The sequence below is a fragment of the Podarcis raffonei genome, chromosome 5 (assembly GCF_027172205.1).
Source record: "Podarcis raffonei isolate rPodRaf1 chromosome 5, rPodRaf1.pri, whole genome shotgun sequence".
Lineage (NCBI taxonomy): Eukaryota > Metazoa > Chordata > Lepidosauria > Squamata > Lacertidae > Podarcis > Podarcis raffonei.
This window is the reverse complement of record NC_070606.1, coordinates 37420338-37563932: the sequence shown is the minus strand read 5'-3', so window position 1 is coordinate 37563932 and position 143595 is coordinate 37420338. Positions and strand designations below refer to the sequence as shown.

At 43.2% G+C, this 143595-nt stretch overlaps 5 protein-coding genes, 1 long non-coding RNA gene and 1 pseudogene across 7 annotated transcripts; 4 read left to right on the top strand and 3 right to left on the bottom strand.

Annotated features, from left to right (window-relative positions):
- Positions 1-7127: 7127 nt before the first annotated feature.
- Positions 7128-12805, bottom strand: LOC128414026 (interferon-induced protein with tetratricopeptide repeats 5-like). Its single transcript, XM_053388670.1, has 2 exons — positions 12636-12805; positions 7128-9343 (listed from the first exon to the last, which is right to left on the bottom strand). Exons 1-2 carry the CDS (start codon positions 12638-12640, stop codon positions 7906-7908), a joined length of 1443 nt encoding a protein of 480 aa, XP_053244645.1. The 5' UTR covers positions 12641-12805; the 3' UTR covers positions 7128-7905.
- Positions 12806-19045: 6240 nt separating this feature from the next.
- On the bottom strand, positions 19046-19772 carry LOC128413420 (uncharacterized). Its single transcript, XR_008330334.1, has 2 exons — positions 19361-19772; positions 19046-19326 (listed from the first exon to the last, which is right to left on the bottom strand). It is a non-coding gene; the product is annotated as an uncharacterized LOC128413420 (long non-coding RNA).
- Positions 19773-19809: 37 nt separating this feature from the next.
- LOC128414025 (uncharacterized) lies at positions 19810-27488 on the bottom strand. Its single transcript, XM_053388669.1, has 3 exons — positions 27368-27488; positions 22710-24137; positions 19810-21260 (listed from the first exon to the last, which is right to left on the bottom strand). The coding sequence occupies exons 1-3, from the start codon at positions 27421-27423 to the stop codon at positions 19844-19846; spliced, it is 2901 nt and encodes a 966-aa protein (XP_053244644.1). The 5' UTR covers positions 27424-27488; the 3' UTR covers positions 19810-19843.
- Positions 27489-33824: 6336 nt separating this feature from the next.
- On the top strand, positions 33825-53064 carry LOC128414020 (putative lysosomal acid lipase/cholesteryl ester hydrolase). 2 transcript variants are annotated; one of them, XM_053388663.1, is made up of 10 exons: positions 33825-34115; positions 40059-40164; positions 43395-43512; positions 45505-45703; positions 47242-47351; positions 48434-48570; positions 49445-49591; positions 51301-51372; positions 51483-51554; positions 52389-53064. In XM_053388663.1, exons 2-10 carry the CDS (start codon positions 40066-40068, stop codon positions 52620-52622), a joined length of 1188 nt encoding a protein of 395 aa, XP_053244638.1. In that variant the 5' UTR covers positions 33825-34115; positions 40059-40065; the 3' UTR covers positions 52623-53064. The 2 variants fall into 2 exon arrangements, with proteins under 2 accessions (XP_053244638.1, XP_053244637.1); XM_053388662.1 differs by lacking the exon at positions 33825-34115 and having other exon boundaries at positions 40024-40164.
- Positions 53065-63279: 10215 nt separating this feature from the next.
- On the top strand, positions 63280-69216 carry LOC128413371 (putative lysosomal acid lipase/cholesteryl ester hydrolase; annotated as a pseudogene).
- Positions 69217-80671: 11455 nt separating this feature from the next.
- On the top strand, positions 80672-105532 carry LOC128414023 (putative lysosomal acid lipase/cholesteryl ester hydrolase). Its single transcript, XM_053388667.1, has 9 exons — positions 80672-80861; positions 81491-81608; positions 86382-86580; positions 87727-87836; positions 89863-90002; positions 92347-92493; positions 94992-95063; positions 100145-100216; positions 105235-105532. Exons 1-9 carry the CDS (start codon positions 80733-80735, stop codon positions 105466-105468), a joined length of 1221 nt encoding a protein of 406 aa, XP_053244642.1. The 5' UTR covers positions 80672-80732; the 3' UTR covers positions 105469-105532.
- An 8676-nt stretch (positions 105533-114208) lies between these two features.
- Positions 114209-134737, top strand: LOC128414024 (putative lysosomal acid lipase/cholesteryl ester hydrolase). Its single transcript, XM_053388668.1, has 9 exons — positions 114209-114386; positions 115253-115370; positions 119715-119913; positions 121985-122094; positions 124059-124198; positions 125763-125909; positions 127415-127486; positions 129184-129255; positions 134100-134737. Exons 1-9 carry the CDS (start codon positions 114258-114260, stop codon positions 134331-134333), a joined length of 1221 nt encoding a protein of 406 aa, XP_053244643.1. The 5' UTR covers positions 114209-114257; the 3' UTR covers positions 134334-134737.
- The last annotated feature ends 8858 nt before the right edge of the window (positions 134738-143595 follow it).

Genomic DNA, 143595 nt, shown 5'->3' with positions numbered 1-143595 from the left:
CAACCGTTCCCAGTCCTCAAACATAATGTTATGACCAATATCTTGTGCCCACTTGATCATAGCTGATTTAACTGTTTCATCCTGTGTATTCCATTCCAACAGCAAGTTATACATTTTTGACAAATTCTTACTTTTGGAATCTAACAGCAATGTTTCCAGTTTTGATTTTTCCACCTGAAATCCAATTTTCTTATCCGAATTACATGTCTCCATTATTTGATAATAATGGAGCCAATCACGCACTTTATTTTTTAATTTTTCAAAACTCTGTAGTTTCAACCTGTCTCCCTCTTGTTCCAGAATTTCCCAATATTTTGGCCATTTGACCTCCATATTGAGCTTTTTCTGAGCTTTCGCTTCCATTGGAGACAACCACCTTGGGGTTTTATTTTCAAGCAAATCCTTATACCTTATCCAAACATTAAACAAAGATTTCCTAACAATATGATTTTTAAATGCTTTGTGTGCTTTGACCTTGTCATACCACAAATATGCATGCCATCCAAATACATTGTTAAAACCTTCTAAGTCCAGCACATCAGTATTTTCAAGAAGCAGCCATTCTCTCAGCCAGCAAAAAGCGGCTGATTCATAGTAAATGAATTTGTTTACTGTTAAGTCCAGAGTTGCAACATTGGTAGACAAAACATCAATTTGGCCTTGTAACTTTCCCAAGAGAAGAAAAACTCTGTCCAATTTAGCTTGAATTTTTCCTCCTTCAGCCATTCTTGTAATGTCCCAAAACCCCCTCTAGAGGGATTTTGGTTACTTAATCTTCCTTCCAGTTCAAATCCAAAAATCAAGTTAGTTTGTATCAGTTCTTCCTTGTTTTCAACAAAATATAACCAAATTGTAACAAATATATCCAGCAGAGACAGCAGAAACAAAGTTCTCTTTTTCCTTCTTGACAGCTAATTTGACAGCTGTCAAACTCTTCTATATCTCCTCAACAGGCTCTCTCCCGGATCACTCCCAGGTCCAGGGGGGGTGGCACTTCAGCTCTCAAAATTAGCTCTTATCCTCCAGTAAAATTACTTATACTGCCAAATCGTGAAATTAATGTCTTTTACCCAATAAAGAAGAAGAAGTTCTCTCGACCTTAGTTAACTAGTCCTTGCTTTAAATTATTTACAAGACGGGGAGACGGACTTCCTGTTTGTGCCTTCCCCGATCGTGCCTAATTCAAAAAATTTTTTTCTTTGCAAATCCAATTTCCGTACTACTCATGGGTTGTTGCTTTTAAAGTCCAATTGTTCACAAGAAGAAGTCAGCGCTCTCCGACCATGGCATGCGGCTTCACTCCGCAGGAGAAGCAGTCGACTCTCAGCACCGCGCCGCTCGCCCCGTCCCCCGTTCCGAAGCCTTTAAAAAGGCTCCTTCGCGGGTCGGGGGGCGCAAATGGTGCCCGCTGAGTCACCAGGTTCACAGGCTTCAGTGCCTGTGATTTCTGAGGGTCCCCGCGTCGCTGCAGCGGCAAGACCCAAATCCTGCGGAGCCGATTCCCTCCGGAGCTTGGAGGGAATCCGCCATTAGTCGATGGCGCTAACCCGGAAGTGCCACGAGTTCTTGCAAGTTTGTTTCCTTTTTCTTAAAGCCGCTAAGCTGTTAATAGCCGCTAAGCCGCTAAGCCGCTAAACCGTTAATAGCCGCTAAGCCGCTAAGCCGTTAATAGCCGCTAAGCTGCTAAGCCATTAAGCCGCTAAGCCGTTAACAGCCGTGCTTCGCAAGACGAAAAATCCGCAAGACGAAGAAACTTGCAGAACGAATTAATTTCGTCTTGTGAGGCACCACTGTATAAAGCTCTAAAGAAAAACAGGAGCCACCAAGTGGTAGAGGCTGGTAGTGTTTAATCGGACTCTACCAGTCTAGGCAGCACCATCTTAACTAAGTGCATTTCCTAACTTTCATCTGTTCTCTTGTTTGCTTATTTTCAGCTACACTAACGTCAAGATATTCCCTTGAGCTTCTGTTGAGGACCAGCATCTAAACCACTTTAAAGGTTTAATTCAAACTGTGTGGAGTCATCTTGGGTTTACGAACTCAAATAGAATTGCTGAATTCTAACTCCTATATATACAGTAAAGAGACAAATTGCTTTGCCCTTGATTACTATTATTGCTGCCCTTTATTAACTAAACTAACTAACTAACTAACTAACTAACTAACTAACTATTGGCTCCTATATTACTTCTAGTATTGCCTTCCCAGCATTGTTATACAGTGGTACCTCGGGTTACAGACGCTTCAGGTTACATACGCTTCTGGTTACAGATGCCACTAACCCAGAAATAGTACCTCAGGTTAAGAACTTTGCTTCAGGATGAGAACAGAAACCATGCGGTGGCGGCACAGCGGCAGCGGGAGGCCCCATTAGCTAAAGTGGTACCTCGGGTTAAGAACAGTTTCAGGTTAAGAACGGACCTCCAGAACGAATTAAGTTATTAACCCGAGGTACCACTGTACTGAGTTTTGCAACTAGGATGGGACATACTGTAAAATATATGCCAACATTTCATTGAGTCTCCCTGCCCCCATCCTGTGTATTCCATTCCAACAGCAAGTTATACATTTTTGACAAGTTCTTAGTTTTGGATTTTAACAATTCTGTCTCCGATTTTGATTTTTCCACCTGTTTTTGCACCACCATGTTGAGAAAGAGGATATGCAGCATCATCCTTAAACATATCAAAGAAGAAGAAGATAGGGAGGGAGCTGGCCAGGGTTTCAATTTCTGTTTGCTTTCTTGGAAGATGACATACTTTTCACATGGTATTAGGTTACTGGATCAGCAAGTACTTTTCACATGGTATTAGGTTACTGGATCAGCAAGTACTGTATTTTTTGCTCTATAAGACTCACTTTTTCCCTCCTAAAAAGTAAGGGGAAATGTGTGTGCGTCTTATGGAGCGAATGCAGGCTTCGCAGCTATCCCAGAAGCCAGAGCAGCAAGAGGGATTGCTGCTTTCACTGCGCAGCGATCCCTCTTGCTGTTATGGCTTCTGGGATTCAGAATATTTTTTTTCTTGTTTTCCTCCTCCAAAAACTAGGTGCGTCTTGTGGTCTGGTGCGTCTTATAGAGCGAAAAATACGGTACTTAAGGCTTCCTCGTTCAATATATATATTGCTCTGTGGTTCAACAACAATAACATTACTATGTGGCAATTTGGAGAACATATCTTATGACACATTTTAATGTGGTAGGGAGGATCCTTCAGATGTTGTAGATATAGTAACACTTCGAGTATCACAAACAAGCTCAGCATTTCCTCTTGCATGAGAATAGGTGAAGGTTTTGGTTCTCTATCATGTCACTTAATCAGCAATAGCATCATTTATTTGTATCTCACCCTCCCTGGCTGAAACCGGGCTCAGGGCGGCTAACATCAGATATATAACATTGGTATAAAAATCAAACAACTGATGTGCTTAAAATATCCTAGCGAACTGCCAAGGTATTTCTTTCCATGATATAGAAAATCAGGTATAGTAATAATAAGTGTGTTTGTATACAGGGGCAGCTGGTGCTTATTAGGGTTCATAGGGCAGAAGATAGGGAGAACCAACATCAACAGGGGACAAAGCCAATGTCAGGCAGAGCAAACTAGTGGTTGTTTTGTCCTCCTCTTCCTGCTGAGTTCTACAAGGGAAACATTGAGACTAATGAGACCTAAACCATAGAAATTTGTTATGGTTTCAGACCAGGCTTAGATCTTGTTGAGTAAATGACATCTTGGTCTTCAATTCTGTGAAATATAAACACCTTGCCAGACAGTTTTGTTGTTGTTTAGTTGTCTTAGTCATGTTTGACTCTCCGTGTCCCCATGAACTAGAGCATGCCTTGGAAACTCTCACTTTCTTCTCAAAGCTTCTCCTTTTTGTCCATGGAGTTTTCTTGGCAAAATACTGGAGTGGTTTGCCAGTTCCTTCTCCAAGTGGATCACATTTAGTCTAAACCAGGCTTCCTCAACCTCGGCCCTCCAGATGTTTTGAGACTGCAATTCCCATAATCCCTGACCACTGGTCCTGCTAGCTAGGGATCATGGGAGTTGTAGGCCAAAAACATCTGGAGGGCCGAGGTTGAGGAAACCTGGTCTAAACTCTTGGCTATGACCTGTCCGTCTTGGGTGGCCCTGCATGGCATAGCTCATAGCTTCTTGGAGTTCTTCAAGCCCCTAGGACCCTCGTACCTACAGGACCGCTTCTCCTGGTATGCCCCATGGAGGACCTTAAGGTCCCCAGATAACAACACTTTGGAGGACCGGAGCCGCAAGATGGTTAGATTGGTCTCAACTAGGGCCAGGGCCTTTTCAGTACTGGCCCCAACTTGGTGGAACACTCTGTCACAAGAGACCAGGGCCCTGTGGGATTTGACATCTTTCTGCAGGGCCTGCAAGACGGAGCTATTCTGCCTGGCCTTTGGTTTGGACACAGTCTGACCCTTATGTTTCCCTCCCCATATGGTTTTGATTTATGGGCTACTACTAAAATGAGGCTGCATTTTAAATTGTATTTTAACCCGTATTTTAATTAACTGTTTTTTCTTTTTCTTTTATGTTTTATTGTAATTTTATTGGTGTTAGCTGCCCTGAGCCTGGTTCTGGCTGGGGAGGGCGGGGTATAAATAAAATTTTATTTTATTATTATATTATTATTATTCGCCCCGACAAGGCAGTGATCCATGAAGGGGCCCCAGACAGTTAGCTAACACTAAAAACATTGCATGTGCCAATTCACTTTTCCTGGGCCAAGCTGCAAGCAAAAGGCGGCCTTCTGCGAAATGGATCAGTTGACCCAAAGGCGCTCCCTCAGTGCCATGACCAGGAATATAAAAGGAACCGTTCAAAGAATACCATGTTCAGCGGCTCTTCAATCGAGCAGAAAGCTGCTCTTTAAGGGCTGAAACTGAGAAGCTTCTACACCAAATGGAAAGGAGGCTTACTAGAGTTGACATTCAGAGAAGCAATGCTGGCCACTCTCTGCTTACGTGGAGACAATGTTCTGGTGCCCTGTGCACACACGTGACAGTCACGTAAATTGGGCACACCCTCTAAACACTCTTTAAATGCCCTCTCTGCCACTCTCTCTCCAGTCCAGATCAAAAATATTGTACTAAAAATGCAACTTCGACTGGAATTGAAGCTCTGGGGTTGGCAGGAGGCTGGAAAAGTGGTGGTGGCGGCTACTGTACACACCAGCTGTTGGTTGGGAGGCTGAGCAGCCTAACAAAGTCCCACTATGCCTCCAGTCTCTTCTCTGCCCTCGCAGAAATCCTCTTCGGGTTCCGGGAAAGGGTGCCCTCACAAGCCACAAGGACTCTCCAGCTCTCTCCATTTCCAAGTATGAATTAAATAATTTAATTATTTCCCGGTGTTGCGTGTCTACATGGTCATGTGTGAGTCAATCGTGCCCAAGTGTGGGGATGCCTGTATGTTATTACCCCTAGAATAGGTTTTGAAAACAACAGGTGTGTGAGTCCTGTGCTGGTGACTCTGGAGGAGCAGTCTACTTTTCAAAGGAGTTACACATGATGCAGGTAAGTTTTTGGAAGTATCTAGACAGGAAAGCAACTGCTCAGCCCAGCCCCCAAAGTGTGAATTCTCCACACCAGAAGATACGGGACACAGCCTTCTGGAATGACTGCTTGAAGAAACCCTAGCCCAGTTGAGTGTGTGTGTGTGTGTGTGTGTGTGTGTGTGTGTGTGTGTGTGTGTATATATATATATATATATATATATATATATGCAAGGCGGCTATATTCCCACCTAAACCGAAACTACGGTACTCACACTGTGTCCACATTGCAAAGTGTGGTTTCTCATATTTAATTAACCTTATTGATGTGTGTGTGTATGTGTTTGTGTGTGTTTATACTCTCATTGTGGGCTTTTTAGCAGGTATTTTACATTAACAAGGAGGAGAAGAAATGGAGGAGAGGATGGAAATGATAGTATCAATACTTACATCCCATACATATAAACATCTCAGTGCCCATTGCTGTAATTAAATAAAAACTGAAAGATCAAATTCGGAATTTAATCCTACCAGCTGTAATGTTTTAAATAAAAATATTAAATGTGCTTCTTGTTGTTTTAGTGTTTTTTTAATGTCCCGTTTACTATATTTCCCAGGAACAAATTGCCAGATGCCAAAGAACAATAAGTCCATATCACTAGGTTTCATTTCGAGATAGTGCTGTGTTAAAGGAGCCTTGACTACCTTGTTACGGATTCTTGATCTATGCTCACCTATGCGTAATTTAAGGGGAACGTGTTGTATTTCCTATGTATAATTTGTCACATGGGCAACAAATACAATAGACGACATTTTTGGAGTTACAAGTGATTGTTGAATTAATTGTAAATGCAAAGCGCATGTGTGCGCTCTTAATTTCTTTCACTTGCAGGCTGTACGGGCACATCTTACAATGCCCACACCTATAGTAACCCCTAGTGGTGGTGGTTGGTAATTCGAGGCAGTCAGCTCTGACTAATGATTGTGTAGGGATCCTTTCTTCCTTAAACCCAAAAGGGGAGGATCTTTGCAGCCGGGGATATCCTCGATTATATGCCAGTGTTTATTTATTCTTATGTAGCTGGCAAGGGGTGTATAGTCCAATGCCGTGGTAAGGTGTGTTTGATACGTGTTGCTACAGTTAAGTCGTGGTTTAAGCAGATCATTCCGGTCTAAACCGTTTGCGTGTCTAAGCGCTTCCTGCACAGTGTTACTAACTATTGGTTAGGGCTCTACTTTGTTGCCCCGCTGCTCTTCTATAATCATTTTCTTCAGTAGCATTCCTTTTTAACGTTACCAGCTGGAAGAGAAATGAAGCAGAGTATACCGATCTGTGGGTTTCTTATAGGGCTTGAAATAGCACCGGCTCTTCCCCATCTTAATTTTCCTGGGAGGCTAGCTGTGGAAACAGAGCTGGGAAACTTAATATTTCTCATGTGGAATGCTTGGCTTATATGCCAAAAAAGCACTATCCACACATACCAGGAAGGTATTGGCAGACTTTTGGTAAACCCGATGTTTCTTTAAAAACCTTATGGCAGCATCACGAGAAGATCAAGCACATTTGTTGATAGGAAATCTTGAGAAGTGAACCATTTGAAAAAAGGACCTCTACATAGTTACAAACACCACATTTATATTAGCTGTTAAGTATAGGTCTGAATTTACCTGCATAAAGATTTCTCAAACAGTGACTAGTTTAATACCTTTAATTGTTGCAGTTCACAACAGCAATTCAAATATGAAATTAAATATAAGCAACACTGAATTCCTGATAATTAAGCACTTATTTAAAAATGAGTGGACTCTCCTTCATTTGAGGTTTTTGTGCAGAGGCTGGATGGTCATCTGCCATGGATGCTTTAATTGACATTCCTGCATCGCAGGGGGTTGGACTAGATGTCCCTTGGAGTCCATTCCAACTCTAGAATTATATGATTCTAAGATCCACAGATTAGAATGACAAATGGTTATTATTGCATGCTGCTGCCAAATATAATCCGGTCGCTTTCTTTGAATTAATTTGAGCTATGCAAATCTGTTTGAAGCAAAGTCAATGCACTTAAATTGGTACAGTTAAAATACAATCATTGATCCCCGGATACTAATTTCCACATATCCCATTTCTAAATAGGCCTGTATATTTCCAATTAAAAAAATCTGATGCAACGATCTCTTAAGGCATATATGTGTGTGGCAATGTATGGTAGTCACAGCAATAACATTAAAACTTGCAACATGCCTAACTATTTGAAAGCTGTCTTCCTCAGCTGAATTACTTAAAAGAAAACTCATAAGGAGCTACTGCCAAACAAGAAGTTTGTGACTAGGGTTTTTTACATTACCTTACATTAACTGATGGGGGAAAATGAAGAACATACAATGGCATGCATGTTAGTTTTGTAAGGAAAGTCTTAAGTCCAAAAGAGCACTGAAATATTCTTCATTATCAGGATCCAATTTCAAGGCTCGTTCATAGCACTCAATTGCCTGCTGCTTTTCTCCATCAAGCTGGTGAATGAATCCACGGATGCCAAAACTCTTAGCATCTGCTGGATCTATCTTGGTTCTTCTTTCTATTAATTTCTTCAGGTTATATTTGCATTTATTTCTCTCAAATGATTCATTTTCAATCTTCAGCCCGGCCAGATAATGTTCAACAGCCTCTGATTCTGATTTTCTGTGGTATTCCTGAAAGCGCCCATAATTGAAGTGGAGCTGCTGTTTCTCTGCACAAGTAAGTTTCCTCATTGCAAACACTTCCTGAAATGTCTCTTCTGCTTTCTGGAGCTCTTTCCCTTCTGCATACATGCTTCCAAGATCCAAGTGAGCATAGACGAATTTGGTTTTGTGCTCCACCACTTCTTTGAAATGAAAGATGCACAGTGTGATCAGTTCTGCCATCTTTCTTCTGTCTTTATATGGGTCTTTTGATAATTTGATTTTTAAATACTGTGCTCTGTAGCAAAGCCCCATCTGGTGATGTAGGAAGCCTGAGTTTGGTGTCAAGCTCAACGCCTCCTTCAAAAGCTCCAGGGCTCTTTCCACATCACCTATTTTCCTATAAAATATGGCAGCGTACCTCAGCACATAAGGGATGCCAGGGAATTTGCCTAGCGCTTCTTCAATGAGCTCTTTTCCTTCTTCCACTTTATTAGTTTCCTGCAGCTTCAATGCAAGGATAGGCAGGAGAAAGGCATTATCGCGATTCAGTTTTGCTGCCTTCTTCAAGGGTTCCAGAGATGACCCTTCTGCTGCAGATTTTTTCCCATAATAATCTTCCAGGCGATATACTGTGATTGCATAGCCAGCATTATATTCTGGGTTTTCAGGTTCTTTTCCTAGTGCCTTTAAAAAGCTCTCCTTGGCTTTTTCATGATACTTTCCCCCAAATTTTAGGAGTGCCCATCCCTTTTCACCATCGATATGTGGGGTTTTCATTCTATAGGGAGAGGCACTTCCATGTTCCTTGCAGGTTGTTTCCACCTTGTTTATGTAGCTTTGTACTTCTGCAAGTTTGTCCATGCGGTAATACACCCAGGCAAAGTTGCCCCATGTAATAAGGCTTGCCTTTTTGACTTCTTCTGGGTACTCTGTTTTTATACTCTCTTCAGCCTTCTGTAGATTTTCCAGAGCCTCTTCCTCCTTGCCATTCAAGTACTTCACATAGGCCAGCAGGTTATAATTTCTGACTTTGGACAGTAAAAACTTGATCTGTTCAATTATTCTTTCCTCTAATTCGTCAAGATCAATGTCTTCTTTCAGCAACCTCCAAGTAAAATGGCATTCAAGTTCCAAGAGGATCCGTTTTAAAGATTCCTTGGAAATTTCACTACAGACCATGAGGGAAGAGAAAAAAGACAGTCACATTTATATGCTGAAAAAACCACAGATCCAAGCATATACTCATTTGTCATGGAACATCTTTCAGAACTGACTACATTTCGTTTCTTTGCCACATATGCATGCAGCTTCAAATGGGAGAAGTTTCACAATGCGGCTGGTTCAAGTCTGACCTGAAAGCTATCATATGTAGCTGTTACGCATGTAATAAATCACCTTCCCCACATACTGAGGGTCTTTTTAAAGTTTTTTTTAAAACAACAACAGCATATTTTTATTAAAGATTTCTTGGTTTACAAAAGTATGTGCAATGTCTCTTTTTTCAAGTTACATTTTCTACAGATCAGTTTCATTTCTCGAGACGTTAGTGTTACATTAGGAAGAAAGGAGGGAAAGAGGTGGAGGGGGGCATGGTGAGTGGGGATGGGGTCGGGTGGCAATGGTTCTATTCTACTTAGTGTATGTGTGGGGTTTTGTATCAGCGTCGTTTGTGCAGATTCTCTTTACTATTCACTTACAGTCATACCTTGGGTTACAGATGCTTCAGGTTGCATTTTTTCGGGTTACAGACCTGCCGAAACCCAGAAGTACTGGAACGGGTTATTTCCGGGTTTCGCAGGTCATGCATGCGCAGAAGCGCTAAATCGCGCTTTGCGTGTGCGCAGAAGTGCCGAATCGCAACCCGCACGTGCGCAGACACGGCGCTGCGGGTTGCGAATGTGCCTCCAGCATGGATCATGTTCGCAACCTGAGAGTCCACTGTATTTGGTGTTTCTTTGGTGGTGAGAGAGGTTGGGGTTGGCCTAGAGTGTGGTTGTTTGTTTGTGACTGGCTGTGGTGAACTTTTCCCCCATGTGTGAGTGGGTTGGGTGGGTGTTTTTGGATCAGGTTAGCCAGATTGATTTGAATGCTGTTGGTGGGTTCTTCTTGTTGTCTTGTCGGGCTGTGTATGTGATAAAGGGTAACCATATCGGGGTAAAGGCGTCTTCTTCTACTTGTCCCCTTGTCAGTTTCAGCTTGTTGGTTAGTTTTTCTAATAAGGCTGTTTCCCATACTATTCAATACCATTGGTCTATGCCTGCTCCTGACAGGTCTTTTTAAAGTTCGGTGTCAAGTGTGTTCAGAGAAAAAGGCTGTTTTAAGCATGGAACAACTCAGATTAATCCTTTAGATCAGTTTTCCCAATTTGTGGTCTGTGTAATCCACCCAGGGGTCCGTGGCATCATTCACATAATGAAGACTACCATCGTAGGGGGTCCATGGCTTAGCTTCTGAAAAAATAAGGGGTCTGCATTACGTAGCCAATTGGAAATCACTGCTTTAGATTATTTTCTCATTTTAGATTAAAAAGGGAAACTACAATACAGTTTTAATTTTTTTTAAAGCAGACTGTATTACTAACAAGAATTTGTAGGATTGAATTTAGCCATCCAAGCTAATAGTTCTAAAGCAAACAACGATAAGAAAATGTTGGTGTGGTTTATTTGATAAGGGATTGGGAGGAGAATTTTAGCTAAAGGAGGAATGACCAGTCTGGAGAAAAAGAGAGATACACATGAACAGCCTTCAGTGAATTATAGCTCAGTTGGTAGAACCTTGAGAGTTTTAATCTTGGGGCCGTGGGTTCAAGCCCCCATTGGGCAAGATTCCTGCATTGAAGGGGTTGGACTGCATGATCCATGTGGTCCCTTCCAACTCCTATGAATGAGGTTAGGAGGGTATTTGCAAATACTGGGAGGAAGGTCAGTCTAGAAGTCCCAGCTCCTCTGTGTGAAGCATCAGTTTATATGGGGTCAGGTTAGGGTTAAAATGTACATACCACTTATTAGAAAAAAGCCCTCTAAGCTGTTTAGAACAACAACAGAAATAATAATATCAATTTAAAATAAACAAACTACCTAAAAAATGTAAAATACTGTATGACTAAACTCAATAATTTAAAACAAACAAATGAAATGCTAAGATTACAAGCCTGGGTAGGCTTGCTGAAACAAAAGAAAAGGCTTTAGTAGGCACTGAAGACAATACAGCAAAGTTGAGGCTTAGTGATGAAATGAATAAATAAAACCGCATATTTGTGCCTCAGAGTCAGGATGGACGAAACTAAGTGACAGACTGGAAGCAAACTGGTTGAAGATCTTATCACCTCTTGGTTTAACAAAAAGGAGGTAAAGATTGACATGCAACTGAAGGCAACACCTGCTGCTCACTTGTATGCCAGGAGCCTGAGGCATTTAGCCAGTGAAAGTAGTTTGAAAGCACAGTAGTTTGAAAGCACATCAAAGTGCAAGTAGATAAATAGGTACCGCTCCGGCGGGAAGGTAAACGGCATTTCCGTGCATTGCTCTGGTTCGCCAGAAGCGGCTTAGTCATGCTGGCCACATGACCCGGAAGCTGTATGCCAGCTCCCTCAGCCAATAAAGCGAGATGAGTGCCGCAACCCCAGAGTCTGTCACGACTGGACGTAATGGTCAGGGGTCCCTTTACCTTTATTCAGGTAAGAGAACAGGAAGTCAGGGTATTAGTTTGGAGAAAACAGGCGTACCAGAAGGGTTACCTTGAAAGCATTTCAGAGAACGTGCCTCACCTGGCTCTTGCAATGGCTTATGTCTTTTGTTTCACGCAAATATAGTAGCATCCTGATACAATTTGAATTAAATGCACTGACGGGGTAGCCAACATGGTGCCTTCCAAATGCTTGGGGTACAATTCTCATCAGCCCTAGCGCCAGAATGGTCACTGGCCATGGGTGATAGGAACAGCTGTTCAAAACATCTGGGTTGCACCAAATTGACTAACCCTTTTGTCATCTGTCCTCCCCTCCAACGCTTGGAAGAACAGAGCAATTCCTTTCTTCTCACACTAAGCAGATAGGAGAAGAAAACGTGCAAGAAACTGACACATAATCTAACTTGCTTCTGGTTTTATTTACCCAATCATATAGGTCAATTTCGGCCAAATTCAAGTTGAGGGCAAATTGTTTGCTTTTCTTTTAAACTGAGCTACCAGAAACTAGTTTGTACTGGAAATAAGCCATCAATACCATAACCGTTTTAATCCACCCTTAGCTTTCAAATTAACAGTTACATTGGAAGCACAATTCTATGTTTACTCAATAGAGCTAACTTTCTTTTTATAAGTGTCTTTAGTTTTGTTGATTTAGGCAGCAATCCTATGTAGTCTTGGGAGTAAACACCACTGAACTCAGTGGATATAAACCATTTTAAGATGACAGAGCTAGTAGCCTAGAAAATCGAGAAACTCAGTCATTTGTTACTCACCCCATGCTTTCCAGATCTGTTATCAATTATAAAATATACTCGGTCTTTTTCTCTCTCCCTTTGGCCCTGGAAGGGACTGGAGGTAGCCTTTCGGTAAAGATGGGCAAATCTTACTGTTGTTACTGATGTTTCCTTTTTATAGCCCTCTGCAGCACTGACAAATGTTTGCTCTCTGCTTGCAAAAACGAAAGTGGAAAGTGAAACTTAGCTGCTCAAGAGCTAGGAAACAGAAACTTAGAAAAACAAAGGAGAGGGTATGATAGAATGGGATCGGTTTCCTTTTCCTCTGATCCCATAACACTGTTTACACTAGACTACATCAGTGACATTTTTTTTTGTCTGAATATCGTGCCCATGAGTGGTGGGGTGGGGTTCTGTGTGTTTGAAAGTAGAAGCTGCACTGATGGCTGTGTGACATATTTACTGTATTAAGAAATCTGCCAAATCACCAAAGAAAAGAAAAGAAAAGAAAGCAGCATTAGAATTGACTTGATGGATCAGACTGATGACCTGCCTTATATTTCCTGACAAGCTTAACCTGCTGAAATTCCCTCTTCTGCAGAGTTTGTTAAAGGTGCTAGAGCCCTGTCCACTCTTTCACTTGGCCCTGGAGTTGCTGTACAACAACTAGGGAGCAACAGCTGAATCCTATTTGTGCTGAAAAATAAGTGAGTCCCACAGTAGGTAAAGGTAAAGGGATCCCTGACCATTAGGTCCAGTCGTGGCCGACTCTGGGGTTGCGGCGCTCATCTCGCTTTATTGGCCGAGGGAGCCGGCATACAGTTTCTGGGTCATGTGGCCAGCACGACTAAGCCGCTTCTGGCAAACCACAGCAGCGCACGGAAACACCGTTTACCTTCCCACTGGAGCGGTACCTATTTATCTGCTTGCACTTTGACGTGCTTTTGAACTGCTAGGTTGGCAGGAGCAGGGATTGAGCAACGGGAGCTCACCCCGTTGCGGGGATTCGAACTGCCGACCCTCTGATCGGCAAGTCCTACACAGAGCCACCCACGTGTATATATATTGCAGATTTGCAGCCTAAAATACACTGAGTACAGAGGGACATGTTTCTGTGTAAGGATTACACTGCAGAACTGATTTTCCAACCCTGTTTATTACATCCTCATTTACTTCTTTAAAAAGAAAAGAAAAAATTAAAATGTTTTTGAAGCAGGCCCCCCCCATATTGTCCACCAACTCCTCATCTTCTCTCCCAACCTTCCACAGCAGCAAACCAATCAACAATAAGAACACATCTTTAAAAGCACCCAGCCAAAAGCTCTTTAGAACATTTTGAAAATGGTTGAAACATTTTCCCAACCAGGAATTTCAGGGTTGCCAGGAACGGCAACTTCCAGCCATCAAATGTGTGTGTCAGAGAGTGGCATCTCACCAGAGATTGCATTTCACAGATGGGAAACCGGCACTGAAGATTCCCTGTAACAGGCCAATGGCAAACATGCAGCATCCATTGGTAGCACCACCCAGGCCTCACATGCCAATTGTAGGGTCCAAAATGGTTGATATTGGGGGAGATGCTCTTTAGGTACTCATGTCCCTAACCATTCAGGCTTTATATGTTAGTACTAGTACCTTGAATTGGGGCTGGTAGCTCACTGCCAACTAATGACACATGGGGCGGATCAATACACAGGAAAAGAAAACATTTTAAATAAGTCAGAAATTAGATTGTTATATCAAAATAATAATAAAAAACCCTATGTAAAAATGGGTATTAAAATGTCCTCTCTGGCACCATCTGGTGTTGCATGTTTATAGCACATTCAAATCGTTTCTTTACTAATATAGGTGAGTCCATGGTCCCATCAGGCTGACTCACTTACCAGCCTGACAGCAACTTTCTGCACTAGCTGCAGATTCTGTACCTTCTTCAAGTGCAGCCCCACATATAGCACATAATGGTAGTCCAGACTAGGGACAGGGTTCACTAGAGCAAGGAACATCTATAGCCATTGAGTCAGCCTAATCTGTGCATTAACACCTGAAAAATGTGTACAGTTGTACCTTGGATCTTGAATGACTTGCGAGTTGAACGTTTTGTGAGTCGAATGCCGCAAACCCGGAAGTGATTGTTTCAGTTTGTGAATGTTCTTTGGAGTCCAAACGTCCATCACAACTTCCACAGCTTCCGATTGGCTGCAGAAGCTTCCTGCAGCCAATCAGAAGCTGCACCTTGGTTTCTGAACTGTTTTGGAAGTCGAATGGACTTCGAGAATGGATTCTGTTCGACTTCCAAGGCACGACTGTACTTTATTACCTTATGGTGCAGCTTCAAGAGCTATTTTTAATCCCAAACCCTGCCACCAATGTCCTTGATGGTTCATCTACTTTATAGCCCCCCTCCAATGCAGTTCAGACCTGACCCAGGAACCCAGGTCAGCACTTGTCTGTGTTGAAGGCAGAGGTCCCCCCAGAGCTCAGGGTAAACCACTCCTCTGAGGTAGGAAGCTGCCACCACTCTTGTTAAAGTCCAGCTTGATCCCAGGAGATCCCTGAGTTGTATGCTGGACATCCCAAAGATTCCAAGAAGCAAAAGCTAAAGGGATCACCCCCTGCATCCTGAAGCTTCAGGCAAATATACGGTATCCAAATGTGATGCAAAGGGTCTGAGGTACTATTTTAGGCTTAAGGCTTTACCCAAATAACCATACAAAAGTGAAGTATACATATTTTATGGATAAGACTAAAATAGCATAGCATGAACCTGTAACCCAATAGGAATAAAAGGATTAAGAATAGTATCGGCTAATACTGATGACGCAGAACATTTAGGAACACACACAAATATAACAAAGCCTAGCTAAGGGCTTGCCCACACTTTCTCTTGCTCTGACACTTTCACTCAGAAAAATCTACTGTTTATTGCCGAATTGGAGCAGTCAATTGGGTTTTCTGTGGACGGACAGTGCTAAAGAGTGGGTTTTCCCAGGGAAACAACAGGACTAACGGAAAACTGCTCTGACTTGTGCCTAGGAAACACAGTACAAGCAGAAAATCTCTTGGACCCATGCTTTTAGGCTGTTGCTCAAGGTGTCAGCTGGGAAACAAAATTCAGGGTAGGGGCAGAACAGGGGTAAAAGAATACTGTGAAGTAAATGTCTCAATGCCCCCTTGCTTAGCACCATGCCCCTCTCTCCTCCTGTATGTAACTTTCCAGAAGCCCAAGTCTGGTGATGACCCCCATGACAACACAGCTAAAAAACATTATTCCAAATAAGAAACTAGCCACATAGGCCCTCGAGACATTGGCAGGAAATCTCGGGGCTTCTTAACAATTAGCTGAGGGAGAGAGAACTCACCCAGATGTCAAAACTCCTTTACTGAACCAAAGTTTTAAATTTAGAAACAAAATTTAGACAAGGGCCTGGCACAAGATCCAAGTCCACTGACAAGGAGTACTCCCAGACTATGTATCTGTTCTTTCAGGAGAAGCGCAACCCCTCCCAGAACAGTAATACACCCAATTCCCAGACACGGCAACCACCACCCACAGCACTCGTGTCTTTTCAGGCTCTGGCTGAGTTTCTTGGCCCCATCCAGTCCTTCACTGCTTCCAGACACCTTCACAGCCTCTCTTGATTCCAACAGTATATGGAGCTATTGCCATGGTTTGTTGGCATTTGGAAGATAATATGCTCCAGACCCCCTGATGATGGTTCCCAATGCTTTCATACAAATTTTAAATGCACTGGAAGCAGAATGGACCCCACAAACCCAAAAGCCGTGGGGGCTGTGTAACTGCCTCCTAGCACTAAAGAACAGTGTCACACATTGTTGTTTCAAAAGCCCAAAGTAGAAGCCCAAGACATCATTTGCAGTAAGCTTCATGAATTATAAACAATACTAAGATGGAACAAAATTAAAATTAAAATTAGTATTAGTATTAAATTAGTAATATTATTAGTAATATTTATATGGGAGTATTTACTTTCAGCAACATAATCAACTGTGTCCTTGGCCACACCCAGAGTATACAGAAAAGGATATTTGTCACTGAACTCGGTGCCCTAATTATGTTTGCTTTTTCAGCAATCAGAGCAAATATTCTGAAACTCTGATTCACAGTCCCATATAAGATAACAGTATTGAATGGAGAATTCTGGGGGTGGGTGAATGTGGCAGCACAGTGATAATACAGCAGTTCCATTATCCTGAAGGAGGCCACCTGTGATGGCCTTGGAATCAGATTCAGAGGCTGAACCTGAGGAATCCCAGCCTGCACAGGAGTCCCCACCTCCAGGACCAGCTGAGCCAGGGCTGGGGCATGAGCCTGAAGGGTCCTCACCTGTGCTGGATCCTCAGGAGCAGACACCAGCTGAGTCTGCTCTGGCTCCGGAGGTGATCGAGGACCCATTGCCTGCAGGTGCTCCACTCTCAGCCCCATCAGGGGAAGTTGAGGTTGCCTCTGGGTCTGGTAACCCTCCAGCCTCTCCTGAGCTACAGAGGCTCAGGGCAGAGAGGTGGAGGTTCCCGCAGGAGGAGTGCTCGCCTCCAGGCCAGGAGAGGCGAGTCACCTGTGGACCGGGGCCATCCTATGCCTCGGGGCAGATAAAAGCCAGCCAGCCCAGTCCCAGGTTGTGGGAGCAACATTGTTGGTAGCCTGTTCCTGTTGGCAACCTGTCCTGCTCTTCTGCCAGAGTTCCTGACCTCACCCGACTTCTTGCCTTGGACCCCTCTTCAGCCTTGAAGGACAGCCTCCATACCATACCCTCGACCTCGGACTGGACTCGGACCATGCCGCATGGTAACCCCCCGGGACCACCCCAGTAGGTTGCTGGTCCCCCCCCATTCTGTCCTCCAATTCAAATAGCCTGGATAACAATAACAACAATAATAACAACAATTTATTATTTATACCCCGCTCATCTGGCTGGGTTTCCCCAGCCACTCTGGGCTGCTTCCAACAAAATATTAAAAATACAATAAAACACCAGTCCTTAAAAACTTCCTTAAACAGGGCTGCCTTCATATGTCTTCTAAATGTCAGATAGTTGTTTATTTCATTGACATCTGATGGGAGGGCATTCCACAGGGCAGCCACCACTACCAAATAGGCCCTCAGCCTTCTTGGCAACAGCCCCGCTGCTGGATTGAAAATGCTGCTAGTCAGTGCCAGGCTGGAGAACGTTAAAGCTGGCATGTAGGTGTGTTATTCTTCCTCGGCTCCGCCAGGATAATAATAGTAATAATTTTATTATTTGTGTTCCACTCATCTGGCTGGGTTGCCCCAGCCACCCTGCGTGCCTTCCAACAGATATAAAAACATAACAAAACATTCAGATGTCTTCTGAAAGTTGTAGAGTTCTTGACATCTGATGGAAGGGTGATCCACAGGGTGGGCGCCACTACCAAGAAGGCCCTCTGCCTGATTCCCTGTAACTTCACTTCTCTCCATGAGGGAACCACCAGGAGGCTTTCGAAGGTGGACCTCAGTGTCAGAATGGTGGTGGTTCAGATCTTTTGTGTACATGACTGCCACAACCACAAATCCAATTTCATGCCTCTCGTTGTCGCAAAAATCCAGATTGCCAGATTACTCATCTGCTAGGTCAGTGGTGGTGAACCTATGGCACGCATAGTGGTGGTGAACCTATGTGCCCTCTCTGTGGGCACATGCGCCATTGCGCCAGCAGGGCTGTAGCTTCCGTGCTGTGGGTGGGGGGGGAGGAGGAGAGGAGGGCTCACGTGCTAGCAGGAGTGGAGGTGGGAATCTCTCAGAAGTGGAGTGGAAGCTTTGCGCTGAGAGATCCCCGCCTCCACTCCTTTTTGAATGCAAGTAGGAGCAGGATGGGGCAGCTCAGTTGTTGAGTGCCTGGCTACCTTCTTGTGGTGCAGGGGCTCTCAGATCCAGCTTCCGGGCTGCCTCTACCTTCCACAACCCCAGCAACTATTCAGCCTGGCTGCCTTCAGGTGGTGCAGGGGCTCTGATGCGGAGGTGGGGGCTCCTTTAAACTTCTCCCTTGAGGGGAGTACAGCTGCGAACCCCTCAACAGAAAGTGTGATGGAGCCTGCACCTCCCCAGCTGAGCAGCCCCGATCCAACTAGTTCCTGTGCGAGCAGCAATGCTGCCTAGAGGAGCAAGCAGGAGCAGGCTGGGGGGACGGGTGGCAGTGACATCCCTTACCTGCTCGCTTACCGCCCAGCCCGCCTTCCCTCACTAGGAAAACAGAAGTGTGGCACTCAAAATGGAAGTTATATTCAGAACAGAGCATGTTCAGCTTCTGAAAAAAGTTCCAAAACTGGAACACTCATTTCCGGGTTTGAAGTGTTCAGGTTCCAAGTAGTTCAAGAACTAAGCAGTTCGAAAACTGAGGTACAACTGTATTTATTTTTCTCAATTTGAACTGTATTTATTTTCCCTGATTCGAACTGTATTTATTCCCCCACCCCCTGTGGTGATTTTCTTGAGTCAAAATGAGAGTACCCCTAAACATTTCTTTTTAGGAAAAAAAGCATTGAGTTATACCATAAAATTATATCTCAATGGAAAGATAATTTAATGAAGAATATAATGCAATAACTTTTATGAAGGATTATTTATTACAACAGCAGTCATAACAAAGAAATGTGAAACACACATAAAAAATGAGATATACAGGTTAAATTGCAGTGTTGGCACATTGCAACAAATAAGTGGGTTTTGGGTTGCAGTTTGGGCACTCAGGCTCTAAAAGGTTCACCATCACTGTGCTAGGTCAAACCTGTTTCTTAGCCAGCAAAATCCAGTCACATACAAACCAACACACAGATGTAACTATTATGCTCTGGTTACCCTGCATACCTGAACTATTTCTTACTGAAGTTGATGCATTCTGCTCTGCAAAGCTCACAATTTATGGTAACTTTTCAATTCAACAGAGCTAAAAAGACAGCTTACCATACTTCACTCCCCAAAACAAAAGGAGTTATGTTACATGTTTTAAAAGCATTATATATTAATATCTCACAACCCTAAAAGTTTCTAACACAGTGTAAATAAGTTTTGATGGATGTAATAATGGAATACTGAATAGTTTAGTTAATGTAAAATATTCAGGGATTTAAGATATGCAAAATGAACCCTGGAAAGAGAAGAAGGGAAGTCACTGATATTTTAAGGATATTTAAATAGGTATTTAGAATAGTAAAACAGAATATATATATAATAGCTTGAAGGAAGAACCAAGTACCACATATTGAAATGTTTAGCTTTGTACAGAAAACTTCAACTCCAAAAGAGCACTAATATATTCTTCATTATCAGGATCCATTTCCAGGGCTCTTTCATAACACTCAATTGCTTGATGCTTTTCTTCATCAAGTTGGTGAATGAAGCCACGGATGCCCCAATTCTTAGCATCTGTGGTACCTCTATTAATTTTCTTTTCTATTAACTTCTTCAAATAACGCTTGCATTGATGTCCCGGAAATGATTCGCTTTCAATTCTCAGCCCGGCCAGATAGTGTTCAACAGCCTTAGATTCTGATTTTTTGTGGTATTCCTGAAATCGCCCATAATTGAAGTGGAGCTGCTGTTCCTCTGAACAAGTAAGTTTCCTCATTGTAAACACTTTCTGAAAAGTCTCTTCTGCTTTCTGGAGTTCTTTCCCTTGTGCATACATGTTTGCAAGATCCAGGTGAGCACTGAAGAATTTGGTTTTGCCGTCCACCACCTCTTCGAAATGAAAAATGCAGAGCCTGATCAATTCTGCCATCTGTTCTCTGTCTCTTGATCCTTTAATGTTAAAATACTTTGCTCTATAGCAAAGCCCCATCTGGTGATTCAGGAAGGCTTTGTTTGGTGTCAAGCTCCATGCCTTCTTCAAAAGCTCCAGGGCTCTTTCCACGTCACCATTTTTCCTAAAAAAAATGGCTGCATGCCTCAGCACGTAAGGAGAGCTTGGGTGCTTTTCGAGGGCCTCCTTGATATACTTTCCCCCTTCTTCAGTGTTGTTAGTTTGCTGCAGCTTTAACGCAAGGAGAGGCAAGACTACTGCATTATCTGGATTCAGTTTTGCTGCCTTCTTCAAGGGTTCCAGAGATGAGCCTTCTGCTGCAGATTTTTTCCCATAAAAATCCTCCAGGCGGTATACTGTGATTGCATAGCTGGAATTGAATTCTGGGTTTTCAGGTTCTTTTTCCAGGGCCTTTGCAAAGCTCTCTTTGGCTTCTGCAGTATAATTCTGGCCAAACATTAGCTGTGCCCACCCCTTTTCATAGTACGTCTGTGGGAGTTCCATCCTATAAGGAGAGGCGCTTCCATTTTCCTTGCAGGTAGTTTCTACCTTGTTTATGTAGGTTTGCGCTTCTGCAAGTTTGCCCATGTGGTAGTACACCCAAGCATAGTTGCCCCATGTAACAAGGCTTGCCTTTTCGACTTCTTCCGGGTACTCTATTTTAACAGCCTCTTCAGCCCTCTGTAAATTTTCCAGAGCCTCTTCTTTCTTGCCATTCAAGAATTTTACATAGGCCAGCAGGTTATAAATTCCGATGTTGGATAGTAAATGCTCAGTCTTTGTAGCAATTCTTCCCTCTAATTCATCGCGATCCATGTTCTCCATCAACACTGCCCAAGTAAAATGGCATTCAAGCTGCTGAAGGATCTCGTATAAAGGTTTTTCACTGCAAAATGGGGGGGGGGGAGAGAGAGGCCCTTTAAAATTTTGCAAAGAAAGGCACATTCCTGCATATTATCCTTTTTTTTAGAAAGGTGTTTGACAACTGACTTCATTTGTGCGTTTTTTAACCTCTTGGTTTTCCTTCCATGTTTACAGCTCGCACTTACTAGTTGCTGCGCTATCTTGGTGGGTCTGGACTGGATTCTTTTGATATGTATTCACATGATATTATTTGCTATAAGTCATTCCATTTTAAAGTTATGTTTTATTATGACTTTTTGTATTGGATCAGATTATTGTAAGGTGTGTGTTCTTTGTTGTGAATTTTGTTGTAAACTGCCTTTTGTATAGTAATATACAAATACATAAAATTATATATTTAATTTTTAATACAAATTAAAAAGTGAAATGAAATAAAACAATATTTCACATGTAAGCCCTGTGAGGCATGTGTCATCCATGTCTGAGCTAAAAAGTACCGGTAACTAAATCTTGTCAGAAAGGTTTACTGTATGCTGGCATCTGCAAACATCAAACAAGTGCTTTTTGTTTTAAGAACCTAAAAAGGTTTTGCTAGATTTGAACCAGCCTCCATCTAGTCAACCATCCTAACTAGGGTTGCCAGTAAAAGCCCACCTTAACTGAGAGGTCAATTTTAAAAACTCGCAAATTATTTCCCATCTTAGAATGAAATCCAATCCAGAGATGAATTGCCAGTTTTTCTGCCTGGGAAATGCACTATGCATTGGTGTCAATAAACCATTAGCATCAGCACTGATTGGCTGTGGCTCCCAGGGTTTCAAGCAGGAATCTTGCCCAGCTCCATCAGGGATTGAGCCTGGGATGTTGTGCATGAAAAGTATGCCTTCTACCACTGTTTAACGGCCCTGCAGACCTTCCCCCTCAGTGCAAGAATTTATGGGGTAGAGTGAGTGTACTGCTTGGGAGAAATTGGAACAGAACCAGCATGTGCTCATGGCCTCCTGCAAGCCGAGTGTCTGTGGACAACTCACTACAAAGTGCATATGGGAGAACAAGCTTAGACTGTCCCTGCCCATTGAAAAACTAGCAAATGGGGGGGGGAGGCTAGAACCTTTTCCTATGAAATGCTAGCTTTCCTCAGGCAAGGGCTTTTTCACACGAGGAAGCATGCACTTCTACAGTCTGCATTTACATGCAATTAGGGACTCTTGCATAATTGCCACAATCTATTAAGGGAGTGGCTGCAGTAATAATTTGTTAAGGGAGGCTATAAAATATAGTGGCCAGAGAAGTAACATCCAAAGCAGTAAAATGCTTAGCCTTAACCAGACCAGCATCAACTCAATTCCTGGACTGTAATGGAATAAGAATGGAATACTGTGGAACAAGGAGATGGTGAATGTCCTCTCCCTCTCTCTCTCACACAATTATTAATAAAGCACCTCAAAGAACCACATGTAGAAATGTTTACCTTTGTACAGAAAGCCTCAACTCCAAGAGGACACTGCTATATTCTTCATTCTCAGGATCCATTTCCAGAGCTTGTTCATAACACTCAATTGCTTGCTGCTTTTCTCCATCGAGCTGGTGAATGAATGCACAGATTCCCAAACTCTTAGTATCTGCAGAACCTTCCTTAATTCTCTTTTCTATTAGCATCTTCAAATTCCATTTGCATTTATTTCTCTCAAATGATTCATTTTCAATCCTCAGCCCAGCCAGATAGTGCTCAACAGCCTCAGATTTTGAATTTTTGTGATTTTCCAGAAAGTGCCCATAATTGAAGTGGAGCTCCTGTTCCTCTGAACAAGTAAGTTTCCTTACTGCATATGCTTTCTGAAATGTCTCCTCTGCTTTCTGGAGTTCTTTCCCTTCTGCATACATATTTGCAAGGTCCAGATAAGCATGAAAAAATTTGGTTTTCAATTCCACTGCCACTTTGAAATGAAAGATGCACAGTCTGATCAGTTCTGCCACCTGTCCTCTGTCTTGATATGGGTCTTTTGATCCATTGATTTTAAAATACTGTGCTCTGTAGCAAAGCCCCATCTGGTGATGCAGGATGCCTGAGTTTGGTGTCAAGATCAATGCCTCCTTCAAAAGCTCCAGGGCTCTTTCCACATCACCCTTTTTCCTGTAAAAGATGGCAGCGTACCTCAGCACATAAGGAAGGCCAGGGTGTTTGGCTAGCGCTTCTTCAATGAGCTCTTCTCCTTCTTCCACTTTCCTAGTTTCCTGCAGCTTCAATGCAAGGAATGACAAGACAAAGGCATCATCCGGATTCAGTTTTGCTGCCTTCTTCAAGAGCTCCAGAGATGAACCTACTGCAGCAGATCTTTTTTCATACTCTTTCTCCAGGTGATAGACTGAGGTTGCATAGCCAGAATTGAATTCTGCATTTTCAGGTTCTTTTTCCAGGGCCTTTGCAAAGCTCTCTTTGGCAGTATAACTCTGGCCAAACGTTAGCTGTGCCCATCCCCTTTCACAGGACACCTGTGGGCGTTCCATCCTATAAGGAGAGGCACTTCCATTTTCCTTGCAGGTAGTTTCCACCTTGTTTATGTAGGTCTGTGCTTCTGTAAGTTTGTCCATGTGGTAGTACACCCAAGCATAGTTGCCCCATGTAACAAGGCTTGCCTTTTCGACTTCTTCTGGGTCCTCTATTTTTACATTCTCTTCGGCTTTTTGTAAAATTTCCAAAGCCTCTTCTTTCTTGCTATTCAAGTACTTCACATAGGCGAGCAGGTTATAATGTTGAACTCTGCCCACTAAAAACTTAATCTGGTCAGCAATTCTTCCCTCTAATTCGTCAAGATCAATGTCTTCCTCCAGCAATGTCCACGTAAAATGGCAGTCCATCTGCTGGAGTATTTCATACAAAGGATCCTTGGAAATGTCACTACACAATGCGAATAAAAAGAGACAGACACATTACTAAGTTGCAAAGAAAGGCTGATGAAAGCTTATCATTATTTGTATTAGTCCATGACCAATACCTCTCCTAACTTGCCCTGTCCATGCCTGATCTAAAACCAGCACAACACTGTCAGAAATGATAACCTGCTAGATCAGGGGTCGGCAAACTAAGGCCTGTGAGCTGGATCAGGCCCAATTGCCCTCTGGATCCGGCCCGTGGACGGTCCTGGAATTGCTGCTTGGATCGGCATGATTGTTCGGGCTGCACCATTTTTTGGGGAATTTTTTTCGGGCACCATTTCCCCTCTCCTTCCCTCACACCTCAGTGGCGCTTTCTTCCTCCTCCCTCCCTCCTCCTGGCTTCTCCCCAACCCTGAGGAGGAAGGGAGAGGGTGGGGAGAACAGGCAGGAGCTCTCCCTGCTGGCTGCATGGTGGCGGTCTGGCCTCCGCTGCCGGTGGGAAGGTTCTGGACTGCGGGAAGGCCTCTGGAAACCTTCCTGCAGTCCGGAGCTCGCCCAACCACTGGTGCGGCAGCGATCTGGACTCCGCTGCCGGCGGGAGGGCCCCCATCCCACCCCCGAAGCACGGAAGAGGTGCCGGCAGCAGGAGCCCAGCAGGCTGCAACACAGCACCAAACCCAGGCAAGGACCCCCCATCCAAATAATGACTATCATCAGTGCAGGTAATAAAATTCTTTAATTTTAATTTTTATCATCTACAATACTGTCTGGCCTGCCTGGTGCTCTTGCATCGAATGTATCCTTTTAAAATGCATCTGTGGGTTATTTGTGGGGCCTGCCTGGTGTGCATACTATGCATAGGAATTCGTTCATTCCCCCCCCCCCCCAATATAGTCCGGCCCCGCCGCTCCGGGTACCAAAGCCCCCAGCTCCACCACTGGTCAAGAGGCCTTGGACCCATGACAACTAGGGTCCAAAGTGTGTGAGGCTAAATAACACACGCTCAAATTCACACGCTCTCTGCTTGCCTTTTGTGTACACTCATGCACCTAGATCCCACTTCCTCAGCTTGGTGTCATTGATGCATGCCAAGAGAGCAAAAAATATCTATACCAAAGGACAGAGAGAAAATACAGCGAGCTAACCAGGCAGGAATAGATCTCATCCTGCGACAAGGTTAAAGCACATAAAGCATTTAAAAACCATATTGTTAGGAAAGCATTGTTTAATGTCTGGATAAGATATAAAGACTTACTTGAAAATAAAACCCCAAGGTGGTTGTCACCGATGGAAGCAAAGGCTCAGAAAAAGCTCAAAATGGAGGCCAAGTGGCCGAAATATTGGGAAATTTTGGAGCAAGAAGGAGACAAATTGAAATTGCAGAGTTTTGAGAAATTAAAAGACAAAGTGCGAGACTGGCTTCACTATTACCAAATAAGAGAGGCTTATAATTTGGACAAAAAAATTGGCTTCCAGGTGGAAAAATCAAAATTGGAAACAGAACTGCTAGATCCCAAAACAAAGATACTTTCAAGAATGTATAACTTGCTGTTAAAATGGAACACTCAGGATGAAACGGTTAAATCTGCTATGATTAAATGGGCACAAGATGTTGGACATAACATTATGTTTGCTGACTGGGAACAGTTGTGGACCATAGGTATGAAATTTACGGCATGTAATGCCTTAAGAGAGAATATTATGAAAATGATATACAGGTGGTACATGACACCAGTCAAGCTTGCAAAAATCTATCATTTGCCCGATAATAAATGTTGGAAAGGTAAAGAAAATGAAGGTACATTCTTTCACCTTTGGTGGACGTGCCCAAAGATTAAGGCTTTCTGGGAGATGATCTATAATGAAATGAAAAAGGTATTTAAATATACCTTCTTGAAGAAACCAGAGGCCTTTCTCCTGGGCATAGTCGGCCAATTGGTGCCAAAGAGGGACAGAACTTTCTTTATGTATGCTACAATAGCAGCAAGAATACTTATTGCAAAGTATTGGAAGACACAAGATTTACCCACCCTGGAAGAGTGGCAGATGAAGGTGATGGACTATATGGAACTGGTGGAAATGACTGGCAGAATCCGAGACCAGGGAGAAGAGTCGGTGGAAGAAGATTGGAAGAAATTTAAAGACTATCTGCAGAAGTATTGTAAAATTAATGAATGTTAAAATGATGTTGGATTGAAATTAAGTGGCATTAGCAACAAGGTTAATAAGAATATGTAAAAATGGACTGATAATGGATGAAAATATACAGTTACAATATGTTAAGATATAGAGTTAAGATAAATGAAAGAGGGTAAGGATTTGCTGAACTGACTATGTGAACGGGAATACAAAAAAGGGAGGTGTGAGGAGGTCAAGGAAACAAGTAAATGAGGCTAAAGATATGGAAAAAATGGATTTGTTTTTTAACTTTTTCTATTTATTTCTATTTTGTATTTCCTTTTTTTCCTATGTATTTTTGTATTTTTTGTATTGTTTCTTTTCTTTTTTGTCTTTTTTTTCTTATCTTGTTAACTTTTGCTTTTTGTAAAATCTTAATAAATATCTTATTAAAAAAAAAAAGGAATAGATCTCATCCTGAATCACCAGTTCACTGCATTTCTCTGCTGTTTATTGAGAAAGAGGCTTTCTGAATAAAAAAATGCAGCTACAGTGGTACTTCGGGCTAAGTACTTAATTTGTTCCGGAGGTCTGTTCTTAACCTGAAACTGTTCTTAACCTGAAGTACCACTTTAGCTAATAGGGCCTCCCGCTGCCGCCGCGCTTGCAAAGCACGATTTCTGTTCTTATCCTGAATCAAAGTTCTTAACCTGAGGTAATATTTCTGGGTTAGCAGAATCCGTAATCTGAAGTGTATGTAACCTGAAGCGTATGTAACCCAAGGTACCACTGAAATTGGTGAGTCAGGCAGAGAAGTATTCCTACATGGGCAACTTTCTACAAAACCAAGTAGGTTACGTGGTAAGCCAATCTTTTAAGTTTTTCTGAGGAGATCCTACTAGCCATTCCACTACCAATGAATTGGTGACAATGCCACAGTGGATCTTTTTTGTGATAGCAACCAGTCTCAAATGCCCTCCCTCAAGTAATTTTTAAGCTCCATATTTCGTTATCTATATTTCTTTATCTAGCAAAGGGGAAAAAAAGAAAGTGTCTCTTTATCTATAGCATTCATATGAATAGTATAATCAAGAAGCAAGCACTGTACACAGTAACCTATTATTTGTTACTTACCCCATAATCTCAGATTGCTTATAAGGTGTAATGAAACTTGACCTTCCTCTTCCCATAAAACTGGGTATGGGAGGGAGTGCTCTTTCCTTTTTATAGTCCTTCACAGTACTTACAAGAATCTGTTCTCCGTTTGCAAAAGGAAAATGGAAGTGAAACTTATGAGCTCAAGATTCTGGAAACAGAAACTAAAAAAAGGGGGGGATCTGTTTCCTGTTCCTCTGATCCCATGACACTGTTTAGACTAGACTACATCAGTGATTAATGTTTGGCTATATGCTGTACCCATGTGTATTTTAAAGTGGAAACTGTAGCGATGGCTGTATGACAAATCACCAAAAAATTAAGCAGCCTTAGAATTGACTTGATGGATCAGATTCTTTTGCCTGACAAGCTAATCCTGCTGAAATTCCCCTCTTCTACGCAGTCTGTTTGTTATAGGTGCTAGAGCCCTGTCCTCCCTTTCACTTGGTCACTACAGACCCTGAGTTGCTGTACAAGAGAGGAGAAAGGTGCAATTTTTAACATACTAGGTAAAGGGACCCCTGACCAGTCACGGACGACTCTGGGGTTGCGGCTTTACTGGCTGAGGGATCCGGCGTACAGCTTCCGGGTCATGTGGCCAGCATGACTAAGCCGCTTCTGGCAAACCAGAGCAGTGCACGGAAACGCCGTTTACCTTCCCGCCAGAGCAGTACCTATTTATCTACTTGCACTTTGACATGCTTTAAAACTGCTAGGTTGGCAGGAGCTGGAACCGAGCAACGGGAGCTCACACCATCATAGGGATTCGAACCGCCGACCTTCTGATTGGCAACCCCTAGGCTTTGTAGTTTAACCCACAGCACCATACTACCAGGGAGTAAAAGCTGAATCCTATACATGCTGAAAAACAAGTGAGCCCTGCAATGTGTGCATATACTCTAGATTTGCAGCCTGAGCCACACTTGAGTACAGAAGGGGTATGCTTCTGTTCAGTTCAACTGTTTTTAAATAGTTGCCTCCCGTAGTATACAACAGGATACTTAAGTGGAAAGTGAAACTTAAGAGATGGATGGAGAACTGCACTGGAAAATTCAGGGAAGTGTGAATTGTGAAGAATGGCTGTTTCAATTCACGTGATGTTTTGGAAAGTGCAGATTATTGGTAACTTTGCCTTTATATCCAAACTGTATCCAATTTCTTTTCTACCCCTATTAGTAAGTCACACGGGGCTTCTTTCTCAGTTAATACATAGATAGGATGGTACTGCATGAATGGTTTTCCCTTCTCGCTATATGTATATATGCCTTTTGGGTGGTGGTGGTTGTTATTGTTGTTGTTTTGCATGTGTATGTCTTCCACACAGATGCACCTGGCCAGGGGAAGCATGTGTTTCAAAAGTGGTGCTTGCTTGCACACATGCAGTTTGAAGTGGACATCAATTTGAAATGCCACTGAGACTAGCTGTGTGCTAGTTTGCTTGCTCAGGGTAGCCATATCCATGCAAATGATGGCAGGGAGTGAGGAGTGCCTGTCGGGCAGTCTTAGATGCTGAGTGAAGGGAGGCGGCTAGCCTGATGCCACCAGCCTAGTGGTGCACTTTTAGTTTGCCTGCTGGGGTCTGAATTTGGAAGAAAAGCGGTGTCAGTAGAACTTATCTGCCAGTCCAGGCAAAAAAGGAGGAAGCAGATTAGCCAAGGCCTACATCACCCCCACCCTCGGGTGTGCACAGATGTGAAATAAGGATTACCCAACATTGCACTGTTACGTAATTTTGGTTCTCTGTACATGTTTATTTTATTCAGGGGTGTCCTCTTTTTGTTTTTAATACATGTGATCCACCCATCCATTTTACCATATCAGATTGCATGTGTGTGTTAAAACAGGCCTGCATAAATTTGTAAAGGACAAAGAAAACCAGACACAGTTCACCACCTACATAGTATGCCTCAGGCACTAAAAAGAAAAAAAGAAGTGGTCTGTTTTGCTGCCTTTCTGCAAAAAGGAAATATGTTGAATCCGCCTCTCTCCACCCACCCACCCCAGTTTTCTGGAACCATTCGTTCCTTGCAACATGGAAGATGCCCCAAAGCTGCTCCCCTTTGCCCATCCTTAGCAGCAAGGCAGGGAATGCAGGAGGGGAGACAAAGAAAGCCAGGAGGAAGGGTCCAGCCAGCCTAGGGTTTGCTCCTCTGTTTGGCAACAGCCAAAGCAGTGAGGAGAGTCCAAGGCTCCAGGACTCCTGCACAGCTCTTGGGGCTCAAGTTCATGAAAATTCAGAGTACAAAACAAGTACAACCAAAATCCACCAAACAGCATGTTTTAGCAAGAAAGTGATCCTTTTGGATCACAAAGATGCTGTGTAAAAGGAATACAGTCCTTTGGATTATATAAGATGTTGTATAGAGTGCATACAGTCATTTTATTTACAACAAAAGAAAAAAGGACTTGAGGCTTTGCTCAAACAAGGCATCATGCCATATGTGCCTATGCACCACAGGGTGGTGCTGTGATATCCACAAACTAACATAGTTACCTTTCTTTGGTAGTTATGTTTGTGTTTTCAACAGAAATAGAAACCAGCTGTTTGTCCAGTGTTACTACATCATCTTGGCTAGAATATGTTCGTTGTTAAAGTTCTACGGTATTCAGAGCCATTGTGAGACAAAACAATAAACCTTCTTAAGAATTTCACTTCTATGCTTTAGAGTAGTGGGTTTCAAATGGTCCAGACCCAAGACCCACCTCTGACTCCCAACCTGCAACATGGCACCTACTTCCACATATTCATATTTTATTTATATTTAATAGCACTAATAAGGCACTTGATTAATCCTAAAATGGCAATTTACAGAGCAAGCTTAGTATTGCTACTATGTAGATGAAAACCAGTGGGTTTTTTTACAGTTGTTCTTTGCCCAAATGCTGAGAAGCTATTGAAAACCAGTGGGTTTTTCCCCCAGACTTGCTCAAAATTTCAGTGAGACATCTGGGCATGTTTGTTGTTCCAGATTTCATTCCAGTGAGGAGTCATATTAGAAAGGCTAAGTCACATCTCATTCCATGCAGCTAAACTGTTGTTTTTTGGATCATGATTCTTGAGAAGTCTGATCACAAGACAAGTGGTATACAAAATAGCAGCGGGTGGATGATTGTTTCATTTGCCAATTCTGGGTATGTATTCTTTAGTCACTGAAATCCAAAACTTTGGTAATGTTACTTGCTGAAATTTCCCTTTTAAGGTTGTGTCACAAGAGAGCTCAAGGAACTGTTCTTGTAACTCATATCTTGATTCCAGTGCCTCTGTGTCCACAGTGAATAATTGTACTCACTGTACATCCTCACACAGTTTTGGGGGGAAATGGGCAGTGAACCAGTTAACTGCTCTACATATTACATAACTTCTCCTTTGACGGAAACAATTATTTACTTTTTGATCAACCAGTCAACCACTCAAAAACCAGTCAAAAGTGGTAAAAGCCACCATGAGTTGTCAAATGAAGCACATGCTGATTATTTATTTCTGAAGAAAACCAGAACAGCCTTGTGAGCAACTGTCCTCCTGACAATCACCTCACTTTTATGCGTAAGAAGAGTTTGGAGTGCAGAACCCACTCCTTTGCAGAGAACTTGTATGAAGAGTACTGCTTTTGATTAAATTAACAATTTTCTTAATTTTCACACATTTTTCTAGAACAGGGTCCACCTACTTGGAAGCTAGGGTTTCTCTGTGAAGAAAGTGGTTTATTAAAGTTGCATTTGAAGCAACTTTGTGAACAAGTTGGATCAGTCCATTCTTCCTGTCATAGATGGTGCAAAGTTTTCTTGCTCTTAAAAACTGGTTGCCTATTATTTGGGGATGGGGGAGAAATCAAGTGGCTTTTGTTAAAAAGTGCTATGCTCCCCCCGCCCACTGCAATGCCTCAACGGACACTTTCATTTGCTAGTGTCTTGCCACATTTCCCCCACACAGGGATTGGCATGCTACTTTTCTTAATATTAGTGAACTCATTTTCATTGGTCCAAATCTCAGACCCTTTTAGTGGTTGTGACCTCTCTTTTCACTTCAGTCATGTTGAGCAAGTGGACAAGTCATCATCACCTTTATGTTTGTGTTTTCTTACCAGAAGAGCATCCAGGTCGCATCTCCCTCACCATCTGTTTCTTCTCCCACTTTCTCTTTCTGGTGTGTTCCCTCCCTTTTGCTTTCACAACAACCCTGTGAGGTAGGCAAGACTGAGAGTTCAATGACTGGTTTAAGGTCACTCTGAGCTTTATGGCTGAGTGGATTCACACCTGGGTCTCCTTCTAGTCTTGACACTCAAACCACTGCAACTCTGGTGGGATTTCTGCTAACACACAGGAAACCAAAACTGTTCACCAACCTGGGGCTCTCAGAGCCAAGTCAGTAACGTGTGCCCAGTTCCTTGTGGCACAATGGACCAGTGCATTTGGCTGCTAACTAGAAAGTTGGGGGCTCGTGCCCACCCAGGGATGGCTGTGGGCAGGATTCCTGCATTGCAGGGGGTTGGACTAGATGACCCTTGGAACCCCTTCCAACTTGATGATTCTATGATTCTATGTGCTGTAAAAGCCCAATCCCAACAAGGGTCACATCTCCAACACACACTGAGAGCACACGTGTAACAATTAACAGTCTCATTGTCCCCCAAAGAATCCTGGGAACTGTAGTCTGTTAAGGGTGCTGATCTCTCAGAGCTACAATTCCCAGTCCCGTGGTATTGAATGGATCACATACTACAGCCACTTCTTTTTTTATATAATCATTTTTATTAAATTTTGTTTTACAATTTCAAATAAGCATTTTACAAACTTTAAAATACAGTGGTACCTCGGGTTAAGTACTTAATTCGTTCCGGAAGTCCGTACTTAACCTGAAACTGTTCTTAACCTGAAGACCACTTTAGCTAATGGGGCCTCCTGCTGCTGCTGCCGCGCCGCCGGAGCACAGTTTCTGTTCTCATCCTGAAGCAAAGTTCTTAACCTGAAGCACTATTTCTGAGTTAGCGGAGCCTGTAACCTGAAGCGTATGTAACCTGAAACATGTAACCTGAGGTACCACTGTATCCAATGACTTCCCTTCTTTTCTTTCCATTGTTCATTTTACATATCATACATCCCTGCATATTTTACTATAACCATTCAAAGCAATTTCCCACTTTTACATCCATCAAAAATTATTTACTCTGTTAAATTTGTCTTAATGCTGCCAGAATTTCCAGCTGTATACAGTTATTTTCCATATATCCAATAAATGTTTTCCAATCTTCTTTAAATGCATGTTCTTCTTGCTCTCTTATTCTATATGTTAAATCTGCAAATTGTGCATATTCTGTCAACATAAGTTGCCAACCGTCTTTAGTTGGGACCTTGCTCACTTTCCATTTTGGGGCTAACGAAACAAGGGCCGCAGTTGTTGCATACATAAATAGCCTTTTCTGGCACCTGAGAATTTCAGTCTGGGTTATCCCTAGTGCTCCCCCCCCAGGGGTATGCCGGGGGACGCATACCCCTCAACATTTTGTGAATCTGACTGGTGAATTTAATACTGACTCCAACAAGAGCTTCATTGCATTTAAACACTGTAGCCAACTTAATATTTATAAAATTGGTAGGCCCTCCGTTGAGTTTGTTTAAGCCTTCAGTGTGTGTAAATTCATGGTTTTTGAAAGGACGACATCTGACGACCGACACCAACAGCAAGCAGAGGAATCGCGAAGATGTTAGTGCACACAACCTCATGCCAATACCGTGAGCTGTCAGCTGTGTAATATGAGGTAATGCATGTTCTTTGCACTTTTGCTCGTTTGCTGTATTTATTTTCCCCGATTTGAACTATAAAGTGGTGATTTTCTTGAGTCAAAATGAGAGTACAGTGGTACCTCAGGTTACATACGCTTCAGGTTACAGACTCCGCTAACCCAGAAATAGTACCTCGGGTTAAGAACTTTGCTTCAGGATGAGAACAGAAATTGGGCGGCTGCAGCAGGAGGTCCCATTAGCTAAAGTGGTGATTCAGGTTAAGAACAGTTTCAGGTTAAGTACGGACCTCCGGAATGAATTAAGTATGTAACCAGAGGTACCACTGTACCCCTAAACATTTCCTTTTTTAAGAAAAAAAGCACTGGTTATCCCGCATACTACAGCCACTCCTGGACACTTGAGAAGTAGCTCAGTGGCAGAACATCTCTGCTCTACCTGCAGAAGGTCTCGGCTTCGGTCCTTGGCATCTCTAGGCAGGGCTGGCTGGGAAGCTTCCCTTCTCTGATGCCCGGATGAGCCGCTGCTGGCCAGAGCTGGCAATATTAGCCTGGATGGTCTCCCGGGGAGCTCCCGGAGAGTTCAAAGGGACTCGCCTCCTCGTAAATGTGCTCATGCCCGCATGAGTCACCATCACGGGCGGAGCACCAGCTCCTCCGCGCGGACGCCAGAGGAAGAGGAAGCCCATAAAGGCGTAGAGGCGGGTTGCCCTTGACGCTCGGCGGCGCCATTACCGACTCCAGCCCGCGCTCCCTCAGCCTCGCCCGCTGCCTCTGCCAGCCCCCGACCACCGGCGCCCAGGCCTCGGCTGGCTGGGAGGAGGAAGAGACGCGGGTGGGCATTCTCTCCCTCTCCGCGCGCTCTGATTGGACGGCGCGCGTGGCCTGAGAGGGACAAGCGAGGCTTGGGGTTGGCTGCGCCGCGCGCCCCCTTTTGCTGCTGAGGGGAAGAAGCCAGGATTGCAACTCCTTCGTTCTTCGGCTTTCCGGTGAGTGGCTTCGCTTCCCAAGCGCGCAAGGGGCGAGGAGAGATGCTGGGGCATCGCCTGAAGGGAGGCCGGGTGGGAGAGTCGACAGGGCGCCTCTTGCGTTTGGTGCTCCGCGGCCATTGAAGTCCGCAGGAACTGAGGAATCCCTTCCCTGGGGCTATAAGCAAAGGTGGTGCGCCAAGACCTGGAGGGGAACGGAAAGTGGCCTGGAGCCTGGCGACTCGCGCAGGGACGCTCCGGCCCGTCGTGGAGGCGAGAGGAGCCTCCTGTGCGGTGCTGAAGGGCGCCCGTGTCCTGCACGAAGGGACGCCTGTTGCTGGACCCTTGCTCGGGTTGGCGGGATAGTTGCCAGCTAAAGCTTTCGGGACGGGGGGTTGGCAGGCCCTCCAAGTGTCTCTCTTGCCCAGGGACAGTCCCGGGTTGACAGAAGCCGTCCCCGTTTCTAATTGGACCCCAGAATGTCCGGCTTTTCCCTGTTTTAATCGGAGAAAGGTCGGAGGGGATGCAATAGGAGGACATCCTGATGAAAATGTTGGTAGCGGACGTCTCTCTTTTCATCGGAGAAATGCTGGAGGGTACGGGGTGGGGAATGGCGATATGGACCAGAAGGGCATTGGCAACAGCAAATAAGGCAACACCTAGAAAGAGGGAGAGTGGCAATGGCAGGCTGTCCTTTCACAGCACCCCCGCTCCCATTGGTGCTTCTGCCTTGCAGGGGGTTGGACTAGATGATCCTCAGAGTCCCTTCCAACTCTACATTTCTCCCATGCTGGTGGAGTGAACTAGCTTCTTTAACACTACAGGTCTTCCTCTTCTCCCCTCCCTGCCTTGCCCTCAAGTGTGTGTCTTTTTGTTCTTTGTATGCTGCATAACGGGCTGAAATGAATCACAAATGAATTACTGGCATGGAGATGGATGTAACATAGTGGTTGTTTTACTTGGGGTGGTAGGAACTTAATTTTGCTGTTCCCATTTGGCTTCTCCCTCCTATGAAACCTTTCAGTCTGTTACTCAAGTTCCTTGGAACAAAGAATGGGTTGCACTTTAGGTTAGGACCCTTTAGCTCTTGCAGTTTTAAGTGGTGAGATGGTGCTTGAAAAAGATTAGCTTTCCCCCAGTCTTCCAGCTGCATATTTTGGGTGTGAAATAGGGGTACTGATATACAGCACAGGGCACTTGTTCATTCTAATCTGCAACCTGAAATCCGTTTAAATTTATGCCCAGTTTTCTCTTCTTTCTGTCTAGATGGCCAGCTAAAAAGGGACAGCAGTAGAAACTAAGAGTCTTGTGGCAGTTCAGAAAGCTTCCACAGATTTATTGTGGCAGAAGCTTCTGTGGCAAGGGTAGCAGATATGATGCTCTCCAGACGTCGTAAGGACTACCACTCCCATTAGCCCCAGCCAGCATGGCCAGTGGCCCAGCATGATGGGAGTTGTAGTTCCAACAACTTCTGAAGGGCCCCATGTTGGCCACCCCTGTTCTGTGGACTAGAAGCCACTTCATCAGATGCAGCAGATCTTTTTCAAGTTTTGAGAGTTGTGCAGAAGTGGGGGTTTTCTCTGGTTTGCAGTGATAAGAGACACCTGTGCCTGATGAAATTGCCTCTGCTGAACAACTCTGAAAACTGTTGTTGTACTACTGATAATTCCTTTTTTAAAAGGTCTAAACAAACACATAAGAAAATGGTGCTAACATTGCAGCACTCCTAACAGCCCTGATCCATCAGCTGAAGACAGCTGAAGTTCAGTGGTAGAGCACAAGCTTTGCATGCAAAAACCCTATATTCAGTCCTGGGCATCTGCAGGTAGGACCAGCATGGGGAAAGCCCTGCCTGAAATGCTGGAGAGGCACTAGTCAGTATAGACTAGGGTTAGCCAATGTAGTGTCCTCCAGATAATGTAGGACTACAATTCCCATTTGCCCCAGCCAACATGACCAATGGTCAGGAATGATGGGAGTTGTTGTCCAATAACATCTGGAGGTCACCAAATTGGCTACCCCTGGTGTGTGCAGTAATAAGCTGGATTGACCAATGATCTGGTTTCGTAAAAGGTAGCTTGACCGGTTTCAATTATATATGGGATATACAACTTGGGAGAAAGAAAAGAATCTCTAATTTTGTAATCGGAGAATACTTCATGGTCCCAACTCTGGGTGCTGTAGAAAACTGGGTAGAGCAACACACAGTACCTCTCTTCTCTGCAGTGTTAGAAACTGAAATAGGAAAGCTAGGAGCTAAATGGCACCTTAAACTTAGGTTTTGGACGCCACAATGGAGTGTCTAGGCACACTTTTTTACAACAAGAATACAAACCTGAAAATGAATGAACTGCAGCTAAAATCTTATGTTCATTTTTCACATGGTCTAGTTCTTTCCTTGCCCAACCCCCTTATATTCTTAAGAAGGCCCCTTCTCCTGGCTAAAGAGAGTGAATGGAAGTGGGAAGGCAGAAAAAGGTCCTTCTTTCCTTCCAGCAGTGGCAGTACTGTGCCCAGAGCTCAGAAACTGCTCACATTAATGAAATTCCCTGTTGCAAAATTCACCTAGAGCAATGGGAGTTTCAAACACTGCTCCTCTGACTTCCCAGTGTAATCCCTGCAGCTGTGCAGAATGTAGTGGGGATCCTAACCCATTTTAGTGACCGTTAATATGACGGTTATTCCAGGGCAATTAGAGAGAGAGAGAAAGTGCTATGCTGGAATTGACAACTTGTTAACCAGGTCCTTCGTGTATAAGAGCAGCTTCATCTGCAGACATTAGCCAGTGCTGATTCTCACCTTCATGCCCAGAAACACCGTACTTTGCCTGCTGGTTTCTACAGATCACAGCAGTTGTTAAACTTTCACAGTGAAAAGGCACAAGGGCAGGCCAGACTGGTTATTCTCTGGTTAGCTGATAACTTTAGAATGTACAGGCAAGTGTACTCCCCAACCTTGTGATTGTTTCCTGTGTCGATTTGTCATGTTTTTGTTACTGGTTTTTAAGTCTCTCCAGGTTCTTTTGGGATTTCTCTTTCAAAGTGGTTTCCTCAGTGAGCATTGCTAAGGTAGTTAGGGTTGTGGGAAAATACGTATTGTCCTACTTCTCAGCAGACTTCTGCTTGTTAGATGCTGTCTGTAAAAGGAGAAATAAATCTTTTGTGGCAACGTTAGCACCACTAGCAAGTAACACTTCTTCTTTAACTTCTTCTTTTAGAACAGTTGTGTGTTTCTTAATACCTGCTGCTTCCATGTTTCTGTTCTCTGAAAGAGAGATGAGCAACAACATGTTGTTGCAAGGAGTGCTCCTGTCCAGTGTTCCAGATAGCCATTCCAGCCTCCCTTCCCCCCCTGCGCACTCAACAAATTGTTCCATTTTTCTCTGTACGATCTCCCCCCCCGCCAAAAAATAAATGTTTTTGTACTTCTACAGACCTGGAATATTGCCATGTCTTTTGTGCCATTTGGTTAAATAAGGATCCACCCACTGATGGGGAAAGAAAGTGGGAAGGAAGAGACAGAAATAGGGGATGTTTTCCTTTTTCAGTGATACATTTAAACCAGTGTTGGTTTATCTTTTTTGTAAACGGCTTTGAGGATTTTTTTTTTTTTACACAATCAAGCGGTGTATACATTTTATGCAAGAAATAAATGAATCAATTATCAGTGGTGGCTAATGCCCCTTGGAACCAGTAGGGTGGAAGGCAGGGAGGTGAACAGCAGGTGGCCAGTGACAGGCAGAGACAACTCTTACCTCACCCCCTCCTAATACTCCTCTTTGCTGAGTTCTATAAGACTGAGACTGAAGAATAGGAGGCTGACAACCAGTATAACTCCCTGGACTGGCTGTAGGATGGGGATAGCTTGACCAGTGTAATCCATGCATCGGTAACATTTGTAAGCTTGAGGCTGGATTACTGAAACCTGCTCTGTGTTGGGTGGCCCTTGGGTTTGGGACGTCTACAGGTAACTCCTCATTTGCTTCTTCAATGCCTTGAAAGCTGAAAGCCTTTCACAAGAGACAATTCGGCTCAAAAGCTGGCTAAAACTTTTTTTAAAAATCTGTGATAAAGAAGGTTACCTGATCTATTGGCCTTGCACGTGCATCTTTGATCAGAAGGTGAAGATTTCTTGGCATGGATGTAAAGTGAGGGGGAAAGTTCTCACTCTCTGTGGTGCTGCTGAAGGCAGGGTTAGCAAAAATAAAGGAAAGGAAAGAAAACTTTGTAGTTTAATGTGATTAATGTTAATATACCATTGACTCTCTGGGTGCCTTGACTTTTATGTTATCTTTCCCCTTGGCCTTTTAGCTAAAACAGGCTTTGTTTAGCTGATCATAGAGCAGTTTCAGGAAAGCATGATTGCAATGAACTTTATCTTCTCTCAGTCATGTGCTGTTAAAAAGCATGTGGGGAAACTGCAGAACAAGGACAGCCATAGTCACAGATCAAAGGCCAAACTCAATAATGTTTTGCATGTCATATTGGGGTGGCGCATGTCTCCCTGTCTTTTATCTGAAAGATAAGACTCTCCCCTTGGACAGAGAATGATAACTTCAACAAGATTACTATTGTTTTTAAATTCAGTATTTGCAACTTTTGAAATTCATCCCTCTCTTGTTGATGATTCAAATTATCAAGGAAATAACTTTTTTAAATAATGAGTTTATATAATGCCCTTGTAGAAATGCCATATACATATACATACAGTGGTACCTCGGGTTAAGTACTTAATTCGTTCTGGAGGTCCGTACTTAACCTGAAACTGTTCTTAACCTGAAGCACCACTTTAGCTAATGGGGCCTCCTGCTGCTGCTGCACCACTGGAGCACAATTTCTGTTCTCATCCTGAAGCAAAGTTATTAACCTGAAGCAATATTTCTGGGTTAATGGAGTCTGTACCCTGAAGCGTATGTAACCTGAAGTGTATGTAACCCGAGGTACCACTGTATTCTGATATATGCCAGAAGAGGTTTGGCTATAGGTGATAATGGCTTCATATTCTGGCTTGTTTTGAAGTCATTATCTATAGTTTCCAGGCTTGCACATAATGATAATCTCTTGTTAAATGCTGGCTCTTGGCATGCTTTGTTGCTTGTTTAGAGGGCACAGCAAAACAACAGGGAGATGGTCCTGCATGTGGGTGCACACACACTGGTTTATTACGTCAGGGTTTCTGGCACAGCATTATGTGTGGGCATGGCTGATATGAAAGGGAGCAAGGGATGGTCTTTTGATTTAAGACAAAGTGTGTTAAGCTGACACAAGATTACTATCATGTGGAGAACTGGTGGCCTCCACAGGTCACTGGAAAATTTCAAAAGCAGATCCGCCACACCAAATGATTGAATGATGACTGCTCCTTTTTCTGGTTGCACATGTCAAGTTGATTCAGCCTTTTCAATAGCTGTCACAATTCAAATGATCCATTTGGCATGCCAACCAAACAGGAATATTCAAAGTGTCCTTTTTCAAAACCCAAATACAGTTGACCAGTATTATCTTAAAAGAGTAACAATCTGTGTGAAACCACCCGATAAGATAAGATTTGGACAAGATATTTGTTAATTCATGACTTGTACCCTTAACCATTACACTGAGACAGCACACCACATGTAAAATTTTGTTAAGCCAAGGCTGCAAACCTGGACCCAGTTCTTGGAAGTAAATCACATGGTACTGCCTTCTGGGTATATGTGCATGGAATTATGCTGGATCTTGAGCAAGGCCAAAACCAATTATCTCTATTACAGAGGTGTTTTCCCTCTAGGAAAGCACTGTTCATTCATAAAAATGGTTAGTCTTACTCTTCAAAAGCTGCTTTATGTACCGTTTCTTTCAGTGAAACATGTGTGCACATCCTTAACTGTTCTCTTTGTGGATTTCACTGTAAAAGTATTAATTTAGGTTTGTGGAAAAGTAGTCTTACATATGTGTACTGAAAGATGAATTTGTTTTCATGCAGATCAAGGATGTGGCTCCTCATAGTCGCAGCGAGTTTGATCCAACTTGCAACTCCGGAAAACTTTGTGAGAAGACGAAATGTCGACCCTGAAGCTACTATGAATATTGTAAGCCCTTTTTATCCTTCTGTGTTGTATCTATTATAGTTAAAGGCATCAGTGGCAATTGGTGCTACACTTGATATTCCTGAAGTTGCATTTTCACTGAAAGTTGGGATTACATGAAGCATGAAAATATTCACTTACCATTATTATTTTTTAGGAACATAACCTTCCCTTGCGATACAATTACATTGCTCAGGGTGACTTACAGCCATTAAAGCAAAACAAATAAATAAACAAAAAACAACAACAATCCCATAAAAGATATAAAGTGGCAGCGACAGACTTGGCAGATAGCAGAACTAGACGGCCACATTCCAAAATGTTTCTGTCCGGCAAGTCTTGCTCAATGCTCTCATGACCCGCTAACACAGGGATGGCTGGACTTATTGTTGAAACATGCCTTCTATTTGCTACAGCAGCAAGCTTCTTTCAAGCCTCCCCCCCTTCTCTCTCTGTCTCTCTCTCTCTCTGGTGCGGAGAGAGAGTGGAATCCTGCAAATTTACAGGAAGGTCTCTGAGTGTGCATATGAGGGCACGACACTGAAAAACCTTGTGCTAAACTATTTGTTAGGTGTCAAACTTTCCCTTGATAATTATTCTTGGGAAAACTGGAGGCTGGCTCAATGAGTCTGTTGCTCAAGTACCTAATCGGATAGCTCTAGAAAGCTGAATTGCCTCAGGGATACTGTTCGGTTTTGCATTAAAGGCGGTCACCAAACAGACTGCTGAGTTGTCCACAGCAATAACTTATTAGACTTCTTTGGAACTGACAAATAAACTGATGTGTGGGACAGTCCTCCTCCCTTTTCTGACTTTGCACCTTTTGCACACTCCAGGTACTGACTGTCTTCTGTGGAAAAGAATTGTCTAGGCCTTTTTACAGCCATTTGCTAACGTTCCCAACTGAATGCTGCCCATTCTTTTTTTTTAAAGAATATTTATTAAATTTTCCAATTTTTTAAAGAAACAAACAAAAACAAAACAAACAGAAACATTAAACAAAAACATAAAGTTCATAAACCATACTTTTAGATAACAAATTTCTCAGACCTCCTCATACTTCTCCTTCTTGTATCCCAATTAAGATTATTTGTTCAGCAAATCCTTCATTTAAAGCATTACAGCTTGTAACATTACCTTATTTTTCAAACCCTTTTTCCCCCCATCTATGTTTTTATATATCATTACAGCTAGAAACCTCTCAATTTCAATCCAGCACCATCTAACTTTCTTTTATTTTACAATATTTCTGTAAATAGTCCTTGAATTTTTTCCAATCTTCTTCATAGAATCATAGAATCATAGAATCATAGAATCATAGAGTTGGAAGAGACCACAAGGGCCATCGAGTCCAACCCCCTGCCAACTCTTCTCCCCCTGCCAACTCTTCTTCAGCCGACTCTTCTCCCTGGTCACGGATTCTGCTCGTCAATTCTGCCAGTTCCATACAGTCAATCAGTTTCATCTGCCATTCTTCCAGAGTGGGTAGATCTTGCGTCTTCCAATACTTTGCGATGAGTATTCTTGCTGCTGTTGTAGCATACATAAAAAAAGTTCTGTCCTTCTTTGGCACCACTTGGCCGACCATGCCCAGGAGAAAGGCCTCTGGTTTCTTCAAGAAGGTATATTTAAATACCTTTTTCAATTCATTATATATCATTTCCCAGAAAGCCTTAATCCTAGGGCACGTCCACCAAAGGTGAAAGAATGTACCTTCAGTTTCCTTACATTTCCAACATTTATTATCGGGCAAATGATAGATTTTTGCAAGCTTGACTGGGGTCATGTACCACCTATATATCATTTTCATAATATTCTCTCTTAAGGCATTACATGCCGTAAATTTAATCCCGGTGGTCCACAACTGTTCCCAGTCAGCAAACATAATATTATGTCCAACGTCTTGTGCCCATTTAATCATTACAGATTTAACCGTCTCATCCTGAGTATTCCATTTCAGCAGCAAGTTATACATTTTTGACAAGGTCTTAGTTTTGGATTCTAGCAATTCTGTTTCCAATTTAGATTTTTCCACCTGGAAACCAACTTTCTTGTCCAAATTATAAACCTCCATTATTTGGTAATAATGAAGCCAATCTTGCACTTTATCTTTCAGTTTCTCAAAACTCTGCAATTTCAGTCTGTCCCCTTCTAGTTCCAAGATTTCCCAATATTTTGGCCATTTGGCCTCCATGTTAAGTTTTCTCTGAGCCTTAGCCTCCATTGGTGACAACCACCTTGGAGTTTTATTTTCCAGTAGATCTTTATATCTAGTCCAAACATTAAACAGTGCTCTCCTGACAATATGATTTTTAAAAGCTTTGTGTGCTTTCACCTTGTCGTACCACAAATATGCATGCCACCCAAAAACATTGTTAAAACCTTCAAGATCCAAAATGTCTGTGTTTTCAAGAAGCAGCCAGTCTTTCAACCAGCAAAATGCTGCTGATTCATAATAAAGTTTCAGGTCTGGCAGGGCAAATCCACCTCTTTCCTTTGCATCAGTTAATATCTTAAATTTTATTCTAGGCTTCTTGCCCTGCCAGACAAATTTAGAAATGTCTTTCTGCCACTTCTTGAAACAATCCATTTTGTCCAAAATTTGCAAAGTTTGAAACAAAAACAACATTTTAGGCAATACATTCATCTTTATAGCTGCAATTCGACCCAACAAGGAAAGCTTCAAATTTGACCAAATTTCTAAATCTTTTTTCACTTCAGCCCAACATTTTTCATAATTGTCTTTAAACAAATTCCCATTTTTAGCTGTCATATTAATCCCCAAATATTTCACTTTCTTAACCACAGTCAGGCCTGTTTCATTTTGGAACTTTTCTCTCTCTATTGGTGTTAATTTTTTCTCAAGAACTTTAGTTTTTAACTTGTTCAATTTAAATCCTGCCACCTGACCAAATTCTTGAATTAGTTCTAAAACTCTTTTAGTACTAGATTCTGGCTCCTGTAGTGTCAAGACTAGATCATCTGCAAACGCTCTTAATTTAAACTGTTTGGCTCCGACCTGTATACCTTTAACCATCCGGTCCCTTCTAATCATGTTCAGCAAAACCTCCAGGACCGAAATAAAAAGCAGAGGGGAGATTGGGCATCCCTGTCGTGTCCCTTTTTCTATCTTAAACTGTTCTGTAACCACATTATTTACAATTAGTTTAGCCGTTTGTTCTGAATATATTGCACCAATACCATTGCTGCCCATTCTTTCCTTTCCCTCCCAGAGCGAAATTATTTCCTTCAGAGGATATCCCAGCGAAGAATATGAAGTGGTGACAGATGATGGGTATATCCTGAGTATTAACAGAATCCCTCATGGGAAAATAAATCAGTGGAACAAGGGTGAGTGTGTGTTTTGAGGTAATATATTGTGTGTACACGTAAATGCAAATGTCCCATACTTTGCAGAGATATCGATATAGATACAGAGAAAGAAATGAAGGCTTCTTGCTTTGGAGAAATTTGGCTTACATCAGGTTTCACCAGTGCAAAAATAGATAATTTGTTTGATAATGTAGGGTTCTTATAGATCTATCAGTAACAGATTCTTTGTTCAGCGAAACTAACAGTTAAAAAGCAGTTATACACACCTTGCTATTGAGCTCACTCCTACAAAATGAATCTGTCCCCTTCCCCCGCAACCCTTTTACCATCTAAGAATTGGGGCATGAGGATAGAAGGGAAGGCTGGTAGGTGTCATTATTTAGCTTTTTACTTTTAAAAAAAAAAAATATTACAGTGTATTTTCAGAGTCTTTTTCATCTTCAGGGTTCTCCCCTCCCACAAAGGCAGTAGCATAATCTGGGCCACAGAGAATTTGCAAGACATTCAGATGAATATTACCACACTTGGAGTTCATCCAAAACATGGCACCATTCTGCCTCCACTGGGACCAGTTTTGCTTGTATGGCTTCATTACATATGCCGCAAGGGCATGGGAGAGCACAGCACTTTCTCTCTTCATGTGGGGAAGTGAACATTCCCTGCTTCTTTTCCCAAAGGCATTAGGTGTGGAAACATTGTACTCGACTGAGCAGGACTGAGCTAAAGCTACTCCACCCACCCACCCTCAGAAGTTGGATATGAGAGGGTTTTGGTTCAAAGGAGCACAGGAAGCCTTGCTAAGTGAGTGAGGACATAGGCCAGGCACAAGCTCTTGCCCTCCTCCCACCCCCAGTTCTCATTCCTTGATTTGGCCATAGGGTGCTGGCAGGTCTCTTCCCAAACAGTGCAAGTTTGTTGGCTCTCTTCTCCATTCTTGGAGATGTAGGAGAGATACTTTATGTTGATAATGACTGGGCAGCCTGCTATTCTTTTTATTATTATCCATTTTGCTTTCTTGGGTGTCTCTTGCTATCCAATGTAGCAAAATAACATGGCGGTCTCCTTTTTCCTATAAAAGTGATGGTTGCCAGCCAAAGTGTCCTCTTCCGTTTTTGTATTTTGTGGTCTCACCAGTTGCTCAGCAATGTGAGAGGAAGTGTGCACAATTGCCCAACATGTTCTTGTTCTTTTTTTCTTTTAAGATTTCAATAAAATAGGCCATACTAATAGATGAAGTCAAGGATATTTTAATCCTTTTCTGAGCTATTAAAAGAAGTGGGGAAGTGTGGTGGCAGGCAGAACGGGAAGCTAGAATAACTAGTTCATAGTCCATGTTGATATCAGCTGTTTTCAGTCCTGACGTAGCTGTGAGCTGCGCACCACCTTGACACAAGTGACAGGGAAGTGCATGTGATCTTTTTGGAGGTGGCGGGGGCAGATCTCTTTAGTTGCAAAAGAGTCTTTTTGAAGTTGTCACAGATGCACTTGCTTCAGCCATTCACAGAGATTCACTACTACCTCTTCTTTCAAAAAGGGTGGAGATGGTAGCACATCCAACTCAGTGTCCCAAGGCCTTTGCCTCTCTTGTCTGCAGCTTTTTCCTTGAGTAAAAGGACTTCGCTCCAAGGTATGGGGCTAGGACAGATAAAATAAGAGCTGTATTGAATTGAGCAAAGGTTGGATATTTTTTAAAAAATGTTTGCTCTGCTTTCCACATTGCATTCAGAAGTGATTGGGTGGTATTCCACCAAGTTTTACTCAGAGTAGACCTGTTGTTGACTTAGTCATGCTCATTAATGTCGGTGAGCAAAACTTGGTTGACTGTCCCCCCTATTCATTCCAGACTAAAAGACGCCACTTGTGGAATTGCTGGCTATGCATTCTCTTTGCCCCATGTTTATAGCAGGCATGGAATGATCACATGACTGGCATTAAATTTTTTGATGGATCTCAGTCTTGTTGGAAGCAGACACTGAAGCAGTAACTTTGCTTAAAACATTTCACTTTCAGGTCCCAAGCCTTCAGTGTTTCTACAGCACGGCTTGCTTGCTGATGGCAGTAACTGGGTGACAAATCTGGACTACAACAGCCTGGGCTTTATGCTGGCTGATGCTGGGTATGATGTTTGGCTGGGAAACAGCAGAGGTAACACTTGGTCCAGAAAACACATACACTATACAGCAGACCAAGAAGAATTCTGGATGTTCAGGTAGAGTGAAATATCTAAACTTACTTGCATGTCGCTGGTTCCTGGTTTTGCCCTTTAGTCTCATGCTCTTCATATTGGTAGTTAAATAAACAATCAAACTTGCACATATTGCACATACGGGGAATTGTGTGCTTGGTTGAAATGCACAATTGGGATAACCCCAGCGTCAAAGGATGAAACCGGTTGGCAATTCATTTTGGGGCCCAATTCGGGGTGCTCACATTAGTGTTTAAAGTTCTAAACAACTTAGGACCAAAATATCTATAGACACTAGCATCTGCAGCAAGGGAAGATGAACTACAACTTCCTGATTACTACCTTTTCTTAATTTTTTAAAAAAGAGTTAACTCTTTCTAGCATTTGTAAAATCTGTGGCATGTGGCAAATTGTACAGGTGCAATTATTCTTTTTTTAAAAAATGAGAAACTAGCCTGCTCCCATTTCAGTGTTTTGAACCCCGCTGCAAATTTATCCTGGTGCCCATGCCTACAAACCCTCTATGGGAGAACGGAACCTCTTGGTAGTTCTGCCACCCTCAGAGCTTCAGAAAGTGACCACCTGGAAGAGGGCATTCTGTGTGGCAGCCCCTAAGTTTTGGAGTTCCCTCCTCATAGAGGTGCACTTGACGTAACTTTTGTTATGTGCTGAAGAGTCATCTCTTTCCCCTGGCCCTTGACACCAGAGGTGCATAATTTAGGACCCACCCTCTTTTCTTTTATTGTAATGTCTTTTAACTGTTCTTAATACTGCATTTTAAAATTGTTGCAGCCCACCCTGATACCTCAGGGTGAAGCACAGGTAAGGCATTCAGTATATAATGATGGTGGTGAAAAGCGTCCTTAGTGGTGTTAATAGACTTTGGGTGGAATTAGATTTGATGTGGGAGAACATCGTCAGACATGGCTGGGAGAGGAAGCAGAGCCCTTCGTTGCCCACTGCATAAATTCTGTTCCTCCCAAATTGACATTTTAAAAAGTTGTTTCTCCCATTGTTTCCAGTCTTCATCACACTGGGAGAAACATGGCTTTTTCATCTCCCTTTTCCAGCAGGATTTGTCTTCCTCTTCCAGTCTGTCGGTGTTGCGTTTGTAAACCGCCCTGATGATTTATAAGAACTTTGGTGGAAGTTTGGTTTGCCTTGTTTGATTTTCCAGGTGCTGCTATCTGACATCTAGAGACAGCTCGCCTGTCAAAACTGTCACATTTTGGTAGCCACGTGGTTGCTGTGAACTAGGTAGTGGCCTTTTTTTCATGTGCAGTGAATTGCTCATAATGTGGCATTGACCATTTCTGAACAGCGCCGGTGGAGATATCTAAGGAGGACGAGTAATGGCTTGATTAAAAAAAAGACTCTGCTTCACAAATGTTCAGAGAATTGGGGACTTGATGGGTCTGTGGTGAACTTTGATCTGCCAAATCCAAGCCTGTTTTTTCGACTGCATTGTGCTGAAAACATTGCGTTTGAGATTAACAAAATGTGGGTCCCACTGCATATGCAAGTCTGTTAAACATAGGCTGTTTTTTTCCTTTCCTTTGCAGTTTTGATGAAATGGCTAGATATGACATTCCCGCTTCAATAGATTTTATCCTGAACAAAACCGGACAGGAGCAAATATTTTATGTTGGCCATTCCCAGGGCACCACAATGGGTAGGTTTTCAGGTTTCTTAAATGCACATTGACAATTCTAATAGCTACAGCTATTTCTTTGTACAGCTGCTATTCCAAATTACTTTTAGGAGGAAGCTTGTTCATGGTACCGCGACTACACATGGTGTCACTGGACACACATTGGAAATAAAAACAACCATTACTCAGTTGTAACAGGAAGCTGCAGTCTAACAAACCCAGGAAGTATTGCATTAAGGCCCATGAGAGAAGGCAAGAAGGGAGTGTGTGGGCCGAACACACATTCTCAGTCAGAAAAGTCACAGGGCAATAGTAGCAGTAAAAGGAGATTTACTCCTTCTTTCCCTGTACCATCTGCTTTAAATTTGATCTGGAGAGTTGGGTGAACCCAATGACAGTTTCAGGGGGCACACAAGGAGAGAACATTCTGTTGCACAAGGAAAAGTCCTTGCTGTAATGGAATATTTGCCTCAGTGCTATGTTGAATAGAACCTGCAATTGAATAACCAACACAGTCATATCTTAACCTCACCACTGACTGTCACTTCATGTTTTGTTGATTCTTAAGTATATTGATCAAGTAAATTTACAGTTACTACACTGTTGAGGATATATATGCAACCGTAAACCTTTTAAGTTGGTCAAAAGCAAGAAAGGGTATTTTCTGTTTCAATGCCCAGGTTAAAAAACTCCATCCATAGATCCATAGAGGGGTGTGCTTGAGTCCCTCTGTTTTAAACTTCATGTGTGCTGCTAAGGCCTTTCTATTATGCCAGGTTTTCACTCTGATTTCATGTATCTTTCCCCCCACTTTTAAATTTTGCCAGTGCTGGTTGTATTAGAATTGTTTGCCACGATAGTAATTTCATAAGCCACTTTGAGTTTATTTATAAATAAAAGAAGGGTTCAGATTTCTTAATGCAAACAACTTCCTTTTGACTTGAAGGTTCTGATTATAAATGGTTCCACACAGGCCATAAAATACTTCATTGCTTTTGTGTTATGAGAAATCTGAGCTTAAAATTTTGATCTTGGGTTTTGTTTGAGAATGCTCAGCTAGCTATATTCATTTCTCTTCTCTCCTTTTCCATCCCACTACCCAGCGTTCATTGCATTTTCAACCATGCCACGGCTAGCAAAGAAGGTAAAGATGTTCTTTGGACTGGCGCCAGTAGCCACCATAAAGTTTTCAACCAGCCCGTTAGCCAAGATTGGAGTGTTTCCTGAACTGATGTTCAAGGTATGTAAAAAGGTAAAGGTAAAAGGACCCCTGACCATAAGGTCCAGTCATGGACGACTCTGGGGTTGCTGCGCTCATCTCGCTTTACTGGCCAAGGGAGCTGGTGTACAGCTTCCGGGTCATGTGGCCAGCATGACTAAGCCGCTTCTGGCGAACCAGAGCAGCGCACGGAAACACCATTTACCTTCCCACTGGAGCCGCATCAATTTATCTACTTGCACTTTGATGTGCTTTCGAACTGCTAGATTGGCAGGAGCTGGGACCGAGCAACAGGAGCTCACTCCGTCGTGGGGATTCGAACCGCTGACCTTCTGATTGGCAAGCACTAGGCTCAGTGGTTTCGACCACAGCGCCACCCACATCCAAAGTATTTTGGACCAAATACTTGCTTGAACCACAGGCCGTAATTGTTGCTGGATGTAACTAAGTACTTGGGAGTGTGCTTTTTCGTTGGCTCTGTACATACTTGAAGAAAAGAAGGAACATACCTTTTAACAAAAGCCTGAATGAGTGGCTCGTTTCAAAAGTAAACACATCAGTTGACCCGAGACTGCTTGTAATGCTCTTCAGCTCCTAAGCTGCTCAAGCTAGTTGATGCTGCCACTTGGCATCAGGGTGTTGCTGTAGCTACTTTATACTGTTTTCTTCAGTGGGCTGTAATGACAATGTCAGTGTTGAGAATATAGTGCAGGATCCTTTTGCCTATGCATGTGGGATTTGAATGGGTTTTCTATCCTAAGTGACTGAGTAGAAGATTCTCATAATAGTTTTTTTCATGCTATGTTGCTGCTTGATATGATTAGAAGTATCCGCAGGAAAACAGACGATTGACTTAACCTAGTGACCTATATACTAATGTTTTTTGTTTTGGCAGGCAATGTTTGGGAATAAGCAGTTTCTCCCTCAGAACAAAGTTATGAGCTGGCTTGCTACTCACTTATGTGACCATTCCATATTTGATTATCTTTGTGGCAATGTTTTCTTCCTACTATGTGGGTTTAATGAGAAAAACTTAAATATGGTAAGTTTTCTGACTACCTAATAAAAGGTACAGACAATGATCTAAATAATTTGGATGTGTGTGAACTTTTCTAAAATGATTACAGCTTATGCCATCTACCGTATTTTTCACCCTATAGGGTGCACCGGCCCATAGGGCGCACCTAGTTTTTTGGGGGGGGGGAATAAAGAAAAAAAATATTTCTCCCCCCCCAGGCGCGGGGCTGGGGAAGCCCGAGCTTCCCCCGACCCCAGCCCCCAGAACAGGCTGCTATCTGCAAGCCTAGGGAGCCCGGCGGGAACTCCCACGGGTTCCAGGGCTTGCGGATAGCTTCCTGAAGCCTGCATTCGCCCCATAGGACGCGCACACATTTCCCCTTCATTTTTGGAGGGGAAAAGGTGCGTCCTATAGGGTGAAAAATACGGTATATCTTACTTTACCTTGGGCAAAATTTGCTTGAATCTTACAAGTGTCTGCTCATGTTGCTTTGGCATATTGGAAAACACATGATTGCTTGGATATAGCTCATAGTTCCATATGTTTCTCTTCCTGTTATGGGAATGTATATTGTGATTTTACATTGTGAACTGCTCTGAGATCTGCAGATGAAGGGCAGGATACAAATAATAATAATAATAAAAACAACAACAGTGACTCTGGCATAGAACTGAGTCGTGACTACCCACTTTGTAAAAATGGAAAGGGAACAAAAATGTTGGTGTGGATTATTAGGTGATCTTCTGGATGTAGTTATTATTATTTCCTTTCTTTTCTACCAGATTTCTTCTTTTCCTAGGGTTACAATGATAAACAATGTGAACAAAATACACTCATGTAGTCATACGATTATGTCGATTTTTTTTAATGCATTTGTACAAGCTGGAACATAACACAATTGTTATGTTCCAGCTTGTACAAATGCACGTAAAAATATGCATTGATCTGTGGCCCACTACAGCATTAGAATTACAATGTGAACCATGATGTGAAGTGAATGTTTGTAGTTGTTATGCCACACCCTGAATACCAATCAGGGCTGGTGCACAGGGAACTATTTAAGAATGTATTGTAGATCGCAAGCAGGCTGTGGCATTAGGCACTCTTTCCTTGCCACCTTGACTCAGTATGAACATGGTCAAGAGTGCTCCTGAATTCTATTTCAGCTTTTCCCAATTAGAATCCTAGAATGCCCCTTAACCATGATTGGTAGCTATTGGATACAACGTGAAACAAGGGTAGGATTAGTTCATGTGCTAGAGAGGTGAGAGTATGCAATCCCATGACACACCCACAGTTGTTTATTGTCATATCTGCATTGGCCCTAGGGAAGTTGTGCTGGATCAGTGCGTGAATTATCAGGGCTTTAACATACCTGGGAAGCAAAGCCTTGCTGAACACAGTAAAACTTAATTCTCGCAACACACTCATAGGATTGCACTGAAATAATTTTGCTATGTAATATGTAAAATGCATTCATGTTGTGGGACATTAGTTAAAACTAATGTAGTGGGACATTCAGTTAAAACTGAAATACCTTGCCCTAAGGTAACGTCACTGGTAACATAATACAGTGGTACCTTGGGTTACATACGCTTCAGGTTACAGACTCCGCTAACTGCATGATCTCTGATGCAGTACTTTTGTTCAAATAAACCAAATGGAACAAAAGAAATTAAGTGGCTGTGGCATTTTGTGATGGTTTCACTTGATAATGTTGCTGTTTGTTACAGACTCGAGTAGATGTATATTCTACACACTGTCCAGCCGGGACATCTGTTCAGAACATGCTGCACTGGGCTCAGGTAGGACCTATACCCTTAATTCTGTTTAAAGAAGCTTCCTGCATATAAATAAATAAATAATATGTGAAGGTATATGCAAACATTACAAATGCAACATGCCTCTTTTTTAGGCTGTGAAGTCTGGGCAGCTCAAAGCCTTTGACTGGGGTAGCAAGAAAGCAAACATGGCTCACTACAACCAGGTAAGAATTTCTCACTCATTTGCGTGCACACATGTTGCTTACATAATAGAAATCTGCAATGCAATTGACTCCTAACTCCCATCAGCCCTAGCCAGTACAGTCGTACCTTGGATCCCGAACACTCTGGAACTCGGACATTTTGGCTCCCGATTGCCGCTAATCCGGAAGTGATTGTTCCGGTTTGTGAACGTTCTTTTGGAACCTGAATGTCCGACGGGGCTTCTGTGGCTTCTGATTGTCTGCAGAAGCCGCAGTTTGGTTTTCCAATGTTTTGGCAGTCGAACGGACTTCCAGAATGGATTTCATTCAACTTCCAAGGTACGACCACTGTATGACCACTGTATGACCAGTGATACTGATAGGACAGGGCTGTCCAACAGGTCTATCTACCGGTCGATCGTGAGCTATCCCTGGTGGATCCTAGTCGATCCTGCGATCTCCACCGATAGCCCCCCCAAAAAAGCTCAACAACAAGTCTGATCCCTCTCCCTAAAAAAGTCTCAACAACTTTGACTTATCCCTTCCCAAAAAGCTCCACAACTTTGCTCATCCTCTCCAATGGGTAGATCACTGCCAGTTTGTTTATACTGGGAGTAGATCACATTCTCTTGGAAGTTGGACACCCTGTGATATGAGATGTGGTCTAGCAATATCTAGAAGGCCACAGGTTCCCTATTCCTAATGTAGACTGTGTATACATATGCTGTTTTTTTATCCATAAATCTTTGTTGTATTCTGAACTACAAACCTGCCGTTTTTTAAAACAAACAAACAAGCTAACTAACTAACTAACTAACTAACTAACTAACTGTTTTCCTTCCCCATCCCTTTTAGTCAACACCACCTTTCTACAAAGTAAAGGAGATGACTGTTCCAACAGCTCTCTGGACTGGAGGTCATGACTGGCTTGCTGACCCAAAGGACATTGCCCTATTGATGACTCAGGTCCTGAACTTAGTTTACCACAAGAATATCCCTGAATGGGAACATCTGGATTTCATCTGGGGCCTCGATGCACCACAGCGCATGTACAAAGATATAATTCAACTGATGCAGAAATATCAATAAGGCCACATCATCCTAGGAGCTGCGATTCTGAAGCATTTCTTCAAGAAACTAGTATGATCACGCTGCTTTTTTTTTGTTTAATCATGGAAAGAAATCCTTCCTTCTTTAAATACGTATTCTCTTATTAACCTGTCTACATGCTGTTTAGTAATACCTCAGGAAATTTACATTTTTGCACTGCTCATAAGTGTTCTCATGCATCTTGAATGGAGATGTTGAGACACAACTTAAGCGTTCTTCTCATTGTGGTAGTCTTGAGGAAAGGAAAAACCTTGTTGCTAATCTTGTCTTAGTGATAAGTATCTGAAAGTAAACCTGATCTGCCCAAACTTGTTATGGAGAGCGGGGTGGAGAAATGTTCTGACTAAAGCCTTGCTAGCATCAGGAAGCTTGATAAAATGAGATCTTATCTCACCCCACTTCCCATAGCAGAGTTAGGAAGATGAGCATTGGTGCATGTTGCAGGCTTATTTCCAAGTGTGTCTGATAATGCCTGTGGGAAGCTTCCATCATTTGCTGATCTTGGCTGACTCTGCACATTACAAGAAGAAAACAACACACTGCAGTGGTTAAGTGTTCCCAGCATGGGATTCCTCTAGGGCTCTTTTTTTGAGTGTTGGACCTTATAGTCCACCTTATTCTGAAGTGCATTCCCTGGATTGCTCTGGAACTACTCAGGGACAAATGCTTTATAGCTGTGCCCTTGTGATCAAAGCACAAACTGTGTTCTAAAGCTGGTACTTCTTTGAAGTGTTCAGGAATTAAAATGCATGCCTTAAAATGTGTGACACTGTGTCGCATTGGGAGAACAATGCATGTGACTCTTTCAAAGAGGAGCTGCATCTAGGGCTTGCTTCTGTAGCTGTGGAAATATATGAAAGTATTAACCTTCCAGTGTTCATGTTTAAAATATGTGGGTGCTGTTCCAAGGCAGCGACCCTGTGTTTTGAAAGCAGCAAGGTACGTAGCACTTATTTAAAGGCTGCCAGGTTGAGCCTAAATGCATTTTATTAGGGTTTTGAAAGAAAAAGAAACTTTCTCCAACAAGTCCTTTTTTATTGGAATACAAGCTCTGAGCATGTATTATAATGCTGTCCCCAGTGGAACATTGCTCAGTGGTGGAGCACATCCTTTACACCCCATGTTTAACCCGTCATTTCTGGGTAGACCTTGGAAAGACCCTTTTCTGAAACCCTGGAGAGCTGCTGCCAACTGGTGTAGGTAATATGGAGTTAGATGGGCTAAATGTTCAGACTAAGGCTGCATCCAGATGTCACTTAGTTATGTCTTCCTAGCATTTGCCTACCTGTGCATTTTTGTGTTTTATGTGATCTTTCACGCAATGCAACAGCCACCTCTGGAAATCTAGTGGATGTTTAGGACTCATGCCCAATGCTAATTCTCTCCAGGAAATAATAATAATAATTTGCAATTGTCTTAATTTGGAAAATCGCTGGAGTTTTGTATTGACAAAATTTGGGGCGCTATCCCAGCATATAGTTCTTTAACCACCATTTAAATTAGCACAACATGGCAGCATATTGATCAAAAAGCCCAAGTTCTAAAATGCAACAGGTGCTACAGTATAAAAGGAATGTTAGTGATCGGGACAGAAGCACTTAGCATTATAACCAGTAAAACTAATACAATAAACCCCATGTCTGAATGCATCCTCAGAGCAAGGTAGCTTCCTATGGCTGATGTTTCACAGGCCAAGCCTCAGTGAAAGGTCTGATACTACCTACCTCCTTGATATTTCAGACCCTATGGAGCTTTTTTCTATATCAAAGAAGTGTTGTGAAAATATATGTTCAAACTGTGAGATGAATTCAGAATTGAGATGGCATGAAATATTTTTATTAACTAAATTCAGAACTAGCTTATATGGAAAATGACTCTTTTTGCAACTTCACAGATCCATAAAGAATGATTAAAAGGAATGGTTTGGATTTTATAAAGCAAAGTTCAGTTTGCAACTTGGAGACGTGTTTTTTTACTGCAGAGATGAAATGAACGGCAGTGCATAGACTGACTACCAAAGATGCTCAATTATATTGTGTCTATGCTCTGATTCTCTTAATTTTTCTAACTTTTGCACTGAACTGTAATTAACAGATGGAAATGGGGATCTGACAAGTTAACATTATTCATAATGCTTTAATAAAGTTTTTTTTAAAAAATAAAAATACTTTTTACTTTGGGTTGTTTTGTAAAATCAGCAAATATCAGTTCTACATTTTATGTGCAATATTAAGACATTCTAACCACTTCCCCTAAATATGAAAACTGATACTTGTAGTTATGCCCGCTTTTTTACCTTACTATTATATGCCATTTTCTGCTTTGGGTGCAAATTAATATTTTAATAACAAAAACAAGGAAGCATAGTTGCAAATATTAAACTTTGTTGAAGAAATCACTCTGGGAAACCCATGGACTGTGTCTCATGTTTGTCTAAGCTTTTTTGGGAGGAAATGACAGCATTGAATAAAAATATAACTGAAACTAAAAGTGGTCTCCATGTGTTGTTCCCACAGATGCAAGTATTATACTCTGAAAAGATCTTTCTAATGAAGGCTTTTAATCACAAAAATTGTACATATGAAGGACCCCTGTCTTATCCAAACAAGATTGGATAGTGGAAGGAAATTACTTGTGTTGCAGAAAGCAGAGATCCCTGGTGGAATTTCTATGAGCTTATTTTAAAATAGTTGACTGGAAAGTCCGTAAGAATGCTCAATCATGGCAGAAATGCCTGAAAATTCAGAACAAGGATTTTGGATAACAGAATACCCTTATAGGTAGTACTGTGCCTTCAGAGTCTGCTTCCTGTTGTCTGTCTGAAACAATAGACCCCTACTCTCTCCCATCCCCACAAACCAATGCATAATATTTACCTCATAATTCTAGTTTATCAGTGACCGTTCAGTGGTATTGCTGCTTCGCATTGTAGAGGCACTGCTCTGCCACAACAGACACACAAGTGTACACACAACACTTAAAATAATGCTATATGGTGTTAACAGGTGTTCCTATCTGAGGCCACAAACCTGTTTATACTCACAGGCCTTCCCTTAGCCACCCCAGCAGTGATCCAATAGAAAGAGTGGTACCAGCAGACATAGGGTGGCAGGCAGGTGAATTTGAAAAAAGGGCGGAAGTACCCCAGAAGTAGCTTTCATTGTGATTGAATATGCAAAGTCTGAAGTTCAGAAAATCCTAGATGGGAATTCTTAATGCTGTCCTTTCTGCTTTAATTTGGAAGCATTTCTGGAGCAAGCTACAATTTAAAGCAAGTTGATGCTGTTTTCTGCCACAAGATGGTGCATTGTCACTTACCAGTGATACTTTGTAACTGGTCCGTAACATTTTTAGCTGGGAGACACTGCTTTTGTAACATGTATCAAAAAAGAGAGAAGCTGCCCCAACCTTTCCCTAATGTTTGAAAGCAAGAATACAAATATCTAGCCAGTTTCGCAACATTGCTTGTGTGTGTGTGTGGGGGGGGGGGAAATAAATCTGTATGTTTAGGGAGAAGACCAATGCCTTGTGGGTTCCTTTGTGGGTTCCACTGTACAATTCTATGGTTCCATACGTGCAGAACTGGTATTATGGGGTACCTGTAAAATGCAACAGGGCTGGTTCAATAGATCAAACTGCTGGAGTGGGCATATACAATATGGGGAAAGGCAATCCTGGAAGTAAACTGCTCCCTAGCTGTGACGGGCTTTATACAGTATACAGTACTAAGAGTGATACCTTGAGCTTGGCCTCGTAGCAAATGGGGAAGTAGCGCTGATCTTCCGCCGCAGGTGTTCTATGCTGACAGGATCTCATTCATGAAAGCAGCACGTTGTAATACACAATCCAATGCAAACTGAGCGGGGAATAAGGGTCATCGAAAGCCACGGGACTTACAGTGGTACCTCTGGTTACGTACTTAATTCGTTCCGGAGGTCCGTTCTTAGCCTGAAACTGTTCTTAACCTGAAGCACCACTTTAGCTAATGGGGCCTCCTGCTGCTGCCGCGCCGCCGGAGCACGATTTCTGTTCTCATCCTGAAGCAAAGTTCTTAACCCGAGGTACTATTTCTGGGTTAGCGGAGTCTGTAACCTGAAGTATGTAACCCGAGGTACCACTGTACTTCCAAGTCAGCGTGCAAGGGATTGCAGGACCGGCGGACTTGGCGATGGGGGTGGTTGCTGGAGCCTCGTCTGTCCTTTCAGCCCCGCACCCACCGCGCACCCCTTCCTATGCCACTGGTAGCTAGGCGAGGCGGGGGGCACTGGGCGCCACACCTCGGTGCCTGCAGCGTGCCTGAGCCATGCCCAGGGGAGGCTGCAGCGAGGCTCCACGCAGCGCGCCCTGCCATGGCTCGCCCCCCCCATGGCACTCGCCCCTGGCTGCAGGACGCGCGCGCCGCCCCGGGCCCCCGAGCAGCTAGCTACGCCGCTGCGCGGAGGTGCTCGTGAGAGGCCGTCTCCCCGGGGCGCATGGAAAAGCCACCCGCCCCTGAAGGAGCCCGAGTGGCAGCGCCGCCTGTCCCTGCCTGCGTCGCGAGCAGCTTCCCTTTTCCCTGGGGCAGCTTGGGTCTTCATGGAGCTGCAGCCGCCAAGCGGAAATGCGCTCCGACGGGGCGTTTCAGTCTGGTGCTGCCGACACGAGCAGCGGGAATGAAGTGGCTTCTCTCTCTCTCTCCTCCGGAGCGGAGGGGCGGAGGAGCCGAGCGGGAGGAGCTTCTCGGGCGGGAGGGCTGGGAGGGAGCGCTGCTTGCGGAGGAGGCGAGAAACCGAGGGGAGAGAGCGAGCGAGCTTCTGAGGGCTCCCGCGGCAGTTTTGCGCAAGAGTAAGTCTCCTTCGGTTTCATGGGCTTGGATTTGCTGCCAGAGTAGTGTCAAGGCCGGAGGCAAATATCGGGGTCGGGGGTGGGTGGGGAGGAAGGGGGGCGTGGGGTTTCCCAAATCTCCCACTACAATCCTAACCATGTCTACTCCGATGACTGCCGGGCAGGTGGGGTGAAGTCACCTTGCAGTTGTAACCATCCTCAGTCAGAAGCCAGACCCATTCAGTTTGTAATGTGGCCTGCAATTGCAGCCTTGTAGAAATGAAAATCTCACCACTTTAAGGGGAAACTTTATTTTATAGCAACCAATTTTTTTTTAAGTGTTTCATTATGCTTTTATGTGTTGGAAGCCACCCGGAGTTGCTGGGGCAACCCAGCCAGATGGGTGGGCGTATAAATAATAAAATTATTTGATTGGAGGACAGTTACTAGACAATAAAATTATTTGATTGGAGGACAGTTACTAGACAATTATTTGATTGGAGGACAGTTTGACTTTTTAATGTAAATGGCACAATCCTTCACACATCTACTCCGAAGTGAGTCCCTCTGTGTCTTAATGGGGCTTATTCCTGAATAACTGAGCATAGAATCACAGCCTTGAACAACTGAATTCATTCTCCCCCTCCCTTTTATTGATGCATCAATAAATAATATAGCATTTAAAATAGGTCTGTTAAAACTTCAGTGTGTCATCATGGGACTCTTCTGCTACTTTCCAGAAATGTGTTACCAACAGATTACATAAATGCTGCTTAAAACAGGTTCTAAACCCATGTGACATGGATAATAGCTGTTGTCACAACTGTAAGAACTTGATGGTTAGGCAACACAGTGCATGGCAGCCATAAAAATAATAATATTGGAAGCTTTGAGCTTTGTTGGACAATAGTTACTGCTTGAAGTTGAAATGTGTCTCAACAGTTTGGTCAAAAATAACTTTCATCATTCAGCAGAGCTTGCTCTCAAGCAAATGTGCGTAGCCTTATTTTTTTAAATCTTTCCATTTTATCACACCTTTCCTAGAAAGAGCTCAAGGCATCATACGTGCCCCTCTCCACCACATTCCAACTTAAGTCACATATCCAAGCAAAGTGAGCTCCAGTTTCCAAAAGCTGAAGCTACCACATTTGCTACTAAACCTATGCAATTTCAGCCACTATTGAATGCTTAACAACACGGGGGGGGGGTCAAGTCTTTGGTCCTCCAGATGCTGCTGGAAATTGGGTAAGGCCAAACTAATCATATTAACTGGAGAGAACTGGCTGGGGTTCCCCCACCCCCATCCAGGAAAGCACTGTCTGTTCTTGACGAACAGTTAGTTGCAAGCTATGTAAGCCATGTTATCTGCCATTTCTTTCTGTGAAATATAATATAGCTTTCAGTGCATCTTTTTGACAGTTGGTTTAATCTAGCTGTGTGGAGGACCAGTCTTGTATATTTGTGCTAAAAGATGGATTTGTTTCCACACAGATCAAGGATGTGGTTCCTCATAAGAGGGGCAGGTTTGGTCCAAGCCCTTGTTACTTCAAAAACACTTCCAAGAAGAAAACACCTGGATCCAGAAGCTGCCATGAATATTGTAAGCTATTTATCTTTTTGTGTTGTATTTGCTTTAGTTAAGGCATATTTGGCAACAAGTGCTGGATTTTACAACTATTCACTCTACCTATGCTATCATCTATCTATCTGTCTATCTCTCTATCTATCTCTCTATCTATCTCTCTATCTATCACCCGTCTATCTATCTATCTAATTTCACAATACTATTCCTGCCATCCAAATACAAATGCTCAAGACAGCTTACAACATGTTTTCTTCTTTTTTCCCCTAAGCAAGTCCGAAAGGGTTACCAATCTGTGCTCTAGTACGGTATATTGCAATTATTCAACAAAAGGCAGAAAAGTAATTTTGTAGCCCACCGAGACCCTGAGCGATATTCAGGTGGTCAGGGGTTGGGAACCACTGTCAGCACAACAACACAACAGCAGAAATAGGCTGGGCTACAACAGAAGGCTCATAGTTCCAGCAGGGGGAGACAGGTGCCAGGAAAGTTCTCTGCCCTTGAATATCACACTTCCCTGAAAAGCCAGAGCAAGCTGCACAGCTCTCGCTCTTGCTGTTCTGGCTTCAGTGATAGCTGCACAGCGCCTCTTCAGCGAAGCGGGAGAAGGAACTGGGAAGCCAGCAGAACAAGAGGTGCTGCACAGCTCTTGCTCTGCTGGCTTCAGCGATAGCTGCGCAGCCTGCACTCGCTCCATAAGATGCGCACACATTTCCCCTTACTTTTTAGGAGGAAAAAAGTGTGTCTTATGGAGCAAAAAATACGGTATATTTTTCTCACAGTCCAGCTGGGACATCAGTCCAGACCATGCTTCACTGGGCTCAGGTAGCACCTAAATCCTCAGTTATGTTAAAAATAAGTTTTGTGTATAGTTTTCAGCTTTAAATGGCTGATCATATTCATGAGAACAGGCTGATAAAGAGGTGCAGGACTTCTTTGACGACATATGGCACATGTCGTGGACTTGTGACAGTGAAGGATATGGATCTGTATTTCCTCTGCCCGTGAGAATTTGAGTGTTTTTATAGAGAGGTATTGGAAATTGGCTTGTTTCTTTGAGCCATCTGGAGTTGTCTCTTCCTAAATGCGGCTTGCCATGAACCTCTTCTCTGTTTAGGATCAATTGTGGTACTGTAGGATGATCTGGCAATTCAGGTAGAGGGAGCTTTCTAAACTTCATTATGGTCTTCCTTTTAGGATGATTAATCTGCCATCCTCTTTCTCTTCTGTTTCAACATTGAACAGTGCCCTGAAAATACAAGGTATGCAGGTATAAAAATAAATTTCCAAATAAATATAATTGGTAGTTGTTTCTTTAAACAAACAAACAGCATACATAGAATCATAGAATCATAGAATCATAGAATCATAGAGTTGGAAGAGACCACAAGGGCCATCGAGTCCAACCCCCTGCCAAGCAGGAAACACCATCAGAGCACTCCTGACATATGGTTGTCAAGCCTCTGCTTAAAGACCTCCAAAGAAGGAGACTCCACCACACTCCTTGGCAGCAAATTCCACTGTCGAACAGCTCTTACTGTCAGGAAGTTCTTCCTAATGTTTAGGTGGAATCTTCTTTCTTGTAGTTTGGATCCATTGCTCCGTGTCCGCTTCTCTGGAGCAGCAGAAAACAACCTTTCTCCCTCCTCTATGTGACATCCTTTTATATATTTGAACATGGCTATCATATCACCCCTTAACCTCCTCTTCTCCAGGCTAAACATGCCCAGCTCCCTTAGCCGTTCCTCATAAGGCATCGTTTCCAGGCCTTTGACCATTTTGGTTGCCCTCCTCTGGACACGTTCCAGTTTGTCAATGTCCTTCTTGAACTGTGGTGCCCAGAACTGGACACAGTACTCCAGGTGAGGTCTGACCAGAGCAGAATACAGTGGTACTATTACTTCCCTTGATCTAGATGCTATACTCCTATTGATGCAGCCCAGAATTGCATTGGCTTTTTTAGCTGCCGCGTCACACTGTTGGCTCATGTCAAGTTTGTGGTCAACCAAGACTCCTAGATCCTTTTCACATGTAGTGCTCTCAAGCCAGGTGTCACCCATCTTGTATTTGTGCCTCTCATTTTTTTTGCCCAAGTGCAATACTTTACATTTCTCCCTGTTAAAATTCATCTTGTTTGTTTTGGCCCAGTTCTCTAATCTGTCAAGGTCGTTTTGAAGTGTGTTCCTGTCCTCTGGGGTGTTAGCCACCCCTCCCAGTTTGGTGTCATCTGCAAATTTGATCAGGATGCCCTTGAGTCCATCATCCAAGTCGTTGATAAAGATGTTGAATAAGACCGGGCCCAAGACAGAACCCTGTGGCACCCCACTAGTCACTCTTCTCCAGGATGAAGAGGAACCATTGATGAGCACCCTTTGGGTTCGGTCAGTCAGCCAGTTACAAATCCACTGAGTGGTAGCATAGTCAAGACCGCATTTTACCAGCTTCTTTACAAGAATATCATGGGGCACCTTGTCAAATGCCTTGCTGAAATCAAGGTAGGCTACATCCACTGCGTTCCCTTCATCTACCAGGCTTGTAATTCTGTCAAAAAACGAGATCAGGTTAGTCTGACATGACTTATTTTTCAGAAATCCATGCTGACTATTGGTGATCACAGCATTCCTTTCCAGGTGCTCACAGACTGTTTGCTTAATGATCTGCTCCAGAATCTTCCCTGGTATTGATGTCAGACTGACTGGGCGGTAATTATTTGGGTCCTCTCTTTTCCCCTTTTTGAAAATAGGGACAACATTTGCCCTCCTCCAGTCTGCCGGGACTTCGCCTGTTCTCCAGGAATTCTCAAAGAGGACTGCCAGTGGTTCTGAAATCACATCTGCCAGTTCTTTTAATACTCTTGGATGCAGTTCATCTGGCCCTGGAGACTTGAATACATCTAGACTAGCCAAGTATTCTTGTACTATCTCCTTAGTTATTCTGGGCTGTGTTTCCTCTGCTGAATCATTTGCTCCAAATTCTTCAGGTCGGGCATTGTTTTCTTTATCGGAGAAGACTGAGGCAAAGAAGGCATTGAGGGGTTCAGCCCTTTCTGTGTCCCCTGTTTGCATTTCACCATCTTCTCCTCTGAGTGACCCCACTGTTTCTTTGTTCTTCCTTTTGCTACGAACATACCCATAAAAGCCTTTTTTGTTGCTTTTAACCTCTCTAGCAAGCCTGAGTTCATTCTGTGCTTTAGCTTTTCTGACTTTGTGTCTACACGTGCTGGTTATTTGTTTGAATTCCTCTTTGGTGGTTTCCCCCAAAGACATTCTTCAAGTGAAGAATTATATGCTCTTATGAAGAATGGAAGATGGCAGGATTCCCAAAAGATGTGTTCTACAGTGAGTTGGCTTCAGGCAGCAGGCCCCTTGGCAGACCAACTCTCTATTACAAAGTTGCCTGCAAATGTAACAATGAAGGCTGGCAGTGTTAAACCCACTGTGTGGGAATCCCTTGCAGACAGTCATTCAGGTCATGCATCCACAGCAATGACTAGAGGAGGAATGACCACTGAAGGAGCATAGAAAGAAGAAGTGCCATGGTATAGCTGCATCAGTACAACCTGATGCCCCAGCAGCAACAAGATATATGTATCAGATTCTGCATCCACTGCAGGCATTGTAATGCTTTGGCTTCACAGCGCAAGGCACACTCTTTAATTGTCTTCTGAGACAGATGGGTGTCAACAGCAAAATGAAGCTGGATAACCCCAGCATAAAGGGATGAAATATGACTTTGGTGAGCACTGCAGACGTTAGCCGCTTTGAGACTCCTTAGGGTAGTGATAAAGCAGGATACCACATCCAAACTTTTCTTTCTTTCTTCTTCTTCTTCTTCTTCTTCTTCCTCTTCTTCTTCTTCTTCCTCCTCCTCTTCCTCTTCCTCTTCCTCTTCCTCTTCCTCTTCCTCTTCCTCTTCCTCTTCTTCCTCTTCTTCCAACAGATCAGGTTAACTTTGGGTGCCATTAGATTTTATGTGGGAGGACCAAGTGTGATTCCTGCTGATTCCCAGTAAACTTACTAGGCCAGACATGGGGAGGGGGGAAGGGAGGGGAAGCTCACATCATAAATACTGTTACTCGTGAAATTGGCATTTTAAAAAGCTTTAAAAAGGAGGATAAGTAATTGCTTAATCATAATTACTATGTTTCACAAATGTTTATGAAATTGGTAGTTGATGAGTACATGGAGGAGGTGACCTCTTGTGTGCCAGATCCAAATCTGTTCTTGTATTGCGCTGGGTGGAGAACATGGCATGCTCGGCTTGCACAATGTAGATCTCACTGCATATTCAAGTCTGCAAATATTTCTTTTCCTTTGCAGTTATGATGAAATGGCTAAATACGACCTTCCAGCTTCTATAAATTTTATCCTGAGCAAAACCAGACAGGAGAAAATATTTTATGTTGGTCATTCCCAGGGCACCACAATGGGTAGGTTAGAAGGCTTCCTAAACACACGGTGGCCATTGTAATAGCTACACATTTATTTCTATGGTTGGTGTTGTATATTAATTTCAATACAGATCTTGTTTATGGTACAGAGATTTCACTTGGAGCCTATGGAAACCTATGGAGAAGCATCATGAATAACAATCTCTGTGTAGGTTTCCTACATATTCCTATTTAGTAATGTTTCCCATAAAAGTAATGTTTCAAAGCTGCTATGGACTGACAAAAAGTGGTATATGGAGTATAATAATCCCTACAAACCTTAACTGTGTTTTTTGTTTGCTTTGGTTTATCTGAGCCAACAGAGTTTGCTTTGGTTTACCTGAGTTTCCCAGTCTGGGTGTAACAGGAAGCTGTAGCTTAACAACCCCTGGAAGTATTGCATTAAGACCCCCAAGAGAAGGGGAGAAAAGTGTAGGCTAAGTGTGGGTACCTTGTTTGAAGGGTCCAGGAGGTTGAAGTCCATGGGGGACTGATGGGCCAATACACTTCTCCCAAGCCTGTGCTGGGTTGTGGAACCCAGTCCATGTCAGGGGTGACTCAGCACAAGATCCACACGACCAGGTTCCTGTCAGATAGCGGGCAGGCTGCCTTTATGCTGGATACTTGCCCAGTGCCTTGGCCATACCTACTCTTTCCTATAATCAATAAAGTTGTGGTTTAATTCAACCCAGTACCAGTCTTGGTGTCCATTCTTTAGGCACTCCCTGTACTGGCCATGGCCATCATGTGCCTGTGATGGCAAACACTTCTTCACAGGCCTTACAATACTGTGGACTTTACTGTTTTTGTGAGCTAATTTTGTATTCTTCAGTATTTATCAAGACTACATTGGTTGTTATATTCATTTTTCTTCTATTTCTGTTTCTATCTTCCATCGTGTTTCATAGCATTCATTGCATTTTCAACCATGCCACAACTCGCCCAGAAGATAAAAATATTCTTTGGATTGGCACCACTAGTCACCGTGAATTATTTTCCCAACCCGATAGCAACTAAGCTTCTTCAGATTTCTGACAACATGATCAAAGTATGCATTTTGTACCCATCATTTGACCTGAGACCATTTGTCATTCTCATAGACACCTAAACTAGCTAATGCTGCAACTTGGTATCAGGGTGTTGTATTAACTACTCTGTACCCAGGACGACCAGTATTTTGTAGTAAAAAATGAGGTGCCCATTTTTCCATCTTGCTGTGTCCTGGGTGCCAGCAGAAAGTATCTGCTGTGGGTAACGAACAAAGGGGTGCTGGTATAAGAACAACCCTCATACCTATGTTTGCATTCAGGGCCCATATTAAAGGGTACAGGTAACTCCACATTTATGCATGCTCTATTTGAGTGTGGCCATGCACCCAAGGAACCCGCAAGTGGATCTCAGAAATGGGGAGCACCCAGAGAGTCCTCCTGGCTTGCGAGTAGACCCTTCCCAGCGCCTGAAGAGGATATCCTCTTCAGGCTCTGGGGAGGGTCTCCTTGAGAGCAGGAGGCCTCCCTGCTTAGCAGCTGGTGTGTGGAGTAGCTCAGCAGCATACAGGCTGATGTGGGAGTCATAAAGCCATGGCAGAGGCTTGTAGTACTGCAGGGTGCCCCCTGACCTCGGCTGACTGCTGCTCACTCTGTGCCTTACAATGTATTAGAATGTATTGACCTTATATGGTGATGGGCGTAGCAAAAGCCATGACCAGATGAAGTAACGTGAGACACTGGCAAACAGCCATGCAGCGAGGCAGAACAAAGGAGAATAAAATTGGGGAAGGGCGGATGAGGAAGCTGCTCCTACCATCCTGAAAATATAGCTGGCTCTCTGTGTCTTTTTTCTGTTCTACGCACCATCTCATGACGGCTGGACTCCCGTCAGGCTGACAGGCTAACAGGCAGGGAAGGTTCTTCCCCATGCTCAGCTGATTTGATACAGATGACTCCCCATTTTACACAATTTCACTGATGTGTGTGGGGGTGCATAATGTAACCCCCTCATAAATAGAGAGTCACCTGTACAAGCTTACAGTTCCTGCTGATGGGGAAGATCCATGAGGATCTTGACAGTATGGTGGCATTTAACCCTTTTTTCTGGACTCAAAAATACTTGCTGATCATGTTGGAGCCTGTTTGGTTGGGGTCCTGAGTTGGCCAGTGCTCCCCTCCTCCTGCTTTGAGCTCAGTGACCCATTCCACAACATTGTAACACAGTCAGTTTTATACCCAGATTAGAGTCCTGTTGGTGGGAGGATTGAGAATGAGAAATTTTGGGTTGTTTAAAGCCACCTGGTGGCTCAGGGGATATTTGATCACCTTGGGGGCTTTATGATTCACAGCTCACCCTTGGCTGTGATACGGAGGATGGGGGGGCATACTTTCCTCTACCCATTTACTGACTACCACTGGGTCCGAGGCGATGACCTCAGGGGAGCCCACTCCCACAAGGACCCTTCAATGTCTCACAAGCACCACACTCCACCCCAAACCCCAATAAAGTGCCTTTTCCCCTTCTTTTCCACGAGCGAAATAAGCTCACATATATTTCTGTAGTAGACCGTGTGTGTTTCTGTATCCCCGTTTATTCCTATGGCCACGCTTTAGCCAATCAGAACAATGCGTTCCCTTTGCAGGGCTAGCTCAGCTAGCTCTTGCACGCCTCATTTTAACCCCTTGACAAGTCGATGATAGCCCCCCCCCCACGAGAACAATGGAACCGAAACCAGCGACCTCGTGAAACTGTCAAAATCTTGCTACAATGTATCTATTTCATTTCCTCTTTTGATCTTCAATACACACTTGACCGGCAAAGGACTGAAACATTTGGAAATTAATATAAAATCAACCATAACTCCGATTTCCTCGATCCTGGTGCCGTTCAACTCAGTTCCCTCTGGACTCCATAATGCTACCCCTACCTCCATAATCCCCTAAGTGGCAAGTCACGTACTCAGGAAGACTCTAATCCTGTCAGATCGTTCTGCCAAGCCCTTCCTCCGGGCAATGCCAGGTGGCAGACGGTGCATATCTGGACTATTGTTTTATCATCACCGGTACTCAGGAAGTGTTTGTCTATGCATATCTCTCACTCTGCATACTTCCCCCTCCCTTCCCTGAAATGCTAATACGTGTAACCCCACCTTTCTGTAATATATTCATGATGTAATCTGTGAAACCCAACCTTCCCATAATGTATTCATGACGTTTCTTGCACTGTATTCTGGGACTTGGAGGGAACTTTTAAAAGTTGATGTCACCCCATTCTCGGGGTTCAATCTGGTCTTGAACCTGTTGCGCAATAAACCTTGGATCTCCGCATCTTGCTCCTGTCTCCGGCTGAGCTCATTTTCTTCCGCTAGGACCCACGGACTTAGTCCGACGAACTGGGTGGCTGAGCAGTCTCACACCCGGAATTTACCGTAACAGCTGTTATTGCTACACTACTTCTACCCTTGGCAAAAGCAGACTGAATGCTCCGTTCAGATTCTTTGGAAGGGCGCCAGTTGCACATTGCATACATGCCAAGATGCACTTTAACTCTTAGACAGCTGTAATTAATTTCTATGCTGCCCTTCAGGTAGAGAAAAGGGTGGTTTACAATATAAAACCACAAAAATACATACCATAATAACAAACAAAAACAAAACACCATTTAAAAGGCCATAGATTATTTAAGGGGTATTCTGGCACCAACAAGCCAACCCACATATATGATACATCCGGAATCAATAAAGTTTTGGCCAATTTCTAAAATCCCATAATTTTGTCTTGTCCAGTTTGTTCCCTTTTGGGGCTGAGGCCTTGCTTGGTGATGGTGGTGGGGTCACCGTCAGTGGGCAATATTTTTTGTGGTATTTTGTTGCTACTTGATATTACTTGATATTATTAGATATTAGATATTACTTGATATTATTAGGCGTACCTCTAGGAAAACAGGCTTGAATAACAAAATGACCTATGTACTCATGTTTTTCTTTTGGCAGGGAATATTTGGAACTAAGCAGTTGTTACCTCAAAGCAACACACATGGCTACTCATGTGTGTAACCGTTTCTTAATTGATTATCTCTGTAGCAGTCTTATGTGCCTATCAACTGGCTTTAATATGAAAAACCTAAATGTGGCAAGATTTCTGACTACTTAATAGGAGGTAGAGAGTGTGATCTAAAGAAAATAAGTGTGTGGAGGCATCTCTGAAATGATAGCCACTACAACACCCGTAACTTAATTACTCCAGGACAAAATGAGCTTGAGCCAGCTCCCAGATGACTGCTTTATTGAGCAGTACTGCTGCTTTATTGTACTGTACTGCTCAGGAATTTGAAGAAACTAATTTAAAAATGTGATTTTCAAATGGATAGTGTAATTTGTGATTGCGGGGAGTGTACACACAGACACTAAACTAGGGCTACCTACTGAAGTCGGGCAGGGCGTGAACTGGCCCAAATTATTTGCTTGGATGGGGGAGGAATGTTTGATTTGGTTTAAATTGGGCTGCCTTCTTGATTCAAGCTGGTGCCCTGCATCCAAACTAAGATGAAGATATATCAACCTCAGGAGTCCTCATACCTTCTGATTGGCAAGTCCTAGGCTCAGTGGTTTAACCCACAGCGCCACCGGTGTCCAAATCAGCATAGTTTGGGCAAAGTCAGCCATTTGAAAATGGCACCTGCATTCAAACATTGATGAAGACCCCCCCACCCCCACATGGGAATCCTTATGCCAAGTTGGCAACAATATCTCTAGAGGTGACCAAACCTGTGACCAAAAAATTGGTTTTTCTCCGTAGAGGGTCTGTGTATGATGACTATAAATTAAAAGATAGATTCGTTGATGGTGTCTCATTCGCTGGGTGCAACTTGCAAGGGAAGGGTAGTCTTCGCTACAACTTGTGGTTTTGATTTATACATTTGCTCCTTTGGGATTTTTGTTTTGTCCCTAGTTGGGGGTCGCAATGCTTCCCCGGCAGGTGTCTTAGCTTTGCTGAGATCCATTAATGTGCAGAGGGGCCATTAAGAGTTACAAGAAGGCTGTGACATCCTTGCCACAATGATGCAACATGTCTATAGCTAAGAGCATTCCTGAGTTCATAGTTCCTGATTAGTCCTGGAGTGCCCCTTAACTATGCTTGGTAACACAATTGGACATGACATTGGAGCAGGGTGGGGTGAATTCATGTCACACAGGAGGAATATACACAATGCAGTAGTCCACTGCAGCAATGGATCTTATTTATCATGTCTGAATTGGTCCTAGTTGTACTATATAATGAAAAGTATTATAGTTAGGGCTATAATCCTGTGCATAGTTACCTGGAAGTAAGCCTGGCTGAACACAGTACACTTTACTTCTTAGTAAATGTGCATAGAATTGCACTGTAAGTATTTTGGAATGTACAAATTAAAAATGAATTTCCCTCTTGTTTGGTAACACAATATTGGGACTGGCAACTAGTTTAGAGTGTTAAGCTGATATCCATAAAGAGGTTCATGTAACTTCTACTTAAACAAGGATTCTTGCATGATATCCAGATTATGAGCTCTGGTGCACTGCTTTTGTTCAAACAAACCAAATGGAAGTGAAGTGGCTGTTGCACCCTTGTGATAAATTCGGCTAAGCGTTTTGCTCTTTCATACAGAGTTGAATCGAAGTATACGTATCTCACTGGCCAGCTGGGTCATCGGTTCAAAACATACTTCACTGGAGTCAGGTAGAATATTTAACAAATGTATTTAACAAATATATTTTGCTTTTATGCTAAAGGATTTAAAGCCAAATAAGATTTTTGTGTTTTTAAAGTAATCAAACAGTGGTATTTCACCAGCAACAGATATAATCATTCCCCCAGTGGATTTGTTCTTTTAATTGAAAATATATTTCCTCTGTATGTAGATGAACAAATATTAATTTTCTGTGGTATTTTGTTGACATGTGTTTTATTAAATAACCCAGGTGCTGTGAGTGCAACTGCAACCTTTGCCAACCTGCTTGGACTACAACTCCCATCAGCCAGGCCACGCTGGCTGGGGTTGATGAGAATTGTAGTCCAGAACATCTGGAGGACTCCAGGCTAGTGAAGGCTATGTGTTGTAGCATAAGGCAGGCCAAGAAGGGCTATGATTTGGGAGTACATGGTCTTGAATGTAGTCACTGGTAACGTCTGCATGGCCCTGTGAAAAGAACAGGGTTGGGGAATCCTTTTGACACCACAGGGCAGTTTTTTATCAGGATTAGTTTCATCCTGGTGGAGTACAGGATCAGGTTTAAGGTGCTAATTTTAACCTTTAAAGCCCTATACGGCCTAGGACCCTTGTACCTACGGAACCACCTCTCCTGGTATGTCCCACAGAGGACCTTACGGTCTTCAAACAAAAGCATCCTGGAGGTCCCAGGCCACAGAGAGGGTAGGCTGGCCTCAACCACGGCAAGGGCTTTTTAGGCTGTGGCTCCGATCTGGTGGAACGTTCTGTCACAAGAGACTAGGGCCCTGCGGGACTTGACAGCTTTCCACAGGGCCTGCAAGACAGAGCTGTTCCACCAGGCCTTTGGCCAAGGCACAGCCTGACCCCCTCCTTTGGTAATTCTTCACAGAACTCTAGCCCAATGGTTGCCATCAATTTGATTTGAACTGATTTTATAATGAATTGATTTTAGAATGCTGTATTACTTTACTGTTGTTAGCTTCAGCTGGGGAGGGCGGGATATAAATAAAATATTATTATTATTATCATATGCCACATTTAGAAGAAGAAGAAGAAGAGTTTGGATTTCATATCCCGCCTTTCACTCCCTTTAAGGAGTCTCAAAGTGGCTAACATTCTCCTTTCCCTTCCTCCCCCACAACAAACACTCTGTGAGGTGAGTGGGGCTGAGAGACTTCAAAGAAGTGTGACTGGCTCAAGGTCACCCAGCAGCTGCATGTGGAGGAGCGAACCCGGTTCCCCAGATTATGAGACTACCACTCTTAACCACTACACCACACTGGCAGGGTGGGGCCGCCTACCTGTCAATTACCTGATGTAACAATGGAGGATTTCAAAGCATGTTGCAAGTTGCAGCAAGTCCCTCCCTTTAGTGTTAGTTGGGGATTCTGATGCAAACCTCTTGCTGATTTGTTTTCCCAAGTCTTTCAATGAAAACGCCTCTCTGAGCTGCAATCCCAGCTGGATAGTAGGTGGGAGTCTCTGGAGAAAGTGTGTGGGCCAACCTGGGTCCCCTGGCAGAATAAGATTGTCTTGTGGAGTGAAAGACCCTGATCTCTGCAGTATATTTCACTTCTGCACAAGGGGTTACCCGAGCTACTTATCCACGTAATCTAGCTGCCGGGAGCAGAAAGGAAAATTCAGATTACATGACAAAAGAAATTTGCAGCCCATAAGTTAAATGAGAATTACTTCCAAGTAAGTGTAAATTAGACAACTCCTAAGTGGCAGTACACCTCTCCATCATTCTCACTATAGCAAGTCAGTTAAGAATGAATAGTCTAGAAAACTGCAAAAGCTGAAATGATACCAGTGGCTTTTCAATGGCTTTGCGTATCTTTCTTTGGATGTTTACAACATTGTTCTGCTCCCGAAAGGGAGGAGGTTAAACATTATTGCATAGCCTGAGTTACAGCATGACTATTGATTCATTCACTAATCCCTGTTTATGCCCGGGGATATTCTAGATCCACTTCAGTTGGGATTTAGGCCCAGTTTTGGCACTGTGGCACGCGGGTGGCACTGTGGGTAAAAGCCTCAGCGCCTAGGGCTTGCCAATCGAAAGGTCGGCGGTTCGAATCCCCGCGGCGGGGTGCGCTCCCGTTGCTCGGTCCCAGCGCCTGCCAACCTAGCAGTTCGAAAGCACCCTCGGGTGCAAGTAGATAAATAGGGACCGCTTACTGGCGGGAAGGTAAATGGCGTTTCCGTGTGCTGCGCTGGCTCGCCAGATGCAGCTTTGTCATGCTGGCCACGTGACCCGGAAGTGTCTCCGGACAGCGCTGGCCCTCGGCCTCTTAAGTGAGATGGGCGCACAACCCTAGAGTCTGTCAAGACTGGCCCGTAATGAACCTCATTAAAAGGTTCTTTAATTCCTCCTCACTTTCTGCCATCAAGATTGTGTCATCAGCATATCTGAGGTTGTTGATATTTCTTCTGGCAATCTTAATTCCAGTTTGGGATTCATCCAGTCCAGCCTTTCGCATGATGAATTCTGCATATAAGTTAAATAAGCAGGGAGACAATATATATGTGTTTGTGTGCGCGCGTGCGAGAGCACGTGCACATTTGTTTTGACCAGGAAGTTTTTGCAGAGTCCTAACTTATAAAGTATTTTTTAAGTATTTGTTATTTCCCCCTCTCTTTTAGGAAACAGCACCTTCCTATGATATTAAACAAATGACTATTCCAACAGCTCTCTGGAATGGTGGAAACGACTGGGATTCAACTCCAAAGGATTTTGCCCTGCTGCTGCCTCAGGTCTCAAACCTAGTTTACCACAAGTTTATTCCTGACTGGTCACACCTGGATTTCATCTTGGGCTTTGATGCCCCACAGCGCATGTATAAAGAGATAGTTGAGCTTATGCAGAATTATCAGTGAGTTTGTGATCCTGAAATAGTCCTTCAAGAAATCAGCACGACAACAACAACTACAAACACTACAAAAAAAAATCACCTTGGAAAGAAATCCCTGTTTGTTCACACAAAATAATTCCTTTGAAAATAATATTTTTGAACTGCTTATCATTATTTATATCCATGCATTTTTAATGGTGGTGTTGAGACATAACTCAAGTGACTTCTCCTCACAGTACAGTAGTACCTTGGTTCTCGAATTTAATCCATTCTCGGAATCCGTTCAATTCCTGGAACAGTTCGAAAACCAAGGTGCGGCTTCCAATTGGCTGCAGGAGCTTCTTGCACTCAATCGGAATCTACGGACTCAACGACAGATCTTAGGCTTCGAAAAAACGTTCGCAAACCAGAACACTCACTTCTGGGTTTGCAATGTTTGGGGGCTGATTTGTTTGACAATAAAGGTGTTTGACAACCGAGGTACCACTGTAGTCATGAAGAAAGGACCTATGATCTTCCCAAACTCTGTTATGCAGTGCAGTGTGAGGTGGAGACAAGTTCTTTGCTAACATCTGTGGAATTGACAATATGGAAACATGATTTTGATCGTACTAAACTAAGTTTTATTCAGAGTAGATCTATTGAAATTAATTACCATGACTAAATTGAATGCCACCCCACTGCCCATAACACAGTTAGGAAGACCAGCTCTACATTCAAGTGTTCCAAATCACTCAATCTGCATCATGAAAGCAACCTGGCATGTCACAGATACTGAAAGACTGAACTGAAAGTTATTGGAAATAATTTTTGAAATATGCACTGATATCAGTCCCTACTTGTTGGAATGCAGGTTTTGTGCATGTATTAGAATGCTGCCCTCTATGGTAGAACACCTGCTTCACACCTAGAAGGCTCCATGTTCTGCCTGTAGTATCTCCAGGTGGGATCAGGAAAGAGCCCATTGTGAAGCCCTGGAGGACATCTGCCAGTCAGTGCAGAGTAGTGGTGGGGAAGTGGATGTGATCAGGAGGCTTGGGCCTTATCTTCCCCAACTGTCAATCACCTGACGTCACAATCATGTGAGGTGATTGTCATGTAATATTCTCAAGACTGAATTGGTGTGAATAGTTTTCCTTTACTTGTACAGTGGTACCTCGGGTTAAGAACGTAATTAGTTCTGGAGGTCCGTTCTTAACCTGAAACTGTTCTTAACCTGAAGCACCACTTTAGATAATGGGCCTCCTGCTGCCACTGCACCGCTGCCAGACGATTTCTGTTCTCATCCTGAAGCAAAGTTCTTAACCCGAGGTACTATTTCTGGGTTAGCGGAGCCTGTAACCTGAAGCATATGTCACCCAAGGTACCACTGTATGAGCTTTACAATGCGTTTTCCTAAAACATTTTTTGATGTGTCTAGATCCAGCCAAGGAATAGGAGGAGAGGTCTTGTTGTGAATTAGTAACTGTTAATAAACATGAAGTAGGAAGTAGAAATAAATGGACAGTCCTCCCAATGGAGGGATATAGATAGTGGTTCCCCTCACTCCAGGTTTGATATTGACCCAGTGTATCGCAGCTGTGAAAAAGGTGAATTCCATATTAGGGATCATTAGGAAAGGGTTGAAGATAAAACTGCCAGTATCATAATGGCATCCTGATCAAGAGAAGATATTGAGGTGCTAGACCAGTGTTTGGAGGCAGTAACAGGCTGGATGTGTTTTTAAAAATTAAACTTTACCCTTTGTGAATAAAGAATATCTGTGCTCACTTCTTCTTATGCATTTTTTGGGATAAGCAAAACTAACTTAGAGAGATTTCCCTGCCTGCTGGTGAAAATTTACAAATTTGTAAGAACTGCCTTTTGTATTTAACAAGAAAATAGGGGATATTGGTCATTAAAGTGTCTAAGGCAGAGTGAACAACCTGATTTATGGTTGGCAATAAAGATTAAATGGATGAGGGAACTCCCTGTGTGAGAATTCTCTATTCCTTTTTTTGCTTCTTATAACAGATCTTTTCTTGGAGGCAGCCATTTGAAGTGAGTCTGGTCACTTGTAGAGTGGCAACATCAGTGCTGATGGTTTTCAGCTCACGGTCAATTATGACCATCTTCTGTGAGTCGCTGACCTGCAACAGGTCAGTGGACAAGCCAGGACATGTGGTCCTGATGTTCCTGCTTGCCAGGCTCAAGGGGTTTGTTTCATTTCTATTTTGCCTGTGCAGAAGTTCAGTCTGCATGTTGAGTGATACTGTGAGCTGCAAGTAACTTCTTAAAAACTTCTTATGTGCTTCATGTTCTCTACTCTAGAAAGTGCAAAAATGAAGTACCATTCCTACCATATAGGCGAAAAGTGAAACGGGCAACCTGCAAGGTGAATTTTGAGGTGGTGAGGATAAGCCCCTCGCAGGTGGGATCAGGAAAGAGCCCATTGTGAAGCCCTGGAGAACATCTGCCAGTCTGTGCAGAGCAGTGGTGGGGAAGTGGATGTGAACAGGAGGCTCAGGCCTTATCTTCCCCAACTGTCAATCACCTGACATCACAATCCTGTGAGGTGATCCAGCTGATTGTCATGGCTTGCAAAGCTCCGTGTGTAGCAATATGTGTGTACCAATTCCAGCAATCGGCTGATAGCGAGGCTTTCCAAAGAGTGCCAATCTCTGCTAATATCTTTGTTCTAGCAATGTCTGTACCTGTGTACATCTTCGGGCGTTAACTTTATTGGAGTAATATTTTCAAGACTGAAATGTTGTGAATAGTTTTCCTTTACTTGTTCTGCAGAACTAACTTATGGGAAGCCACTTTTTGTAACTTCACAGCTCTACATGTTTGCAACTTGTACTTTGTTCTTTAAAGGCATACCTGCACTTGATGAACTATTTTAATGAAGCTTCTCAAAAACATGATTTGAATGGTATTGAACTAAGTTTTACAAAGAGTAGAAGTATTGAAATTAATTACCATGACTAAATTGAATGCTACCCACTCTAGATTCAGAGTATCCCAGAACAATAAAGCTGAAATCTGAAAGCAACCGGATGTGTCACACTGACTTAAAAGCTTGCACCTTCAGATGAAACACAATTGTAAATGAGTTTCAATACCTGCATTGATATCTGTTCCTACTTGTTGGACTGCAAGTTCTGAGCATGTATTAGACTACTGTCCTCGGTGGACCTTAGCTCAGTAGTAGAGCACTTGCTTCACCCCAAGGAGGTTCCATGTTCTGCCTGTAGTATCTCCAGGGAGGCGCAGGAAAGAGACACTTTGGAAACCCTGGAGAACTGCTGCCAGTCAGCCTAGAAGGCCGTGAAGGTCCTGTGTGAGTGTCTGGAGGTGGTTGGAGGATGGATGGTGGCTAACAGATTGAGGCTGAATCCTGACAAGACAGATGTACTGTTTTCGGGGGACATGGGGCGGGCTGGTGTGGAGGACTCCCTGGTCCTGAATGGGGTAACTGTGCCCCTGAAGGACCAGGTGTGCGTTGCAAGGATTTTAAGGTACCAGTGACCAACTCAAATAGTGTCCAAGGATTGACAGACGCAGCAGTGGAGAAAAAGAAAGTGATGTTTATTGCTGAGCAATAATTGACCCAGTGGAATCCTTCACAAAAGACTGGGCTCTAGCGCCCATAGGCTTTATACCTGAGTGCATACATCATAGATCATGACATAATCGGATACAATCGCAAACGGCAGCAAAAATAAACGAATGAGCGCATTCAAGCTTTGCTCCCTGATCATGTAAAGAGTTCCCTCCCAACTTCTGCTTTTACAGTCTGAACATGCAGTTTTAACCTTTCCCCCAGATTTATGGCAAGAAATAGAAACTTAAGGCAAAAAGGGAACTTCGGCTGTTGCTATACTGCTGCTATACCATCTGCTATACTGGGACATACTGGGGTTAGCATCGGTTAGCATCATCCTGTTTAGCTGCTCAGGACCCTGTCTGGTACAGGGGGGAAGTGCCAGCACATCAGATTTATTGCTCCCCCCCTTTTTGTTCAGTGAGACATCGAAGAGAACAAGGGAGGGTACTAGGGCAGAGTTCATTTAGGACCTTTCAGCTCTAAGCAGTTTGCTATAAGCTAAGCAAAAGCTTTCACGATTCAAACATGGTTTATATAAAATCATCATAGAAATATCTGGTTATATATGTATATATGGATAACTGATAACTGATTATATGGATAACTGATTATATGAAAAGCATAAGGGTAAAATTCCTCCAGGTCCTGCTTCAGTGAAGCCTGGGAGTCATTTTGGACTCACAGCTGTGCATGGAGGCGCAGGTCAATTCTGTGTCCAAGGCAGCTGTCTACTAGCTCCATCCAGTATGCAGGATGAGACCCTATCTGCCCACAGACTGTCTCACCAGAGTGGTGCATGCTCTAGTTATCTCCCTCTTGGACTAATGCAATGCACTCTACGTGGGGCTACCTTTGAAGGTGACCCAGAAACTATAAGCAATCCAGAATGCGGCAGCTAGACTGGTGACTGGGAGTGGCCGCCGGGACCACATAACACCGGTTCTGAGAGATCTGCATTGGCTCCCAGTACGTTTCCGAGCACGATTCAAAGTGTTGGTGTTGACCTTTAAAGCCCTAAATGGCCTTGGCCCAGTATACCTGAAGGAGCGTCTCCACCCTCATCGTTCAGCCCGGACACTGAGGTCCAGAGCCGAGGGCCTTTTGGCAGTTCCCTCACTGCGAAAAGTGAGGTTACAGGGAACCAGACAGAGGGCCTTCTTGACAGTGGCACCAGCCCTTTGGATTGCCCTCCCATCAGATGTCAAGGAAATAAACAACTATCTGACTTTTAGAAGACATCTGAAGGCAGCCGTGTTCAGGGAAGTTTTTAATGTTTGATGTTTTATTGTATTTTTAATATTCTGTTGGAAGCCACCCAGAGGGGCTGGGAAACTCAGCCAGATGGACCGGGTATGAAGAAGAAGAAGAAGAAGAAGAAGAAGAAGAAGAAGAAGAAGAAGAAGAAGAAGAAGAAGAAGAAGAAGTTAGTGCAGTGGTGGGAAGTGGATCTGATCCACAGGCTGGAATCTTATCTCTTCCATCTTTCAATCACCTGATGTCACAATGATGTGAGGTGATCCTTTTTCTGCACATCTGCACATCTTAAGGTATTAACTATATTAGAGTAATGGTCACAAGACTGAAATGGTGTGAATAGGGTTTGTTTGTTTTTTTACTTATACTGCAGAACTAACTTATGGGAAGCCACTTTTTGCAACTTCACAAATCTATATATTTGCATCATGAACTCTGTTCAAATGATTGTACCTGGGTTGTTCTTTTCTTGCATTGATGAACTGAAGTGCATTTTTCCAACTGCTGCACAGAGATGAAATTCACAGCTGAAAATGGGGACCATAAAAGTGAGAATTCTTCATAATCCATGAATAAAATAGCATTTAAAAATGGTTTGGTCTGTGGTTTGATTTTTAAAGGTTTGATTCTAACTACTTAGCTTATGAAACTCTTCCCTTAAATCTATGCACATTTTTTAATCTCCATTGCAATTCATCTTCTGACCTAGTGAGTAAATCACACCATGCCAAAGGCTTCTCGGTAAGCGTATTAGAGTAGGAGGAGTGGTCATCTTGTGGGTTAGTAACTGTTAAGAAACAGGAAGAAAAGAGTAGGGATAAATGGATTCAAAATGATCTCTTCAAAGAGGCAGTGAAATGGTAAAGGCATTTCAATCCAAGCAAGTGTAAACTGATACACACTGGAGCAAATAAAACAAAATCTTAAATTTACATATATATATGCTCAAGGGATCTGGAGTCAAAGAAGTGATCTTGCATGCCATCTGATGGAATCTAGTTAAATTACAGCTTGCAAATTTAATTTCTGAAATTGCAACCCCTGGTCGACAGAAAAAGAAATTATTGTTTAAATTTGTGTTTAGTGCTTATAATGGCAGGGAATAAAGGTGTAGTTACACCAGGGGGAAGAAGGCCATCAAGACAAGAGGAGGGGAAGGATGGGGACAAGAGGAGGGGAAGGATGGGAAGGCCAGCTCTATCTGGTGACAGCAGACAGCATCAACTTGCTTAATATAATAGCTTGTTTCAGAGAGGTATTTGGAGTTAAGCAGAAACTGGCAACATTGCGTGCTGAGGTCCCCCAAAACACCCCTACCCCAATAACTCACACATCACTCATAAATTTTTGTTTAAGGTTTTTGGCATAATTTTGGCCACAACTTTATTAAACATACAAATTGTGAGTGGTTGCTTAGGCATTGGTTATGACTATCTGTCCCCCCCGCCTTGGGGGACAGCACTGACTCCCGGATTCCAGCGACAGCCAGTGTGGAGGAACAAGATCAGGGATAACTGGAGCTGCGGCACAGACCCTCAGCTTCTCCCCGCATGCTCCCAGGGGCTTACGCGGCCCGCACCCAATTCCAGGGGTTTGGACGAGAGGATGGTAAGCCCCTGAATTCCTTTAACGGAATTCCCGTGCAGCAGCAGCAGCATTGGAGGGGCAGGCACAGCCAATCCATACCCCTCCACCAACCAATTTAAACCAATGCCTAACCGCCAACCTTACAAGTTGTGACGATTTGCTATGCAGTAGGCAAAAACCAAATGGCACACACTAATCAGCCAAATGGAAAAATTCCTACCAGGCCCCTCCACCAAGGCGGATGACCCCATGACAGGCATAGCAAGGTCAAAAAGCACAAGCCCAAAAGGGAGGGCGGGCGGGTGATCCGGTTCCGACATTGAAAGAGAAAGCAGCTTGCTGTGAACCTTGTTTAAATAACCTGTTCCCACCCCCAAATTGGCAGCATCAATTTTACCCCAGCAACTCAAACAGCCAATCCTTGCCAGGCCCCTCTATCTTATCCTGCCTGGCAACTACGGGGTGTCTTGCTAGGCCCCATCCGCAACACGTGCTCTCCTTTAGTGAGAACACGCTTTGTTAGATTCAAAAGGCAATAGGAACTTCCCAATCTAGGATCTTTCTAACTAAAGGTTTTGCATATCCTGTTACATTGTCCTTCAAGACAGATGGCTGCTCACAAACCCTTCTCCCAACATGCTGAGCTGGCAATTTTTCTGCCAGTTTCCCACAATACAAGAATGTTGACTTTTCAGGTTTAAATTTTCTGCTGATGAGGGACCTGCTTGTAATGAGCCATTAGGTAGCCTAAATCCCCTGGAATGGGGAAAAAAACCACCCCACTAGGCTTTCACTTTCACCTAGAATGGCATCTCCTGAATTGCAAACTTCTCTGCTTTCCAAATACACACTGGTACATAAGTTAACTTCCATGCATACAAACATCACATTTTATGCACACCAAACCTTTAACCTGACCACTTTAAAAGAAAATGTATATCTCAGATGTCAAAGGCCAGGGCAAAAAGACATGTCTTCACCATATGATGGAAACTATACAAGTAAGATGGCAGATGCACTTTTGTGAGGAATAGAAGCTGCCAGGGAGATTGTCCTCTGCTAGGCACTCACCACCCCGAACCTCTGCTACCAAGCAGGCCCCATCTGCTGAGATTAACATTTGCAAGGATCTGTGATATTTCAGATATTCCGGGGCCTAATTCATTCTGTGCTTTAAACACTAATGTGGGCACCTTGAATTGGGGCCAGATGTCTGTACCCATGTGTTTTAAAACAGGTTGTATACGCAATCTTAGCCAATATCCTGACTGCTTCCTTTTGTAAAGTTGAGGTTTCTGAATCATCTTCAGGTGCAGCCTATGTAGCACAGATTGAAATAATCCAGGATAATCCCTAAACAATAATTCTATTCCTTTCAGGAGACTGCAACTCCATCTTGAACAGTCCATCTTCACACTTTCCAGACTGGAGAACTTGAAACACATAGCACATATGTTCTTTCAGAATTCAGTTTTTTTAAAAATTGATCCACATCCTGCCTGTCACTGTCTCCAAATACTGGTCTAGCACCTCAGCGGGTTCTTGGATTCTCATGCCATTATGATATTGGGAGTTTTATCTACAGCCCCTTTCCTAATGACCCCCAGCATGAAATACACCTTTTCCCCCTTCAAAGCAGCCACACACTGGGTCAACATCTTTAGCAAGCGATCTACTATGACCCCATGATCTCAATCACTGTCAGGACAGACCCCAGGAGCTTATACAGTATATGAAATTAAGATTTCCTGTTTCTTAGCAGTTTCCAATCCACAAGAGGATCTCTTCTCCTACTCCCTGAGTGCTCTGCTTACTTGGGAGACTTTGGTGTGGTTTTTCTGTTTGCTTTTTACTCATCAGGTCAGCGGATGAATTGCGATGGCAAATGAAAAGAGAGCATAGATCCAAGGAAAGAGTTTCGTAAGATTCGTACAACTGTTGAGTTGGAAGGGACCATGGAGTTCTTATCGTAAAACCCAGGAATCTTTTTGCTCAATATAGGGCTCAAAAGCATGCTCCTGAGATTAAGCAGGTTTATCAAGGCTCACTTGCGTGAACTCAGTGGAAATGACTTCTGAGTAGGTTGGAAGTTGAGCAAGGGACAATTCCATCACATCATTACATAAAAACATTTCTTCTCACCACGTGGATATTGCTTGTAATTGACAAACAATTGCAAGCTATTTAAGCCACCTGTAATTTGTTCCTGTGGAATATAATGAAGTGCATCTCATCGACAGTTGCTTCAATCTAGCTCTGTGGAGCAGCAGTCATATATCTGTGCTGGAATATGGATTTGTTTCCAGGCAAGTCAAGGATGTGGCTCTTCATATTGGGGGCAGGCCTTGTCCTAGTCCTCCTTACTTCAGAAATATTTTTTGAAAGAAGAAAAGTAAATCCAGAAGCTACTATGAATATTGTAAGCCATTAACCATTTCTTTCCTGTCTTCTTACCTCAAGGAATCTTTGGCAATAAGTGATGCTTAATGGTGCTATACTCCATATAACTGAAGTTCATTTTTTTAATGGGCTGCTGGGATTTTAAAGGGCAAGAAAGTATTTATTATTATTTTATTTTGAATACATACTTTGTCTTGCCAATGCATGATTGCTCAGCATAGCTTACAACATTTTCTTTAAAAGAATAAGCAGCCTAAAGTAGTTCCCAGCTTGTGCTTCATGGAACGCCAGTGCTCTGTGAGCTTCATTTAGTTGCTCCAACAGTGGCAACTTTAGCATCTTGTAGAGTTCATTATAATTGCTCCACTGAAAGAAGAAAAATATTTAAGTGGTACACCAAGACCCTCAGCAACAGAAGGCTGCCTTCATTTCTAATTATGCCAGAGGGAGGAAGGAAATCAATTCTTAGATTTCTTTTGAACTGGCAAACAACTGATTGTGTTTGACACATTCACAATCTTACTACTTTAACTGGCTTTTCACCTATCTGCGTACTCTAGTTACCAATTGTTTTCTGTGAAAATAAGTGTTTAGGCATTTTTTTAGCCACTTTATAACCTTCTCAACCAAACTCTCTTGGCCTCGCAGAGCGAAATTATTTCTTTCAGAGGCTATCCCAGTGAGGAATATGAAGTGGTGACAGATGATGGATATATCCTGAGTATTAACAGAATTCCTCATGGGAAAAGAAATCAGTCAAACAAGGGTGAGTTTGTGTTTGGAGTTATAATTTGTTTGTGTGTGCATATATATAAATGTTCAATAGTGTGGGGAATTTTCATTATAATTATAATATGACAATTTCTTGCTTTGCAAAAGTTTGAGTTATTGCAAGAACACATAGTGAATTTGTTTGGTAATGTGTGACTATTCTTATGATTTCTGAGTGTGTCCTTGTTCTATTTTTCCTATAAATTTGAAATAGATAGGCCGTATAAATTGATGTGCTCAAGCATATTTTACTTTTTTCCTGAGCTATTAGAGAAATGAAAAAGTATGGTGGCAAGGAGAAAGGGAAGCTAGAGTAAGTGGTTCACAGTCCATGTTGACTGCAAGCCATGAATTGGTTGTTATATTTTTTATTTAATTTAGTTTTTTTGTGGGAGTTGATTTAGTTTCAAAATAATAATAATAATAATAATAATAATAATAATAATAATAATAATAATTTGTTATTTATTATTTATACCCCGCCCATCTGGCTGGGCTTCCCCAGCCACTCTGGGCGGCTTCCAATAAAATATTAAAATACTGTAATACATCAAACATTAAAAGCTTCCCTAAACAGGGCTGCCTTCAGATGTCTTCTAAAAGTCTGGTAGTTGTTGTTCTCTTTGACATCTGGTGGGAGGGCGTTCCACAGGGAGGGCGCCACTACCAAGAAGGCCCTCTGCCTGGTTCCCTGTAACTTGGCTTCTCGCAGTGAGGGAACCACCAGAAGGCCCTCGGTGCTGGACCTCAGTGTCCAGGTAGAACGATGGGGGTGGAGACGCTCCTTCAGATATACTGGACCGAGGCCGTTTAGGGCTTTAAAGGTCAGTACCAACACTTTGAATTGTGCTCGGAAACGTACTGGGAGCCAATGTAGGTCTTTCAAGACCTGTGTTATATGGTCTCAGTGGCCGCTCCCAGTCACCAGTCTAGCTGCCGCATTCTGGATTAGTTGTAGTTTCCGGGTCACCTTCAAAGGTAGCCCCACGTAGAGTGCATTGCAGTAGTCCAAGCGGGAGATAACCAGAGCATGCACCACTCTGGCGAGGCAGTCCGGAGGCAGATAGGGTCTCAGCCTGCGTACCAGATGGAGCTGGTAGACAGCTGCCCTGGATACAGAATTGACCTGTGCCTCCATAGACAGCTGTGAGTCCAAAATGACTCCCAGGCTGCGCACCTGGTCCTTCAGGGGCACAGTTACCCCATTCAGGACCAGGGAATCCTCCACACCTGCCCGCCTCCTGTCCCCCAAAAACAGTACTTCTGTCTTGTCAGGATTCAACCTCAAATAGTGTTTTTTATCTGTTAATAGTTGGTATTTTATTCTTGGTTTCCCCCTGTTCCATATGAATCTCGCCTTATCTCTTTTCCATTCCTGAAAACACTTCATCCCTCCCAGTATCGGAATTGTTTGAAATAAAAAGATCATTTTGGGAAGTATATTCATCTTAACTACCAAGATTCTGCCCCATAGAGAGAGTTGTAATCTTGTCCAGTTTTCCATATTTTCCTTATTCTCTTTCTATACTTTGGTGTAGTTATCTTCATAAAGTTTAATACCCTTTGTTGATATCCAGATCCCTAGGTATTTTACCTTGCCTTTAATCGTTAATCCTGTCAGCTGTTGTATTTCTCTCCCCCCTCCATATTTAGATTTTTAGTTAATATCTTAGTTTTTTGGTAGTTTACCTTCAGACCTGCCACTTTTTCGTATGCTTTAATTACTTCTAGCGCTTCTGGGATACATTCTTTTGGGTCTTGTGTTGTTATTATCAAGTCATCCATGAATGCTCTAACTTCATATAATTTCCCCCCCAATTGTAATTCCTTTTATCTTTTCTAAGATTTTGCAACAAAACTTCCAAAGCTAATATAAATAACAGGGGTGAAAGGGGGCAACCCTGTCTTGTCCCCTTTGTAATTCGAAATTCTTCAGTCAGGTTTCCATTTATAATTAACCTTGCTTTTTGTTGTTGGTATATTGCTTCTATTGCCTTTCCCATTTGCCCTTCTACTCCCATTTCTAGTTGCTTTTTCATAAAATGCCAGGAGACATTATCAAATGCTTTTTCCGCATCCAGCAGGAAAGTGCTGCTTTTTTATCAGTTTTAAATTCTAAATAGTCCAAAATATCTACAACATTCCTGGTGTTACTCAATATTTGTCTCCCTGGTAAGAAATCTGCTTGATTGGGGTCTATTATTTCTTTTAATATATCTTTTAATCTATTTGTAATTATTTCAGCAAAAAGTTTATAGTCACAATTTAGTAAAGATATTGGTCTGTAGTTGGGAATTAGTTTGAGATCCCCGTCTGCTTTGGGTATTAATGTAACATATGCTTCAGTCCAGGAGTCTGGTATTTTCCCTTTTTCAAAGGTTTGGTTCATTATTTCCTGTAGTGGGGCTAGTAATATTTCTTCTAGCTTTTTGTAATATTCTTTAAAAAAAATTTAATTATTTTTTATTATAAAATACACACATATTGCGAATATACAAGCATACAAACATACATTTCATACAATCCTTAAATATATACAAACATACCTACATTCAGCCCCACAGATAATTCCTTTTCCTATCACCATCCACCACCCCTCACCCCACCTTTGTGTTAGACTTCCAATCTATTCAATTGCAATTTCTTTCCACTTCTATTACTTTCTTTCACACACCTTTAACCTAATTTCATGCTTTTTTCACTATTCACTAACCTCTCTTTCACTATTTTGTCTTCGTCACTACCTCCTTCTTCCTCCTTCTTGGTGATTACTCAGCGTCTTCAGACCCTCGACACCATCTTATCTGTTAAATTCCCCTCCTTTTCCCCACAGCGTTCCTTATTCCTTTGTCTTTATCTTTCCTTCAAGGACCTTCAATTTCAAAGCGGCTGCTTTACTCTACCCAGCTCCAATAACAGGCAATAACAATAACAATAACAGGCAGCCTGCACCGCTTTGCACTTTCTAGTAAGTCCGTTTCAGATAGTGTGCTTTTCAAATAGTTTAATTGCAATCTGAGTGATTTCTTTACACTCTCTATATATTTTTTCTGTTCTTCTGTCTTCCCTTTACTTTCATGGTAGCATTATTTCCCCTCTGCTATTTTTACTCTTTATTTTGTTTTGGGTTTACTCACTCCGCGAGGGGTTTCCCCCCCTGAGTTCCTTTCTTCTTCTTCTTGTCTTATTTCCTTTTAGGTTTTATTGCTGCTGCTACCACTTTACATTTATTTTAATATAGAAATAGAGATTTTACCATCTTGTCATTGCTTTAGTGATGTGAGGCTTTTCACCGGTCTGTTTGATGTTCTTCTCTGTGCCTGGATTCCCCCCTCAGCCGTTTTTCTTTTGGTGAGGGGTGCCGGGACTCCAAAGAGACACTGCCGAAGTTCCTTTGGCTTGAGCTTCCTTCCAAGCCTTTTCAGGGGTTGTTTAGCCAAACGTTGCCCCTCACAGTACCGGTGTACGCCTCGACTTGCTTACTGCAATCGGAGCTCACATTGTTGCAGCTGTGGTAAAAGCAGAAGTTTTCTAGCAAAAATTTCTGACTCTTCTACTGTTTCGAATTTCCTTCTTTTCCCTTTAAAATTAAAGGACAGTCCTTCAGGAAATTCCCATTTATAAAATATTGATTTCACTTTTAGGGCTCTAGTCAGAGAGTGGTATTTGTCTCTTTTTCTTAGTAAACATAGTGGGACTTCTTTCATTATTATGATCTCTTCTCCTTCAGTTCTGAATTTCTTTTTCCTTCTTGTTTGTAGGATCTTGTATAAAGGGTAATCTCCTTAGACTGAGCCTTGTAGTATATAAAGCTAATTGACAATTTAAATAGAAATATGATAAAAAATTAAAAGAAATAAGTAACTGTGCGGTAAAAGTGTATTTAACAGATAATGTACAATGAGAATGTTTGGAAGTCTTTGTAAAACCTCAACTACCTTTTCTTCTTCTTTATTTTATTTTTATTTTTTTCAATTTCTTTCTTTTTTTTCTTTTTTCATAAATTGTAGTGTCATGTGTATTGTGAGGTATACAATGTATCTTTGCTTCAGTTGCTGTCATTTTCTTTTTTGTTACAAACAAAAACAGAGTGTTGTATAAATGTTGTATAAATGTATATTTTTTAAAATAAAAAGATAAAAACTGAAACGACTTAAAAGTTAAATGCAATTAAATAGACATTTGGTGCTTCTATGACAGGTTGCTGGAATGGTTCAGTATTGACTGTTACGTCTTTTACAAATAAGTAAAAACAATAAAACATTTCTTTGGAGGGAGGGACCTCTAATTTTTCATATAGCATTCAGGAGTGATTTATTCCAGACATGTGAAATTGCTGGCCATGCATGTTCTGTGCCCCAAGTTTATAGTGGGTGATATGCAGTAGCTTCCAGTGAAATGGCATGTGTGGGGTACCATTGCTCTCCTGATTTCCCAACACTTCACTTCACTGGAGCTCATTGAGAGGAAGAGGGGAGGTGCAAAGTTGGGGGAGCTTGTCTTGGTATGGCATGCAGAGATGGGAGAATTGGATTGGCTGTGCCAATATGCACTGCTTCCTTCCCTCTCCCTCTCCGTAAGCACCAGAAACCCAGTTTGTTGGGAAGCCACGAGAGCAACAGTGCCCTACCTGCACCACCTCACTGGCTGCTACTTGCAATATTGAATGACAACAATGCTATTCAAGGTTCTGATGGATCACTGTCTTGTTTGGAAAAAGGCACAGAAGTTACTTCTTATGACTATACTTAAAACACTTCTGTTTCAGATCCAAAGCATGTAGTGTTTCTGCAACATGGCATGTTTTGCTCTGGCAGTAACTGGGTGGCAAATCTGGACAACAACAGCCTGGGCTTCGTACTGGCTGATGCTGGCTATGATGTTTGGCTAGGAAACAGTAGAGGGACCACCTGGTCCATGAAACACATCAACTATACTGTGGAGCAAGAAGAATTCTGGCGATTCAGGTAGAGGGAGCTTTCTAAACTTCATTATGTGTTTCTGGTTCCTAGTCTTCGGTTTTGGATGGTTAATCTGCCATGCTCTTTCTCTTCTGCAGGGGGTTGGACTCGATGGCCCTTGTGGTCTCTTCCAACTCTATGATTCTATGATTCTGTTTCAACATTGAACAGTGCCCTGATAATGCAAAATATGAAGGAGTAGAAATGTGTGTGTGTATATATACACACACACATTTCCAAATATACTATATAATTGGTAGTTGTTTCTTTAAACAAATGGCATATATTATTCATTTGGGGAATTACATGCTTTGATCAAGAATGGAAGTTGGCAGGATTCCCAAAAGATGTGCTGTATGAAGAGCTGGCTTCAGGCACCAGGCCCATTGGAAGACCAACTCTGTGTTACAAAGTTGTCTTCAAATCTGGCATGAAGGCTGGCGATGCTAACACTGCTGTGTGGGAATCCCTTGCAGATGGCTGTAGTGCCTGGAGACAGGCATTCAGGTCATACATCCACAGCAGAGGAGGAGAGCAGAAAGAAGGAGCACCATGGTGCACTTGCAACAACACATCCAGATGCCTTCATTTGCCCCAGCTGCCACAATATATCTGTATCGAATTCTACAGCCACAGCAGGCATCCTAACTCTTTAATGGCTTGACTTACCCCACAACTCACACCCTTCCATTATCTCCTGACACAGACGGTTGCCAACAACAATATGACCCACACCGTTGGGGTAACTCAAGCACCAAAGGATGAAATATGGTCTTGGGTGAACTCCACAGATATTAGTAGATTAGCTGCACTTTAGGTGTAATTAGATTGGGTGTGGATGAACCCACTGTGGGTCCTGCAAATTCCCAGTACAGTTACTGGGCCAGAATTTGAAGCTCCTCAGATCTGGGAGGAGGGGAAGCAGAGCCATTGGCTGCCCACAGGAAAAACATTTTTCCTCCTGAAACTCCCATTTTTTAAAAAAGATGTTTTTTCTCTCTTTTTTCTTCCTGTATTAGAGTTGTGCTTAATCATAATTACTATGTTTCATAATGTTTATAGAAGTAGTCAGGAGAACATTGACTTCCACAATGTAGATCTCACTGCATATTCAAGTCTGTAAAACAGCCTGTTATTTCTTTTCCTTTGCAGTCAAGATGAAATGGCTAAATATGACCTTCCAGCTTTCATAAATTTTATCCTTAACAAAACCGGGCAGGAGAAATTATTTTATATTGGTCATTCCCAGGGCACCACAATCGGTAGGTTAGAAGGCTTCTTAAACATACATAGGCCATTCTAATAGCAACATGTTTATTTGTATGGTTGGTGTTGTATATTAATTTCAATACAGATCTTGTTTATGGTAGAGATTTCACTTGGAGACCATGGAAACCTATGGAGAAGCATTGTAAATAACAATCTCTGTGTAGGTTTCCTACATTTGCCTACTTAGTAATGTTTCCCATAAAATTAATGTTTCATAGCTGCTATGGATTGACAAAAAGTGGTGTGTGGAGTATAATAATCCCAGCTATGCCTAATAAAGGATGTTATTATTCTTATTCTTATTCTTCTTTTTATTATTATTATAATCCCTACACACCTTGCTAACTGTGTATTTGTTTGCTTTGGTTTCCTTGAGCTGACAAACTGTTGTTCAATGTCATTGAAATCCTGGATTTCAAGCGAGGATCAACAGGTTTGTACTTGCAATTTAAATAAAAGTTTCCTAGTCTGGATATAACAAGAAGCTGTAGTCTAGCAACCCCTGGAAGTATTGCATTAAGGCCTACAAGAGAAGGGGATATGAGTGTGGGCTCAATACTCTTGCCATAGTTTATTTTGGCCTGAAGTGTGTGACCATAATATCTGGTCACCTGGGGCTCTAGGTGGGTAGCTTTTGCCACATGGCACAGCTGTGGTGGGTCCATGGAGGGTCCAGGATGGCCACCTGGTGCCACTCCCTGTGGCATTAATAATTAATAATAATAATAATAATAATAATAATAATAATAATAATTTATTATTTATACCCTGCCCATCTGGCTGAGTTTCCCCAGCCACTCTGGGCGGCTCCCAATCAAGTGTTAAAAACAGTACAGTGTTAAATATTAAAAACTTCCCTGAATAGGGCTGCCTTCAGATGTCTTTTAAAGATAGAATAGCTGCTTATTTCCTTCACATCTGAAGGGAGGGTGTTCCACAGGGTGAGTGCCACTACCGAGAAGGCCCTCTGTCTGGTTCCCTGTAACCTCACTTCTTGCAATGAGGGAACCACCAGAAAGCCCTCGGTGCTGGATCTCAGTGTCCGGGCTGAACGATGGGGGTGGAGATGCTCCTTCAGGTATACAGGACCGAGGCCGTTTAGGGCTTTAAAGGTCAGCACCAACACTTTGAATTGTGCTTGGAAACATACTGGGAGCAACCAGGTGTGGGTGGGCAACACCCCAAGGCCTATCAGGGGCAGGGGCGTGGAGGCTGTGCTCAGCCCACCCCTGGCCTATTTAAGGGGGCAGCCAGGTGCAGGCTGCCTGCTTGACTGAGCATTGTGATTTCCCACCCACCCATTGGGCTACATTCTTAGTTTCAGGGGCACCCTGTTAGGGGAGTTTCTCTGTCTGGGAGTTCACAGGGGGACTGATGGGCCAATACACTTCTCACAAGTTGTGGAACCCAATCCATGTCAGGGTGACTCCCCAGGCCAAAGTCTACCCAACCAGGTTCCTGTCAGATAGCAGGTGGGCTGCCTTTATGCTGGATGCATGCCCAGTGCTTTGGTCATACCTACTCTTTCCTGTAATCAATAACGTTGTGGTTTAATTCAACCCAATACCAGCCTCTGTGTCTATTCTGTAGGCTGCCCCTGCACTTGTCATAGCCATCATGCGTCTGCGATGGCAAACACTTCTTCACAAGCCTTACAATACGCAATACAGTGGTACCTCGGGTTACATACGCTTCAGGTTACAGATGCTTCAGGTTACAGACTCCACTAACCCAGAAATATTACCTCAGGTTAAGAACTTTGCTTCAGGATGAGAACAGAAATCGCGTGGCAGCAGCGGAAGGCCGCATTAGCTAAAGTGGTGCTTCAGGTTAAGAACAGTTCCAGGTTAAGAATGCACCTCCAGAACAAATTAAGTACGTAACCAGAGGTACCACAGTGTAAAAGCAATAATGTTGTGAGAAAAGTGGGCTAATCATTTGTTTTTGGATTTTGATCAAGACTGCATTGGTTGCCATATTCATTTCTCTTCTATTTCTATTTCCCATTCTGTTTCTTAGCATTCATTGCATTTTCAATCATGCCGCAGCTCGCCCAGAAGATAAAAATGGTCTTTGGATTGGCACCACAAGTCACCGTGAAAGATTTCCCCAACCCAGCATTGACGATGTTCCTTGGGTTATCTGAACACAAGCTCAAAGTATGCCTTTTGGTCAAAATGCTTCTTTAAACTACAGTGTGCAAATATCTTTGGCTGTAGCTAAGAACTTGGGAATATACCCATCATTTGACCTGAGGCCATTTGTCATTCTTTTAGACACCTAAGCTGCTCAATCTGGCCAATGCTGCAGAGTGTTGCTTTAGCTACTCTATACCTAAGACTATTTTTGAGTAAAAAAAAAAGGGAGGGTGTGCCTGTCTTTTTATCTTGCTGTGTCATGGGTGCCAGCACAAAATGTCTGACGTGGGCAGTAAAAAGAGGTGCCAGTGTGAGGACGATCCTCATACCTTTGTTTGTATCAAGTGCCCATATTAAAGGGTTTGGTACAGGTAACTCCCCATTATGTGTGTTCTATTTGCGCCCAACCGTGCGTACAAGCGGGGCCAGCAAATTAATCCTGCAAATGGGAAACACCCTGGAGAGTTCTCCTGGCTTTAGGAAGGGTCTCCTCACAAGCAGGAGGCCTCCCCACCTAACAGCTGAAATATGGGGTGGCTCAGCAGCAGCCACTTCCCCACCCATTTTCCTACTTAGTAATGTTTCCCATACAAGTAATGTTTCAACTGTGAGCTGGAGGAACAGCAGAGCTTGCATCATTGACAGGGCGAGGAGGTCTTCCCTGCACTCAGCTGAACTGAGACAGGCGACTCCCCTTTTTATGTGATTTCACTAATGCAAACACACCTATTTCTACCTTTGGTAAAAGCAGACTGAATGCGCCTTTCAGATTGGTGGAAGAGCCATTCCTCGCATTCTCAACCTGGGAATGAAGACGAGAGGCATGACACTAAATTCATTCTCCCTAACGTCACCATGCTGACTATAGAGAAGTAAAGCACTTTTGTTGAAATTAGTGAGGAATTATGCAATTTATAGCACAACTGTTTGGCAAAATGGCAAGCAGTTTAGCAAGCAGTGCCCCTTGAGGCTATGTTTGCATAACTACAAGTCATTTGCATATTCAAGCTCCTATTGAAATGATGTTAATGTTATGGGGACCACTTCAGAAGGGTGCCAGTTGCTCATTGCACACATGTCAAAATACATTTGACCGCTGTCATCTTGTCTCTTAGCTACAATTACGATGTCTGTGTCTTGAATATAGAAGGGTTTTTTTCTGCCTGACTGTGCATGTAGTATTTGAATTATCAATTAATGAATTAATTAGATTTCTATACTACCATTCAATCCAACATCACAGGGTGGTTTACAATATTAAAAACACAAAAAGACATACCATAATAACAAGCAGAAACAACACACAGTTTAAAAGGCCATAGATTGTTTAATGGGTATCCTGGTGCCAACAAGCCAGCCCACAAAATGGTGCCCTTGTGAAGATTAATCGGACACTGTGTCAAGCAATGATGGGTCTTGGTGGCTGTGTTATCCAACACCTGGACATCAAACCTGACAGAATGGACTTATTCAGGCCTGATGGCACACATTTGCCCCCTGCAGGAAATAAATATTAGTTGAAGGATCTTTGATTGGTTGCAATTGTAGGTTGGTTTGGTGGCGAGTTGGCAATTTCACTGTCTGGGGTGATGGGTAAGGCCTGGGGGTGATGTGATGTATCACCCCTAACCCACACTAGTGCAATAACAGGGAACTAGAGGGGTCTAGTAGGAAGTCTCTGTCCAGAAGCTAAGGGGTGCGGCAGATGGGCCATAGAGCTTGCTTCAGCAGCTTGGGAGGTTTATATGTGCAGACCTGCAGTTTGTGGATAACCCTTTAATCCTGGGCTTGACCCTGTTGTCACTGGCGGAGGAAGAGGAGTGTGGGGGAAGTGCACTGCCCCCTGCAGCGCGATCCTGGTGGGGTGCCATTGCAGCTGCTCCCCACCCGCGCTGGGCGCCACGCCCCCACGGGCGTCATACCATGCCCCCAGGACACGCATCATGCCCCTGCGGGCAGCATGCCACGCACCCAGGACATGTGCCATGCCCCTGGGACATGCACCAACCCTGCCCCTGCCTACTCTCCGCCCCCCGGTGCTGGAGCATGAACCTCCGCCACTGCCTGTCATGGCACAGCTCTCTACCAGGGGGCTATGAGGGATATACACAAAACACCTAAGCCAAATCCAACCTACATCTGGAACCAACAAAGTTGTGGCCAGTTTCTAAAATCCCAGAACATTGTCTTGTCCAGTTTGTTCCCTTTTGGAGCTGAGGCCTTGCTTGTGGGGGGGGGAGTCACCATGAGTGGGCAATATTTTTTTTGTGGTATTTTGTTGCTACTTGATATTATTAGACGTATCTCTAGGAAAACAGGCTTGAATAACAAAATGACCTATGTACTCATGTTTTTCTTTTGGCAGGGAATATTTGGAACTAAACAGATGTTTCCTCAAAGCAAATTTGTAAAATGGATGGCTACTCATGTGTGTAACCGTTTCTTAATTGAATATCTCTGTAGCTTTATGATCCACCTAGGAACTGGCTTTAATATGAAAAATCTAAATATGGTAAGATTTCTGATTATTTACAGGAGTGTGTGGAGGCATATAGAAGAACAAGTGAAGTTGTTGAAGAAAGCATATACTATTCTGCTAGAATTGGAAATGAAAAATAAGGAGGTTAAATCAGTCATGATTAAATGGGCACAAGATATAGGACAACCTAGCAGTTCGAAAGCACAAAGTGCAAGTAGATAAATAGGTACCGCTCCAGCGGGAAGGTAAACAGCATTTCCGTGTGCTTCCTCTGGTTCGCCAGAAGCGGCTTAGTCATGCTGGCCACATGACCAGGAAGCTGTTTGCGGACAAACACCGGCTCCCTCGGCCAATAAAGCGAGATGAGTGCCGCAACCCCAGAGTCGGTCACGACTGGACCTAATGGTCAGGGGCCACTTTACCTTTTATACAATTTGAGGATTGGGAAAAGCTGTGGATGGTAGATTGGAAATTTAAAGATTGCCCTCTTTTGAAAAATATATATATATGAAAATGATGTATAGATGGTATATTACACCAGTGAAAATGGTAGAAATGTATAAAACTGGGTTAAGTGTATGTTGGAAATGTAAAGAAAAAGAAGGTACTTTGTATCATATGTGGTGGGAATGTAGAGAAGTTAAAAATTTTTGGGAGATGATATACAATGAATTGAAAAAAATGTTCAAAATAACATTTGCAAAAAAACCAGAAGCATTTTTGTTAGGGATTTTAGGACAAGACCTGCCAAGAAAAATAAATTTATGTATGCAACAACAGTGGCCAAAGTCTTGTTAGCACAAGGATGGAAGAATGAGGAAATCCCAACAAAAGAACAATGGCAAGAAAAACTGATGAGCTATGCGAAGTTGGCAAAGTTAACACATAAACTGTGTGAGAAGGACAACCATGACTTTAAGGAGGAATGGGAACTATTTACAAACTATTTAAAAAGACAAGAAAAGGATTTGGACTCCTTGGCAGGTTTTGAATAAACATCCACAAATTTATTAGTAGAATATATGACACAACTTTACAACATGCAGAGAATAATATGTATGAACAAATCAGAGAGGGGAGCTGAGGGAAGTCTCTGGAGGGTGGGAGAGGGAGGGAGCGGGAAAATGTAATTGGTTATATTTGATTTATAATTTGATTTGTTAAATTTGCTGAATAAAAATATTTTTTAAAAAAGAAAAAAGAAAAAAGAAAGAAATGCATTTACATTGTGGAACAGCTAAAAGTGAAATGCCAAATTTCCATTTTGTTTGGTAACATAATATTGGGAATGGCAGCTAGTTTAGAGTGTTAAACGGATCTCTATAAAGAGGTGCATGTAATTGCAGGCCAGGCATCGGGCACCTCAGTCCCCAACCCCCTGGAGAATTAATGGACAACCGAGACTGCTTTGGATTGAAACAGGCTACAATTTTATTGAATACAGATGAAGGGTGTGGCTTGGGCATGGGGCAATCAAAATACTTCTGTCCTACCTGTTGGAAGTGATGCCTTAGGTCAATCTGTGCTACGGTTCCTAATACTTACATCAAATAGGGTGACGCCAACAGGGACTGCCATCTGGGAGAGAGCTCTGGCCCCTGACTGGGCAGAAGGACATGGCACCTTCCCTTGGATCCCTTTAACTGAATACCCCAGGGTTTGGAGGAGCAGGCAGAGACTACAACCTCCCCTCCATCCAAGACTAAGATTACCCCAGTGACCAACCCAGTAATAAATAATAATAGTAATAGTAATAATAATAATAATAAAATAAAATAAAATAAAATAAAATAGATTTATTACTTATACCCTGCCCATCTGGCCAGGCCTCCCCAACCACTCTGGGCGGCTTCCAACTGAATATTAAAAACACAATAAAACATCAAACGTTAAAAACTTCCCTTCTAAAACGTCTTCTAAAAGTCAGATAGTTGTTTATTTTATTGACATCTGATGGGAGGGTGTTCCACAGGGTGGCACCACTGCCAATAAAGCCTGGTTGTGATGATTGCCATCAGGTAGGCAAAACCACTAGGCCAGAGCCAGTTTGCCTGGTGGACAAATTCCTACCTGGCCCAGAAAGTGGTGACCATCATAACCACAGCAAGGTCATTGAGCAGCAACTTGAACCAAGGGTGGGTGGGGACCCCGATGAAAAAACTCAGGTAAGGGCTCCAGGTGCAAGCTGTTTAGATGTCCTGAATACGGACCTGAGGGAAGCTTTCTTCTTATGTCAGCTCTGCCACCTGGCTTCGCCCACATCCAAGCCTGCACCCCCATTTGCCAATCCCGGGTGCAGGCTTGGCTATGGTCTCATCTGGACAGGATGCCAATGCTGCGCTCCCTCATCAGGGCCTTTGGAAGAGCCTTAGGTAGTGAGTGGACTTACTAACTAAACACTGATTCCTTCATAATATCCAGATGTTGAGCTCTGGTGTACTTGTTTTCTTCAAACAAACCAAATGTAAGTGAAGTTGGTTGTTGTACTTTGTGATGAATTCAGCTAACCACTTTGCTCTTCTTTCTTACAGAGTCGTAGTGATGTGTATCTATCACACTGGCCAGCTGGGATATCGGTTCAGAACTTGCTTCACTGGGCTCAGGTAGAACCTAAATCCTAAATTATGTTAAAAGAAGCTTAATGTATTGATTGAAGCTTTGAATGGATGATTGTCAGGTCTTTTTTTTAGCCGGAACTCACCAGAACTCAGTTCTGGAACCTCTCAGGTGGGCGCCATTGCCATTATAAGAGAACAAGTGATGAGTTCTGGCACCTCTTTTTCTATAAAAATAGCACTGCTGATTGTATTCGAAAGAACAGACTATTAGAAAGAAATCTAGAAATATAACATAAGGAAGCATTCAACTATATAATTCAGCCTCTCTTTGTACATATTTAACAAATATATTTTGCTTTTATGCTAAAGGATTTAAAGCCAAGGGTGCTTTTGTGTTTTTAACTTCCCTGTTTAGGGAAGTTTTTAATGTTTGAAGTTTTATTCTGTTTAATATTCTGTTGAGAGCCACCCGGAGTGTCTGGAGAAACCCAGCCAGATGGGCAGGCTAGAAATAATAATAATAATAATAATAATAATAATAATAATAATAATAATAATAATATAATAATAATAATAATAATAATAATAATAATAATAATAATAATAATAATTATTATTATTATTAGTAGTAGTAGTAGTAGTATTATTATTAGTATTATTAGTATTTTACCAAACAGAAGTATTTCACCAGCAACATATAAAATCATTCCCCCAGTGGATTTTTTTTAATTGAAAATATATTTCCTCTGTATGTAGATGAACATATATTAATTTTCTGTGGTATTTTGTTGACATGTATTTTAATAAATAACCCAGGTGTTGTGAGTGCAACCGCAACCTCTGCCAACCTGCTTGGACTACAACTCCCATCAGCCAGGCCACGCTGGCTGGGGTTGATGAGAATTGTAGTCCAGAACATCTGGAGGACTCCAGGCTAGTGAAGGCTGTGTGTTGTAGCATAAGGCAGGCCAAGAAGGGCTATGATTTGGGAGTACATGGTCTTGAATGTAGTCACTGGTAACATCTGTGTGGCCCTGTGAAAAGAACGGGGCTGGGGAATCCTTTTGACACCACAGGGCAGTTTTTTATCAGGATTAGTTTCATCCCGGTGGAGTACAGGATCAGGTTTAAGGTGCTAATTTTAACCTTTAAAGCCCTATACGACCTAGGACCCTCGTACCTACGGAACCACCTCTCCTGGTATGTCCCACAGAGGACTTTACGGTCTTCAAACAAAAACATCCTGGAGGTCCCAGGCCACAGAGAGGCTAGGCTGGCCTCAACCACGGCAAGGGCTTTTTTGGCTGTGGCTCCGATCTGGTGGAACGTTCTGTCACAAGAGACTAGGGCCCTGCGGGACTTGACATCTTTCCACAGGGCCTGCAAGACAGAGCTGTTCCACCAGGCCTTTGGCCAAGGCACAGCCTGACCCCCTCCTTTGGTAATTCTTCACAGAACTCTAGCCCAATGGTTGCCAACAATTTGATTTGAACTGATTTTATAATGAATTGATTTTAGAATGCTGTATTACTTTACTGTTGTTAGCTTCAGCTGGGGAGGGCGGGATATAAATAAAATATTATTATTATTATCATAGGCCACATTTAACAGCAGGGTGGGGCCGCCTACCTGTCAATTACCTGATGTAACAATGGAGGATTTCAAAGCATGTTGCAAGTTGCAGCAAGTCCCTCCCTTTAGTGTTAGTTGGGGATTCTGATGCAAACCTCTTGCTGATTTGTTTTCCCAAGTCTTTCAATGAAAACGCCTCTCTGAGCTGCAATCCCAGCTGGATAGTAGGTGGGAGTCTTTGGAGAAAGTGTGTGGGCCAACCTGGGTCCCCTGGCAGAATAAGATTGTCTTGTGGAGTGAAAGTTCCTGATCTCTGCAATATATTTCACTTCTGCACAAGGGGTTACCCGAGCTACTTATCCATGTAATCTAGTTGCTGGGAGCAGAAAGGAAAATTCAGATTACATGACAAAAGAAATTTGCAGCCCATAAGTTAAATGGGAATTACTTCCAAGTAAGTGTAAATTAGACAACTCCTAAGTGGCAGTATATCTCACCATCATTCTCACAACAGCAAGTCAGTTAAGAATGAATAGTCTAGAAAAACTTCAAAAGCTGAAATGATACCAGTGGCTTTTCAATGGCTTTGCAAATCTTTCTTTGGATGTTTACAACATTGTTCTGCTCCCTAAAGGGAGGAGGTTAAACATTATTGCATAGCCTGTATTACAGCATGACCATTGATTCATTCACTTATCCCTGTTTATGCCCCGGGCCATGATCTATTTACATGGCTACTATTATAAGCGCTTATGCACGAACACTGGATGCCGATGCAGACATCAAAGAAAAAAATTAGGCTCAGCTGGATACTGTCCTGTCAGAGAATGAATACAACTTAAAAATAAGATTAAAATACAACATTAAATTATCGAAACATTAAAATATTAAAATGCAGCCTCATCACAGGAGGAGAAAGGAAAAAGAAAAAAGAAAAAGAGGGGGAGGGAATCAAATTGGCTCCAAGCCAAAGGCCAGGTAGAACAACTCTGTCTTACAGGCCCTGCGGAAAGAACTCAGATCCTGCAGGGCCCTGGTCTCATGAGGCAGAGTGTTCCACCAGGACGGAGCCAGTGTTGAAAAGGCCCTGGCTCTGGTTGAAGCTAATCTAACTTCCTTAGGGCCCAGGAACACTAGGGTGTTGCTATTTATGGACCTTGAGGCTCTCCGTGGGGCGTATCGGAAAAGACGGTCCCGTAGGTACGAGGCAAAAGCTCATCTCCCAGCCTAGAGGAATCTACAGATAGCCTTTCAGAGATTGCAGGTCAGCCTTTGAGTATTCCCGATGGTTTTTGGCCTTCTAGGGGGACAGTGGACATGATTTTCACCACTTGACAGCTTGAAGAAAAATGCAGAGAGCAAAACCAACCCCTGTATATGGCGTTTATTGACCTGACTAAGGCTTTCAACACTGTATATCATAATACTCTGTGAACTGTCCTGAAAATTGGCTGCCCAGATAAATTTGTGAACATCATTCAGCTCCTCCATGATAATATGACAGCAACAATCGCAGATAACAATGGCTCTCAAAATGAACCATTAACAGTGGGATCAGGTGTTAAACAAGGTTGTGTTATTGTCCCAACTTTATTCATTATTTTCATTGCCATGATTCTACACTTTGTCAAAGGGAAACTCCCCACTGGAGTAGAAATCATCTGTTGAACAGATGGAAAGCTCTTTAATGAGCAGGCTGAAAGCAAAGTCATAGAGCTTCAGTATGCTAATGACAACGTAGTGTGCGCACGCTCAGAGGATGACTTCCAAACCATCCTAAGTATCTTCGCAGAAGGTTATGAAAAACTTGGCCTTTCACTGAACATCCAAAAAGCCAAAGTGCTGCACCAAGTACAAAATAACCCCTCTGCAGCACCACAGATCCAACTCAATGGTGCAATGTTGGAAAATGTTGATCACTTCTCCTACCTGGGCAGTTATCTTTCCACAAGGGCTGACACTGATGCCGAAATCCAGCATCGCCTGAGCTCTGCGAGTGCGACTTTCTCCAGATTGAAGCGCAGAGTGTTTGAAGACTGGGACATTCGCAGAGAAACCAAAATGCTTGTTTACAAAGGTTTTGTAGTACCAACCTTACTGTATGTTTGTGAAACATGGACTACTTATAAATGGCATCTCCAACTCCTCAAAAGATTCCATCAATGGTGTCTCCAAAAAAATTTACACATCACTTGGGAAGACAGGAAAATTAATACCAGTGTACTGGAAGAAGCAAAGATCACCAGTGTTGAAGCAATGATTCTTCAACATCAACTTTGTTGGACTGGTCATGTTGTGCAGATGCTTGATTATCGTCTTCCAAAGCAACTACTCTATTCCAAACTTAAAAATGGAAAGCGTAATGCTGGTGGTCAACAAAAGAGGTTTAAAGACTTTCTCAAGGCAAATTTTTAAAAATGTAGTATAAGCACCAACAATTGGGAAACACTTGCCTGTGAGCGTTCCAAGTGGAGAACAGCCTTTACCAAAGGTGTCATTGGCTCTGAAGACACTCGAACTCAGGATGCAAGGGAGAAACGGGCTAAGAGGAAGACACGCTTGGCAAATCCACACCGTGATCAACTCCCATCCGGAAACCAATGTCCCCACTGTGGAAGGACGTGTGGATCCAGAATTGGCCTCCACAGTCACTTATGGAGTCATTGTTAAAACCATTTTCATGGAAGACAATCTTACTTGGCTACGAGTGATCGCCAGAGAAGAAGAAGATCACACCCAGATCCAGGTAGTCTTGAAAGAAGTGGATTTTCTAGATCCACTTCAGTTGAGGTTTAGGCCTAGTTTTGACAGAGAAGCTGCTTTGGTTGCCTGATATGATGACTTCTGTTGGATCTAGACAGGGGAAATGTGTCCCTATTAATTCTCATTAGACATCTCAGTGAAAAACTGCAGAAGCTGAAATGATACCAGTAGCTTTTCAATGGCTTTGCATACCTTTCTTTGGGTGGTTCAGAAAGTTGAGGATACAGAATTCAGCAGCCTGTTTGGACAGAGAGGCAAGTTTGAGCAGATAACATCAATCCTGGCCCAACTGCACTGGTGGCCAATCAGTTTCTGGGCCTAATTTAAAGTACTGGTTTTGACCTCTAAGGCCTTAAGTGGCTCAGTGCTGCTGTACCCAAGGATTGCTTCTCTCCATATGAGCTAACCCAGATGGCACAGTCATCATCTGAGGCCCTTCTACATGTGCCCTCTTCCACAAGAGGTCTGGAAGATGGAAACACGAGAATGAGCCTTTTCTGTGGCAAATCCCCAATTGTGGAATGCTCTCCCCAGGGTGGCGCATCTGATGGCTTTATTAGGTATCTTTAGACACCAGACAAAAACTTTCCTCTTCTTCCAGGCTTTTGGCTAATTACACCTCTTTTAAACTGGGTGGGGAAGGAGGGGAATTGTTGCTTTTTTATGTTATGTATATTGGAAACTGAACTGTGATCCTTGGATGTAGGGCAGTATAGAAATATAATTAATGAATAAATATAACGATAATTTCCCCATTTTGTTTTTCAAAATATGGTACATCTCTTTTTCAGGGTTTGAAGAGTGGGAAGTTCAAAGCCTTTGACTGGGGTAGCAAGGAAGAAAACATGGCTCACTACAATCAGGTCAGAATTTCCAACCAATTGCATGCATATCTCTCTCTCTCTCTCTCTCTCTCTCTCTCTCTCTCTCTCTCTCTCTCTGTGTGTGTGTGTTTATATGAGGGTAGATACTGGTGGGGGGGGGACTTCCGGGTTAGCGCCATCGGCAATGGCGGCGTTCCTCTGACTGAGAGGAACCCGCTCCGTAGAATTTGGGTCGTGCCGCCACGGCGAAGGTGGAGATGCTTTAAAAATCCCAGGTGGATGAAGCCTGGGAACATGGGATTCAGCTGACACCAGGAGCGCCCCCCTAACCACAGGGAAACCCCTTTTCGGGGCTTCCGAAGTGACGTGGGGTGAGTGGCACGGTGTTTTGAATCGACCGCTATTTTTACGGAGTGAAGCCGCGTAGCTGTTGCCGGAGAGTGCTGACTTTTTCTTGTGGACAATTGGATTTCAAACAATAACCCGTGAGTAAATGGAAATTGGACTCTAAAGTATTTAAAGTTTTTTTAAAAATTGGTACTGATCGGGGAAGGTCTAAACAGGAAGTCCGCCTCCCCTTTCTGTAAACAAACTGAAGCAAAGAACCTGTTAACTAAGGTCGTGGAGAATTTTATGTAAAGGATTTAAATTCCATTGATTGAAACTATCATCAATTCTTTTTGTGAAAGCAGGGGACCCTGCAGAAGAAGGTTAAAAATTTGGGAATTGAAGTGCCACTTCCCCAAACCCGGGAGTGGTCTGTGAGAGCCCGCTGACGGTGAATAGATAAATTTGACAGCTGTCAAGTCTGCTGACAAGATACAAAAGAAGGACTTTGTTTCTACTGCCCGTTTTGGTTACAACTTTATGTTTAAAAGGAAGCAAGGAACTGTTTCAATTTAACGTATGGGACCTTTGGGTCTGTGTTGGAAGGAGTGAAAAGAAACTTGAATCCCTCTAAGAGGGAGCTTTGGAATACTGTTACAAGGAATCAGCTGGGAAACTGTTTTTAAAGGTAAAGCCCTGAGAAACTAGTTTTTGACCTTGGATTGTTTAGGGATGGCAGTCGGGAAAGAAATTGAGTGCGAGCTGAACAGGACATTTTATCTCTTGGGAAAGCTGCATGATCAGATAAATGCTATGGCTACGAATGTAGTAATATTGGGAACAAAAATGGGCATTGATGAAGAAGTGGACAAGAACTCGGCGTGGGAACCTCTGCCAATTGAACAAATTGATAAACCTGAAAAGGAGAATCTCGTCGTGACTGAAGTGATGAAAGGGGGAGCCGTGGCCCTACAGAGACAAATGGTGGACTACAACTGGAGGCCTTACATGATGGCAACTAGGAGAAGCAAATTTTTGGAGATGGAAGCCTGGCTTGGACTTGAGAATGAAGGATGGAGAGATCTCCCTGTGTGGAGAGTAAATGACCTCTGGGATATAAATCTGAGCCAGGTGGAGGTTGGAGATTTGGGGGTCTTTGGATTTGAAAAGAGTGTGAAGCAAGATTTGGAACATTCTATAGGCCCTATCCTTAATTATGGAAGTTTGGCAGGAAGGAATATGATTACTGTTGGGTTGGAGCTGCTCCGAGATTTGGTTTTTAACATCAAAGACTACCAAAAAGACCGGCAGAGGGGATACGAAAGAGACCTAAGAGCCTCGGACTTGAGATCTCCGGGTTGAGGGTTTTTGGAGATTGATGGAACTATTGCTAGGGGCCGAAACCGGGAGCAGCCTGAGAAGGAGTTCAATGCCAGCTGTGGTTGGCTGAACTGCTTCAAAGGTTGCTTCAATTTGAAGAACATCCCCAGCACTGGTGAAGCTGCATTTGCAGACATGGAGGCTGCTGAAGAGGCTGTTGCAGCAGAAGGAGTATCTTCAAGAGCAGGTTTTCAACACAGACAAGATGGGCCTGTTCTGGAAGAAGATGCCTGAGCAGATCTACATTGCCAAAGCAGAGCAGTTAGCCCTTTGATTTAAAGCTGTGAAGGATTAACACGATGGATACTGATCTGCTTTCTCCAAGAAGCTGCTCAAACATCTGATTGGTGTTCTGTACTCTAAACAGAAGCTTATAAAGGAGGAACTCTCTGCACTGGACAACTCTGTCAGGAATCACCCAGCTTGGCAAGAGTTCCACAATGAAAAAAACAAACCATTTACCACTCTCAACTAGAATTACTGAAAAAACAGAAAAACAAAAAACTCTCTAACCTTCCCAACCTACAGGCTACTAATCAAAATAACAAGATCAACAATATTGTCAATCTCTCTCAGCAAACACTCAGCCCAGCTGAGGAATCAGCCCTTTCACACGGACTATCATTCTGCCCTGCCAAATCCCCACACATGATTCAGTTCTGCAGAGACTTGGAAGCATTTTTCCACTGTTTACGCCTGAAGGAGTACTTTCAACACACACAAGGACAAGACAAAGTAGAACAAACAACATCTCCACAACACAACATCTCACAGCCTACTGGGGAACAACCACCACCCTCCCAACACATTAATGAACAGAACATTGACCACCAGCTACCACCGAATAAATGCTACACAAAAAGGGACTCCACATGGACCCCTCCTGATGAATGTAATACCACAACTAGATCTGTACATCAATTCCTTCTGCCACAGAATCCAAATGGATGTGACCAGAAAACACCATTGCTTACAACAAAATCTTAACCATGCTGAAAGGAGAGCCATAGATAATCTCAGGAACAACCCAGACTTTATGATTAAAGAGGCGGAGAAGGGTGGAGCTGTCATCACCATGAACAAAACTGATTATATCCAGGAGGCTCACAGACAACTTTCCAGTACCGCCTTTTACATAAAATTGGACTAACACACCAGTGGAACCTAGACCAGGAACTTTCTATCTTCTACCTAAAATACACAAACCAGGAAATCCAGGACACCCCATCATCTCAGGTATTGGCACTATTACAGTGGGTGTTTCCGGTTATATGGACTCTTTTCTGAAACCGTATGCCATCAGTGCTCCCAGCTACGTACATGACACCACAGATTTTCTGAGGAAAATACAATTTTTGAATAATCTTCCTAACAATACTATACTAGCCACTATGGATGTGGAATCTCTTTATACCAACATCCCACACAATGATGGTTTGCAAGCCATAAGGAACACCATTGCAGATAAAATCACAGTGGACTTTGCTACCAAACTCTGCCATTTTGTCCTTACCCACAACCACTTCAAATTTGGTGATGACCTGTTCCTCCAGATCAGTGGCACAGCAATGGGCCCCACAGTATGTCAACATCTTCATGGCAGATTTGGAACGTTTCCTAACCTCCTACCCACTCAAACCTCTCTTGTACCTGCGATACATTGACGATATTTTTATTATCTGGACACATGGTCAACAGACCCTGGACACCTTCCACCAGACATTCAATGGCTTTCACCCCACCATCAGTATAACTATGAACCAATCTATGCAATAAATACATTTTTGGACACTACTATAAAAATACAAGATGGGTGTATAGATACCACCTTATACTATAAATCAACTGACCAACAAACATATCTACATGCTTCTAGCTACCACCCCAAACACCCCAAACAATCCATTGTATATAGCCAGGCCCTACATCACAGCAACATCTGCTCCAACTCTACAGAGATTCTCACCCAAGAGATCTACAGCAAACCTTTTTAGAACTAGAATATCTGCCTGATGAAGTTAAACAACAGATCAACAGAGGCAGACCCATAGAAAACTTGATGCAAGACAGACTCAAAAAAGGAAATAACAGAACACTACTAGTAATCACATACAGCTCCCAAGTTAAAACAGTTCAACGCATCCTCAGAGATCTATAACCTCTCCTAGATAATGATAGTTCTCTTTCTCAAGCTCTGGGAAGAAGACCTTTCATTGCTTACAGACAGCCACCCAATCTTAAACAACTTCTCACCCATGATAATACAGCAACAAGACTTAACATGGACACTGGTACCAGAGCCTGCAATAAACCCAGATGCCAACTTTGCACCCAGACAACACCATTACTGGCCCCAACAACATCAAACATACCATCTCAGGACTATGTAATTGCTCATCTTCTAACATTGTGTATGCTATCAAATGCCAACAGTGCCCTTCAGCTCTCTATATTGGACAAACAGACCAAACCCTACACCAAAGGGTAAATGGACATAAATCTGACATCAGGAATCACAAGGCAGAGAAACCAATAGGAGAACACTTCAATCTCCCAGGACATTCTATACAAGATCTCAAAGTAGCTGTCATATTACAAAAGAATTTCAGAAATAGACTGGAAAGAGAAGTTGCTGAATTATAACTTATTACCAAACTTAAAACCACGGAGAGACCTGGTCTGAATAGAGACATTGGATTCTTATCTCATTATACACGACAAAGCTATTTTTGGCCATCTCATCCCTTGCTTTTTCCTGTAAGACTAACTGCAGTCATTAACAGTCATCAACTGGTTTACCACACCTATCAGCCAATCACCCATTCCCACCACCCTTCTGAGAAATACCCCTCCCCACCTTCTCACTATATATAAGAGTCTGGTGACTTCTGTTTCAGTGTATCAGAAGAAGTGTGCATGCACACGAAAGCTCATACCAATAACTAACTTAGTTGGTCTCTAAGGTCCTACTGGAAGGAATTTTTTTTATTTTGCATCATTTTGCATTGAGCAGGCAGTGGATGCCATCAAGCCCGAAACTGTAAATGGATGCTGGTGTAACCTGTGGAAGGAATGTGTTCACAATTTTAAGTGATTTCAAGGAATTGTCCAAAGCCGGTTGGAGACTATGTATATTAACCAGGAAAGTGCACAATTTCCTCTTCATGGATGATGTGCACATTCTCTATGATGCCTTGCAAATCTGCACAACGTCCAGTTGTTATGCACATTAACAGCTCAACTTATATTCCCCATAACGTGTGTGTGTGTGTTTGCTTTGATCATGAAGTTTCTGCAAAGTCCTAACTTACAAACTATTTTTTAACCTGTTATTTCCCCCTCTCTTTTAGGAAACAGCACCTTCCTATGATATTAAAAAAATGACTGCTCCAACAGCTCTCTGGAATGGTGGGAACGACTGGGTTTCAACCCCGAAGAATATTGCCCGGTGGTTGCCTCAGGTCTCAAACTTAGTTTACCACAAGATGATTCCTGACTGGCAACACACAGATTTCTTCTTGGGCCTTGATGCTCCACAGCACTTGTATGTAGAGATAATTGAGTTTATGCAGAATTATGAGTGAGTTTGGGATCCTGAAATAGTCCTCCAAGAAACCATCACCATCAGTCTATGATGATGATGATGACGACAACGACAACAACTATAACTTCTACAATTTTTTAAAAAATTCACCTTGGGGAAAATTCCCTATGTTTGTTCACACAAAATAATCCCTTTGGAAATAACATTTTTGAACTGATTATCATTATTTAAATCCATGCATTTTTAATGGAGGTGTTGAGACATAACTCAAGTGACTTCTAAAAACAGTAGTCATGAAGAAAGGAACTCTGATCTTCCCAAACTTTGTTTTGCAGTGTGGGGTGGAGACAAGTTCTTTGCTAACATCTGTGGAATTGGCAATATGAAAACATGCTTTGGGTGTTATTGAACTAAGTTTTATGCAGAGTAGATCTGTTGAAATTAATGAACATGACTAAGTTGAATGCCACCCCCACTGCCCATCACAGAATTAGGAAGACATTCAGATGTTCCAAAACAGTAAATGAAAGCAACTTGGTATGTCACACTTACTGGAAGACTGGCACCTTGAGACCAAGCACAATTGGAAGTGACTTCCAATACCTGCACTGATGTCAGCTCCTAGTTGCTAGAATGCTGATTCTCAGGATGTATTAGACTACTGTCCTCGGTGGACCTTAGCTCAGTAGTAGAGCACTTGCTTCACCCCAGGGAGGTTCCATGTTCTACCTGTAGTATCTCCAGGGAGGGGCAGGAAAGAGACATTTTGGAAACCCTGGAGAACTGCTGCCAGTCAGTGTAGAGCAGTGGGGGGGGGGAGTGGATCTCATCAGCAGGCTGGAATGTTATCTCCTCTAACTTTCAATCACCTGATGTCACAATGATGTGAGGTGATCCATTTTATTTGTTTTACTTTATGCACAATCAGGTGCTTGTGATGACTTGCAAAGCTCCATGTGTAACAGTAATCAATAAACACACAAGACATAACCAGCTGTACTTTTGAATAAATAAGGTATAATATTCATTGTATCAAATTGTAGATTTCAACGGAAGTCTCATAAAGTTCAATGGAAAAAAGCAGAAGACCCAGTGGATCAGTTCAAATCAAATTTTATTAAACGGTCACAGACCAGATTAAGTGGATCAGTTCCTTCTCTAGTCAGTTCATGCATAAGGTTCATACATGTATAAGTATCTATTCCACCTGTTTGTTCATTGAGTCCAATAATCCACATGAAGGGTTGTTACAGTTCCACAGAATCCTTTCACAGAGTCTAAGACAAGGATTTCTGGAATATTAACCTTGTTTCACCATCCTAGGCTTCATCAGTAGAACAGGCTCTAGGTAATGCAAATAAATACAACATTGTAATCTCACATATTTTTGACAGCAAAAATAATATAGAAAACCATAAACAATTGTATATACCATATGTAATATTACAGGATAGTGGATCTTATAGCATAGTAGTGGTGCAGTAAGCAGTGACTGCTACAAAGCAGGATTATATGGACAAGCACAATATCGGTTTGAGTAACAGGTGTTGGCAATCCACAGATACAAAATTTCTTTCTTAAAGTGACCCATATGGCACAACAGAAGTAAAGCAATCCATGCTCAGATGTTATACATGTAAACTCATACATAAATGTAATCAATTTTCAGATCTAAAGTAATAGCAGTCCACAGATACAATTTTTTTTCCAAAGTAATCCACTCATCCTACAGAGATAAAACAAACTTAGCCCATGCTCAGGTGTTCTACATATAAACATTAGTACACATTCACAAAAAGCAACTATAATCCATTTCAGTATTCAGACCTGAGGGATGCAAAGAATTCAATAAGAAAATGAACCTAGTTTATTTCTGCATGAGGATTTTTTTAGTTCATTCAATATGACCTAAATACGTCCAAATTACAAAAAATGTCAACTCATGAGTGATCCAGCAGAACTAGGAAACAGCTCTCACCTTTGTCCCTAGCCCACCGGAGATCATCAACCAGCACAACCAAGGCGGTTTCAGTCCCATGGTGAGGCCTGAATCCTGCTTGGAAGGGATCCAAATGGTCCGCATCCTCCAGGCATGCTTGGAGTTGTTTGGCAATGACCCGCTCAATCACCTTGCCCAAGAATGGTAGATTTGAGACTGGGCGATAGTTGGCCATATTGGCCGGGTCTAAAGATTTTTTTTAAGAAGCTGTTTAATAACCACCGCTTTCAGCGGGTTTGGGAAGGCTCCCTCACAGAGGGAAGCATTCACCACCCAGCAGAGCCCATCGCCCAGCCCTTCCCGGCTTGCTTTTATCCACCAGGATGAGCAAGGATCAAGGACACAGGTGGTCGGTTTCACTTTTCCAAGCAGCCTGCCCACATTCTCGGAGGTAACAGATTGGAATTGATCCCATGTAACAAGACTAGATAGAACTCTAGCACTCTTCCGCCCTGGCCCAGCTCCCACGGTGGAGTCTACCTCCTTCTGAATCTGAGAGACTTTATCTGCAAAAAACTTTGCAAAAGCATTGCAGGAGATCTTGGGGTCCCTACCAGGCCCCGGTGGTGCAGGTGGTTCCTATAGATTGCGAACCACTTGAAAAAGTCTCCTGCTGCTGTTTTCTGCAGATGCAATAGAGGCGGCGAAGAAGGCCCTCTTTGCCGTCGCCATTGCCACTTGGTAGGCTCGATGTTGAGCTCTAGCCCGTGTCTGGTCTGATTCAGAATGAGTTTTCCGCCACCGGCGCTCTAGCTGTCTCAACGATTGTTTCATCATCCTCAGCTCTGGGGAAAACCACGGGGCTGTCTGGGCTCCATGCAATCGGAGAAGGCGCTTCGGAGCCAGACAGTCAATAGCCCTGGTTAACTCCGCATTCCAGCGGGCCATGAGGGAATCAGCTGAAAGGCCATCAACTTGGGATAAAACATCCCCTACCACTGTCTGGAAGCCAATTGGATCCATTAAGTAGCAGGGGCGGACCATCTGAATCGGTCCCACCTCCCTGCAGAGGGGAAGGGTCGTGGAGAAGTCCAATTGAACCAGGAAGTGATCTGACCATGGCTGACTTCTTTTGTTTTGCTTTTAGTTAGTGTCAGATCACCAACATCCATAGAGGTAAACACCAAGTCTAAGGCATGTCCGCGGCTATGAGTTGGACCAAACTTATTCAGGGACATCCCCATGGAGGCCATGCTTTCCATGAAGTCCTGAGCGGCCCCTTCTAAGGTTGTGTTGGCATGGATATTAAAATCCCCCTGGACGGGGGCCACTAGGTGGCGCATCGGAAGATGGCTGACAATAACATCTCTCCGATCCACACGAGGTAATTTGGAGGCTATGATGGGGGTAATTAGCCTCCTTAACCCCCCCAGGATTGTGGGGGGGGGACGGCCCTTGCCTGCTGTGCCCTATACCACCCCCGAATTTGTGGGGGTGGGGGCACTAGGCACAAAGCCCTCCTGTGGGATTCCGGCACTCCTGGACGCCGTCCACTAGTTGCAAGAATCTTCAAAATAAACAATTTGGACGAGATAAATTGCACATACTTCAAGGAAAAAGGGGGAGTAAAGACTGCTGACAGAAGAGATCTCTGATAACAAGACAAGAATAAAATATGAGAAGATACGTCAAGATACGGTACGACAAATGACTGAGGGGGGGGGACCTGCCTTTCCTTTTTCTATGTGATTAAACAAGAATCCCCTCCCCTAATGAGTCAGAAAAGGACTTAAGCTGTGGATTTAAGGCTGTGTGGAGATAAACTTTCGAACCAAAGCAATGTTTCAAGACGAAGCTGGAAAGCTAAGAGTTTTGGAATGACGCAGTTAAAAATGCCGTCGCCATTTTGGGAGGCATTGTTGGAGCTCTTGGGTCTGGGAGGAGAAAGAGAGAAATAGAGCTGTTTACATATCGTGGATCAACTCCTCGGTGGGACTTAAAAGTGACAGATGCCTAATTTATGATGGAAAGAGCGATGTTATCTACGAAGGAGATATATGGAAACCATCTGGACTTAGATTGGAGGAACGGGAAATTCACACAGGATTATTTTATTTGCTTATCGGCTTAAGGAGACTAACAGAAGAGATCGTAAAGGAAAAAGAGAAATTATATGAACAAGATATGATGTGGAAACACCAAGATAAGACTGGATAGAATTATGAACTTTGTCTGGACTGATTGGGACTGATTTGGACATTAACGCAGTAATAAGAAGATGATCTGAATCCCCCTTTGGATCTTGAAGTATGGGTTCCCCCAACAAAATTTAAAAATTTGGCTTTGTAATTCGGAATTTATGTGATGTGATTTAATTTGATGTGATTGGCCAGTTAATAAAAATTATTAAAAAAATAAAAAATAAAATCCCCCTGGACAACCAAACTTGGTGTCTCCAGGAGCATATCCGCCATGACCTGAAGCAGCTAGGGCATGGAATCCTTGGTGCAGCGGGGAGGTCGGTACACCAAGAGGAATCCTGTACTGCCCCTATTGCCCAGCTTCCAGAACATGCACTCAGAAAACTGGGTCTTCCCAATAGGACGCCTGGTGCAGACTAATGACTTCCTAAAAATCACTAGCCCTCCCCGCCCACCTGACCTGGGTTGGTGTGCGTAAGAGAAACCTGGTGGGCAAGCAGTGGCAAGGACAGGCCCATCTGCTTCATCCAACCAGGTCTCTGTCACACATGCCAGGTCAAATCCTCCATCCACAATCAGGTCGCGGATGGCAGTGGTTTTATTCATCATTGACCTGGCATTGCACAGCAACACTTTCAGGTCATGTGGGTTTCCCTTGCTGATTCCAGTATCCTTCCGGTCAGGACAAGACCTGGAGGCAGGGATAGTCCTCAATTAACAACTAAACCTGCCTCCTCGGTAATAACATGATCTGGTCTTAGCATAACTCCTCCTCCTGCCCGTGATCACTGAGATCGGGTGTCCCAATACATCCCCCCCTGTGGAACCTGCCCCAGCCATTCTTTTGGCTGAGGCCCACTCCCAGGCAGCCATGACCCTTCCCCTTAAAAAGCAAAATACAAACTATATAGTAATTTAACAGAATAAAAAATAAAAACAAAGCAAGAAACAATTATGTTAAATTAAACTACTCCCCACCCTGACTAAATACTTATCCCACCCCAAGCAGAAATAAAATAATAAAATAATATAATATTATAAAAAACCCCCACCATTTAAGGTGCAGCAAATTAAAAGCACTTAAAACATTTAAAACCATTTTTGTCACTTGCTGCAGGGACAAGGCACCTTCCTCACCCTCTGTTAAACTGACCATCTCTGCAGTGGCTGTTGGAGGGAGAGAAAGCAAAGGAGCCTACCCGCCTGCCTTCCTTCCTCCCCCTGTCCCCCCCCCCAGCCTTCACTTTCGCACCTCTTTGTTCCTGTGAGGAGAAGCCACAGCCGCACTCCGTCTCTCTCTCTCTCTCTCTCTCTCTCTCTCTCTCTCTCTCTCTCTCTCTCTCTCTCTCCGGCACAGCTCTTTTCTATGCTTCTCCTCCTCTTCTTCACCACCTCAGTGCCTCGCTTGGGCACACAGAGCCCACGGCAGAAGAGCACTGTGGGCTTTTCTGCTACGGGCAGCTCTGCACAAGTTTGGGGCAAGTGTTGATCGAGGAAGCGAGCCAGAAGGAAGCTCTCTGGCCTGCACCTCTGTTTAAATAGCCCCCCCCCAGTCAGCGGATTGGCTGGCTGGAACTTTGACGTGGCCGGGTCCTCCAGTGCTGCTTGCTGCCATGGCGCTCACCATGTTGCCTCACTGGAAGTCCCCAGGCATAAAATCTAGGGACATTCTGGGGACAGATTTTGTCCGGGGACAGATTGGTGAATCTGGGGACTGTCCCCAGGAACTGGGGACATCTGGTAACCCTATTTTAGGATAAATGTTAAATCGGTAAAGGCTAAGGCAAAGAAATGTAAAGAGAAAGATGGAGATTTTATTATATGTGGTGGACTTGTGATAAAGTAAAAGCATTTGGGGAACTGATCTACAATGAGTTAAAAAAGATGTTTAGATATACCTTCCCCAAAAAACCAGAAGCATTTTTGCTGGGTTTGATGGGAGAGGAAATTGCACAGGTAGATCAAAGATTATTTATGTACGCCACAACAGCGGTGAACCTTATTAGCCCCAAAGCGGAAATTGCAGGAATTACTAACGATTGAGGAGTGGCAGATGAATATGATGGACTATGTGAAATTAGCCAAGCTAACCAGTAGAATCCAGAACCAAGATGACCAAAAAATTCAGAGACTGGAATAAATTGATTTGGTATATGAATAATTACTGTAAAAATGTGAAGACAGTAGCGGGATTGAAAAACCCTGCAATGAAAATTTTAAAAACTTTTTAGACCAAAGAGACAGAGTTGATTATAAGGATACGAAGGTCAGAAGTCAAAAAAGACTCTCCTCCTGCAAAAGAGGGGAGTGGTTGTGGGCGGGAGCCGGTCTGCACCTCAAGCAGGGGGCGTTAGCCCCCTGCCTCCCACTCACCTGGCTGGCACCCACGCCCACTGACAGGCACCCAGCCAGGTGCCTTCAAGGGGGCGTGTACAGCAGCGTAAATTACTGCGGCGCCAGCCTCCCAGCCTCACTCTTCATCGTCCCGTCGCGAGTTACCCACCCTCCACTCCCTTAGAGCTCAGGGTCTCAGTTTACTTTTGGCCTTGCTATGGACCTTAGGTTGGTCGCCCTGGTTGTCCAGGGGGCCTGGTAGGAATTTTTCCATTTGGCATTAGGCTTTTTGGTTTTTTCGCCTACCTCGTAGCCGTCTAGCGGAGACCTTGCCGGCACCCAGAAGCTTGGGACGCGCTGAGCTCCGCACGCCCCAAGCTTCGGGATTAGCTAGTGGAGACCTTGCCGGCACAACACTGGGTGAATGTGCATAACTTTAACCCCAGGTGTCAAACCTTCAAATTAACCAGAGAATTCCTCTCCCGTAATAAACATTTTACACCCTTGGAGCCTGCTGGTCTGCGGGTTAAAGCAACATGACCTAGTTCCCATAATTCTTGTGGCTTGCTGATTTCCCACAAGGCCTTGTTCTCTGCTTGACCAAAGAACAGCTTCTTGAAATGTACTAACTTTACTACAAGGGCCCTGCCAAGGATTATGGCCTCCCTAAGATCTACTGAGGTAGTCATCACCAGGCTGCCATTGGAAGCTCTATGGCCCATCTCCCCGCAGTTGCCTTCTGGACAGCGACTTCCACCTGGACCCCTCTTATGGTTTGCCCCCAAGTTCACCTGGTTTTAGGTCAGGGCGATGCACTAATTCACCTTTCTTACTATTTGGCGATCACTCGTAGCCGAGTAAGATTGTCTTCTATGAAAACGGTTTTAACAATGAGTCAGTAAATGACTGTGGAGGCCAATTCTGGATCCACATGTCCTTCCACAGTAGGGACATTGGTTTCCGGATGGGAGTTGATCACGGTGTGGATTTGCCAAGTGTGCCTTCCTCTTAGCCCGTTTCTCCCTTACATCCTGAGTTCAAGTGTCTTCAAAGCCCATCACACCTTTGGTAAAGGCTGTTCTCCACTTGGAGCGCTCGCAGGCAAGTCTTTCCCAATTGTTGGTATTTATACTACATTTTTAAAAATTTGCCTTGAGACAGTCTTTAAACCTCTTTTGTTGACCACCAGCATTACGCTTTCCATTTTTAAGTTTGGAATAGGGTAGTTGCTTTGGAAGACGATAATCAAGCATCTGCACAACATGACCAGTCCAACAAAGTTGATGTTGAAGAATCATTGCTTCAACACTGGTGATCTTTGCTTCTTCCAGTACACTGGTATTAATTTTCCTGTCTTCCCAAGTGATGTGTAAAATTTTTTGAGACAGTCTTTAAACCTCTTTTGTTGCCCACCAGCATTACATTTTCTAATTCACCCATAACCTCGATGACTAGGATTCCACCCAGTGGAATATGGACACTATTTGAGAACCATAGCAAAGTCAACTGCAGTGGGGACAGGAAGCAAAGCAAGGTTAAGACAAGTTTAGAAACAGAAGCATGAGGGAGGGAGGGTTTGCTCTTTGATCAACTGTACTGCCAATGTCAGGCGCAGCTGGCTTTTAACCCTGGTCAGTGAAGAAAAGTGAGAACTTTGCCGCTCTGGTCTGCCATCCCAGCTCCTCCCACTTGGCTGCCCTCGCATGTTTGTGTTTGTCATGTAGAAAGTCCATTGTGGATGTTAACCAAACAGGAATATTCAAAGTGTATTTTTTCATCATGCCAGTATGTTTGGGCAGTATGAACACCATATGACTACAGTGAGAAGAACAATAGTGTGTCTGAAACCACCCAAAGAAATGAGATTTGAACAGGGCTCCCCCCCCAGCAGGAACTCACAGGAACTGAGCTCCAGCACCTCTCAGGTGGGTGTCACTGCCATTATTAAAGAACAAATGGAGATGTTCATGGGAAGCTCCAGCACCTATTTTTCTAGAAAAATAGCACTGGATTTGAACCATCTACCTGTTGATTGATGGTTTTTACTCTTAATTAGAACACTAAACTAGTGTTTACACTTTGACAAACCTTTTGTTAAACTGAGACTGCCTACTTGCCTGGAAGAACATCAAATGGAACTCAGTGAAAATTACATCAGGGGAATATCCTGGAATTTACGCAAGACCAAACCAATCATATCATTTAGATATGACTTGTTATTCCAAGTAGGTGTTGTTTGCTCTTGATAAATAATGTCAACCTATTTAAAGTCATGTTGTTTGTAATTTCATTCTACGGAACCTAAATACATCTTCTCGGTGACTGAGGAGCAGTCTTGTATATCTGGGCTCAAAGATGGATTTGCTTCCACGCCAATCAATGATATGGCTCTTCATAATGGGGGCAGGCTTGGTCCAAGTGCTTATTAGTTCAGGAATATTGTGGAAAAGAAGAAGCGTAGACCCAGAAGCGACTATGAATATTGTAAGCCATTTTCCTTTTCCTTTCTCATCTTCTTACCTCAAGGCATCTTTGACAATTAGTGTTGCTTAATGGTGCTGTACGCCACATCCTTGAAGTTAATTTTCCATGGGCTGCTGGGGTTTTAGGGGACAAGAAAATATTTATTATAATATTTTGAAGTAGTACCCTGCCCTCCCAATGCATCATTGCTCAGGGCAGCTTGGAATTTTATTTTATTTTAAAATCTCAATAAAATTCCCAACATTTGCTTCACGGAACACCAGTGCTCTGTGAACATCAATTAGGTGCTCTGCAGTAGCAACTCTAGCATCCTGCACAGTGCATTATAATTGTTCAGCAGCAAGAACAAAAATCATTCAGTGGACCACCAAGTCCCTCAGCAATTTTCAAGTGGTCCAAGGGAAGGGGAGAGTTTGGGAACAACAGCCATAAAAATGTAGAACAGCAGCAACAGCAGCAATTGGCTGGGAAGGTATCCTGGGAAGACATTCTGCAACAAAAGGCTCCCTTTTTTCTAATTTCAGCAGAGGGAGGCAGGTAATCAGTTCTTGGATTTCTTTGGAACTGACAAATAAGTGATGGCACGAGATTGCTTTACGACCTTATCTGGCTTATCACCCATCTGCACACTCCAGCTATCAATTCTATCATGTGGAAACTAAGTGTTTAGCAGTGTTTTTTCCAGGGGGTACTCAAGGGTACACAGTACCAGCACCTCTGTTTGTTTGTTTGTTTAAAAGTATAGGACTTACTATAACAACTTCATGGTGAGTACCAGCACCTATTTTTCTAGAAAAAAGCAGTGGTCTGTAGACATCTTACAGTTGCTTGTTAACCTGTCCAACCACACCATCTCCACCCTGCAGAGCGAAATTATTTCTTTCAGAGGATATCCCAGTGAGGAATATGAAGTGGTGACAGACGATGGTTATATTCTGAGTATTAACAGAATCCCTCATGGCAAAAGAAATCAGTCAAACAAGGGTGAGTGTGTGCTTTGAGGTATATATTGTGTGTACACATATATACAAATGTTCAATATTTTGGGGATTTATTATTATTATTATTAAATGATGAATTCTTGCTTTGCTAAAATTTGATTTAGTGCAAAAGAACATAGGCAGTTTGTTTGGTAATGTGCACTATTATGATGATTGTTGAGTGTGTCCTTCTTCTATTTTTTCTATAATATTGCAAAAGATAGGCCATATAGGTAGTTGAGGTCAAGTGCTTCTTACTCCTTTCCTGAAGTATTAAAGAAGTAAGGAAATATGGTGACAAGGAGATGAGGAAGCTGGAATAAATAGTTCATAGTCTATATTGACAGCAGCCATTTTCTGTGCTGACGTAGCTGTGCTCTCCATACCTTCTTGACCCAAGTCATAGGGAACTGCATGCAATCTTTTTTGTGGGGGGAAATCTCTTTAGTTGCAAAAGAGTGTTTTTGCAGTTATTTAAGATATATGTTCTTCTGCCATTTATAGGGGTCACAGCCTGAATAAAAAAAAAAGGAGAAAAAAACCAGGGCTGTGAAGAGTTGGGGACACTGCCAATTCCATTGCCCACTGGCTTTGTGTGTTGTATGCAGCTTTTTCTTGAGTGAAAAGTGAAATGCAAGGGGGCGGGAGAAGGGGGGGAACCAAGTCATGCTGGAAATGCCAAAAGATGTAGGGCATCTTCTTCCACATGTGGTAGGCATGTAAGCAAGCCAAATATATTGGAAAATAATTTATGGGGAACTGAAAAAAATATTAAAGATGACACCCCCCCAAACCAGAGTCCTTCCTCTTAGGAGTAACAAACTCTGATATCCCCAAGAAGCTACTTAATCTCTTCTTGTATGCGACAACAGCAGATTGAGTAATCTATGCACAAAGGTGAAAAGACCAAGAAATCCCAACTAAAGAGGAGTAGCAAAATAAACCTTAGACATGCCTTGGACCTGGTTTTTACCTCTATGGATGTGGGTGATCTGACACTAAGTAAAAGTGAAACAAAAGAAGTGCCATGGTCAGATCACTTCTTGGTGCAACTGGACATCTCTGCAACCCTTCCCCTCTGCAGGGAGGTGGGACCAATTCGGATGGTCCGCGCCCCCCACTTAATGGATCTAAATGGTTTCCAGAGAGTGGTAAGAGATATTTTATCCTATGTTGATGGCCTTTCAGCTGATTCCCTGGTGGCCCGCTGGAATGCAGAGTTAAGTAGGGCTATCAACTGCCTGGCTCCAAAGTGCCCTCTCCAACTGCATGGAGCCTGGACAGCCCCATGGTTTTTCCCAGAGCTGAGGGCAATGAAACAATCATTGAGATTGCTAGAGCACTAGTGGCTGAGAATTAATTCTGAATCAGGTTAGAGCTCAACATTGAGCCTACCAAGTGGCAATAGTGACGTTGAAGAGGACCTTCTTCACTGCCTCTATTGCATCTGCAGAAAACAGCAGGCAGGAGACTCTTTCAGGTGGTTCGTAATTTAATGGAACCACCTGTGCCATTGGGGCCTGATAAGGCCCCCAAGATCTCCTGCAATGATTTTGCAAAAGAAAAAAAATTGCAGTTAAAGTTGCTCAGATTCGGAATGAGGAAGACTCCACCACGGGAGCAGGGCTGGGGTGGGAAAGTGCTAGAGTCCTGTCTAGTCAAGTTGCATGGGATCAGATTGGATCAGTTCCAATCTGTTACCTCCAAGGATGTGGACAGGCTGTTTGGATGAGTGAAACCAACTATCTGTCTCCTTGATCTTTGCCCATCCTGGCTAATAAAAGCGAGCCAGGAAGGGCTGGGCGATGGGCACTGCAGAATGGTGAATACTTCCCAGCCCCGCTGAAAGAGGCGGTCATTAAACTGCTTCTTAGAAAAACACCTTTGGACCTGCCCGATATGGCCAACTATCGCCCAGTCTCAAATCTATTCTTGGGAAAGGTGATTGAGTGGATGGTTGCAGAACAACTCCAGGCATGCCTGGAGGATGCGGACCATTTTGATCCCTTCCAATCGGGATTCGGGCCAGCTCAACCTCTCTTTTAAATCAGAACCAGTGAAGGCGGTGAAGGTCCTGTGTGAGTGCCTGGAGGTGGTTGGAGGATGGATGGCAGCTAACAGATTGAGGTAGAATTCTGACAAGACAGAAGTACTGTTTTGGGGGGACAGGGTGTGGGCGGGTGTGGGGGACTCCCTGATCCTGAATGGGGCTACTGTGCCTCTGAAGGACCAGGTGTGCAGCCCGCAGACTGTTTCACCAGAGTGGTGCATGCTCTAGTTACCTCCCACTTGGATTACTACAGCACGCTCTATGTGGGGCTACATTTGAAGGTGACCCAGAAACTGCAACTAATCCAGAATGTGGCAGCTAGACTGGTAACTGGGAGTGGCCGCCGAGACCATATAACACTGGTCCTGAAAGAACTACATTGGCTCCCAGTACATTTCTGAGCACAATTTAAAGCCCTAAACAGCCTCGATCCAGTATACCTGAAGGAATGTCTCCACCCCCATCGTTCAGCCCTGACACTGAGGTCCAGCCCCAAGGGCCTTCTGGCAGTTTCCTCACTGTGAGAAGTGAGGTTACAGGGAACCAGGCAGAGGGCCATCTCAGTATTGGCGCCCGCCCTGTGGAATGCCCTCCCATCAGATGTCAAGGAAATAAACAACAATCCGACTTTTATTTTATTTTTTTAATAACTTTTTTATTCAAAATTAAAACATATTATCCAAAAACATATCATCCTTATTCCCCCCATTTTTCCTCCCTTCCCTCCCCCCACAGAACCCACCCACCCACACCCCCTGACTTCCCTCAGTTCCAGTCTTTGATTTCTCTAAAAATGCTATTTTCTGCATGTTACACAGTTGTATAGATCCTTAAACTATTTAACTGATTATTATCAATAAAAAGTTTGTGAATGTTTATTCAAAGTCAGCCAAGGAGTCCAGTTCGCTTTGTTGCATTTTCAAATACTTTGTAAAGGGTTCCCATTCATTCTCATTTAAAGTCCCATTCATTCCCATTCCCATTTAAAGTCACAGTTATTCTTGTCCCGTAGCTTGTATGTCAGTTTTGCCAGTTCTGCATAGTCCATCAATTTTTCTTGCCATGATTCTTTAGCTGGGGTTTCTTCAATCTTCCATCCTTATGCTATTAAAACTCCCGCGGCCGTTGTCACATACATGAAGATGTTTTTCAGCTTTTTTTAGCAGATCTTTCCCTACAATCCCTAACAAAAATGCATCAGGTTTTAAACAAATGTTAAATGGAACATTTTCTTCAATTTGTTGTACATCATTTCTCAAATTTTTAAAATTACCTTACAATCCCACAACATATGATAAAATGTCCCCTCCTTTTCCTAACAATCCAACTTTTAGAAGACATCTGAAAGCAGCCCTGTTTAGGGAATTTTTTAATGTTTGAAGTTTTATTCTGTTTTCAATGTTCTATTGAAAGCCACCCAGAGTGGCTGGGGAAACCCAGCTAGAAGAGTGGGGTAGAAATAATAAATTATTATTATTAACCAATAGATTATGTGGAGCTGGCAAGTATGAACGCAAAAATTTGGGATCAAGAGGGGACACTGCTAAGGAAGGAGTGGAAACCCTTTGTAGAGTACTTGAAGAGGTATAACAGTCAGATAGGACCTGAACTGTGAGTAGCAGAAAATAACAATTAGGGTATTATGTAGAGTGAATGAGGGTGCTTAAAGGCAATTAACATATGTATGTATTAAATTTTGAGAAAATTCTTAAGTAATAATAATAAAAGAAATGCAAAGGACAGCCTAAGGGTGTTGCTTTTCTGAAAGATATTAGGGCTACCTAATACCTGAGAAGCAAAGGTGGTGTGATGAAGGAAGGGCAGGAGGACTTAGCCACCTGCTTCCAGTGCCAAGCTCCCACTATAAGATTATATTTGAGTAAAATGGCTTAAAATGTAAGAATAAGATGACTTATTGAATAAGATGACTAAAAAGATATCAGTTCAAGAATTTGTAATGTCACTGGCTCATTTATGCACATGTGGTGGCAATGCCCCCAAGTTTTTTTGTTTTGGAAAAAAGCTTTTTCATGAAGCAGGCCTTATGACAAAACAATATTGCCTGTTCAATATTGCCTGTTACAAATAACCGGGGAGACGGGACCTTTTTTGAGGGGGGGAGGAGACTTGCCTGGAAGCCATGAGAGTAACATTGCCCCACCTGACCACTTCACTGGCTGCTTCTTGAAATATGGAATGACAACAACTGCCATTCAAGGTTCTGATGGATCACTGTCTTGTTGGAAAGAAACACTGAAGTTACCTCTTATAACTATACTTAAAAGACTTCCATTGCAGATCCGAAGCCCGCAGTGTTTCTGCAACATGGCTTGTCTGGCAGTAGTGATAACTGGGTGTCAAATCTGGACAACAACAGCCTGGGCTTCATACTGGCTGATGCTGGCTATGATGTTTGGCTAGGAAACAGTAGAGGGAACACCTGGTCCATGAAACACATTAACTATACTGTGGAGCAAGAAGAATTCTGGCGATTCAGGTAGAGTGATCTTTCTAAACTTCATTATGTGTTTCTGGTTCCTAGTTTTCCTTTCGGGGTTTTTAATCTGCCATGCTCTTCCTCTTCTGTTTCAACATTGAACAGCACCCTGATAATCTGAAAGTATAGAAATATATTTCCAAGTAAATATAATTGGTAGTTGTTTCTTTAAACAAACAAACAAACAAACAAACAAACAAACAAACAAACAAACAGCACATATTGTTCATGTGGGGAATTAGATGCTCTGATGAAGACTGGAAGATGATAAGATCCCCCAAAGATGTTCTCTATGGGGAGCTGACTTCAGGCAGCAGCCCCACTGGCCGACCAACTGTGTATTACAAAGACATTTCCAAACATGATGTGAAGGCTAGCAACATCAACTCCACCTTGTGGGAATCACTTGCAGACAACAGCAGTGCCTGGAGACAGATAGTTACCGGTAGGTGGTATATCCACAGTAAAGAACAGAGGAGAAATTACCACTGGGATGAGAAATGGCATGGTACACCTGCATCCGCAGAACCAGATGCCTTCATCTGCCTCAGCTGTGACAAAACCTGTCTCTCCTGTATCAGTCTCTACAAGCACAGCAGGCACTGTAACTCTTTGACAAATAAAGACTAACTTAGAGACTAAGTTTGTTCTTGGTATAAGCTTTCATGTGCATGCACACCTCTTCAGATACACTGAAATGGAAGTCACCAGACCCTTATATATAGTGGGAGGGTGGGGTGGGGTAATGAGATATGCTAATCATCTGCATACTATCCCTTGCCTTTTCCTGTAGGACTAATTGCAGTCATCAACAGGTTTACTATACCCATTTAGTCTATCATACATCTCCTACTACCCGCCTGAAAAAAACACCACCCCACCCTCCCACTATATATAAGGGTCTGGTGACTTCTATTTCAGTGTATCTGAAGAAGTGTGCATGCACACGAAAGCTTATACCAAGAACAAACTTAGTCTCTAAGGTGCTACTGGACATCGACTGCGTCAGACCAACACAGCTATCTACCTGAATCTAACTCTTTGACATTTTGACTTCATCCTCAAAGGCACACTCTTTCATTGTTTCCTGACCCAGATGGATGTTGGCAACAAGACAAAGCACACAGCTGGGATAACCCCAAGTGAAAGGATGAAATATGGCATTGCTAAACTCCGTAGATATGAACAGATCAGCTTGGCTTCGGGTGTAACTAGATTTGATGTAGGAGGACCAAGTGCTAGTGCCAAATTTTTGTTGTGGGTGCTCAGCACCCACACAACAGGGCCTCCAAGGTGACTTCCAGGGCTCCTAGGTGCCACTGTGGCGGGTGCGATGTAATGTGACTTCATGACATCAAGGGGCAATGTGACATCCTGACCTCACATGACGTTGCACATGCTGCTGGGCACCCTTAATCTGCGGCACAAGTCGGCGCCCCTGGGACCAAGTGTGGGTCCTGCTGATTCTGAGTAAAGTTACTTGGCCAGAATTTGAAGCTCCTCAGATATGCAGGGAGGCGAGGCAGAGCCTCCAGAAACTTCGGTTTTTTTAAAAAGCTTTATGTTTCTCCTTTTGCTTCCAGTATAGTCACACTAGTGCCAACAACAGAAGCATTCCTCTCCCCCTTCTAATCTGCCTGTGTTTTATTTTTATACCACCCAACAGGTTTATGGGCACTCTACTGGCAATTCCTATTTTGTGCAAATGTGTTCTAAAGTCATGACTTGTTTGGCTCTCCAGGTGCTGATATTTGAGATTTAGGGACAGCTTGCCTGTTAAAACTGTCACATTGCAGGAACCCTATGGCCACTGTGAACTATTTGGTGGACTTTTTAAGTTTTCAGTGAACAGCTCATAGTGTTGCATTGACTGCTAGTGAACAGTGCCAGTGGAAATATCTAAAGAAGATGAGTCCTGGCTTAATTTAAATCAGATTGTTTCACAGATGTTCAGAGAATTGGTAGTCCATGGAGGAGGTGATCTCTGGTTTGCCAGATATTGTATTGCATTGGCTGGAGAAGTCTGTATGTAAGTCTGTAAAACACAGTCTGTTATTCCTTTTCTTTGCAGTTTTGATGAAATGGCTAAATATGACCTTCCAGCTTCAATAAATTTTATCCTGAGAAAAACTGGACAAGAGAAAATATTTTATGTTGGTCATTCCCAGGGCACCACAATGGGTAGGTTAGGAAGCTTCTGAAACACATGTTGCCAATTCTAATAGCAACATGTTTATTTGTACAGTTGGTGTTGTATATTAATTTCAAGAGAGATTTTGGTCATAGTCAGTGGCGTAGCGTGGGGGGTGCCAGGGGTGCCGGCCGCACCGGGCGCAACATCTGGGGGGGGCGCGAGTCCAGAGGGCCCAGCCGCGTCGTGCCCTCGGCCCGCCCCTATTGTCAGAGCGGCCGGCCAGCCTCCGCCTGCTCCTACCTTGCCCACCCGAGGACTGCGGCAGCGCCCGCCCCCGTGGCCACCTACCCCCGCCTCGCCCATTGGCTTGCCTCCCTCGGCCCCGCCTCTCTCCGATGGCCGCAGGGGTGTCCTGCTCGGCGCCGGCGCCTTTTTTCAGGAGGTAGGGAGGCTGGACGGGGAGGTGGGGTCGGAAGCGGGCAGAGAAGGAGGGGAGCTCGTAGCCAAAAGGGCTGCGCCGGCCGGCAAAGGGCCGGGGAAAGTTTGGAGAGGAGAAACGTACCGTCATGATTTCCCGGTGGAAGCGGCAGGAATAGGGATGGCGAAGCGTAATTACGCACGAATTTCGCTGGGTGAGAGCTTCGGGGATCGATCGGCGGAAATGGGAATCAAATGGAATATGAGAGAGAGAGAGGGACCATCATTCATAGGCATAGATTTGTAGGGTTAGGGGGCGCAAATCCACGGGTTAGGGGGCGCAAATTACTTGCCTTGCCCCGGGTGCTGACAACCCACGCTACGCCGCTGGTCATAGTACAGTGGTTACACATAGAGCCACTGGACATGGAGAGCCATCTTGAATAACAATCCCTGTGTAGGTTTCCTGCATTTTCCCCTTAGTAACATTTCCCATAAAAGAAATGTTTCAAAGCTGCTATGGACTTAGAGAAAGAAATGTATGGAATATAATACAGTGGTACCTCGGGTTAAGAACTTAATTCATTCTGGAGGTCTGTTCTTAACCTGAAACTGTTCTTAACCTGAGGTACCACTTTAGCTAATGGGGCCTCCCACTGCTGCTGTGTGATTTCTGTTCTCATCCTGAAGCAAAGTTCTTAAGCCAAGGTACTATTTCTGGGTTAATGCAGTCTGTAACTTGAAGTGTCTGTAACCCGAGGTATCACTGTACTCCCCTCACAAACCTTGTTTTATGTGCTTTGTGTTGCTTCAGTTCATCTCAGCTGACAAAGTCTTGTTTAATTTGAATAAAATCCTGGATTTCAAGCCAGGATCAAACCTGGTTTGTAGTTGGAATTTAAACAGAAGTTTCTGAGTCTGGATGTAACAGGAAACTGTATCTTAACAATCCTGGAAGTACGGTACTTTATTAAGGCTCCCAAGAGGAGGGGATATGAGCGTGTACTTTCCATTATTTCGTTTGACTAGAAGCATGTGACATAAGCCATTCCTCACAGGTCTTACAAAAATGTATACAGTCAAACCTCGGTTGTCAAATGTACCGTATTTTTTGCACCATAACACTCACTTTTTTCTTCCTAGAAAGTAAGGGGAAGTGTCTGTGCGTGTTATGGAGGGAATGCCTACGGGTGGCAAGCCTACGGATTTTCCTCCTCTAAAAACTATGTGCGTGTTATGGTCGGGTGCGTGTTATAGAGCGAAAAATACGGTAATCCATTCAGGTTCCGAAACGTTTGACACTGGGGAGTGACTTCCGATTGGTTGCAGGAGCTTCCTGCACTCAAGCGGAAGCCGTGTCTGACATTTGGCTTCCGAAAAATGTACAAATACTGGAGCATTTACATCTGGGTTTTCGGTGTTTGGGAGCCGAAATGTTCCAAAACAGAGCCATTCAGGAACTGAGGATTGACTGTACTTTATGGCTTTTGTGTTATGAGAAAAGGCTAAGATTTTTTTCTTGTATTGTGATCAAGGCAGTAGTGCTTGCTATATTCATTTATCTTCTATTTCTTTTTCCCATCTTGTTTCTTAGCATTCATTGCATTTTCAACCATGCCACAGTTCGCCCAAAAGATAAAAATGTTCTTTGGATTGGCACCAACGGTCAACACGGTTTATTCTATCAGCCCAATATCAGCTGTGATCACTCACCTTCCTGAATCCTTGGTCAAAGTATGCATTTTGGACCAAATATTTGTTTAAAATAGAGGGTGCAAATATCTCTGGCTGTAGCTAAGAACTTGGAAATGTATCCATCATTTGACCTGAGGCCATTTGTCATTCTCATAGACACCTAAACTGTTAAAGTGGGCGAATGCTGAAATTTGGTAACAGGGTGTTGCTCAGTCTAAGCTGATCTGTAAAAACTGGGGTGCCCATTTTTCTATCTTGCTGTAAGTAGCATGGGTGCCAGCACAAAACACCTGCTGCGGGCAGGAAAGAAAGAGGTGCTGTTGTGAGAACAATCCTCAAGTGCCCAAGCAAAAGGACTTGGTACAAACTTACATGAAGATCTTGATAGTATGATGGCAGATTACACCTGTGCGTAACTCAGCTGCCTTTAAAGCAATAATGCTGAACAGTTATAGGAGTGTGTATTTATTACATTATTGGTTTATTTTAAGTATTAAACAATGTATGACTATCGGACAAGAGAGCCAAACGAATCTACTGAGTAATAACTTGGGATGATCACAGTGTGGTGGGCAGTTACAGGCACATGAGCTCATTTTCTGGGCTCAGAAACATTTGCTGATCATGTTGGAGGCTTTTGGGGGCTTCTGTGTTGGCCAAATGTCAACCCTCACCCACTTTTAGCTCAGTAATTCATACAACAACATTGTAACATGATCAGTTTTGTTCCCAGATTAGAGTCTGGCTGGTGGGAGGATTGAGAACGAGAGATTGTGGATTGTCTAAAGCCCCATACTGACTGTGGCTAGGGGGATATTTGATTACTTTGGGGGCTTTATGATTCACAACTCACCCTTGGCTTCTATGCTACACTACTTCTACCCTAGACAAAAGCAGATTGAAGTGCCCTTTTCAGATTGTAGGAACAGCCACTCCTTGTATTCTCAAGCTGGAGAAGTCAGAAGACAAGGCAGTAAAATCATTCTCCCTTATGTTACCATGTAGACAATAGAGAAGGCGTCATTTGCTGAAATTACTAGGGAATTAAGTAGGATTGCCATATTTCATATTGTTGAGCTTTTTTGCCCAACATCTGGGCACTACTTCTGAATGTGGTATTTTGGATATGTCCGGACGTATGGCAACCCTAAATTAAGTGATTTTAAGCACAGCACAACTATTTGGCTATTGGCTATTTGTGGCTATGTTTGCACAACAGCAAGTCTTTTGCATATTTGGGCTCCTACTGAAATGATGTTCCTGAACCACGTTGCAAGGGCGCCAGTTGCACATTGCATACATCTTAAGATGCACTTTAACTGTGTCATCCTGTCTCTTCGATGGCTGAAATTACAATGTCCATGTCTTGAATATAGCAGAAGGTCCTTTTGTTTGACTATGCATGTGGGATTTGAATTATTGCTGTTATCATTATTATGGCCATGGATTGTTGAATGGGCATTCTAGCCTAACAATCTGAGTAGAAGATTCTCATAATACTGTTTGTGATATTTTCTTGCTACCCGATATTGCTGGAAGTATCTCTAGGGAAGCAGTCTTGACTAACAAAATGACCTGTGTACTAATGTTTTTGTTTTGACAGGTAATATTTGGAACCAGGCAGTTTGCTGCTCAAAGCAAAACTTCTAAATGGTTTGCTACTAACCTGTGTAATCGTTTCTTACTTGATCATGTTTGTGCCAGTTTTTTCTTCCTAGGGATGGGCTTTAATGTGAAAAACATGAATCTGGTAAGATTTCTAACTACATAATAGGAGGTAAAGAGTGTGATCTAAAGAAAAGTATGTGGAGGCTTCTTTGAAATGGTTGCTGCTTAAAACATCCATATCTTAATTACCCCTGGAGAAGTGGATCCTAGATGACTACTTCATTGAGCACTAGTTGATAGTGTAATTTGTGATATTTTGGGCTACGTGTGCACACAAAAACCAACCCAGGACTGCCACTTAAATTTAAGTGTTTAATTTGAGTTAAATTAGTCTATCATATTGATTCAAAATGGTGCCTTGCATGCAAACATAGTTGAAGACTAATATATCCACCTCAGGAGTCCTCGTACCAAGTTTGGCGATGATATATTGAGAGGCAACCTGATTGGTTGGAGCTGTCCCACATTTTGGGCAATGATATCTTCAGAGATGTCCAAGTTGGTGAAGGTTGAAATTGTCACCTCAAATTTAAAAAAGACTTGCAGAATGGGGTGAAATATCTTCAGAGGCGTCCAAATGGGCAGAGCTATTGTTGTTGTTGTTGTTGGAAAATTATTGTCTGGTAGCATTAAGGCAGAAACCTTAAGAGGGCACAGCTGCCACATTCCTTGAGACAATACAATATAACAAATTTTAAATACACAATAGAAATAAGAGCAAAAATAAGAACAAAATGAACCAATATGGCTTTTGTACAGATACTTGTAAACTGGAACTTAATATTTGTGTGCATTGAAAGATGGTGCACATCAGCCCAAGAAACATGTGAAGAGGTGAGAAGTCATGGTGTGCACCAAGGCCTAGTTAAGGTGCTTGGGGGCCCTTGTGCAATTCCCCATACAGGGGTCCACTTCCCCAAAAGAGAATGCAGGTAATGCCTTATGGGTCACAAGAAGGCTGTGTCTTCCTTGCCACCATGATGCAATAGGACCATAGTTAAGAGCAATACTGAGTTTCAGTTCATAGTTCCTGATAAGAGTCTAGGAGTGGCCCTTAATTATGGTTGGTAACACAACTGGACATGGCACCAAAGCAGGGTGGAGTGAATTCATGTCCTACAGGAGGAATGTACACAACGGCCCGGCCCACTGCACAAATGGGTGTTATTTGATATGTCTGTAATTGCCCTGGTTGTACTATATAAAGAAAAATATTATAACTGGGGCTGTAATCCTGTGCATAGTTACCTGGGTGTAACCTGGTTGAACACAGTACAATTTACTTCTTAGTAAATGTGCATAGGATTGCAGTATTAGTAGAAATGTATTTATGTTGTGGGGCAATGCTTTGCTGTAAGCGAATTTCCCTCTTGTTTGGTAACACAATATTGGCATTGGCAGCTAGTTTGAAGTGTCAAGTTGATCTCCAAAACTGGCATGTAATTGCTACTTAAACACTGATTCCTGCATGATATCCAGATGTCGAGCTCTAGAGTGCACTTGTTTTGTTGAAACAAACCAAATGAAATTGAAATGGCTGTTACACTTTGAGATCAATTCAGCTAATCACTTTGTTCTTTCTTTCAGACTCGAATCAATGTATATTTATCACACTGCCCAGCTGGGACATCTGTGCAGAACATCCTTCACTGGAGTCAGGTAGCACCTAAATCCTCAATTCTGTTAAAAGAAGCTTTGTGTATTGATTAAAGCTTTGAATATTGATCATTTTCAAAAGAACAGGCTATTAAGAATGAGATCAAGAACTATAATGGAAGGACAAAAAATTTTTTCCCTTCCAGTAGCACCTTAAAGACCAACTAAGTTAGTTCTTGGTATGAGCTTTCGTGTGCATGCACACTTCTTCACAATGCATGCACACGAAAGCTCATACCAAGAACTAACTTAGTTGGTCTTTAAGGTGCTACTGGAAGGGGAAAATTTTTTTGTTTTGACTATGGCAGACCAACACGGCTACCTTTCTGTATAATGGAAGGAAGCATTCAACTCAATAGCTCAGCTTCTCTTTTTACATATTTTACAACAAAAATATTTTCTTCTCTAAGATTTTTGTTTTGTTTTTTAAATGACCAAAGAGCAGTATTTCACCAGGAACAGATATACTCATTTCCCCAGTGAATTTGTTTTTATTCACAATATATTCCTTCTGTATTTAGATGAACAAATGCCACATTTCTGCAGTATTTTGTTGATTTGTGTCTTAATGAATAACTCAGGTGTTGGTAGTGCCAACTTGCTTAGATGACAACTCCCTTCAGCCAGGCCACGCTGGCTGGGGTTGAAGAGAATGTAGTCCAGAACATCTGGAGGGTTCTAGGCTAGTGAAGGCTGTGTGTCAGTAGCATAAGGCTGGCCAAGAAGTGCCATGATCTGGGAGCACCTGGTGTTGAATGTAGTTGCTGGTAATTTCTTCATGGCCTTGCAAAAACAAAACAGGGTTGGTATCGTTTTGATACCACAGGAGTTTTTTATCAGGATTAGTTTCATAGGTCACATTTAAAAGCAGAGTGGGGCTGCCTACCTGTTAATTACCTGTTGTAGCAATGCAGGATTTCAAAGTGTGTTGCAAGGTGCAGATGAAACTGATCCCTCCTCTTTATTTCCCCTGGAGATTCTGATGCAGACCTCTTGCTGATCTGTTTTAACAAGTCTTTTAAGAGAATCTCCTTTCTGAATTGGGAAGGGATTTGCATGGAATTCTGGCAAACTGAGTAGGATTTTCACACGCGCACACACACCCACACACCCACACCCAGCTGGCTTCAGCGGCAATCTCAGCTGGATAGTAGGTGGAAGACTTTGGGAGAAGTGTTTGGGCCAAACTGGATCCCCTGGCAGAAAGCCGGGAAATGTTGGGAGGCGTGGAGGGGGAAGAGGGAGGACAGCTGACAGACACAATGTGTTTAGAAAGCCTTCCAGACCCCCTCTCTCCCAGAACCCAGCGAGCCTTGAAGGTAGAGGAGCAAAGAGCTCAGAAACAGAGGGCCCTCCGTGGCACCCCTAGGGAGATGATGACAATGACAAATGAGAAAAGGGGGAGTGGAGAGTCACTCGGAACAAGGCCATTATCCCAAGAGGCTGTGTTCCAAGCCTCTCTCTGTAAATATTGAATAAAAAGCAGATGGTAAAAACTTTTTCTTCTCTTCTATGTTCCTCACAACCTGCCGTGCCTGTTGTGTCTGTGCGTATTGTTTTGTTATTATGTTATGTGCTTTTGTGCTTTTATATAGTAAACTGCACTATGATCCTCAGGTATTTTTTGATTAATAATAAACAGCAATAATAATAATTTTCCCATTTAGTTTTTTCAAAATATGGTACACTTCTTTTTTCAGAATAGGAGGAGTAAGGAGTTCAAAGGTTTTGACTGGGGTAGCAAGGAAGAGAACATGGCTCACCACAACCAGGTAAGAATTTTTCACTAATTGCATCTCTTTCCCCCTCTTTCTCCTCCCCTCCCTCCCTCCTCTGTTTATATGATGATAGACATTGGTAAGACATTGGCAGTTTTCCCATCAGTCATTAAAAATTTCCCAGTACAGGGCTGCCTTCTGATGTCTTCTAATGGCTGTGATGCCCATGAATACGTTAACAAATTCTAATATGTAAATCCATAAACTGACTATTTATCAAAATAATATATCCACAATTATACAATAAACCCTAATAAAAATAAAATTTCTGTACAATGCATGAGATGGTCTTAAACTTCTTTAATTATATTAATTAGATAGCTGATATGGCTATATAAGATATTTTTAATCAAACTTTCTGGATAACTGAACTACCAAACACATTTTGGCATTTTATGCTTCTTCAGTGGACTATTTTGCTATGCAGTATTCTGCATGCATGAGTTCAGTCTCTCAGTTTTGTTAAAAATTGTAACTAACATCCAAATAAACCAATCACTTTAACTAAAAATCTCACCAAACTAGATCCAAATATTACCTTTACTTGTGTCGTGATCAAAATTCAATATCTTCAGTCGGTACAGGTTTGCAAAAAATGCAATCATCTGTTAAAGCAATGCATATAACATTAGAAACATATCTCAAAAAAAGGAACGTATGAAAGTAAGTAAGTAAATATAATGAGAAACTTACCAATTTAAATTTCTACACCGCGGGGATCATGAGTGAACTTAAGTGAAAGAAGCTATTATTTTACCCGCAATATTGCACTGTTAATCTGATGACAATAGTTTCTAGCTCCATTTCATAGAAATTCCCCACACTGTGTCAGGGGCGCAGCATGAGGGGGCAGTGGGACCATGGCTCCGGGCACACAATTTTGAAGTGGCACAAATCAGGCACCCCTTTGCAGGGATTCCTGCCCTGTTTCTGGGGGTTTCTGGGCCCTGGAATCTGGCCCAGCCTCACTGCTGTGTCCCTGGCCACCTCGCCCAGACAGCACATGCTTGCTCCTCAGTCAGATGGTGAACAGGTAGAGATGGAAGCAGGCAGGTAAAGGGCAACCCTAGTGTGGCCCAGTCCGGCATTCCTCTCTGTGGGTCTTGCAAGGATTTGCCTAACAACAACAACAACAACAACAACAACAACAACAACAACAACAACATATTATTTATACCCCGCCCATCTGGCTGGGTTTCCCCAGCCACTCTGGGCGGCTTCCAACAAAACACTAAAATACAATAACCTACTAAACATTAAAAGCTTCCACAGGCTGGGTCCCACTACTGAGAGGGCCCTCTGCCTGGTTCCCTGTAACATGGCTTCTCGCAGTGAGGGAACCACCAGAAGGCCCTCGACGCTGGACCTTAGTGTCTGGGCAGAATGATGGAGGTGGAGACGCTCCTTCAGATATACTGGACCGAAGCTGTTTAGGGCTTTAAAGGTCAGCACCAACACTTTGAATTGTGCTCGGAAACGTACTGAGAGCCAATGTAGGTCTTTCAAGACTGGTGTTATATGGTCTTGGCGGCCGCTCCAAGTCACCAGTCTAGCTGCCACATTCTGGATTAGTTGTAGTTTCTGGGTCACCTTCAAAGGTAGCCCCACATAGAGCACATTGCAGTAGTCCAAGCGAGAGATAACTAGAGCATGCACCACTCTGGCGAGAAAGTCAGTGGGCAGGTAGGGTCTCGGCCTGCGTACCAGATGGAGCTGATAAACAGCTGCCCGGGGCACAGAATTGACCTGCGCCTCCATGGACAGCTGTGAGTTCAGAATGACTCCCAGGCTGCGCACCTGGTCCTTCAGGGGAACAGTTACCCCATTCAGGACCAGGGAGTCCTCCACACCCGCCCGTCTCCTGTCCCCCCAAAACAGAGCTTCTGTCTTGTCAGGATTCAACCTCAATCTGTTAACAGCCATGTTGGCCGGCCATGCTCCCCACTGTGCAGACAGGCAGCAGGAGGCACAGCGTGGCCCCACTTGGCTCTGGGGGCAAGGGCTGGCCTCGCACGTTGGACTCCATTCACCAGAAAATGAAGCTGCATTGCTGCATTGTGTAAATACAGTGATGGCAATAAGCAATATTCCACAGACACATATATTAATGTCATGAAATAACTGGAATGGCAAGAAATGTGGCATAATTTCCAACAAAAGTACATCTTCAATTTGTTACATAACAGATATCATTTTATGTCTTCCTTAAATCCACCAGGTGCTACTGTACTTAATCTATAGATCCATGTGTCTCCCTTCCTTTTAAATTGTGTCTATTGTTTCTCTGAACTGTGTATGTTCTTAAAGCATGAAAATATTAGATTTAGCATCATGTTGCTCTTCTTAACCTGAAGCACCACTTTAGCTAATGGGGCCTCCTGCTGCCGCTGCGCTGCCGGAGCACAATTTCTGTTCTCATCCTGAAGCAAAGTTCTTAACCTGAAGCACTATTTCTGGGTTAGCGGAGTCTGTAACCTGAAGCTTATGTAACCTGAAGCATATGTAACCTGAGGTACCACTGTACATATTTACTATAGGGAGTGGTCTCCAGATTCCCTTGAAAATAGCTTATTTCTGTATCAAATGTATATGTATCTCTCAGATTTAATATGGGAATGTAGGTTTGTTGACAAATCTGCAAGATGCCAGGTGTCTATCTTCAGTCCCTTGTCATAAAATGAAGATATTGTCTACACTTTCCTCCGAGGGTCTTCTGCTGATTACTTCACTGCGAGAAGTGAGGTTACAGGGAACCAAGCAGAGGGCCTTCTCGGTAGTGGTGCCCGCCTGCAGAAAACCCTCCCTTCATATGTCAAGGAAATAAACAACTATTTGACTTTTAGAAGTTTAGAAGTTTGATGTTTTATCATGCTTTTGCTATTCCCTTGGGAGCTACCCAGAGTGGCTGGCGAAACCCAGCCAGATGGGCAGGGTATAAATAAAATTATTATTATTATTATTATTATTATTATTATTATTATTATTATTATATTTTTATATAGCAATATGTCACCATTATACAGACTGCTTATGTCCAGTATGTATGTTCCTTCAAATTTATCCATATGTAGATTTGCTAACTCAGATGTCTGCTTTGCATGATGATATCTGAAATGTGCAAGAAGGATCTCTTTTAAAACTGAAATAATGTTGATTTGGTGCTCATGTCACTAATGCAAAAATGAAACGGGTTCTCCCTCCTTCCCTCTGTCTCTCTCTATCTGCCTATATGTGTATTACTTCCATTTTGCTTAAAGGATCCTCTATCATCAATATGACTTCCTCCTGTGGAATGTTAGTATAAAATGAAGCTCCATGAACACTTGGTTATCAGAGAACGATATGATAAAGGAAATAAATAGACAAATTTTGTATGCAACAACCTTCTTCGACCTAGTTCCTTCCAGATGTTTTGGAGGACAGCTCCCATCAACCCAGGAAATAAAGCCAATTGGCTGAGATGATGGGAATTATACTGCAAAACATCTGAGGGCATAAGGCTTGGGAAAGCTGGCCCTCTGAAATATAGAATAATTCTTATTGTCAGGTTGTGTTGGCTCTCATAGTTTGACTTAGTGTCACATACAAAACAGCTCATTTCCTCAGAATGCACAAAATGCAGCACATTCCACAAAACCTGATTGAGATTATGAAAAATGGCCAGAGAATGTACAAAGGACAGTCAATATATGCAAATTGGTCAAAGCCTGTTGGAAACCGTGTATATTTACCAGGAAATGTGAACAAGTTCCTTTTCATGGATGATATGCTTATTCTCCACAATGCATCTTAAATCTGCACAATGTCCAATTGTTATGCACTTTAAGTGCTCAATTTATATTCCCCTTAACATATTTGTTGTTGTTGTTTAGTCATTTAGTCGTGTCCGATTCTTCGTGGCCCCATGGACCAGAGCACGTCAGGCACTCCTGTCTTCTACTGTCTCCCGCACTGTCCAACCATCTTGTCCTCTGTCGTCCCCTTCTCCTTGTGCCCTCCATCTTTCCCAACATCAAGGTCTTTTCCAGGGAGTTTTCTCTTCTCATGAGGTGGCCAAAGTATTGGAGCCTCAGCTTCAGGATCTTCCTTCCAGTGAGCACTCCGGGCTGATTTCCTTCAGAATGGATAGGTTTGATCTTCTTGCAGTCCATGGGACTCTCAGGAGTCTCCTCCAGCACCATAATTCAAAAGCATCAATTCTTCGGCAATCAGCCTTCCTTATGGTCCAGCTCTCACTTCCACACATCACTACTGGGAAAACCATAGCTTTAATTATACGGACCTTTGTTGGCAAGGTGATGTCTCTGCTTTTTAAGATGCTGTCTAGGTTTGTCATTGCTTTTCTCCCAAGAAGCAAGCGTCTTTTAATATCATGACTGCTGTCACCATCTGCAGTGATCATGGAGCCCAAGAAAGTAAAATCTCTCACTGCCTCCATTTCTTCCCCTTCTATTTGCCAGGAGGTGATGGGACCAGTGGCTATGGTCTTCGTTTTTTTGGTGTTGAGCTTCAGACCATATTTTGCGCTCTTCTCTTTCACCCTCATTAAAAGGTTCTTTAATTCGTCCTCACTTTCTGCCATCAAGATTGTGTCATCAGCATATCTGAGGCTGTTGATATTTCTTCTGGCAATCTTAATTCCAGCTTGGGATTCATCCAGTCCAGCCTTTCGCATGATGAATTCTGCATATAAGTTAAATAAGCAGGGAGACAATATATATGTGTTTGTGTGTGTGCGCGCGTGAGCACGTGCACATTTGTTTTGATCAGGAAATTTTTTGCAGAGTCCTAACATATAAAGTATTTTTAAGTATTTGTTATTTCCCCCTCTCTTTTAGGAAACAGCACCTTCCTATGATATTAAACAAATGACTATTCCAACAGCTCTCTGGAATGGTGGAAACGACTGGGCTTCAACTCCAAAGGATTTTGCCCTGCTGCTGCCTCAGGTCTCAAACCTAGTTTACCACAAGTTTATTCCTGACTGGGCACACCTGGATTTCATCTTGGGCTTTGATGCCCCACAGCGCATGTATAAAGAGATAGTTGAGCTTATGCAGAATTATCAGTGAGTTTGTGATCCTGAAATAGTCCTTCAAGAAATCAGCACCATCAGTCTATGTCTATGATGACGACGACAACAACTACAAAAACTACAAAAAAAATCACCTTGGAAAGAAATCCCTGTTTGTTCACACAAAATAATTCCTTTGAAAATAATATTTTTGAACTGCTTATCATTATTTATATCCATGCATTTTTAATGGAGGTGTTGAGACATAACTCAAGTGACTTCTCATCACAGTACAGTGGTACCTGAGTGGGAGGAGGCAGGCAGACTCCTAAGAGGCCCCGTGGAGCATCCTGCCCCAGCTTGCCCCGCTGAGTGACTGCTGAGGCATATGAAGCCTCTGAAGAGTCATTTGAAAAACACTGAGGTGGCATGGTTCCCCACCTCCCCAGGCAGAACTTTCATATGTGGTGGCTCATTCTCATGTTATGCTTGGCATGGCAGTCTCTTCACCCACCCCTCAACAGAACCACATTTGCACCATTTGCTTCCAATTTGACACAGCTAGGCACTAGAGTGCCCATATGCCTTACTTTCCGGAGGACACTCTGTTTGAGTAGCTGTATGGTCCAAGTCCAGTTTAAAGATTAAGAAAAGACAGCAGGAGTCTTGGCATCATGCCCCATCAATGCATAGCACGTGGACAGGAGAATGAGCAGGCCCATCCCTACTATGGTGACATAGATTTCTGTTTAGATTTCTGCTTAGTTTAAGAACAGAAGTAGAGCCTGACCTGGTTCTGACTTGGTTGTTGCATCATACACCTTTGTGCACAAGTTGACAAGCATCATTTGTAATGTGCTCCCACCCATCTTTTTCATTTTCCTACTTTTATTAAGAGTTGTTCTGGTTTAAAGTAATGGTTCATCTAGTCTAGTATTATGTTTCCTCTGTGGGTAAGCCAGATGCTTCTGGCGACTTTACAATTGGGAAATGAAGGAATCAGTTCTCTCCCTCTCTCCCTCTCTCTATTAGCGAAGCTCAGATGCTGACAGGAGAAGAAGAAGCAGGCATAGAGAGAGAACAGTTAACAGCAGAAGGCAGATAGGAGAGGGAGAGCAGCTGTAACCTGAGCTCTGAACAAAGGGGAGATGAAAGACAGGGCCAGAGTGACAGGCGGCTGTGTGAGAGCTTCAATAGTGAGTCAGACATTGGAATGCAGGAAGCATTCTCTCCCAAATCTCGTAGGATCTCAAAAGTGGCCGAGACGTGCGAAAGATACTGGGGAAAAAGGTGGGGGCTTCCGTGCTGGGGAAGGGGGAGAAGCTCAGTCTGGGCAGCTCCATCTTCTGTGGAGGATGATGAGTAGAGGAGCTCCGTCCTTGTTTGTTGCTTTAGCAATAAATCTGAAATAATTAACAGCCAGAGTGGTCTCATGTTTGTGGGACAGACCAAGCCATAACACTCTCCCTCCCTCTCTCTTTCTCCCACATATCTGCAAGGTCTAGGCCAGGGGTAGTCAACCTTTTTATACCTACCGCCCACTGATGTATCTTTCTTGATGGTAAAATTTCCTTACTGCCCACCAGTGCTTGATGGAAGGAGGGTTCAGCTTGTGCCATAGAACCCTCTACAGCCCACCTAGAATCCTGAAATGCCCATTAGTGGGCAGTAGGGACCAGGTGGACAACCCCTGGTCTAGGCTTTCAAGGGATATGCATTCTAAGTATGAATATTCAAATTTCATTAACATGACTACTAACTCTGTGAAGTTGTTGAACAACATTTTCAAAATCATCTCTGTAAGCTTCCTTGCTCTCCCGGTCTACCCAGAAGTTTTGGATCCACCCACCCACCCACCCACTACCAACCACATAATCTGCTCTGGATGGCTGGAGGGCCTTCCAGGAGGGAGAGAGAGAGAGAGAGAGAGAGAGAGAGAGAGAGAGAGAGAGAACAAATGCTTGGGGAGAATCTGCCTTTAACTACAGTTTTAGGTTTTACATAATCATTTAAATTATATCACTAGTAGCTATTTGATTTGAATATATTGCCTGATCATCTGTGGCCAAATAGCATGGTGTGTGATTCCAGATATGTTGATATTTCTGTTTCTTCTGAGTTCTGGGAGGTAAAAAACACAAGCAAAAACCATTCAAGGTGGGCACAGATATCTTGAGGTTCCCGATCGTTACTTCAGTCAGATGGAGTGAATAAAGTTTTTTGCCTCAACTATTTCTATTGAGCAATAATCATGAGATATTTTTTACTGTATTCATGATGCCTTTGATATTTCCTTCCACAATGCAGTTAATGCTTTTCTTTGAGTCTTGAGTTGTTTCAAAAAACTTTTTGAGACCTAAACTGTTTAAGAATCCCAGAGAATTAATCTCAGAGACAAGTTTTTCAGTCTGACTCTTAAGGGGTTTTCAAAGCTTGGGGACTTCTTTATAGAAATTCCCCTGACCACTGCCTTCGTTGCTTGCCACCCTCTCTGCAGCACAGTGAAGCGGATCATGTTCCAAGTAAAGGGATGTATAAGAATCTCTGGTATCTATCAATCATCTATCTATCATCTATCTATCTATCTATCATCTATCTATCTATCTATCTATCTATCTATCTATCTATCTAATCTATCTAATCTATCATCTATCTATCATCATCTATTTATTTACAAAACTGTAATAAAGTAGAAACACGAAGAGTTGTAGCCAAAACGGCACAAATTGAGTTCCACTCATGTGAAAGGTCTTGCCTTGACTTACCTATTCCCACCAAATCAGTTCCAGATGGTCCTGCAACACACTGGAGCAGATTTTGAGGGTGCACAGGAGGCTGTAGGGGGAAGAAGAGGACATGGAATTCCACTTTGCAAGTAGAGGTCTGTTGCATGAGTGGAACAGCAATGTTGGATGCAAACTAAAGTATTCCTAATGTTTCTTTGGGGTGTTTCTGATTGGTGAATATGGTAGCATCTTGTGAGTTACATAATTGGCTGTTGAAAGGTGTTTGTTGCTGCTATAAAGATAGCCACACCTCAAGTTTTCAAAGGGCCCTGGGTTAAAAAGTGTTGCCTAAACCATTTGTGCTTCACTAACCTTTCGTGCCTATCTCTCAGATGGTGTTCTTGGAGCATAATTACAGCTGCAGGAAAACATTTTATATGACTTGCCACAAGGGGTGCTGCAAGTGTGACTCAATCTGCTCCAACTTCCACTCAAATTATCATTTGGTATTTTCCATTCTGCTGCAATTGGTTTATTTTACACAAGTCTTTCTTCTATATTGTTTATTGATATGGAGATACTTAAAAAGAATTAAATCTCATAACACACAATACACACGCACACATCAGCCACCAGCAGATATTCCGAAATCAATTACCTTCCCTGTGTATTCACATTAAAAGTTGAAGAATTTCCAGAAAGGTGGTCCTGTGGAACCTTAAAGGCAGAGCTCATGAAGTGATGAATGGCCCATTTGAAAGCCATCTCTATGACTGCAATTCTAATGTGCATGTTTTAAAAAACTGTTTCGTGTTGAGTCCCACAATGCCACCCCCCAAAAATTCACACATCACACATCAATTTTTGTTTAAGGTTTTTGGCATAATTTTGGCCACAACTTTATTCAAAATACAAAAAAAATGTGAGTGGTTGCTTAGGCATTGGTTATGACTATGTGTCCTTGCCCCCAGGGACAGAGCTGGCCTTCCGGATTCCAACGGAAGCCAGCGTGGGAAACAAGTATTGGGTGAGAAAATGAAGCTGGGCATCAGCCCCTCACTTCTCACCCTCATGTTCCTGTGGGGCTTGCACTGCCCAAGTCCGATGCCAGCGACAAGGACGAAAAGAATGGCAAGCCCCTGGATTCCTTTAACGGAATTCCCTTTCCGCACCACCATTGGAGGGGTAGGCACTTACCCCTCCAACAACCAATTTTAACCAATGCCTAACCGCCATGGAGCCCTCAGCTCACCGCCAAACCACTCACAGACCCAACCAAGCCTTCAGCTTAGCCACCACCGCACCCAGCCAAGCCTCATTCCCTAAGGCAGAAAGGTGCACGCCATCAGCTCTGAAAAAGGATTCAGCCTGAAAAAGAATCTCAGGATGGGAAATCACATCTCCACCCAGCTCAAAAATCTTTTTAGACACAGCAGAATTGATGCGTTTCCTGGCCCTTTCGGAGGCAGCTGGGCAACGACTACCCATCCAAACGCATTGTTGCAAAAGCTTTGACCAAAATATTTTTGCTGTTGGCACCACTGCCCGCAGCTTCTCCAGGTCACCCAAAATTGCAGCACGTAGTGAAAAACAGTCCATGGAAACCAGGTCGTTCTCACCCAGCTGCACCACGATAGCCGTGGGCGGCCCTTCCAACAGCATCTGCCTCCGAATCAGCGGCAGGACTCTGACCAGCGCATTCCCCGTCTGGACAGCCAAGACAACTGCACATGTGGAGGAAGGCCGAGACCTGGTCCCAATCCAGACTGCCGTGCTCTGATGCCAGCCCAATGGATGATGCTGTGCCCCACCATCCAGATGCGGACAGCTGCTAAACCTGAGATAAACAAGCAAAAAGAATGTAAGATACCAAAAATTGTTAGCGAACATAACCTCTGAATGCATTTGATTTCCAGCGACCCAAATCCTTTATTCTGGCGGCTGACAAGCCCTAGTGAGCTGCCATCATGGCAGCCCCGATCCTAAAGGAATGGGGGGCAAAACCATAGGCCGTGTCGCCACAAGCCAGGATCGCCTTACGCATCACTTTTGCAAACTGGTGTCTTGACAGGGGCAACCCATTCTCATGCCTCAATAGAGGACCATCCCCTGGGGGCGAACCGCCAGGTACTTCCTGACATCTTTTACAGGGCAAGGGCCTGCTTCCCCCGTAGCAGGGAGATGAATGAGGGCTCCCTTACCCCTCTCATCCGTTTTTGAGTTCCTAATTGTGATTCTCAGCTCCGCGGGGGATAACTGTACGTCCTGGAGCAATAGGCCCCTAGAACGACCGTCCCTGTGAGCCTCCAACACGAGCTCACCCACTCTCAATGCTCCAAAGAAGGCAATAGAAAAGGCTGTCGAAAAAAGGCGAGCCTCATACCCCGACCAGCACACATCCCGCAACTTTTTGCGCATCCTACTCAACAAGTCAAATGAGATGGGGCGCCGGGTTGCTTGCCGGGAAGGACAAAGTCTACCCTGACCTTCAGGGGCCTTGCGTATGATGAACTTCGCGCACGGATATTTATCAGAAAATGATTTACAGAAAAATGCTATAGCAGCTGCTTGAATCCTGATTGTCTTAGCTGCACGTCCCAACTGAAATAGGTGCGCCAAATATCTTAACACCTGCGAAGAGGAGGGCGGGACCCCCCTTTCCCTACTGGCCGACTGACGCGTAAATGCCAAAAAATCAGTCCAAGCTTTAGTGTACGATCTGAGGGTAGAAGGGGAAATAGATGCCGCTACTCCCTGCAAAACTAATTGCTGCCAAAGTTCCAGAGATGATCCGGGAAATATTCCAGATGTATCCGAGCCTCTGGAACCAGGAGTCTGAACCGCTCCATCTGAAAACGGGACAGAGCATCAGCAATTTCGTTAGATACCCCAGGAATGAAACGTGCAGAAAACACTATATTATAACGTAAACAATGCAACACAAAGGCCCGCAAAAGGGACGACACCCTGGGGGAGCGTGACGACAGCTTGGCCAGCACGGTCACCACCACCTGGTTATTGGTCCAGAAGCAGACACGACGGTCCCTGAACTCATCGACCCACAAGTGCACTGCCACTGCAATGGGAAAAAACTTGAGAAAAATTAGGTCCCGCGTAATGGCTCCTCCCTGCCACGCAGGCAGCTAACGCATGGCGCACCATCGGCTTTACTTTCCAGTAAAGACCAAAGCCCAGGGAACCTGCAGCATCTGATTGTATCTGGAAGTCATTATGTAAGTTCAACGTGTCTTGCCATAACGACACCCCATTGAATTCCTCCAGGAATTCAAGCCAAATGCAAAGATCAGCCTTCACCTCACTGGAGAGGCGCACTCGATGATGTGGGGCCCTCAACCCCGCCGTGAGTTGAGCCAGGCGTGAACAGAAAGGGCGCCCAGGAGCCACCACCCTGCACGCGAAATTCAGGTGTCCTAATAGTGACTGGAGTTGCCTTAGGGACACCTTCTTCAGAGGGAGCAATTCCTCTATGACTTTCTTCAAGGCTACCAGCTTGTCTTTTGGCAAGCTGGAAGTTTGGGAAACCGTATCCAAAAGGATACCCAGGTAAGTAAGCTGGGTCGAAGGACTCTCGGATCTTTTCCGCAGCGAGCGGAACCCCCAGTTCCTGCGTAAGGTCAGCAAAGGCTCGCAGCAACACCGAGCAATTGCTGGTATCACGAGCCGAGGCCAATAAAAAATCATCCAAATAATGTGTGACTCCGCCCAGTCCGGTTTTAAATTTGAGGGCCCACTCCAAAAACGTGCTGAAAGATTCAAAAGCGGCACACGCTATTGAACAGCCCATAGGCATGGCTTTGTCAAAGTAATATTTGCCCTCAAACTGGAAACCTAGGAGCCAAAAATCCTCCGGATGAATTGGCAGTAAGCGAAATGCCGATTCAATATCGCATTTTGCCAATAAAGCAGCATGGCCGAACTTCCGAATCATCTTGATCGCATGATCAAGAGAGGCATACTTTACGGAGCAAAGCTCCGGAGGAATAACATCGTTGACTGAGGTACCCCTGGGATGTGATAAATTATGAATTAAACGAAATTCACCTGGAGCTTTCTTCGGCACGATACCCAATGGGGATACATGCAAATTATGAAAGGGGGGGCACCAAAAGGACCAGCCATATGATGCAAAGCCACCTCCTTTGCAATCTTTTTCCGGGCAACCTCAGGTAGCTCGCGAACTGATTTTTGGTTAGAAGGATTCCGTTCCATGGGAGGCATGGCTACCGGAATCCGAAAACCAAGAGAAAAACCATTACTCAAATAACGTGCAGCATCCCTATTGGGGTAAGACTGCAACCAAATTTGAAGGGCCGGCAAACGAACAGGAGTATGAGCCCAGGAGGTCAACACGCTATTTTCCTGTTCCTGAGGTTGAAGGGAGGGGGGCTGGCTTGGGGGGTTGCTGAGAACCCACTCCTCTCCCACAAAAGGGCCGCCGACCACCAAAACAAGAGGAAGCAGAATGCAATCCATTGCATTTTTCACACATATGAGCATACTTGCACGCCTGGCGCTGACAAGAGCCCTTATTAAAATCCCAGCATAGCAGACGACGGCTAGTTCTAAAAGCCGAAGTCCTCGACTTCTGTTGTTCCGGCACCTTTTTATCGATGAGTGGGTCCACGTGAGTGGTCCATACATCGAGATCCTTACGATCCCAGCGGGCCGAAGGGATCCTGGCAGCGCGGCGCCTGAAGTTCTCATCATATTTGATCGCAGCTTTTTCACCAGCTTTGGTGAAGGCAGAATGAACAATGGATAAACTATCAAATGAAGAGATCTCCGTGGGTACGCTGCCATAACCACACCAGCGAAGACCTGGAAACAATCGAGCCAGTGTTCGAATGTCCTGTCCACAGTGGTGGCGCCAGGGCGTTTTTTGGAGGAAGAGTTTCCCTTCTCCTGATCCTCCGAAGGTGGGGCCAATTTGAAAATGTCTACACAGCGGCCTTCAATATCCTGGAGCGTAGCTTTGCTGACAAATGGGAACCTGGTGTGATATCCCTGGCAGAATTGGTAGAGACTTTAACGTCAGGTACCAACACACCGTCCCTACACTCCTGGACAGCTCCATACTTTGCCCAGTGTGTGTGTTGGCCCTTCGATCCCAGGCCCACCGTGGAAACCCCGAAGCTGATTCTCCAAAACCCCAGTAAAGTTCCATTGAATTACCCGCCTCATCATTGGAACTAGAAGATGATGTACCAGTATAAGAGGAAGATGTGTCATCCCTCCTCCGCTTGGCATGCTTCCGGGAAGACCTCCTGCGGCGACGTTTTCCGCCTGAAGACTTCCTGGCAGGGACTGGTAGACTGTCCTCAATTGACAACTCAGAGTCAAGATTCAGCTGCGATGCACCCGGGACTGACTGCGGAGAAACAACACGTGAGAGGCCAGAACCCGACGCCACTTCAGCTGAAGGCTGAGCGGGCGTACCCCAGTGGATGGATGCTGCCAAAGGGCCCCTTCTCCCTGAGGCCCTCCTGGTGGAACGACCTTTCCTCTGTGAATTGCCCGGACTGCAGGTAAGTCGGGGGACTGGGTTAACTGGGGATCCATCATTGAACCCCTCGATGATGACCCTTCACTCCCATCTTCGCTAGATGATGGCGAAACCGGAGACGACGCAAGTGCTGAACGAAGTGGCCTTCCAGACGCGAAAGGCTGGGTGGAGCAGTGTTGAAGGAAACCTTCCATTTCCACCGCGAAGCGAGACAGGCCAATGCTCCACCGGCCATGCTCGCCACCAAAGATTGCACCCGCCCCACTGGTTGACTTGGGGTGGGTGAGCGAAGCGCCTGGGATGGGCCTCTAATAGGCCGTTTTGAGGCGGAGGCTGAGCCGGGGTGGGCGGCGACTTTCTTCGGAGCCATACCTGCTAGTTAAGGATAAGATCAACAGTCAAAGACAGCTCCCAAAAGGGGGCGCCGCAACCAATTAAAGGGCTATCAAATATCAAATGAGAATTAGCAACTGCTGGCTAGTCACCGTCCAAGACGGAAGCACCACTGCTTCCCTATCAGCACCTTCTCTAAAGAAAATAAAATAATAAATTAAATTAAAAGTGTCTATATACGATAATTAAATTAAGTAAATTAAATAACCAACAAATTGAGTCAAAGGTAAGCAGGACAGGCTGGTATCTATCTATCATCTATCTATCTATATCTATCTATCTATCTATCTATCTATCTATCTATCTATCTATCTATCTATCATCTATCTATCTATCATCTATCTATCTATCTACCTATCTTTATTTATTCCTAAAGAATAAGCAAGGTTATGCGATGATTTATTTGTAGCTTTTCCAGCCCCCGGAGTCCACACGCTTCCGCTGCGGTGCTCTGCTCCAAAGGGCTCCTCACAGCTTCAGCAGAGTGTATACACAGTGTAGAAACAGTTGCCGTGTGTGCGTAATAAATCAGGCTTAACGCACGGTGTCTTCCTTATCTTACAAATAGCTTTATTCGTGTAGCAAAACAACAGTTCATAACTCTCCTGGAGACAGAGCACACATCTTGCTCCTCTCTCGCAACGGAGCAACACACACTCTGAGAGACACAGTAAAAC

What these genes read in the sequence shown, in the direction of transcription:
- LOC128414025 (XM_053388669.1), bottom strand. Translation starts at nt 27,423, where the DNA reads ATGGGAAGAGGAAGGTCAAGTTTCATTACACCTTATAAGCAATCTGAG. An exon ending in AAGCAATCTGAGATTATGGG is followed by an intron (nt 24,138 to 27,367) that starts GTAAGTAACAAA and finishes CGCATTGTGTAG; the next exon opens with TGACATTTCCAAGGATCCTT. An exon ending in TTGAGGCTTTCTGTACAAAG is followed by an intron (nt 21,261 to 22,709) that starts GTAAACATTTCT and finishes CCCATTTTGCAG; the next exon opens with TGAAAAACCTTTATACGAGA.
- LOC128414020 (XM_053388662.1), top strand. Translation starts at nt 40,039, where the DNA reads ATGAATTTGTTTTCATGCAGATCAAGGATGTGGCTCCTCATAGTCGCA. An exon ending in ATGAGAAAAACTTAAATATG is followed by an intron (nt 49,592 to 51,300) that starts GTAAGTTTTCTG and finishes TGTTTGTTACAG; the next exon opens with ACTCGAGTAGATGTATATTC. An exon ending in ACATGGCTCACTACAACCAG is followed by an intron (nt 51,555 to 52,388) that starts GTAAGAATTTCT and finishes CATCCCTTTTAG; the next exon opens with TCAACACCACCTTTCTACAA.
- LOC128414023 (XM_053388667.1), top strand. Translation starts at nt 80,733, where the DNA reads ATGGATTTGTTTCCAGGCAAGTCAAGGATGTGGCTCTTCATATTGGGG. An exon ending in AAGAAATCAGTCAAACAAGG is followed by an intron (nt 81,609 to 86,381) that starts GTGAGTTTGTGT and finishes CTTCTGTTTCAG; the next exon opens with ATCCAAAGCATGTAGTGTTT. An exon ending in TATCTGAACACAAGCTCAAA is followed by an intron (nt 90,003 to 92,346) that starts GTATGCCTTTTG and finishes TTCTTTTGGCAG; the next exon opens with GGAATATTTGGAACTAAACA.
- LOC128414024 (XM_053388668.1), top strand. Translation starts at nt 114,258, where the DNA reads ATGGATTTGCTTCCACGCCAATCAATGATATGGCTCTTCATAATGGGG. An exon ending in TTCCTGAATCCTTGGTCAAA is followed by an intron (nt 124,199 to 125,762) that starts GTATGCATTTTG and finishes TTGTTTTGACAG; the next exon opens with GTAATATTTGGAACCAGGCA. An exon ending in ACATCCTTCACTGGAGTCAG is followed by an intron (nt 127,487 to 129,183) that starts GTAGCACCTAAA and finishes TTCTTTTTTCAG; the next exon opens with AATAGGAGGAGTAAGGAGTT.